We start from the raw sequence: 144,179 nt of genomic DNA, 5'->3' as shown, positions 1-144,179 counted from the left end.
TCTGTCTATGTTATTGGTGCTAATATGTAACAACAGCTGGCTGGTGGCCCAGTGGCATCAGTGCTGGACTTCGGAGCGAAGGCTCCCAAGTTCAAATCCAGCCAGCTCCCTTATACACTTTCCATCCGTGTTGGGTTGAGCGTTGAACTAGCAACTCGGCCTCATAAAAACAAGAAAACCTGCTAAAAAAAAACGCTGCCATGACTCGGAGTTCAGGGCTTTCTTCCTCTTCTTCATGTAACAAGACTTTGGACTGCTCACCCTCGCCCTTGAGAATGTTGTGGACCCGATGCAAGACAGCCCTGACCCTGGCACCTGGGAGGCAACATTACAACATTGCCCACAGAATCTCATCTCTGTTCCTCTGACTACTGAATTTCCTATCACCACTGCAGTCCTCTTCATCTGTCTTCTCTTCTGATCACAGCACCAGAAAACTGTGGCTCTGCCCCCCGCAAGGTCGTCTCCCTCAACAGTACGTAAGGTGGTATTCTTATTATTGAGGGAACTGACCACAGGGGTATTCTGCACTGGCTGCCCATTTCCTTTCCCTCTCCTGACAGTCACCCAGGACCTCCTGTCACCTCCTCATTCTCCTCTATGAGCCAAAGGTCATCAAGCTGTAGCTCCATTTCCTTAATACGTTCTCTGAGGAGCTGCATCTCAATGCACTGGTGAGGAAGTGGTTATCTGGAAGTCGTGAGGTGCACAATGCAAACTCATCGTACCTGTGCACATTACAGTAACCTCACCGGATCTGTGTTTGCAATGACAATCTCACTGTACCTGTGCATGTGACAGTAAACTCACCATATCTCTATGCGAGACAGTAAAGTTACTATACCTGTGTATGAGACAGTAAACACTCACCTGTGCACATGACAATAAACTCACCGTACCTTGATACTTTCACCTGGAACATCCGATAATCCTAAATCCAGAGAAAAGTATCTGCGACTTGGGAATTCGGGTCTGAATCTCTGTGCCTGTGATGGTCCTGCAGTTTTCCATTGTACCTGTAACTCACCGTACCAGTGCACAAGACAAATTCACTTATCGTAACCATGCTTGAGACAAACTCACCTACCATACCTGTGCATGAAAACTCTCACTACGTGTGCTAAGGACAAAAGCACAGAACCTTGTGCTGGATAGAAACTCACTGTACCTGTGCACAAGACAAACTCATCGTACCTGGCACATGACAATAAACTCGCCGTACCTGCGCGCATGACAATAAACTCACCATACCTGTGCGCATGACAATAAACTCACCGTACCTGTGCACATGACAATAAACTCATCGTACCTGTGCACATGACAATAAACTCGCCGTACCTGGCACATGACAATAAACTCATCGTACCTGTGCACATGACAATAAACTCATCGTACCTGTGCACATGACAATAAACTCGCCGTACCTGTGCACATGACAATAAACTCACCGTACCTGTGCACATGACAATAAACTCATCGTACCTGTGCACATGACAATAAACTCATCGTACCTGCGCGCATGACAATAAACTCACCGTACCTGTGCACATGACAATAAACTCACCGTACCTGTGCACATGACAATAAACTCACCGTACCTGTGCACATGACAATAAACTCATCGTACCTGTGCACATGACAATAAACTCACCTTACCTGTGCACATGACAATAAACTCACCGTACCTGTGCACATGACAATAAACTCACCGTACCTGGCACATGACAATAAACTCGCCGTACCTGTGCACATGACAATAAACTCACCTTACCTGGCACATGACAATAAACTCGCCGTACCTGTGCGCATGACAATAAACTCACCATACCTGTGCACATGACAATAAACTCACCGTACCTGTGCACATGACAATAAACTCACCTTACCTGTGCACATGACAATAAACTCACCGTACCTGTGCACATGACAATAAACTCACCGTACCTGTGCACATGACAATAAACTCACCTTACCTGTGCACATGACAATAAACTCACCGTACCTGGCACATGACAATAAACTCATCGTACCTGTGCACATGACAATAAACTCGCCGTACCTGTGCGCATGACAATAAACTCACCGTACCTGTGCACATGACAATAAACTCACCGTACCTGTGCACATGACAATAAACTCACCGTACCTGTGCACATGACAATAAACTCACCGTACCTGTGCACATGACAATAAACTCACCTTACCTGTGCACATGACAATAAACTCATCGTACCTGTGCACATGACAATAAACTCACCTTACCTGTGCACATGACAATAAACTCATCGTACCTGTGCACATGACAATAAACTCACCTTACCTGTGCACATGACAATAAACTCACCTTACCTGTGCACATGACAATAAACTCATCGTACCTGTGCACATGACAATAAACTCGCCGTACCTGTGCGCATGACAATAAACTCATCGTACCTGTGCGCATGACAATAAACTCGCCGTACCTGTGCACATGACAATAAACTCACCTTACCTGTGCACATGACAATAAACTCATCGTACCTGTGCACATGACAATAAACTCATCGTACCTGTGCACATGACAATAAACTCATCGTACCTGTGCACATGACAATAAACTCGCCGTACCTGTGCACATGACAATAAACTCACCTTACCTGTGCACATGACAATAAACTCATCGTACCTGTGCACATGACAATAAACTCATCGTACCTGTGCACATGACAATAAACTCGCCGTACCTGTGCGCATGACAATAAACTCATCGTACCTGTGCACATGACAATAAACTCATCGTACCTGTGCACATGACAATAAACTCGCCGTACCTGTGCGCATGACAATAAACTCGCCGTACCTGTGCGCATGACAATAAACTCACCGTACCTGTGCGCATGACAATAAACTCACCGTACCTGTGCGCATGACAATAAACTCACCGTACCTGTGCGCATGACAATAAACTCATCGTACCTGTGCGCATGACAATAAACTCACCTTACCTGTGCACATGACAATAAACTCATCGTACCTGTGCACATGACAATAAACTCATCGTACCTGTGCACATGACAATAAACTCATCGTACCTGTGCACATGACAATAAACTCGCCGTACCTGTGCACATGACAATAAACTCACCTTACCTGTGCACATGACAATAAACTCGCCGTACCTGTGCACATGACAATAAACTCCTCGTACCTGTGCACATGACAATAAACTCACCGTACCTGTGCACATGACAATAAACTCACCGTACCTGTGCACATGACAATAAACTCACCGTACCTGTGCACATGACAATAAACTCGCCGTACCTGTGCACATGACAATAAACTCATCGTACCTGTGCGCATGACAATAAACTCACCTTACCTGTGCACATGACAATAAACTCATCGTACCTGTGCACATGACAATAAACTCATCGTACCTGTGCGCATGACAATAAACTCGCCGTACCTGTGCACATGACAATAAACTCATCGTACCTGTGCACATGACAATAAACTCACCTTACCTGTGCACATGACAATAAACTCACTGTACCTGTGCACATGACAATAAACTCATTGTACCTGTGCACATGACAATAAACTCATCGTACCTGTGCACATGACAATAAACTCATCGTACCTGTGCGCATGACAATAAACTCATCGTACCTGTGCACATGACAATAAACTCACCGTACCTGTGCACATGACAATAAACTCATCGTACCTGTGCACATGACAATAAACTCATCGTACCTGTGCACATGACAATAAACTCGCCGTACCTGTGCACATGACAATAAACTCGCCGTACCTGTGCACATGACAATAAACTCGCCGTACCTGTGCGCATGACAATAAACTCGCCGTACCTGTGTGCATGACAATAAACTCGCCGTACCTGTGCCCATGACAATAAACTCGCCGTACCTGTGCACATGACAATAAACTCATCGTACCTGTGCACATGACAATAAACTCACCGTACCTGTGCACATGACAATAAACTCATCGTACCTGTGCACATGACAATAAACTCGCCGTACCTGTGCGCATGACAATAAACTCACCGTACCTGTGCGCATGACAATAAACTCACCGTACCTGTGCACATGACAATAAACTCACCGTACCTGTGCACATGACAATAAACTCATCGTACCTGTGCACATGACAATAAACTCATCGTACCTGTGCACATGACAATAAACTCACCGTACCTGTGCGCATGACAATAAACTCATTGTACCTGTGCACATGACAATAAACTCACCATACCTGTGCGCATGACAATAAACTCACCGTACCTGTGCGCATGACAATAAACTCACCGTACCTATGCACATTTCAATAAATTCACAAACAGTAAACTGATTGTACCTGTGCATGAGACAAAATACTCACCATACCTGTGCTCAAGTCAAACTCATTCACCGTACCTGAGTATGACAGAATAAACAGATCAAACTTGTGTTGGGGACAATAAACCCACCACACTGTGTACGTGACAAACTCACTCACTGTACTTGTAATTGGGACAATTACTTCATTGTAGCTGTGTAGTGGATAAATAAACTCCCGTACCTGTGTACATCACAAAATCACTCACCATAACTGTGCATGTGACAATAAACTCAACATATGTACAAGACAATAAACACACCGTACCTGTGCACAAGACAACAAACTTACTGTACATGTATATGTTTTACAGACTTAGAATAGAAGGAGGTCCCTTTGGAACAGAGATGAGAAGTTCTTTAGCCAGAGGGTGGTGAATCTGTACTTGATTAGTAAGGGCATCAGTGGTTATGGGGAGAAGGGAGTGGAGATGGATAATACATCTGTAATAATCACCAACAGAATGGCAGAACGGAGTTGATGGGCTGAATGGCATAATTCTGCTCTAGGTCTTATGGTCTGAAGGAACATAATTCCAGTTGTTGTAATGCTACAAACTGTACAACACTGTTCCAATGACGTCCAATGATGGTTTCCCCAGAGCAAAGGTTCCAGCAATTCATCTCTTCCCGAACTAACCCTCCTGGGATAACTGCAGTAACTCACCTTGGTGTCTGTTTGCCCTTGTAAATCTCAATTAGTATTATCAAACTGTAATGGGTAATGGTTCATTCTGACACGGTGATGTTTCCAGAATACCACATAGCTCCTCTACCCAAACATTGGTTCCTTTGCTTCTGAAAATAACACAATTTACCACTTGCAAGTTTTTTACTTGTACTTTTCTTGAGCTTGATTTCAAGGAATGCTGCCACTGTCAGAGGAAAACAAACCCTCTCAACCCCTATTCTCCTGTATTCTATCCATAACCTTTGAGTGAGGCTTCCATCAGTCAGGGTCAACCATGGATGTTGTGTCCTCGCTATCTAGATACACAAGCCAGGACGGTGCGATATGGAGAGCAAGGTGTTGCCCATATAGCAAGCTCCCCCTCTCCATGCATCTGATGAACCCAAAGGAATGGCAGAGATCAATACAGTTTGGTACCAGCAGCATCGCAGGAGTTGCCAGTCACTGTTGAGCTCAACATAAGATTGCCTTAGGGACTCCAGCTCTGCATTTTTCTTCAGGTTTACTCCCAAAGCCTTCCTCATGAGTGGGTATAGCCACAAGGCAGCAAAGGTTTGAGCTCAGAGTTTTCCTCCTTCTTGGTGAGCCGCAAACCAAGGCTGACAAACCACATCTGTCCGAAGCAACTGCTCTTAAGGTGCCAGTAACCTAACTTTACCCCTTCTCCTGTCAGTAGAAATGATTCCACTGGGCTTAGTAGCTAAGTCGCACATGAAGGTCAGGAGCTGGTCTTGGTTATCACAGACTATTTGAGGTGCACGCCATTGGGAGCATTTAGTAGATAGTGGGTGGTTGTCCCCATTACCACCTCCAGCTATAACAACCTTTGAAGCCCTGACTTTGCTATTCACGACTTGGCCTCCACAGCTGTCTGTGGGAATTAATTCCACAGATTCACCATCTGGCTAAATAAATTCCTTCTCAGTTCTGTTCTAAATGGACTACCCTATAGTCCGAGGTTGTGTCCTCTGTCCCTTGACTCACTCACTACCAGAAACATCTCTTCACGTCCACTCTATCTTGGCCTTTAAACATTCGATATGTTTCAATGAGATCCCTCCCCATTCTTCTAAACTACAGTGAGTACAGGTCCAGAGCCATCAAACACTCCTCATACTGTAACGTTTTGATTCCCAGAATCATTCCTGTGAACTTCCTCTGAGCTTCTCTAATGTCAGCACATCCTTTCTTAGATAAGGGGCTCAAAACTGCTCACAATACTCCAAATGCAGTCTGACCAATGCCTTATAAAGACTCAGGATTACATCCTTGCTTTTATATTGTAGTCCTTTCAAAATGAATGCTGACATTGTATTAGCCTTCCTCATCACCAACTCAACCTGCAAGTTAACTTTAAGGAATTCTGCACAAGGACTCCCATGTCCCTTTGCACCTGTGATTTTGAATTTTCACCCCGTACAGAAAATAGTCTACATCTTTATTCCTGCTGCCAAAGTGCATGACCATACACTTCCCACACTACATTCCATTTGCCGCTTCTTTGACCATTCTCCCAATCTGTTCAAGTCCTTCTGCAGACATACTACTTCCTCAACACTACATGTCCCTCCACCTATCTCTATATCATTTGAAAACCTGGACACAAAGCCATCAATTCCATGATCCAAATTATTGACATATAACATGAAAAGAAGTGGTACCAATACCACTTGTCACCAACAGCCAAACATAATAGGCCTCTTTATTCCAAATCGTTGCCTTCTGCCAATCAGCCTATCTTCTATCCATTCTAATAAGACAAAGGAGCAGAAGTCGGCCATTCGGCCCATTGAGTCTGCTCCGCCATTTTATCATGAGCTGATCCATTCTCCCATTTAGTCCCACTCCCCCGCCTTCTCACCATAACCTTCGATACCCTGGCTACTCAGATACTGATCAATTTCTGCCTTAAATACACCCAATGACTTGGCCTCCACTGCTGCCCGTGGCAACAAATTCCATAGATTCACCACCCTCTGAAAAAATTTCTTCGCATTTCTGTTCTGAATGGGCGCCCTTCAATCCTTAAGTCATGCCCTCTCGTACTAGACTCCCCCATCATGGGAAACAACTTTGCCACATCCACTCTGTCCGTGCCTTTCAACATTTGAAATGTTTCTATGAGGTCTCCCCTCATTCTTCTAAACTCCAAGGAATACAGTCCAAGAGCAGACAAACGTTCCTCATATGTTAACCCTCTCATTCCCAGAATCATTCTAGTGAATCTTCTCTGTACCCTCTCCAACGTCAGCACATCCTTTCTTAAATAAGGAGACCAAAACTGCCCACAGTACTCCAAATGAGGTCTCACCAGCGCCTTATAGAGCCTCAACATCACATCCCTGCTCCTTTCCTCTATTCCTCTAGAAATGAATGCCAACATTGCATTCGCCTTCTTCACCACCGACTCAACCTGGAGGTTAACCTTAAGGGTATCCTGTACGAGGACTCCCAAGTCCTGTTGCATCTCAGAACTTTGAATTATCTCCCCATTTAAATAATAGTCTGCCCGTTTATTTCTTCTGCCAAAGTGCATAACCATACACTTTCCAACATTGTATTTCATTTGCCATTTCTTTGTCCATTCTTCCAATCTATCCAAGTCTCTATGCAGACTCTCTTTCCTCAGCACTACCAGCCCCTCCACCTATCTTCATATCATCAGCAAACTTAGCCACAAAGCCATCTATTCCATAATCCAAATCATTGATGTACAATGTAAAAAGAAGTAGCTCCAACACAGACCCCTGTGGAGCACCACTGGTAACCGGCAGCCAACCAGAATATGATCCCTTTATTCCCACTCTCTGTTTCCTGCCAATCAGCCTATGCTCTATCCACGTGTGTAACTTTCCCGTAATTCCATGGGCTCTTATCCTGTTAAGTAGCCTCACGTATGGCACCTTGTCAAAGGCCTTCTGAAAATCCAAATATACAACATCCATTGCATCTCCCTTGTCTAGCCTACTTGTAATTTCCTCAAAAAATTGTAATAGGTTTGTCAGGCAGGATTTTTCTTTAAGGAATCCTTGCTGAGTTCTGCTTATCTTGTCATATGCCTCATCCTTGACAATCAACTCCAACAACTTCCCAACCACCAATGTCAAGCTAACAGGTCTATAATTTCCTTTTTGCTTCCTTGCCCCCTTCTTAACTAGCGGAGTGAATTTGCAATCTTCCAGTCCTCCGGAACCATGCCAGAATCTATTGATTTTTGAAAGATCATCGCTAATGCCTCCGCAATCTCCACAATCTCCACAGCTACTTCTTTCAGAACACAAGGGTGCATTCCACCTGGTCCGGGAGATTTATCTACCTTTAGACTATTCAGCTTCCTGAGTACTTTCTCTGTCGTAATTGTGACTGCGCACACTTCTCTTCCCCGCCACCCTTGAGTGTCCGGTATACTGCTGATATCTTCCTCAGTGAAAACTGATGCAAAATACTCATTCAGTTCCTCTGCCATCTCCTTATCTCCCATTACAATTTCTCCAGCATCATTTTCTATTGGTCCTATATCTACTCTCACCTGTCTTTTACTCTTTATATACTTGACAAAGCTTTTAGTATCCTCTGTGATATTATTTGCTAGCTTCCTTTCATAGTTCATCTTTTCCCTCTTAATAACCTTCTTAGTTTCCTTTTGTAAGCTTTTAAAAACTTCCCTGTCCTCTGACTTCCCACTAATTTTTGCTTCCTTGTATGCCCTCTCCTTTGCTTTAACTTTGGCTTTGACTTCTCTTGTCAGCCACGGTTGCATCCTCTTTCCATTCGAAAATTTCTTCTTTTTTGGAATATACCTGTCTTGCACCTTCCTCACTTCTCGCATAAACTCCAGCCATTGCTGCTCTGCCGTCTTTCCCGCCAGTGTCCCTTTCTAGTCAACTTTGGCCAGTTCCTCTCTCATGCCACTATAATTTCCTTTACTCCACTGAAATACCGACACATCAGATTTTGGCTTCTCTTTTTCAAATTTCACAGTGAACTTAATCATGTTATGATCACTGCCTCCTAAGGGTTCCTTCACCTCAATCTCTCTAATCACCTCCGGTTCATTACACAATACCCAATCCAGTACAGCCGATCCCCGAGTGGGCTCAACAACAAGCTGTTCTAAAAAGCCATCTCGCAGACATTCTACAAATTCTCTCTCTTGAGATCCAGTGCCAACCTGATTTTCCCAATCCACTCGCATGTTAAAATCCCCCACAATTATCATAACACAGCCCTTCTGACAAGCCTTTCCTATTTCCTGTTGTAATTTGTAGTCCACATCACTGCAGCTGTTTGGAGGCCTATAAATAACTGCCATCAGGGTCCTTTTACCCTTGTGATTTCTTAGCTCAACCCATAAAGATTCTGCACCTTCTGATCCTATATCATCTCTTTCTAATGATTTAATATCATTTCTTACCAATAAAGCCATGACTCCCCCTCTGCCCACCTTCCTATCCTTCCGATACACCGTATATCCTTGGACATTCAGCTCCCAGAGACATGCATCCTTTAGCCACGTCTCAGTGATGGCCACAATATCATACCTGCCAATCTGTAGCTGTACGACAAGATCATCCACCTTATTCCTTATGCTGTGTGCATTTAAGTATAACACCTTAAGACCAGTATTTGCTACTTTTCACTTTGATTTCACTGCAACCTTATTGCACTGCAATTCATCCCAAAGGCTACGAATTTGCCCCATCATCTGCCTGTCATTCCTGACATCTTTACTGCTCACTATCTTATTTGTTTTCCCCTTCCTCCGCTCTATCCGTATGCCATCAGTCTTATGAACATTTGAACTTTAGTTTATTATAAACCAAGTCCACCTGTACATACACAGGTATACCTCATTGTATATAGTGCACGATTATTTGCACTATTGTTTTGTTTGCTTTTTGATTCTGTACAGCGAGAGCTCAGGGAAACCGGCATCAAATTCCCTGTATGTGTCCACATACTTGGTGATAATAAAGGATTTTGATTCTGATCATTCCGGTTCCCATCCCCCTGCCAAATTAGTTTAAACCCTCCCTTACAGCTCTATTAAACCTTCCCGCCAGGAAATACCTGTAATACCATGAGCTCTTATTTAGTTAAGCAGCCTAATGCGTGGCACCTTGTTAAGGAGTTAAGTATAGCTGACAGTTTCAAATGATGAGAGAATCTGTAACAAAGCAGAAGCGTTTGGTTAAATTTGAAAGATTTCCATTGAGGGATTGCTTGCAGCATTTGGTTGAAGCTGAAAGATTTCAGCATGGATTGTGTCAGTGAAGGATTGCCTGTAGAGTTTGGTTAAATCTGAAAGATTGTTTTTCCCCTAGTGGGCTCAACCACAAGCTACACTAAAAAGCCATCTTGTAGGCATTCAATAAATTCCCTCTCTTGGGATCGAACACCAACCTGATTTTTCCCCTCTATCAGCATATTGAGATCCCCCATGACAGTTGTAACATTGCCCTTCTTACATGCCTTTTCTACTTCCCATTGAAATTTATCTCTCACATTCTGGCTACTGTTTGGGAGCCTGTATATAACTCCAGTCAGGATCTTAAGGTCATAGAGAAGTACAGCCTGAAACAGGCCTGCTCCAAACAACCTGCACCAGGACCATAGCCCTCCATACCCCTACTATCTATGTACCTATCCAAACTTCTCAAACATTGAAATCGAGCTTGCATGGTCCACTTGTGCTGGCAGCTCATTTCACTCTCTCATGACCCTCTGAGTGAAGAAGTTTCCCCTCATGTTCCTCTTAAGCCCTCTGGCTATATTCCCACCCAACCTCAGTGGAAAAAGCCTGCCTGCATTTACCCTATCTATACCCCTCATAATTTTGTATACCTCTATCAAATCTCCTCTCAATCTTCTACATTCTAAAGAATACAGTCCTAACCTATTCAATCTTTCCTTATAACTCAGGCCCTCCAGACCCAGTAATATCCTTGTAAATTTTCTCTGCACTCTGTCAACCTTGTTTACATCTTTCCTGTAGGTAAGTGACCAAAACTGCACACAATACTCCAAATTAGGCCTCACCAATGTCTTGTACAACTTCAACATTACATCCCATCTTCTGTACTCAGTACATTATTTTACAAAGGCCAATGTGCCAAAAGCTTTCTTTACGACCCCCATCTATCTGTGACATCACTTTCAATGAATTATGGATCTGTATTCCCAGATCCCATTGTTCTACCACATTTCTCAGTGCCTTACTGTTCACTATGTAAGATCTATCCTGGTTTGTCCTACTGAAGAGCAAAACCTTGCACTTGTCTGCATTAAATTCCCTCTGCCATTTTTCAGCCAATTTTTCCAGCTGATGCAGATCCCTCTGCAAGCAATGATAGTCTTCCTCACTGTCCACTACACACCCAGTTTTGGTGTCATCTGTAAATTTGCTGACCCAGTTAATCACATTATCCAGATTATTGATATAGGTGACAAACAACAAAGAATCCCGCACCAGTCTCTGCAGCACACCACTAGTCCCAGGCCTCCAGTCAGAGAGGTAACCATCTACTACCACTCTCTGGCTTCTCTCGCAAAGCCAATGTCTAATCCAGTTTACTACCTTACCCTGAACGCCATGCAACTGAACCTTTCTGACCAGCCTCTCTTGCAAAACCTTTCCAAATGTCTTATGAAAATCTATGAAGGCAACATCTACTGCCTTGCCTTGATCCATTTTCTTAGTAACTTCCTCAAAAAACTCTTAAGATTGTTAAGACATGACCTAGCATGCACAAAGCAGTTTTTTTCCTTTTTACCATTACAGTTTGTTAGCTATACCCAGAAGAATTCGACATCTTCTGATCCTATTGCACTTCTAAGGATTTGACTGACAGAGCCTCTCCACCACCTCAGCCTACTTTGTAGAGTTTTTGAAAGCGAGTCTATAGGTTGTGGAGTCAGTTCAGCATTGAGATGAGTGATGTTACCCACATTGGTTCAGGAGCCTGATGGTTGTAGGGTAATAACTGGTTTTGAACAGTTGGTATAGGAACTAAGGCTCTTGTATCTCCTGTTTGATGGTCGTAAGTCCCAGCACCAATTCCTGCAGAACAGCACTAATCACAGATGTCTAGTCAGAATTCCCCATCCGCCCCCAACCCCGTTATGTTTGTTCCTAATAAAGACAAAAATGGGTAAAACCACAAGCACATCAAGCTCATATTTATTTGCAGGACACTCCAGTTATGGCTTCAGCTTGACACAAGCATGCGCGAACAGTTCCCCAACAACACTTCCAGTTCCGAGTGAACAGCCCACATTGCACACTGGAAACTGCAGTGGTATGTACACACATAATACATCTTCCCCCTTTAAAGAAAAACCAAACAGATAATTATATCCTCATAAACCTGCAATAAACAATAATGTTTTCCAATTAAAATATCTACATTAACTTCAATTGTAATGAGCAAATACATCCCTTATTCACTCTAAAACTTTCAATCAGTCTCTGAGGTGGCTTGATGATCCTTTTCGTCTGCTATTTGTCTCCACAGATGTATTGCTTTCATTGCTGTGTTAATATTAATGTATTTCTGAGAACTCTGATCAACAAGTTTATTTTTCACACATGCTGGTCCTTCAGGGGTACACTCAGACTCCACGGAACGTTGCCCTGCTTGGCGCTATTTCATTACAATGTGGTTATTCAATTTTTATTGGAATGTTTTTAAATAACAAAAATTCATTCTAAATGACACTTAAAACTTCTCAGGAGCAGCCTCCATTACAGTAAACTTTCAATCAGCCAATGAGAGCACTTTACATACGCTTTGAGCCACTCACAGTGTATCACATTTAGTTCACTCTCTGCCTTCCTAACATGTGTAGGTGTTCTTGTTCCCTCACCAATTTATTCCATTTTTTTTCACCCATAATGTCTGGAAAATGTCCTGGAACTTCAAACTGCATGAACGGAGTGTGGAAGAAGCTGTGGTCAGCAGCATGAAACAATATCCTAGGATTTCAGGTGGAACCAGTCATCCAAAACATCGTTGAACTGGCCAATGAAGCAGGATTAGAGGATGTTAATGATGGCAGTGTTAAAGAGTTACTGAATTCTCATTGTGAGAGTGTAAATAATGAAAAGCTTCGAGAATTGGCAGAGCAACACATCCTGAGTGAATCTGAGGACACGGGTGGAGAAGAGGAAACACCAGCAAGAAACCTCACCACAAAATTCCTGAGCACTGGCACCACCACGATCACACAAATCATAGACCAGTTCATTGATAATGACTCTGACTGGGAACAAAGCAATAAGGCAAAGAGAGGTGTCTTCGACATGATTTCCTGCTAATGAAGACTGCTCCATGAGAGGAAATTTAAGAAAAGGCAGCCAAATCTCAATTCTTACTTGAAGAAGAAGCAAAGTTAGAGGAGGACCAGAGCCTGGTCCCTCCTCTAAGATGTAACCAACACCCGGTTGCCTCCTCTGCTGCTGCAACGTGTTGCTGCTGTACTGATGTACAGGTTAGGCCTATTTGTGTGCTTGTTACTCCACAAATTACTGCATATACATCAAATAATATATCATACATCTCGGGTCAGGTTTTTTTTTAAAATCAGGCACACACATCCATTAGAGTAATGTTATAATGACCCCACAAAGTGCTGGTTTACATAGTGCTCCACCTCCAAGGAACACATCCTCAGCGTTAAGCAGGGTCTGAGTCTACTGACAGGTGACATGTCACAGCTGTCATTTGGAGCTTGTGGTGGTAGATCCACGCAATTCCTTCTCAGTGCTGTTCCTCGCTCCATCAAATCTGGTCGGAATGTAGAGCAACTTCCACTTGAACATATCCTTGCATGAACCATATGCCAGAATCATGATTTTGGATTCGCACTTTATCTCCAGGCTTCAGGACTGGTAGGCTTTTCGCAGTCTTGTCATGATATCGTTTCTGTTTTCCTTTTCCTCTCTCTTTAACCAATTTGATCTTGTGTGCTCCTTTAGGTGACAAAGGTTTTTGTGCACTGGAAGGTTGGTGCATTTGTGTCAACCCATCAGCCATTCTGTAGTGGTACACTTCTGTAAATCGTCAGACTCCTGTGGAACTCCTCTTGAGCATTGTGCACCTTGTTCTTGAGGCACTTCACTAGCTTGACCTAACTCTCTGCTCAGCCATTAGACTGGGTGATGTGGGCTTGAAGTTACAGATGAAAAACCCCCATCATTGGCAAAGAATTCCAATTTGCAACTCAAAAATTGTGGACCATTTTCTGATACCATCTCACATGGAACTCCATACCGCACAAACACAGCTTTCAGGAAGGTGATAACTGCTTTGCTAGATGTTGATTTCATTGTTGCACCCTCTGGGTAATTTGAAAAGTAGTCTGTTATAACAATATGACTCTTCCCATTACAATCAAACAAATTCACTCCAACTTTGAAGTATGGCCTGTCTGATACAATGTGTGGTGTAAGTGGTTCTGCTTGCTGCTTTAGTCTGTCATATTTCACATAAAGCAGCACATCTTTGGTCTGTGAAGCCACTACAAAAACTCCTTCCACCAGGTTGGGTTTTCCCACATGCACTCAGATCTAGTGTTGGCTGTAGTCACTTTTCAACAATCAGTAGCTGTGCCTTTAGGTGCTGCCCCCTTGTGTTTGAAGGGCACTATACAGCCCCTTTGTACTGGAACATTCTCTCCAGTATAGCCTGTCACTTTGAACTTAACTGAGTAAATCGTGCTCTTCACTATGAGTCTTGTAATCATCCATGGATAACAGATTCACCTGAGCTCTTCATTGCATTGAATGGAATTACTGTCTCATTCACAGTCATTACAACAATCTATTCTGTCTTACCAGCACCAGTCTGTAGAAAGCAACACACACAACACGCTGGAGAAACTCAGCAGGTCGGGCAGCATCCATGGAAATGAACAATCAACGTTTTGGGCTGAGACCCTTTGGATCTGCCCAACCTGCTGATTTCCTCCAGCGTGTTGTGCATGTTGCTTTGGCCCCAGCATCTGCAGAGTATTTTCTGTTTACCAGTCTGTGGAAAATTTACGAAGACTGTCTCCATTTCCCCAACAACAGTGTGCACCTTTTTCTTGGGAGCCCAGTTTTGTAGCATTTTGCAAAATGATTCTTCTTCCCACAATTATTGCAGGACATCCCATGTCTTTGGGATGTGCCTACCTCCACGTTTGCTGCATTTACTGCCTGAGTCTACCTCTTTGCTTTGGGAAATGCCTTGTGCTCTGCCCCTCTGTTTTCATAGCACGTAGCGTTGTTTCTGCCCTGTGCACCACCTTGACTTGTGTTTGTGAGGTCTCTGCTGTGCTATATGCATCCAGCCTTTTCCAGCATTAAACCTTTTTCACGGAGCAGGCTTTGTCAAAGTCCATTATCTGGGATTGCGCAGACTATTCTGTCTTTAACTAGTGAGTCTCTCAAATCTCCAAATTTACAGGACTAACTCAATGTGTGAAGCTCAGCTAAGTATTAGTCAAAGCTAACATCTTGTTTCTGGTCACAAGAAAAGAAACTTGTATCTTTCAAACTTGATGTTTTTACTTGAGACGAAATGCTCCTTAAATTTTATCATCAGAGTGTCAAGCGTCAAAGCTGTCTCATCAGTTTGAAAGCTGTAGCTGCTGTTGAAAAAGAGCTTTGACCAGTGGCCAAGCCAGATATTAAAAGTTTAGAGAAATAAGGGACTTCAATCAGCTCCATGGGCCAAGGATAAAAGACAGCAGCGGGTCAATACAGCAAAAAAGAGTTTTGACTAGTGACCAATTGGCATTTGGGATTGATTAGCAAGAGCAAATTCAAGGAAGTCTGGGGCAAAGTGCAGCAGCCATCATCAGAGTGCTGATCTTGAGACTTTAGCCCTCGAGGCTTCAGTCAGAGAAAGCGAAGGAAAGAAAAGCTCAAGTTTTTTCATTCTCTTCTTTATACTTGCTCAGCTAGGACAGTAGAGATGACAGGCAGGATAGCGGAATGCTCCTCTTGTGGGATGTGGGAAGGCAGGGAGACCTCCAGTATCCCTGATAGCTACAACTACAAGAAAGTAATCCAGCTGCTGCTTCTAACAAACAAAGTTAAGGAGTTGGAACTGGAATTGGATGAACTCCATTCAGGAGGTTGAGGCGGTGAAAGAGAGAACATAGAGAGAGTTACACCAAGGGTGCAGGACACAGGCACCTGGGTGACAGTCAGGAAGGGGTGGTGGAAAGAGGTAGAGTAGAGTACCTCTGTGCCCATCTTCAACAACAGGTATATCACTTCGGATACCGTCAGAGTGGGGGTGTTGTGCTTTGACCTAACAGCAGAGGAAAGTCGCAGTGGTCGAATCTCTAGAAAGCTGTTGTAGAAAAAGAGCTTTAAACAGCAGCCAATCAGGACATCAGAAAAAAAAACTTCTGGTTAAAGTGGCACTTCTGGCTGGTAGCTAACAGAACAAGGATGGAAACTAATTACTTCATTAACCACACTATTTCTGACAAACGATCATCACAAGTAATAGTCTGTAACTTCCCTTTGGACTTGGAGGCAATTCAGTGTGGCAGAACCAAGGCAGCAGGCCCATCGTTGAGAGTGTGGAAGAGCATGAAAGGTCGACCATAGACAGAATCGAAGCTACGAGGTCCAGGCACCAGACATGACTGAGGATGATGTGCAGAGATTTACAGACCGAATTGAAGTGGGGGTTCAGTGTATCCAAGCTGCAGATCCTGTTGTTCGGACAGAGTGTTAAGCAACGGGCCAGATTGAAAAGGTCAAGGTGTCAAGGCCCTAGGTGAGTACGGGCTGGTTCAGATCACTGCTTGAAGTGGCAGAAATCGATGTTGGGATGGAGCCGGGCCAGATTGAAAAGGTCAAGGTGTCGGAAAGATCAGGGCCTGAGGTGAGGTACAGTCCGATTAAGATTGCTACTCCCTGATAGTATTAATGATAAGACTCTTGGCAGTGTGAAGGATCAGAGGGACCTTGGGGTCCGAGTCCATAGGACACTCAAAGCAGCTGCGCAGGTTGACTCTGTGGTTAAGAAGGCATGCGGTGTATTGGCCTTCATCAATCGTGGAATTGAATTTAGGAGCCAAGAGGTAATGTTGCAGCTATATAGGACCCTGGTCAGATCCCACTTGGAGTACTGTGCTCAGTTCTGGTCGCCTCACTACAGGAAGGATGTGGAAACCATAGAAAGGGTGCAGAGGAGATTTACAAGGATGTTGCCTACATTGGGGAGCATGCCTTATGAGAATAGGTTGAGTGAACTTGGCCTTTTCTCCTTGTAGCGACGGAGGATGAGAGGTGACCTGATAGAGGTGGACAAGATGATGAGAGGCATTGATCTTGTGGATAGTCAGAGGCTTTTTCCCAGGGCTGAAATGGTTGCCAGAAGAGGACACAGGTTTAAGGTGCTGGGGAGTAGGTACAGAGGAAATGTTAGGGGTAAGTTTTTTATGCAGAGAGTGGTGAGTGCATGGAATGGGCTGCCGGCAACGGTGGTGGAGGCAGATACGATAGGGTCTTTTAAGAGACTTTTGGATAGGTACATGGAGCTTAGAAAAATAGAGGGCTATGGGCAAGCCGAGTAATTTCTAAGGTAGGGACATGTTCAGCACAACTTTGTGGGCCGAAGGGCCTGTGTTGTGTTGTAGGTTTTCTATGTTTTTTTCAACTCTGCACTGAACCACGGGTCTCGGACTCCTGCAGATTTCAGTTCAGAAACATTATTTGCTTGTGGTTACCATTTACATGATTTTTAAAAATTGCACATTGGGTGTTCAATGGTTTTTTTATGAATTATTTGATTTTCTTAAGGGTATGATGTGTTTTTTTATTCTCTGAACTTTGGGTGTTAGACTGTCTTCTTTATATATCTGGGGTTTGTTATTGGGTTTCTTTGTTTGTTGGCTGCCTGTTAGGAGACGACTATCAAGGTTGTATAGTGTATACATCCCTTGGTAATAAAATGTACTTTGAAGTTCGAACACCGAGCCTGCCTCTGTGACTCAGAAGGGAAGGGGAGAAGAGGCACTCTGTGGTGATAGGGGACTCATTAGTTAGGGGAATGGACAGGAGGTTCTGTGGGCGAGAATGAGATTCCCAGATGATATGTTGTCTCCCGGGTGCCAGGGTCTGGGATATCTCGATTGTGGTCCATGTAGGTACCAATGACATGGATAGGCTGAATGACAAGGTTCTGCATAAGGAGTTAGATGCTAAGTTAAAGGACAGGACCTCCATGGTTGCGACCCCAAAATTGCGACCCATGACACGTGCTAGTGAGGCCAGAACTATAAAGATTATGGTTTAATACGGGGGGGGGGGGGGGGATGGATGGATGCCAGAATCGTTAGTGGAGAGGTTGTGGAGGCAGATGTTGGTAAGACCTCAGACAAAGTTATGAATCAAAATATTATTCATGGTGCGACTAGAGTTCTGAGCTGCGTATATTTCAGTGCAAGAGGTATCATAGGAAGGGCAGAAGATGAGGTAGCTCGTTTACAAACAGAGACAATGTGTGGTGAGGAGAGGCTGCTGATAGGGCAAAATTGTAGTCGTTGCAACGTAAAAGGCAGACAAAATTGAAAAGGGTGAATACAGGTCTGAAAGTGTTGTATTTGAATGTGCAGAGTATACAGAATAAGGTAGATGAACTTACAGCAGTTACAGGTTGCCAGGTATGATGTTGTGGCCATCACTGAATCGTGGCTGAAAGAAGATTTTAGCTAGAAGCTTAATATCAAAGGATACACATTGTATCAAAAGGAAAAGTAGGAAGGCAGAGTGAGCAGCGTTTCTCTGTTGGTAAAAAATGAAACCAAATTTAATTAGAAAGAGGTGACACAAGGTAGGAGTGTGTTGAATCATGATGGTAAGGGTATAAAAAAACCTGATGGGTGTTGTATACAGACGCCCAAACAGTAGTAAGAATGTGGCCTAGAATTTACAGTGGGAAATAGAAAATGCATGCAAAAGGGTAATGTTACAGTAGCCGCAGAATGCTGGAGGAACTCAGCAGGCCAAGCAGCATCGATGGAAAAGAGTACAGTTGACGTTTCAGGCCAAGATCGTTCATCAGGACTGGTCCAAAACATCAACTGTACTCGTTTCCATAGTTGCTGCCTGGCCTGCTGAGCTCCTCCAGCAATTTGTGTGTTGCTTGGATTTCCAGCATCTGCAGATTTTCTCTTGTTAATAGAAACATAGAAACCTTACAGCACAATACAGACCCTTCGGCCCACAATGCTGTGCTGAACATGTACTTACTTTAGAAATTACCTAGATTTACCCATAAGCCCTCTATTTTTCTAAGCTCCATGTACCTATCCAGGAGCCTCTTAAAAGACCCTATCATATCCGCCTCCACCTCCGTCGCCGGCAGCCCATTCCACGCACTCACCACCCTCTGCGTAAAAAAAACTTGCCCCTGACATCTCCTCTGTATCTACTTCCAAGAAACTTACAACTGTGCCCTCTCATGTTAGCCATTTCAGCCCTGGGGAAAAGCCTCTGATTATCCACATAATCAATGCCTCCCATTGTCTTATACACCTCTACCAGGTCACCTCTCATCCTCCGTTGCTCCAAGGAGAAAAGGCCAAGTTCACTCAACCTATTCTTATTGGGCATGCTCCCCAATCCAGGCAACATCCTTGTAAATCTCCTCTGCACCCTTTCTATAGTTTCCACATCCTTCCTGTAGTGAGGTGACCAGAACTGAGCACAGTACTCCAAGCGGGGTCTGACTGGAGTCCTATAAAGCTCTCAACTCTTAAACTCCTCCATGGTTGATGAAGACCAATGCACCATATGCCTCCTTAACCACGGAGTCAACCTGCTCAGAGCTTTGACAGTCCTGTGGATTTGGACCCCAAGATCCCTCTGATCCTCCACATTGCCAAGAGTCTTACCATTAATACTATATACTGCCATCATATTTGACCTACCAAAATGAACCACCTCACACTTATCTGGGTTGAACTCCATCTGCCACTTCTCAGCCCAGTCTTGCATCCGATCGATGTCCCGCTGTAACCTCTGACAGCCCTCCACAATATCCACAACACCCCCAATCTTTGTGTCATCAGCAAATTTACTAACCCATCCCTCCACTTCCTCATCCAGGTTATTTATAAAAATCACACAGAAAAGGAGTCCAGAACAGATCCCTGAGGCACACCACTGGTCACTGACCTCCATGCAGAATATGACCCATCTACAAGCACTCTTTGCCTTCTGTGGGCAAGCCAATTCTGGATCCACAAAACAATGTCTTCTTGGATTCCATGCCTCCTTACTTTCTCAATCAGCCTTGCATGGAGTACCTTATCAAATGCCTTGCTGAAATCCATATAGACTACATCTACTGCTGTACCTTCATCAATGTGTGGAGTCACATCCTCAAAAAATTCAATCAGGCTCGCAAGGCACGACCTGCCTTTGACAAAGCCATGCTGACTATTCCTAATCATATTATGCCTCTCCAAATGTTCATAAATCTGCCTGTCAGGATCTTCCCTATCAACTTACCAACCACTGAAGTCAGGCTTACTGGTCTATAATTTCCAGGGCTATCTCTACTCACTTTCTTGAATAAGGGAACAATATTGGCAACCCTCCAATCCTCCAGAACCTCTCCCATCCTCATTGATGATGTAAAGGTCATTGCCAGAGGCTCAGCAATTTCATCCCTCGCCTCCCACAGTTGCCTGCAGTATATCTCGTCCGGTCCCAGTGATTTATCCAACTTGATGTTTTCCAGAAGTTCCAGCACATCCTCCTTCTTAATGTCTTTACCATATGCTCAAGCTTTTCAGTCCACTGTAAGTCATCCCTGCAATCGCCAAAGTCCTTTTCCATAGTGAATACTGAAGCAAAGTATTCATTAAGTACCTCAACTATCTCCTCTGGTTCCATACACTCTTTTCCATTGTCACACTTGATTGGTCCTATTCTCTCACATCTTATCCTCTTGCTCATCACATACTTGTAGAAGACCTTGGGGTTTTCCTTAATCCTGCTCGCCAAGGCCTTCATATGGCCACTTCCGGCTCTCCTAATTTCATTCTTGACTAATTTCTTCTTGACTAGATTTTCAACAGCCTTTGTACACCACAGTTCCTGTACCCTACCAACATTTCCCTGTCTCATTGGAATGTACCAATGCAGAACATCATGCAAATATCCCCTGAACATTTGCCACATTTCTGCCGTACATTTCCCTGAGAACATCTGTTCCCAATTTATATTTCCAAGTTCCTGCCTGATAGCTTCATATTTCCCCTTACTCCAATTAAACACTTTCCTAACTTGTCTGTTCCTATCCCTCTCCAAAGCTATGGTAAAGGAGATAAAATTGTGATCACTATCTCCAAAATGCTCTCCCACTGAAAGACCTGACACCTGACCAGATTCATTTCCCAATACCAGATTAAGTACAGCTCTCCTCTTGTAGACTTATCTACATATTACGTCAGGAAACCTTCCTGAACACACCTAACAAACTCCAACCTATCTAAACCCCTTACTCTAGGAAGATGCTAGTCAATATTTGGGAAATTAAAATCTCCAAACATGACGACCCTGTTATTATTACACCTTTCCAGAATCTGTCTCCCTATCTGTCCCTTGATGTCCCTGTTACTATTGGGTGGTCTATAAAAAACACGCAGTGGAGTTATTGACCCCTTCCTGTTTCTAACTTCCACCCACAGAAACTCCGTAGACAATCCCTCCATGACTACTTCCTTTTCTGCAGCCATGACACTATCTCTGATCAGCAGTGACACACCCCACCTCTTCTGCCTCCCTCCCTGACCTTTCTGAACCATCTAAAGCCTGGCACTCTAAGTAGCCATTCCTGCATCTGAGCTATCCAAGTCTCTGTAATGGCCACAACATCATAGCTCCAAGTACTGATCCATGCTCTAAACTCATCCGCTTTCTTCATGGTGCTTCTTGCATTAAAATAGACACATCTCAAACTATCAGTCTGAGCGCATCCCTTCTCTATCACCTGCCTATCCTCCCCCTCACACTGTCTCCAAGCTTTCTCTATTTGTGAGCCAACCGCCCCTTCCTCCATCTCTTCAGTTCGGTTCCCACCCCCCAGTAATCCTAGTTTAAACTCTCCCCAATAGCCTTAGCAAATCTCCCTGCCAGGATATTGATCCCCCTCAGATTCAAGTGCAACCCATCCTTTTTGTACAGGTCACGCCTGCCCCAAAAGAGAACCCAATGATCCAGAAATCTGAATCCCTGCCCCCTGCTCCAATCCCTCAGCCACACATTTATCCTCCACCTCACTCTATTCCTATACATACTGTCGCATGGCACAGCCAGTAATCCTGAGATTACTACCTTTGAGGTCCTGCTTCTCAGCTTCCTTCCTAACTCCCTAAAGTTGCAATAGTCATGGAGGACTCCAATGTGCAGGTAGATTGGGAAAACTGGGTTGGTGCTGGATTGCAGGAAGGGCAATTTCTAGAATGCCTACAAGATGGCTTTTCAGAGCAGCTTGTGGTTGAGGCCACTAAACAATGAGCTGCTCTGGATTGGGTGTTGTGCAATTAACCAGAATTCATTAGACTACCTTGCATTTGTTGGGATTACTTTCTATCTGCCAAATCTCCAACCAACTTTCCATCTGATCTGTGGCCTGCTGTAGCCTGAGAAAACTTTCTTCACTGTACTCAACACCATCATTGCTCATGTCATCTGCAAACTTACTAATCCTAGCACCTACATGTATGCCCAAGTTTAAAATATTGTGACAAGCACTGATTCCTGTAGTACACTACTGGTCACAATTTAAATCCATCTCTGCCTTCAATCACCAAGCCAATTTTGGATCTGATTAGCTAGTTTTCCATTTATCACCATAAGACATAGGAGCAGAATTAGGCCATCTGGCCCATCGAGCCTGCTCCGCCATTCAATCATGGCTGATCTGTTTTTCTATCTCCTCCTCAACCCCAGTTCCTGGACTTCTCCCCATGACCTTTGATGCCATGTCCGGTCAAGAACCTATCTATCTCTGCCTTAAATACATCCAATGACCTGGCCTCCACAGTTGCATGTAGCAACAAATTCCACAGATTCACCACCCTTTGGCTAAAGAAATTTCTCCACATCTCTCTTTTGAAAGGGCACCCCAATATCCTGAGGCTGTACCCTCTTGTCTAGACTCTCCCACCGTGGGAAACTTCCTTTCCACATCTATTCTGTCTAGGCCTTTCAACATTCAAAAGGCTTCAATGATATCCTTCCCATCCTTCTGATTTCCAGCGAGTACAGACCCAGAGGCTATCAAATGTTCCTCGTATGATAACCCTTTTATTCCTGGAATCATCCTTGTGAACCTCCTCTGGACCCTTTCTAATGCCAGCACATCTTTTCTAAGATGAGGGACTGAAAACTATTCACAATACTCAAGGTGAGGCCTCATCAGTGCCTCATAAAGCCTCAGCATCACATCCCCGCTCTTGTATTCTAGACCTCTTGAAATGAATGCTAACATGGCATTTGCCTTCCTCACCACCAACCCAACCGGCAAGTTAACCTTCAGGGTGTTCTGCACAAGGACTCCCAAGTCCCTCTGCATCTCAGATTCCTGCATTTTCTCCCTGTTCAGGAAATAGTGCACACATTTATTTCTACTACCAAAGTGCATGACCATACATATTCCAACATTTGCCACTTTCTTTCTCATTCTGCTAATCTGTCTAAGTCCTTCTGCATCCTACCTGTTTCCTCAACACTACCTGCCCCTCCACCAATCTCCGTATCATCTGCAAACATAGCAACAAAGCCATCCATTGCATCATCTATATCATTTTTATATAGCATAAAAAGAAGTGGTCCCAACACAGACTCCTGTGGAACGCCATTAGTTACTGGCAGCCAAACAGAATCAGCTTTATTATTACCGGCATGTGACGTGAAATTTGTTAAATTAGCGGCAGCAGTTCAATGGAGATGGAGAGAGGGAGAGAGGGAGAGAGGGGGAGGGCGAGAGGGAGAGATGGAGAGAGGGAGGGAGGGAGAGAGGGAGGGATAGGGAAGGGGAGAGTGGAGGGAGGGGGTAGGGGAGAGGGAGGGGAAGGGGTAGGGGAGGGTGGGGGAGAGGGGAGGGGAGGGAGGGAATGGGAGGGGGGGAGAAGGCGAGAGAAAATAATAAATAAAATAAAACATAATAATAAATAAACAAGTAAATCAATTACATATATTGAATAGAATTTTTTAAATGTGCAAAATCAGAAATACTGTATATTGAAAAAAAGTGAGGTAGCGTCCAAAGTTTCAATGTCCATTTAGGAATTGGATGGCAGAGGGGAAGAAGCTGTTCCTGAATCGCTGAGTGTGTGCCTTCAGGCTTCTGTATCTCTTACTCGATGGTAACAGTGAGAAAAGGGCATGCCCTGGGTGCTGGAAGTCCTTAATAATGGATGTTGCCTTTCTGAGACACCGCTCCCTAAAGATGTCCTGGGTACTTTGTAGGCTAGTTCCCAAGATGGAGCTGACTAGATTTATTAAGAGGGGATCTTATAGAAACATACAAAGTTTTGAAAGGGATAGATAAGGTAGAAGTAGGAAAGTTGTTTCCATTGGTAGGTGAGACTAGAACTAGGGGACATTGCCACAAGATTCAAGGGAGAAGATTTAGGACGGAGATGAGGAGAAACTGTTTTTCCCAGAGAGTGGTGAATCTGTGGAACTCACTGCCCAGAGAAGCAGTTGAAGCTTCTTCATGAAATATATTTAAGATACAGTTAGATAGATTTTTTCATGATAGGGGAACTAAGGGTTATGGGGAAAAAGCAAGTAGATGGAGCTGAGTTTACGGACAGATCAGCCATGATCTTATTGAATGGCGGGGCAGGCTCGATGGGCCGGATGGCCTACTCCTGCTCCTATTTCTTATATTCTTACGTAAACAAAATCTTTAGGGGAAATATGATCACCCTGATATCTGAGAAGGAGAAGCTAAAGTCAGGTATATCAGTATTACAATGGAACAAGAGGAATTACAGAGGCATGAGCGGGGAGTTGGCCAGAACTGATTGGAAAGAGCTGGAATTTCTGGGAGCAATTTGGAAGGCACAGGATATATACATCGCAAAGAGGAAGAAGTATTCAAAAGGAAAGATGACACAACCATATCTAACAAAAGAGGTTAAAGCCAAAGAGAGGGCATGTAACAGAGCAAAATGAGTGGGAAGTTGGAGGAGTGGGAAGGTTTTAAATGCCAACAGAAGGCAACTAAAAATTCATTAAGAAGATAAAGATGGAATATGAAGGTAAGCTAGCCAATAATATTAAAGAAGATACCAAAAGTTTCTTGAGATACGTGAAGTGTAAAAGAGAGGTGAGAGCAGATATCACACCGCTGGAAAACAATGCTGGAGAGGTAGTAATAGGGGACAAGGAAATGGCACACGAACTGAATAAGTATTTTGCATCAGTGTTCACTGTGGAAGACACTAGCAGTATGGTGGAAGTTTCAGGTGTCAGGGGTCTTGAAGTGTGTCAAATTACTAGAGGGAAGGTTTTTGGGAAAATGATAGGTCTGAAGGTCTGGATCAGATGATTTACACCCCAAGGTTCTGAAAGAGATGGCTGAAGAGATAGTAAAGGCATTAGTACTGATCTTTCAAGAACCACTAGATTCTGAAATGGTTCTGGAAGACTAGAAAATTGCAAATGTCACTCCTCTCTTCAAGGGAGAGAGGCAGAAAAAAGGAAAGAAAACTCCAGCTGTCAGCGGTAAGATGTTGGAGTTGATTATTCAGGATGAAGACTCAGGGTACTTGATAAAATAGGCCGTAGGCAGCATGATTTCCTCAAGGGAAAATCCTGCCTGATAAATCTGTTAGAAGTCTTTGAAGAAATAGCAAATAGAATAGACAAAGGAGAATTAGTTGATGTCATGTACTTAGATTTTCAGAAGGCTTTTGACAAGGTGCTACATATCAGGCTGCTTAACAAGCTACGAATACATGGTATTACAGAAAAGACTCTAGCAAGGATAAAGCAGTGGCTGATTGGCAGGAGGCAAAGAAAGGGAATAAAGGAAGCCTTTTCTGGCTAGCTGCCAGTGACTAGTGGTATTCCACAGGGGTATGTGTTGGGACCGATTCTTCTTACCTAACCCTGATGTATTTTTAATCTCTTCCTTTCCCAGTGTAGAGTGCCCTCCTGCTTCAAAACATCCACCATTGTTCCTGTACCCAAAAAGACCAAGGTAACATGTCTGAATGACTGGCGTCCTGTCGCACTCACCTCAATAATAAGCAGATGCTTTGAGAGGCTGGTCAAGGATTACATCTACAGCATGCTACCACCCACACTGGACCCCCTACAATTCACCTACCGACACAACCAATCAACAGATGATGCAATAGCCACAGCTCTACAGACCATCCTTACACTTCTGGAGAAGAAGGAAGCTGATGTGAGAATGCTGTTCCTGGACTACAGTTCAGCAATCAACACCATAATTCCCTCCAGGCTCGACAAGAAGCTCAGAGACCTCGGCCTTCACCCTGCCTTGTGTAGCTGGATCCTGGACTTCCTGTCAGATCTCCAGCAGGTGGTAAGAGTGGGCTCCCTCACCTCTGCCCCTCTGACCCTCAACATAGGTGACCCACAGGGCTGTGTACTAAGTCCCTTCCTTTACTCCCTGTACACCCGTGGCTGTGTCGCCACCCACAGCACCGATCTGCTAATTATATTTTCTGACGATACTACACTGATGGACCTAATCTCAAATAATAACGAGGCAGCTTACAGAGAAGTCATCACCCTGACACAGTGCTGTCAAGAAAACAACCCCTCCCTCAATGTCACAAAAACAAAGGAGCTGGTTGTGGACTACAGGAGAAATGGAGACAGACAAACCTCTATTGGCATCAATGGATCTGGGGTTGAGAGGGTAAACAGCTTTAAGTTCCTTGGCATCCACATCACTGAGGACCTCATGTGGTTTGTACACACCAGCTGTGTGGTGAAAAGGCACAACAGCGCCTTTCACCTCAGACGGTTGAAGAAGTTTGGTATGGGCCCCAAATTCTAAGAACTTTCTACAGGGGCAAAATTGAGAGCATCCTGACTGGCTGCATCACTGCCTGGTATGGGAACTGTACCTCCCTCAATTGTAAGACTCTGCAGAAAGTGGTGCGGACAGCCCAGCACATCTGTAGATGTGAACTTTCCACTATTCAGGGCTTTTACAAGGACGGGTATGTAAAAAGGGCCCGAAGGATCACTGGAGACCCAAGTCACCCTAACCACAAACTGTTCCAGCTGCTACCATCTGGGAAACAATACCATAGCATAAAAACCAGGACCAACAGGCTTCGGGACAGCTTCTTCCACCAGGCCATCAGACCGCTTAGCTCATGCTGACACAACTGTATACCTATGTTATATTGACTATCCTGTTGTACATACTATTTATTATAAATTACTATAAATTGCACATTGCATGTTTAGACAGAGACATAACATAAAGATTTTTACTCCTCATGTATATGAAAGATGTAAGTAATAAAGTCAATTGAATTCAATTCAATTCAACATTATATGTCAATGATTTGGATGATGGAATTGATGGCTTGGTTGCAAAGTTTGCAGACAATATGAAGATAGGTGGAGGGGTAGGTGCTTTTGAGGAAGAAGAGAGGCTACAGAAGGAAGATGGATTAGGAGAATAGGCAAAGAAATGGCAGATGGAATACAATGTTGGGAAGTGTATGGTCATGCACTTTTGTAGAAGAAATAAAAGGGATGAAACTTTTCTAAATGGAGAGAAAATATAAAAAACTGAGGTGCAAAGGGACTTGGGAGTCCTTATGCAGGATTCTCTGAAGGTTAATTTGCAGGTTGAGTCCATGAGCCTGTGGTCTCTGTCTCAGAGGCTGATGTTAGGCTGTCTTTAAAGAGAGTGAACCCTCGCAAGGTGGAAGGTCTCGATTGAGCACCCAGTAAGGCTCTGAAAACCTGTGCCAACCAACTGCTGGGATTATTTAAGGACATTTTCAACCTCTCACTGCTATGGGAGGAAGTTCCCAATTGTTCCAAAAAGGCAACATTTATACTAGTGCCTAAGAGCTGCCTTAATGACAATCGCCCAGTAGCACTCACATCCACAGTGATGAAATGGTTTGAGAGGTTGGTCATGACTAGACTGAACTCCTGCCTCAGCAAGCACCTGGACCCACTGCAATTTGCCTGTTGCCACAATAAGTCAATTGTAGATGCAATCTCAATGGCTCTTCACACAGCTTTATACCACCTGGATAACACAAATACCTATGTCAGGATTTTGTTCATTGGCTATAGCTCAGCACTTAATACCATCATTCCCACAATTCTGACACAGTCTCTGTACCTCCCTCTGTAATTGGATCCTTGACTTCCTAACCGGAAGACCAGAGGCTCCTCCTCGCTGACAATCAACACTGGCGCACCTCAGGGGTGTGTCCTTAGCCCACTGCTCTACTCTCTATATACCTATGACAGTGTGGCTAGGCATAGATCAAATACCATTTATAAATTTGCTGATGATACAACTATTGCTGGTAGAATCTCAGGTGGTGTCGAGAGGGCATACAGGAGTGAGATATGCCAACTAGTGGAGTGATGCCGCAGCAACAACTTGGCACTCAATGGCAGTAAGACAAAAGAGCTGATTGTGGACTTCAGGAAGGGTAAGATGAAGGAACACATACCAATCCTCATAGAGGGATCAGCAGTGGAGAGAGAGAGCAGCTTCAAGTTCCTGGGTGTCAGGATCTCTGAGGATCTAACCTGGTCCCAACATATCGATGTAGTTATAAAGAAGGCAAGACAGTGGCTATACTCCATTCGGAGTTTGAAGAGGTTTGGTATTTAACAAATACACTCAAAAACTTCTATAGGTGTACCATGGAGAACATTCTGACAGGCTGTAACACTGTCTGGTCTGGGGGGACTACAGAACAGGTCCGAAAGGACTGCAGTGGGTTGTAAATTTAGTCGGCTCCTCTTGGGTACTAGCCGACAAAGTACCCAGGACAGCTTCAAAGAGCGGTGTCTCAGAAAGGCAGCATCCATTATTAAGGACCTCCAGCACCCAGGGGATGTCCTTTTCTCACTGTTACCATCAGGTGGGAGGTACAGAGGCCTGAAGACACACGCTCAGTGATTCAGGAACAGCTTCTTCCCCTCTGCCATCTGAGGGGATTTGGCCCTTTGACACTACCTCACTTTTTTAATATATTTCTGATTTTTGCACAATTTTTAATCTATTCAATATACATATACTATAACTGATTTACTTATTTGTTATTATTATTTTATTTTGTTTTTTTTTCTATAATATGTATTGCATTGAACTGCTGCTGCTAAGTTAACAAATTTCATGACAGATGCTGGTGATAATAAACCTGATTCTGATTCTAATTCTGAGGAGGAATGCAAATGTAAGAGAACTAGAGTAATTGCTCAGGGCTTGTATTCACTGGAACTCAGAAGAACGAGGGGTCACCACACTGAAATTTATCGAATGGTGAAAGGCCTTGATAGAGTGGATGTGGAGAGGATATTTCCTATGGTGGGAGCGTCTAAGACCAGAGCACACAGCTTCAGAATAGAGGGGTGTCCTTTTAGAATGGAGATGAGGAGGTATTTCTTTAGCCAGATAGTGGTGAATCTGTGGAATGTGTTGCCAAAGGCAGCTGTGGAGGCCAAATCTTTACGTATATTTAAGACAGAGGTTGATAGGTTCTTGATTGGTCAGGGCATGAAGGGATACGGGGAGAAGGCAGGAGATTGGGGCTGAGAGGAGAATTGGATCAGCCATTATGAAATGGCAGAGCAGAGTCAATGGGCCAAATGGCCTAATTCTGCTCCTATATCTTATGATCTTATGTCCAAAGCATCTTCGCCAATTTAGTGTAGAAAGATTGACGCTTTCAATTTTTCACCCGCCCTGCCAGCTCTGCTTGTCGCAAAATGACATTGAATCGTTTGAAGCGTTTCCAGTTGTCAGTTAGATTGCTGGTAAACTGCATAGGTGTGGGAGGACTTAGGTTATCTATTGCAGGTCTTTTCAAGCTCTCTCATCAGAACCTGTTGGTGAATCTGGTGAACTTCTGGACACAATCTGCTGGTTGACCTCACTTGCTGCGTTTTCTTTCCCTTTTGGAATCAGCTTCTCTTTTTCAGTAGTGCACAGCATTCATTTATACTCCATGTTTAGGCCTCTCATGCTGACTTCTGACACCATGCAGTTCGCAGTGTGCAATGCGGGCTGTTCACCCGGAAGTGGAAGTGACAATAGGGAACTGGTTGCACGTGCTCGAGTCAAGCTGAAGCCTTAAGTGGAGGGTCCTGTAAACAAATAGATAACAGTGTTTTTACCCACGCTGTTCTTAATAAGTACAAACAGCGTGGGTAAAAACACTGTTATCTATTTGTTTACAGGACCCTCCACTTAAGGCTTCAGCTTGACTCGAGCACGTGCAACCAGTTCCCTATTGTCACTTCCACTTCCGGGTGAACAGCCCGCATTGCACACTGCGAACTGCAGTTCTTCATTATTTACACACATAATAATACCCATCAACCGCTACCGTCTGTATTCTCTGACCAAGCCAATCTTGGATCAGACTTACCAAATCACCAGATCCAATGGAACTTCATCTTCTGCAGCAGTCTTCCACAAGGGGCCCTGCAAATATCCAGCTCCTGAACCTGAAAACCTGGGTAATATTTATTTTACAATGGTATAAGTGAGAACATACTAAGAGAGTGAGAAAACTTTGAAAATTTGATGTTTCGTAGGAAACTGAAATGAGTGGATGTGTCAGGAAAATACCAGAGAGAAAAGAGAACTGACCAAAACTGGGGGCAAGCAACACACACCAAATGCTGGAGGAACTCAGCAGGCCGAGCAGTGTCAATGGTAAAGAGTACAGTCGACGTTTCAGGCTGAGACCCTTCATCAGGACTGAAAAAACAAGATGAGGTCAAGGGTAAGAAAGTGGGGGAAGGGGAGGACGAAAAACAAGGTGATAGGTGAAACCAGAAGGGAAGGAGGGGTGAAGTAAAGAGCTGGGAAGTTGATTGGTGAAAAGGATACAGGGCTGGAGAAGGGGGCGTCTGATAAAAGAGGACAGAACGCCATGGAAAAAAGAAAAGGGAGGAGGAGCACCAGAGGGAGGCGATGGGCAAGCAAGGAAGTAAAGTGAGAAAATGGTGCAGGGGATGGGTATTACCATCAGGTTGGAGACTACGAAGATGGAATATAAGGTGTCATTCTTCCAACCTGAGTGTGGCCTCATCACAACAGTGGAGGAGGTCATGGGTGGACATATGAGAATGGGAATGGGAAGTGTAATTAAAATGGGTGGCCACTGGGAGATTTCAGTTCTTCTGGCGGAGTGTAGGTGCTCATTAAAAGCATTGTCCCAGTCTACATCGGGTCTCAGCGATATACAGGAGGCCACACCGGCAGCACCGGACACAATATACAACCCCAACAGACTCACAGGTGAAGTGTCACCTCATGTGGAAGGACTGTTTGGCACCCTGAATGGTAGTCAGGGGGGAGGTGTACGGTCAAGTGTAGCATTTGTTCGTTTGCAAGGATGTGGCAGGAGGGAGATCAGTGGGGAGGGACGAATGGACGAGGGAGTCACGTAGGGAGCGATCCCTGCAGAAAGCAGAAAGTGGGGTGGGTGGAGGGGTAGATGTGATTGGTGGTGGGATCCCTTTGGAGATGGCAGAAGTTCCAGAGAATTATGTGCTGGATGCAGAGGCTGGTGGGGTGATAGCTGAGGACAAGAGGAACCCTATCCCTGGTAGGGAGGCGGAAGGATGAGGTTAGAGCAAAATGGAAGAGATGTGGTTGAGAGCAGCATTGATGGTGGAGGAAGGGAAGCCCCTTTTTTGAAAAAGGAGGACATCTCCTTCATTCTGGAATGAAAAACCTCATCCTGAGAACAGATGCAGTGGAGACAGAAGAACTGAGAGAAACGGATAGAATGTTTACAAGTAACAGAGTGGTCCAGATGGCTGTGAGAGTCTGTGGGTTTATAATAGACATCAGTGGATAAGCTATCTTCAGAGATCGAGAAAGGGGAGGGAGGTGTCAGAAATGGACCAGGTAAATTTGAGGGCAGGGTGGAAGTTGGAGGCAAAGTGGATGAAGTCGACGAGCTCCACAGGGGTGTAGGAAGCAGCACCAGTGCAGTCATCGATGTGGCACCAATGCTGTCATCAATGTAGCGTAGGAAAAGTTGGGGCAGACATCAGTGTAGGCTTGGAACATAGATTGTTCCACATAGCCGACAAAAAGACAGGCATACCTGGGACCCATGTGAGTGCCAATGGCTATACCATTGAAGGAAGTGAGAGGAGCCAAAGGAGAAATTATTAAGGATGAGGACAAGTTCCATTGGACAGAGGAGAGTGGTGTTGGAGGAGAACCAGTTGGGTCTGGTGTCCAGAAAGAAACTGAGAGCTTTGAGGCTTCCTGGTGGGGGATGGAGGTGTATACGGACTGGACATCCATAGTGAAAAGTAAGATGATGGGGGCCAGGGAACTTGAAATCATTGAAAAGATCCAGAGTGTGTGAAGTGTCATGGATGTAGGTAGGAAGGGACTAAACTAGGGGAGATAAAACGGTTGAGGTATGCAGATACGAGTCAGTGGGGCAGGAACAAGCTGAAACAATGAGTCTGTGGATGTTGGGTAGGAGGTAAAAACTGGGGCAAATGTCAGCAGAGAAGTGACTCCCCGAGTCCACAAGGTGGAGTGAACATGTAGGTGAGGGCAAGGTGAGGAATGTGGATCAGTTTCGAGGTGGAGAGGACAACAGTGAGTAACAGTGTGCCGATCAATAACTCAGCAATAGGTTAACTCAAAATTATGATTCACAATCCCAGGAGGTGGCACTAGTCTCACTCAGCCTCCTGAGCTGAGAGATGACGTCAAAATCCTGTCCTTGGACTGAGTGTCATGCAACTGTTCATATAATTATGCAATGACTTATTGCAGAATCAGAACCTGGTTCATTATCACATACGTACTGTATATTGTGAAATTTATTGTGTAGCTTGTGTATGGAGAATCTTGCGTCATATTATCATTTAAGTAAATAATATTTTAACTTGTTATGATTGTTCGGCATTTGACTACTGTATCACTCATCATCACAGCTATTCCTGTGTCACCGGTTATAACTGTGCCCTTACATAACACCGTGCATTATTGACAATGAACTAAGTAGGTAATGCTGGGGTTAATTCTCCAGAAAAATGCAGAGGCTCCAATTTAAACCTTTGAACTGGGGTTACTCTGAATGCAAACCCCTACACACTGACCAGTTAAAATTCTCTGGACATATGTGGCAGCCATTTTACATAATCTAGCAAACTGGAATTTCCTATCCCACGACACCCTGAGAGGAGTGTCACTGGAAGGTACATAATGGTCCAAGGGTATGTTTCACTACCACCTTCACCAGGATGAGTGGAATTGGACTAATACCCCAAACAAGGAGCAAAATATCATGGAGAATGTTGGTAAGTGAGCAGGGTAGCATTAGCTGAAAGACAAATGCTGCACTGAGCACACAAATGGCTTTGCACAAGGAAATTATTTAAAGAGGATAAAAGATAGTCAATTGAATTTTAAATTGTGAGGCATTCGGTAAACCTAATAAGTGAAACAGCAAAAGACAGAGTGGGTAACATGAGATTTCAGAATACAGAGTTATGGAGAAATTCAACAGGAACGGGCCCTTTGCCCATCTAGTCCATGCTGAAACTATTCAAACTGCCTGCTTCCAACAACCTACACCTGGGCCATAACCCTCCATATCCCTACTATCCATGTACCTATCCAAATTTCTCTCAAAGGTTGAAATTGAGCTCACAAGCACCACTTGTGCTGGCAGCCCATTCCACACCCTCTGAGTGAACAAGTTTGCCCTCATGTTCCCCTTAAACTTTTCACCTTTCCCCCTTAAATCATGATCTCTAGTTGTAATCCCACCCTACTTCAGTGAGAAAAGCCCACTTACATTTACCCTATCTGTACCACTCATAATTTTGCATACCACTATTAAGTCTCCTCTCAATCTTCTACCTTCTAAAGAATATAGTCCTAACCTATTTAATCTTTCCGTATAACTCAGGTCCTCCAGACCCACCAATATCTTTGTAAATTTTCTCTGCACTGTCAACGTTGTTTATATCCTTCCTGTACGTAGGTGACCAAAATAGTACAATTGAGGCCTTACCAATGCACTAGGGTTAACATACCTTCCCTGTACTCAGTACATTGATTTAAGAAGGCCAACGTACCAAAAGCTTTCTTTACAACTCTATCCATCTGTGATGCCACTTTCAATGAATTACTGTATGTACCTATATTCCCAGATCCCTTTGTTCCACCACACCCCTCATTGCCCTACTGTTCACCATGTAAGACCTACCCTATTTGGTTCTACAAATCTCGTGAAGTACAAACCCTCGCATTTGTCTGCATTAAATTGCATCTGCCATTTCTCAGCCCATTTTTCCAGCTGGCGCGGATCCCTGTGTAAGCCATGAAAGCCTTCCTCACTGTCCACTACACTCCCAATCTTGGTGTCATCCGCAAATCACATGACACATGTAATGCTTGGCTCCCTTTACACAAACAGACAAGTTTAACAGAAAGCACAAAACATTTCCCAAACCCATTCAAGTGCACAAGGACCAGGTTTTTGAAACTTCACAAATACCATGTAACTGTATAAATGTAAAGGTAACAAATCAAATGACATTGAGGTGGATTAAGAGGATAAATCAGGCAATCCACTCCACCAGTGAACAAGATGATGGCTGATTGGATTGTAATCTCAATTTCACATGTTCCTCCACTCTATTTGTTTAAAATGTAACTCTGCCAAAGATTTTCTTCCTCAAGGGGTAGTTGAAACAGAGCTCCAAACTGTCAAAAGCTTCAGGGAGGGGAAAAAAATTACCTCTCCTGTCATATGTGCAGACCCTTTATTTTTGAATTGTGATTCTAGATTCTCCCACAAATTATCCTGTCCACATTCACCATATCAGGTCCCTGAGAATCTTATTAATTTCAAACAAACTACTCTTCTAAACTCCAACTGATACAGCCAAGCCTGCCTAATTCTCCTCAATCAACAGACTTATAACTGATAGAATGGTTGTGGGTTTAGTAAATGTCTGAACTGCTCCCAATGTATTCACATTCTTTCCTTCAAATTGCAGACCTGTAATGTACACAGAACTGCAAGTGTGATCTCACCAGTGCCCTATAGTACAAACCCTTTCCTGGGTATTCAATCTCCAAACAATAACAAAAATATTGCTCGATGTTCTAACTGCAGGCCACCTCTACATAACGGATGGGTTCTGATTTTACAGACATCCAAAATTTTATTTTGTCCTTAAGTCATAAAATAAGGCAGTGTCATAATGAATGTCATCGAAAGCTCACAAGACTGATAAGACAGAACTATCACTAAAAGTAGAGAGAGGAACTAGTTCTGCTATCCATAAGAAGAAACATAAGTGTGGACATTGAACTTTGGAATGTAATAATATTGCGTAAGATTGGTCGTACCTGGCGGTGTAAGTATGGTGGGTGTCGGTAACCCAGGACTGGCCTGAGTCTGCACTAGTTGCAAACCAGCCATCTGTAAATCATGCAGCAGATTCCCAGAACCTTCTGCAGCTCAGAGATTACCACATAATGTATATTATGTATTGATCGTGAACTGTTGCAACTAGAAGCTAGATCTCTTAATGCAAGTTCCAGGAAAAAAAAATTGGGGACCTGTAATATCATGCCTGTATTAAACTAGTTACACTGAAGGAAGGAGAAGGCATTGGTAACCATTAAAGATAAAACAAATTTATTGAGAATTTGTACAGAAAAACATTCTGGAATTTTTACCTAGATGTCAGCAAAAGCCAATAAAAGGCAACATTTATAAAGATGGAATCAGACAGAGCTGATGCACAGAACTGCAGAACACTGCTGCTCCAACTCAGGCTCCTTTATTGAACAAAATACCAATGTAAACATTTAATACCTCTGATTTGAACTTAATAAATATTAGTAATACTGAATAGTACTTCAAACCTAAAAGTAAACAGTCTATTAAGAGTTTTTTTTTAAACACAGGGTTGTTTTATATCTATTTAATTTATAAAAAGGTAATTAATTGGTGTTTGTAAGAAAAAACATTCTGATATCGTTGGTTATCTAATTATGTTGGTTTGCCTCAAACACTCACCAACTATGTATGTGTGTGTGTGTCTCTCTCTCTCTCTCTCTCTCTCTCTCACACACACACACACACACACACACCTGAAGCAAATTGGATTTTTTGATATTGAATGTTTTCTTGAAGCTTACAACCTTATTCAACACCAGGCTATTTCACCTCATCCATCCACTTGGACAGGACAACTAACATGAGTTCATTTTTGGGACATGGGCATACTGGCAGGATCAGCATCTCTAACTGGCCTCAACAGACAGTGAGCTGTCCATGAGATTTACGCTATATAAATGGTTAGTACTTTTCCTAACCAGCTCACTTTGCTGGCTTTTCTGTTACTTTCAGCTTAATCAGTGAAGGAGGTGTTTTTTTTCTAAATAGGGAATACAAGAAATCATTGCAGCAAGATGCTCTTTCTGATGTAGGGAGTCAGAGGCTCAGGGTCATGACAAGACAGACCCAGGAGATTAAAAAACACTTGCAATCCCTCAAACTTTGGAGCTTAAGTGTAAGATCTGGAATACATTTGCCCATTTAAATTTAAAAGTCACTAACATTTTTACCTTATTCCTTGGCAGTTTCCTTTACCCGGCTTTACACAGCAGGACCAGAATAATTTGTACATTTGGAGTCAAAGTATTGATAGTTAAGGATCGTGGTGCAGTTGATAGACACAGAATAAATTCATTTCATAATACATTGTGTGTCACAAAAACAGTTTGATCTGAACATTTTTGACTGAAGTGATTCCTCATTATGCTCCCTGAGAATGCTGTTTGATTAGGAAGGAACACACACAAAATGCTGGTGGAACACAGAAGGCCAGTCAGCATCCATAGGAAGAAGCATAGTTGACATTTTGCGCCGAGACCCTTCGTCAGGACTAACTGAAAGAAGAGATAGTAAGAGATTTGAAAGTGGGAGCGGGAGGGGGAGATCAGAAATGATAGGAGAAGACAGGAGGGGGAGGGATGGAGCTAAGAGCTGGAAAGTTGATTGGCAAAAGGGATACAAGGCTGGAGAAGGGAAAGGATCATGGGTTGGGAGGCCTAGGGAGAAAGAAAGGGGGAGGGGAGCACCAGAGGAAGGTGGAGAGTAGGCAAGGAGATATTGTGAGAGGGACAGAGAGAGAAAAAAGGGAAAAATAATAAATAAATAAATAAATAAATAAATAAATAAATAAGGGATGGGGTAAGAATGGGAGGAGGGGCATTAACGGAAGTTAGAGAAGTCAATGCTCATGCCACCAGATTGGAGGCTACCCAGATGGAATATAAGGTGTTGTTCCTCCAACCTGAGTGTGGCTTCATCTTTATAGTAGAGGACTAAGAAGGCCTCTCTTTGAGAACTGCCTCAGGTTCAAGTTCCACCCCTTCCCAAAATGTTCTCCTGAGCAGAATCATCCACAAATGCCTCCACCAAAAGCCCTTCTAACGATTAGCTGAAAACCTTGGAAATGGGATTTTATCAGATTTACATGGCCAATGACACGCCAGTGAGGAGGAACAAAAGAAGGTGCATGCTACAGCGCTGCAAGAATACCAGGGTTCCCCACAAACCCACAATCAGTAAGTACATCTCAGTGATCATTAGAAGCTCAGAGTTGTGTGAGGTCCTTCAGCACCAAGCTGAATAGCCAGGGGGTGCTTGTTAGCTAGTAACATTACTGTCCCTCAATTCATGTTATCACAATAGAAGAGGAAAGCCAACCTGGGAATGTCACACTGAATCAGGTACAGGAACCTAGTGGCAGAACAAGGAGACAGTGCAGTCACACAGTATCTCAAAAGAAATAAAATTACAATGCTGATAACAGTGTGAGACCCCATGTGGATAGTTCATCAGATCAAAGCTGCTGATGCTCAAAGCACGGCCAAGGAAGAAAAATGCTTCTCCACAAATGGGCAGATAAGGTTACTCCCTTGTGACACTGCAGAGCTCTGTTTATGAATTAAAACAGGAACCTGTGTTAACTAACAAAGGAAGATCAGCACAAGTCATATTCAATATCAAAAACATTCAGGCATATTTATGGACAAATACAAACAACTTTCTGTAGGACAGCCACATGACAGCACAACCAGTTATTGGCAACCTACCTAACATCCGTAATGTTAAAGAAACTTAAGTAGCTAAGTTCTCAGTGCATGCAAAACACTCTGTCGTTGGCAACGGTCATGCCAGCCTTCTACAGCTAAGTTCTACAAGCAGACACTGTCCTCTAAAGGTTTGTATTGCATCCAGTTTGGGGAATGAACATTAAGACTGTACAGAATGTGAACTTTGAATCATTTAAAAGATGCCATTTAACAGAAATGGGAATGTAAACGTGCACTGAGCTAATCAATATTCATTCATTTAAATGAAATCCCATATATGGCTCTACCGATAAAATACTTCTACCATCTCATCTACTCTTTGCTCTTCAATTTACTACCCAGGTAACTGAATAGTACATTGGGTAAATTCCAATATGCTATGATTATTTTGTATAACAGCAGCACATTTTTGAACAGTACCAGGCAACAGTTCCACTTCTGTGACATTTAAGGAGCAGCTGTTGTATCTGCACTGCATTGTTCCACACAGTGCCAGGAGCTTGCCATTAACCTCTGCATCAAGGCATGAAGCAAAAATATCAAACTGGGGTGCTTTGCTTCTTGATCCAAGTGGGAGGATCGGCTAATGCACAGAGCTGTGATGAGACGGCCATCTACAGTACCACATCCAGATCTTGTCCTTACCAAGGATATGCCAGTGGCAGAGGGAGAACAGTAGAGATTTGTCAGATTCTCTCTAGGCATTTCAGGGGATTGTCCTAGTGCAGGCATTAAACTGAAAGGGCTGGTATACCCAAGAGTTTAGACTTAAGAGATGATCTCAATGAAACATACAGAATTCTGATGGCACTTGATATGGTGGATACTGGAATGATGCTGGGTTTCCAGGACCCACAATCACAATCTCAAAATAAGGGGGGGGGTGCGGTCAGCAATCTGGGATTGAAATGAGTTTATTTGGTTGTGAATCTCGAGAATTCTCCAGCCAAGAGGGTTATGGAAATCACCAAGGAGATTCAAAACAGAGATCGGTAGATTGCAGGATACCAAGGAAATCAGGGGATATCAGGATAGATCAGGAAAGTAGCAATGATCGGTCTTGATCTGACTGAATGAGGGAGTTTACCTCTGATGCTAATACTATCACCTTATCAAATTAATCTGATAACAACTCACTAAAGAAAATGTTACCTGGCTTGTCAATTTCTTACAATTGTTAAAACAAAAACACATTCATTCATCATTTTTAATTTTTCAAACTGGAATATGTGCCTGGCATCTTGCAAGTCCACAAGCAAAATATGTCCTAATCTACAAGTCAACTTGTAAGAAGTGTTTCTGATAAGTCACCAGAGGTGAAGTACAGTCACAACTTCTCCCAAGTGAAATGAAGGATTCTCCTTTCTAACAGTGGATTGCATAAACTATCCAACAGCAATTAAATTGATAAAAACTACTGAATTATTTTATAAATAATGCCTAATTATGGTTTAGATAAATCGAACATTTTAAATTGCAAATAGTGTATTCTAATCAACTACACAACATTGTAAATATTACAAGTGGTCTGAGTGTTTTTTTGAGTGCATTAAATCAGATTTCTGAGAGATAATTGACACAATTAATACTGATGTCACGGTCTACAGAGGGAAGGACTGAAGTTGTTGCTACTACAATGAACAGGTATAGGTAAAAATGATGGCTACCCCAAAGGAACCAGTATTGGACAAAACCCTTTTATTGCTTTAGGAACAGATTGCATACCATCCGTGGTTATATAGTAGAATGAGGATGGAAATAGGAAATGTAGAATGAAGACACTTTGTAAAAGGTTCTTCCAGGTTTCCCACAATTCTTTAGTGTTTCCTTAAACAAGTGCAAAATGAGATTTCCCTGAAACCAAACCCAATGACAAAGGGAATCTTTGAACAAATATCCTCAAGTAGAGAAAGACTTGTCAGAAAACCAGCTGAGCAATTTGAATGGCAGCCTTTGAACACGACAAGAAGTCACTGGCTTCATTTGAAAACATTCTCCTCAGGGTAGAAAGGAAAAGCAGCATTAGTTCTCGTGGGCATACTGCTGTATTTATATTACCACCAAGGTGGTCAGATAGCTTACGTCAGGAGAGCTTACATTAGCAGGTGGCTGCATCTCTTTCAAACCACACAAGGCCACCAATGGCAGGAAAGATTCCCAGCTGATGGAGTTGACACATTTGTGGTAAAGGAAAAGTAATATTTCAACTTGGTAGACCTAACATGAGCCAAACCAACCACCAACTATATAAAAGCCTCACCCTCTTCACATTTGTACTTGCCTTATACTGATTATGTGAATCTTTTATACAAAACCAGTTAACTCTTCCTTAATTTTTGGTTTGTCCAACAAAGTAACTTGTGGGGCAGATTACCACTTATCCAATTAATCTTTTCAATAATCTTGGTCTAGAAAGAGGCCAACTATATTCATTTGGTACAGGACCATTGACATTACATTCAAAGAATGAAAACATCGGAAACCAAATCCGTGCTCTTCGGCTGTGTTGATATGCTCGAGTGTTGGCTAATGTGTGGTAGTACAAAAACAGTCTTGTGGTAATATAAAATGCGATGAAGACATCGATTGAGTAATGTTCATGTGCAGCCAGGATGAAGAAGATTCCAAATAGGTTCATTACCCAGGACAAGGTATGCAAGAAGTTCCAGCTTCTTGGTGTATCTAATTGAGGGTGAAAGGAAATATTATACGTCAGGTTTAGTTCTCAGTTTCAGCTGAGCTACAAGACCAGTACTAATAAAATGAAAACAAACAGAATAAAGATTACCCTACTAATTGGCTAGAATTAACAACACACTAAGCCTCACATTAAATACACAACAATGCACTGTACCTTTCATGGCTCATTAAAGAACTCACCAATTAATCCTGGCCTCAAACTTTACCTCAGAGCTCTCACATGCTTGTCCAATTTTCTGTTGCATGTTTCCTTGAATACACTTCCAACTTCCGACTGGAACCTTCCTTCCTATTTCTGTGAAAGAGTTTCTCCTCTTATCTCTTCTCTTTCCTTTACCATTTACAAATGTGTTGGGACCACTTCTTTTTATACTGTATATCAATGATTTAGATGATGGAATAGATGGTTTTGTTGCCAAGTTTGCAGATGATACCAAGATTGGTGGAGGGGCACGTAGTGTTGAGGAAACAGGCAGGATGCAGAAGGACTTAGACAGATTAGGAGAATGGGTAAGTAAGTGGCAAATGAAATACAATGTTGGAAAATGTATGGTCATGCACTTTGGTAGTAGAAATAAATGTGCAGACTATTTTCTAAACGGGGAGAAAATCCAGGAATCTGAGATGCAGAGGGACTTGGGAGTCCTTGTGTAGAACATCCTGAATGTTTACTTGCAGGTTGAATCGGTGGTGAGGAAGGCAAATGCCATGTTAGCATTCATTTCAAGAGGGCTTGAATACAAGAGCAAGGATGTAATGCTGAGGCTTTATAAGGCACTGGTGAGGCCTCACCTTGAGTATTGTGAACAGTTTTGGGCCCCTCCTTTTAGAAAAGATGCGCTGGCATTGGAGATGGTCCAGAGGAGGTTCACAAGGATGATTCCAGGAATGAAACAGTTATCATACGAGAAAAGTTTAATGGCTCTAGGTGTGTACTCACTGGAATTCAGAAGGATGGTGGGGGGGAATCTCATTGAAACCTTGTTGAAAGGTCTAGACAGAGTAGATGTGGAAAGGATGTTTCCCATGGTGGAAGAGTCTAGGACAAGAGGGCACAGCCTCAGGATAGAGGGGCACCCTTTCAAAACAGAGTTGCGGAGAAATTTCTTTAGCCAAAGGGTGGTGAATTTGTGAAATTTATTGCCACATGCAGCTGTGGAGGCCAGGTTGCTGGGTGTATTTAAGGCAGAGGTTGATAGCTTCTTGATCGGATATGGCATCAAAGGTCACAAGGAGAAGGCCAGGAACTGGGGTTGAGGAGGAGATAGAAAAAACGGATCAGCCATGATTGAATGGCGGAGCAGACTCGATGGGCCAGATGGCCTAATTCTGCTCCTATGTCTTATGGTGATAAATGGAAAACTAGCTAATCAGATCCAAAATTGGCTTGGTGATTGAAAGCAGAGGTGGATTTAAATTGTGACCAGTAGTGTACTACAGGAATCAGTGCTTGTCACAATATATTAAACTTGGGCGTACATGTAGGTGCTAGGATTAGTAAGTTTGCAGATGACATGAGCAATGATGGTGTTGAGTATAGTGAAGAAAGTTTTCTCAGGCTACAGCAGGCCACGGATCAGATGGAAAGTTGGTTGGAGATTTTGGCAGATAGAAAGTAATCCCAACGAATGCAAGGTGATACATTTTGGGGGAGATATATACAGAAGATTGCAGGGTACATGGGAATGTTGATGAACAGATGGACAATGGCATTTAAGTCTATGGTTCCCAAAAGTTGCAACACGGGTAGACAATGGGGTGAAGAAGCCATATGGTACATTTGCTACATACGCCAGGACATGGAATATAAAAGTTTTGTAAATTTGTTATGTTACAAGTATACATAACACTTGTTTCACACTCTGCTTTGAAATGCAGACACCCCTTCACAGAGAGAACCTGTGGTATGTCAAATACTGGCTGAACAAGTAATCTTTGGGGTACTATAAGTCTGTATCTTTGCTGCACACTTGAGTGCTTGGTGATGGGTGTCGAAGCTTTTTTTTCCGCTGCTGGGGGAGGGGGGATTGTTGCTTTGCTGCTGCTTATGCAAGGGAGGGGCAACTGGGGGGGCTTTGGGGTTTTAACATTTAACTGTCATTCATTCTTTGGGGCATTCCTCTGTTTTCGTGGATGGTTGCGAAGAAAAGGTATTTCAGGATGTATATTGTATACATTTCTCTGACATTAGAAGGTGGATAGGAAATTGTATAGGAAACAGGGGGTAAATCAGGTGCTTGAGGAGTATAAGAAGTGCAAGAAAATACTTAAGAAAGAAATCAGGAGGGCAAAAAGAAGACATGAGGTTGCCTTGGCAGTCAAAGTGAAGGATAATCCAAAGAGCTTTTACAAGTATATTAAGAGCAAAAGGATTGTAAGGGATAAAATTGGTCCTCTTGAAGATCAGAGTGGTCGCCTATGTGCAGAACCAAAGGAAATGGGGGAGATCTTAAATAGGTTTTTTGCGTCTGTATTTACTAAGGAAGCTGGCATGAAATCTATGGAAATGAGGGAATCAAGTAGTGAGACCATGGAAACTGTACAGATTGAAAAGGAGGAGGTGCTTGCTGTCTTGAGGAAAATTAAAGTGGATAAATCCCCGGGAGCTGACAAAGTGTTCCCTCGGACCTTGAAGGAGACTAGTGTTGAAATTTCAGGGGCCCTGGCAGAAATATTTAAAATGTCGCTGTCTACGGGTGAGGTGCCGGAGGATTGGAGAGTGGCTCATGTTGTTCCGTTGTTTAAAAAAGGATCGAAAAGTAATCCGGGAAATTATAGGCCGGTGAGTTTAACGTCAGTAGTAGGTAAGTTATTGGAGGGAGTACTAAGAGACAGAATCTACAAGTATTTGGATAGACAGGGACTTATTAGGGAGAGTCAACATGGCTTTGTGCGTGGTAGGTCATGTTTGACCAATCTGTTGGGAGTTTTTCGAGGAGGTTACCAGGAAAGTGGATGAAGGGAAGGCAGTGGATATTGTCTACATGGACTTCAGTAAGGCCTTTGACAAGGTCCCGCATGGGAGGTTAGTTAGGAAAATTCAGTCGCTAGGTATACATGGAGAGGTGGTAAATTGGATTAGACATTGGCTCGATGGAAGAAGCCCGAGAGTGGTGGTAGAGAATTGCTTCTCTGAGTGGAGGCCTGTGACTAGTGGTGTGCCACAGGGATCAGTGCTGGGTCCATTGTTATTTGTCAACTATATCAACGATCTGGATGATAATGTGGTAAATTGGATCAGCAAGTTTGCTGATGATACAAAGATTGGAGGTGTAGTAGCCAGTGAGGAAGGTTTTCAGAGCCTGCAGAGGGACTTGGACCAGCTGGAAAAATGGGCTGAAAAATGGCAGATGGAGTTTAATACTGACAAGTGTGAGGTATTGCACGTTGGAAGGACAAACCAACGTAGAACATACAGGGTTAATGGTAAGGCACTGAGGAGTGCAGTGGAACAGAGGGATCTGGGAATAGAGATACAAAATTCCCTAAAAGTGTTGTCACAGGTAGATAGGGTCGTAAAGAGAGCTTTTGGTACATTGGCCTTTATTAATCAAAGTATTGAGTATAAGAGCTGGAATGTTATGATGAGGTTGTATAAGGCATTGGTGAGGCCGAATCTGGAGTATTGTGTTCAGTTTTGGTCACCAAATTACAGGAAGGATATAAATAAGGTTGAAAGAGTGCAGAGAAGGTTTACAAGGATACTGCCGGGACTTGAGAAACTCAGTTACAGAGAAAGGTTGAATAGGTTAGGACTTTATTCCCTGGAGCGTAGAAGAATGAGGGGAGATTTGATCGAGGTATATAAAATTATGATGGGTATAGATAGAGTGAATGCAAGCAGGCTTTTTCCACTGAGGCAAGGGGAGAAAAAAAACCAGAGGACATGGTTAAGGGTGGGGGGGGGGGAGTTTAAAGGGAACATTAGGGGGGGCTTCTTCACACAGAGAGTGGTGGGAGTATGGAATGAGCTGCCAGACGAGGTGGTAAATGCGGGTTCTTTTTTAACATTTAAGAATAAATTGGACAGATACATGGATGGGAGGTGTATGGATATGATCCGTGTGCAGGTCAGTGGGACTAGGCAGAAAATGGTTCGGCACAGCCAAGAAGGGCCTGTTTCTGTGCTGTAGTTTCTATGGTTCTGTGGTTCTATTAAATGTACCTTTGAACCTTTAACTGGATTTGGGAGTATTATGTGTGGTTCTGGTGGTCACACGGATGTGTTAGCAGGAGAGATTCACTGGATATTCTCACTGGGACAGGCAGCATCCCTGGAGGGGAATATGTGGGATAAGGAGGAGAGATGAAAACAGGAAAAATAAGGGAAACAGAACATATGGGGGAGTGGTTATCATAACTTTGAGGATTTAATGTTCTTGCTGCTGGGGTGTTATTTAGCTGTGACCCAGCAGTGGATAGACACATCGGTGTGGGAATGTGCAGTGGAACTGAAAAGGGTGCCCACTGGGAGATCCCAACTGCAGATGGAGTGAAGGTGCTCAACGAAGTGGTCCTATATCAGGTCTCACCGATTTAGAGGAGGCCACACTGGGGCCACCAGATACAATAAATAACATCACTGGAATCACATGTGAAAGAATGCCTCATCTGGAAGGGCTGTTGAGGGCCCTGAATGGTGGTGAGTGAAGAGATATAGGCGCAGGAGTTGTTACAGGGCGAAGTGCCTGGCAATGGAGGAGGATTGGCGAGGATGCATGAGCAGATGCGAGAGTCATGGAGAGAGTGATCCTGAGGAATGTGGAGAGGGAAGGGGAGATGTGCCTGGTGTTGGCGGAGGAAGTTGTTAAGAATACATTAGATGCATAGACTGAAGATGACTCCAATTTCCCTCCATAGATACTGCCTGACCCATAAAGTTCTTCCAGCCCTCTTTGGTGTTGCTCCAGATTCAAGCAGTGTCTTGTGTCTTCAATAGAATGTTGCCAGGACTGGAGGGCTGTGGTTTGTATAGACTGGATTTATTCTCACTAGAACGGAGGAGATGTAGAGCAGCTACTTCTCTTCAACCATTCGGTTCTTGAAACAATCAGCACAATCCTAATCAGTGCCTCAGTATAGCAACACTATGATCACTTAGACCACTTTGGACTGAATTCACCTTTTTTTGCTAAATGTGCTTCTTCTTGTACTTTTATGCATAACTTATGTATATTTTCTGCTTAATTTATGTTTTTCGTGTGCATGTTGCTTATATAATGCGATGTGTCTGCAATGCTACTGCAAGTATGTATTTCTCAAGAGTGTACTTCAGTGACTATACTGTCCTCCTAAAACCTAAGATGTAATATTTGATGATTCATTTCATAAATAAATCCATTATCCAATCTTCCGACTTAAAACTGGTTGGTTTTACACACTATCTGAATCATTACATTATTACTGCTGATAGTAATCACTTCCTTCTCCTAGTAACAGTCTTTGCCCACTCAAGTAAGCCAATGATGAAGAACAATCTCGTGCTTACATTCCGTGACAAAGAAGTTGAGCATGGTGAGGACAACCGTATGGCCACTGAACATGTAGTCTCCACAAGTATGCACGCCTGTTAGTGTCATTCCAAAACCACTCCAAATTGCGAGTGCCCTTTGAAATTTGGCCCACATGTCTCCATACAACTGAAAGAAGAAAAAACATAGTGTTGACCAAAGATCACTGAACTTTCTACCACTATTACAGCAGAACTATTCACAAGCCTCTGACGGCATTATGCTTATGTTACTGAGTTAGTAATCCAGAGATCTGCACTGTTAAGTCAGCTGCAACTACGGATTTTAAATATAGCTCATTACTCATTTTAAATAAAAAGTCAGGACCAAAGCTGATGACACTGATAAACCCATTTGCTCATTACCTTTCTCAGTGAGGAGATGGTCCATCCTTAAGCCACCTGCCCTGCACTAAATTATATAATCATACACTGAGTTATCGCAAGTTACAAAACCCTGAGCACTAATGCTCATATCCCATACAAGAATATAGAAAATAATACCAAAAATTGAAATTAATGCACATAAAAGCATGGGATTAAGGTACATTATTACAATTAAGTTTTCACCTAAAAAACAAAATTCCCCATGAGTCCCAAATTAAGGAGACACGCGTGCAAAGCTGTACACATGCCTAAACCAACTTCATGCTGGGGCACTCTTAACAGCTGGAGCGAAAAAGGCAAAAGAAATGGCTAAAACACAACACACAGCATATCCAACATAGGGATTCAGGGCAGTTTGAACAATGTCACCAGACCTTGGGCTCAGGTTGGATTGACACATCTGGGCTCTTCATGTGTAGGTGTATTTACCAGCATGGCAGTACATTAACACGTCAGCTGGGACCTAAAGGGGGAGGACCCCGCAAAATCAGACCAGTCATCCTGTGTTTTTTGCCCCACTGGAGCTGAGAGAGTCAAGTCCAAAATAATTGTGTCTTCATGTTCTAATTGATTGTGGTCAGCCATGTAATACTTAGGAGATCTTTACCCAAAAACAAGTTTTAAACAAAGTTGAGTGGAGAAAGGATACTAAAGTATCTAAAACCAGATTCAAGAAACAAATCTTAAAACAGGTTTCCACATATTTGCAAGGTCTTGGGGGACTGGGCACCTGAAGAGAATATCTACTCCCTGATGGCACACTGCCAACACATCTCCCCATCCCACCTTGATCCACTACCATTCATGTAAATCTGTCATGACTGTGTCACTAGGGTGAGGATACTTGACAGTTGAAAAAACACAAATAGTGACATACATGGATAGATACAATTGACAGAGTTGGAAAAACACAGTGACATTCAGACAGGTACATGATAGGAAAGGTTTAGAGGGATACGAGTCAAATGAGACTAGCTCAGGTGGGAATCTTGGTTGGCATGGACAAATTGACTGAAGGGCTGATTACGTGCTATTCTAAGCAGTTCCAGATTTTCTTTAATGTATCTAGTATTTATTCAGAACTATGTGAGTGAGGTGATAAACTCATCACAATGACATGCAGAGTGAGGGGTGGGGGATTTTAAATATTTAGCAGGCAAATCGCAAGTGAACATTTTAGCTATTATTTGTCATTTTCAAATGTTCAAAATCTTATCCTTCACAATCAGCTTTTCAAATTTTGTAGAAGCATGTTTTATTTCATTTGTGTATGAAATTCATTGCAATGTTGAAAGCCACAGCAAATTAAATCTCACAACATTAAAACAAAATACCATTCAGCCAATGAGCCAGCTTGAGGACTAGCTTGCATCATTTGGAAATACTTACTTTTCCAGAACACTGTAGGTGGTGGCCAGGAACAGAGAGCGAGGTAACAAACATAGTAACGCAGCGTAATAAGAACACTGTTCCCATCAGGCTACACATGCGACGAAGCAGGATAGACCTGGAGGACAACAATAAACAGCCAAAGATACAGTGAAGACCGCAATTCATTCCACAAACACAAGATCAAATTTCATTTCCCCATTACGCTCTAAGCATCCAATCACCATAAAAGATTTAAATTTTGCTCCTGATTTACCAACAAAACAGTGAATTAAAATAGATCTCTGCACAATGCATTTGTCACTGATAAGTGTTTATCACAAGCTCACACTACAACTTGAAGAATAGCGTAAATGTCTTTTGAGCACTATGCCTTGGGTTACTTGTGTATATTACTATCAGAAAGTTCTGTGATGATGACCAACAGATTTTTAATTTAATCCTTTTCCTCCCTACTAAAATGACCTCTCTGGTCCATTCACCATTCTCCAACCAACAGTAAATCAGCATGCCGCATACTACCTGCTCTATGAGAATTGCACTGGTAAAAATACTCAAGTTTAATCAACTGAGCATTTGGTGCTTGTGACAGGCAAGATAATGAGCTCGCTCAAGCTAAACAGTAAGGTCATCACCTGACACTACGACAGTGCTCCTAGATTCTGTCTCTGCATGGTTCTGCAAGATAAAGGAAGTTTATCTTGATGCAATTACAACATTTCACAATTTTATCCAAAATACAAAATGTAAAACAATTTTTCAAAAATGCACCGATCAATTTCCTAAAAAGCTTTTCACTGCTGCTCTAACATCTTTTCCCAAACCAACCACAAAGCCCTCCTAATGCCTGGCTCCCTGTCACCAGGCCACCTTGTATCTGTGAACAAGCCCGTGCTGAATTCCTTACTGACAGCACAGGGCAAGCTCACAATAACCATGCAATTGGGACAGCAAAGAGTTATTTATAAAAACTCACCAAATCTCTGCTGGCCAGGAGCCATTCATTGTGGTCCAAGGTGCACTCTGCTGCTGGGAACTGAGCAGAGAGCTTGCCATATTGTGCTGGGCCTTCCTCAATATGAATACTGGGCTGCATCACTGCTAAGCTCACTCATGGCAAAAGTTGTCATTCCTATTGTGACTCAGTGAATCGTTTAAATAATAATAATAATGATAATAATAATAAGTACTTTATTGATCCTAAGTGGGAAATCATTTCATTACAGCAGCAACATTTTAAAACACACTTGGCAATAATAAATATTAAAATTAATATAATGATATTAATCAATAATATACAGAATAATTTACCAATGTGCAATACTGTACAATAATAAATGCACAAAATAAGAAAAGTGACTATTGTACTATGATGCGTGCTCTCCTGTTGTACAGAGATGAACGGTTGTATATGCTTATTGCATTTGGTAGGAAAGATTTTCGATAATGATCCTTGTGACAGGGCTGAATGAATCTGCTCGAAAGGGTGCTCCACTGCTTATTTAGTAGGTTATGGAGTGGATGTGCCAGATTGCCATAATGGATAACAGTTTGTTTAGTGACCTCCTCTCCACCAGTTACTCAAAAGAGTCTGAGTTGTAGCCAAGGACAGATCCAGCCTTTTTGATGAGTTTATTTAGTCTTTTTGCATCACCAGCACCAGTGCTGCTCCCCCAACATACAGCCACAAAGAAGATTGTACTTGCTACTGTGGACCAGCAAAAGATCACCAACATCCTGCTCACATATTGAAGGATCTCAGCTTCCTTAGAAAATAGAGCCTACTCATCCCCTTCCTGTAAACAGCCTCCGCATTGATTTTCCAGTCAAGTCTGTTGTAGAGGTGAACACCCAAGCATTTGTACTCCTCTACCACCACAACTTCTTCTCCCAGAATGTATACAGGACTCTCCACTCCTACATGAGGTTGGTTAGGCAAACTGTAGAGTGAAGATCTCATCTGCAGTCTAAGGTAAGTCAGGACCAGCCTCTCCAGCACCTTCATCACCTGAAATGTGAGGGCAGTTGGTCTGTAGTCATTAAGTTCACATGGAGTTGCCTTCTCCAGTACAAGAACCGAGCAGGAAGTCTTCCACAGCACCGGTATCTTTTCCTGACTCAGACTCAGATTGTAAAGGTGCTGCAAAATACCAGACAGCTGGCTCACACAGGCCTTCAGTAGCCTGGGGCTGATACCATCCGGTCCAGCAGCCCTGCCATGTTGTAGTCTCTCCAGCTGTCTTTTAACTGCCTTTCTTTTTATTAATTTTCAAAATTATAAACAAAATAACAATGTTGATACAAAGAGATTGGAATAATCTTATTACTAATAAACATATACAAAAAAGATTTCAGATAGTCTTTTAACTTGACCTGCAGTCAGAGTCAGGTGGGGGAGGGTGGACACCCCTACAGAGGCAGGATACTCCAAAGTTGGGGGTTTGGAACACAAGGACTCACTAGAGAGGAGGAAGCAGGCTTCAGGGGGCAGGGAAAGTGTGTGGTTTGGGCAAGTGGGAGAGGGGACAGCAGGAGGTCCCATGCTGAACCTGTTGAAAAACAAGATCAATTCATTGGCCCTATCCAGGCGGTCCTCGATCTTCCTTTCCTTAACCTTGAAGCCAGTGATCTGCTTCATGCCCGACCACACGTCCCTTATGCTATTCTGCTGGAGCTTCCTCTTGTAGGATTCTTTGCACTCCTTCAATATTCCAAAATTTTAAATCATTTGGAATGTACAGCAACTAACATCCTCAATTGTTTCGCCCCAGAATTTACAAAAGTACCTTTGCAGATTATCAAAAGGCAACAAGCAATCAGAAGAGAATTTACTTGCACAGATAACTGGGACAACCTGGACTACTAATCTAGAGAATGGAGTTCAATCTCATCACAGCAAATGAGAAATTAATGCAATTAAATTAAATGATAACCACAAGACTAAGATCATCATAAAAACCATCAGAGGGAATCAAAAGCATTCAGTAAATTGGAGCCAAGTTCTTCCAAGACTTAATGTAAGATGGCAGTGTGCTTGGACACAGCAGCTTCTACAGGATCAGCCAATTATTATTATTGTCTTTTTTAAAAGTATTTTGTTATGAACACAAGACCCTACTGGATATCAATAACCTAAAGTAGGTCTACCCCATCAGCAAGTTGCTCGATGGTGGAGAAACTGAAGGAACTGGACTTGGTACAGATCATGCTACTGCCTGTGTCAGACAGGCGGAGGAGTCGGTGTGCAAAGTCTAACTACAAATGATCATTTTAAGTCACTATTCTTGTGATCTCAAGACCCTGTTGGACACTGTTAATCTGGAAAGCTACAAGTCCGGTTCATAGGTTTATTGGCACACAGTGGAGGAGCTGTGTGGCCTTGGTCAGAGTGAGGACCAGGCTTCAAGCCACGGTACAGCTGCCCAGAAGAGCCAGAGGTGGAGTTGCTTCAATCCGGGAGGCAGTGTGGCATGGCATACAAGCTGAAGTTGGTGCTGGGCCCCAGGGAGAAATGCTGCAACATTCATGGAATCGGATTTGGACAGTATTTTTTTGTGACTGCATTTTACTGGTGGGTGCAGGGTGGAGATACGTCTCTATGAGAAGTGCAAGGACCTTCTTCCCTCCACTAGCCTGCAGGTCACCCTTGGCCAAGGTATAGCACCTGCTTAGCCCCCTGATCAGAGTCAAGTGAAGCAATGGGAGCAGGTGGTGAACGGTTACATGAGCAGCTGGTGCATATCACAAGTCCTGGTTATCTGACCACTGATGCCAGACAATCTCTGAAGAGTATTGACAATGGCTTGGGTCACCCATCTTGTAAAGACATTGCCCAGAAGAACACAATGGCAAACCACTTCAGTAGAAAAATTTGCCAAGAACTATCATGGTCATGGATAGAGAAAAGTACAACAGCATGGAGGGGGTCTTCCCCACAGGCAATGATCCCTCACTCGGTACAGACACTCATGTACGACAGGTGAAACTCCACCATAATCAGGCTACTGTCCTCAACAAAGATACCATCAAAATAGCAACATGGAATGTGAGAACTCTTTATCAAGCTGGAAAGCTAGAGACTAGTAAATGAACATTTGAAAGTCAACATCATAGAACTGTGTGAGACAAGGTGGAAATGGACTGGATGTTTCCATTCTGATGAATACACAATGATCTATTCACATAGTGCTAAACAGAAACGAGATGTGGGAATAACACTCGATGCTGAAAGAAGCAAAAGCTTTATGGGATAATGGGCATTATCTTCTGGTGAAACTCTGAGGCAACCTATGAACAGTTCAATAGTAGTAGTTTATGCTCCAACAGCTGATAGTAGTGAAGAAAATATAGAAAGTTTTTATGATACATTGCATGAAGCAAAGAACTACAGCGAAACATAAGATATTGTTATGGTGATAGGGGATATGAATACTAAAGTTGGCATTTGGATCCAGGAACGATAGACGTGAGAGATTCATAGACTAGTGTTGTAAAACCATAAGACACAGGAGCAGAATTAGGCCATTTGGCCCAATGAGTCTGCTCTGCCATTTCATCATTGCTGATCCAATTTTCCTCTCAGCCCCAGTCTCCTGTCTTCTCCCCGTATCCCTTCATGCCCTGACCAATCAAGACTCTATCAATTTCTGCCTTAAATATACATACAGACTTGGCCTCCACAGCTGCCTGTGGCAACAAATTCCACAGATTCACCACACACGGGCTAAAGAGATTCCTCTTCATCTCCATTCCAAAACAATGAAGGAAACAGATTTTTACAGTTTGCCTCTATCCAACACACACTTTGCTCTGGCTTTTTGAATGAGTCCCAAACTGGGAACTTTCTCACTTTCTATTAAAGTTCAAAATAAGATGTATTATCACAGTGCATGTCTCCACATACAACAATGATATTCTTTTTCCTGCAGGCATACTCAGCAAATCTGTAGAATAGCAACTGTAAACAGGATTAGTGAAAGAGCAAGAGCATAGAAGACAACAGACTATGCAAATACAAATATAGATAAATAGCAACAAATAATGAGACCATGAAGTAACAAGATAACAGTCCTGAAAGTGAGATGATTGTTGTGGGAACATCTCAATAAATGAGTGTAATTATTGTTACATACCTCAAGGAGATCTCGTGACTTTCTTGTGAGAATGATGTAATGGTCTTTTGGAGGTCACCTGATGTAATTTTCCCACCGATGAGGTCACATGCTGACATGTTCACCACGGGTATAAAAGGGAAGACCCCTGGTGACGCAGTTAGTTTTTCCAGCTAGAACGTTAGCCTGAGGCTCCGCTCCGTTGCGTGTTTTTTTTAATGACACAGTTTCAGTTTTAAAACGGAGTTTTACGTTCTATTGTAAGGTACAATAGTGCTGGACTGGCAGTTTACCCATTTCTGTCAGATTTGTTGATGTACCTTTTCAGTAGTATTGGAGAGTGAAGACTTTATCGAAGTACAGGACCTGAAGGATTAAAAGAAGTTGGTATCGTTCGGCAGTTTAACAAAGGATCGACCTTATTGAGTCTTCGTTGAAGAAGTAGCGACCTGCATCGAAGATAACTCCTGCCAAAAGAGCAAGGAAGTTCATGCAAGATTTGCTCTCTAGAAATAAAGGTCAGTTGTCTTATGCCGTTTATTTCCTTCATCGTGAATCCTTTGGACAGAAACTGCAGGAAAGTCGCGTCTATGAAGAAATCCTTCTCCAGAGAAGTCTCTCCCAATTGAACGTATAAATCTGTTGGACTTTCAAATTTACCATTTAAGAACTGTATTTGACTGTACCGCTTTAAGAACTGTTTTCGCATTTATCGCTTTAAGAACCAGTACCGAGTGGCGATTTGTTGAATGGCCACATAGCGGTTAACTTTCGGCTAAGGTTTTCGTTTGTTTTTTTTATTGTTTATCCATGTTTAATAAATGTTTGGTTGTTTTTATATAACCTGGCTCGGTTGATATTCATTGTGGCCGGTTACATAACATTATCCTGTTGTTCATGAGCCTGATGTTTGAGGGCCAAGTAACTGTTCTTGAACCCGGAGGTACAAGTCCAGTCCTGAGGCACTTGTACCTTTTATCTGAAGGCAGCAGCAAGAAAAGAGCATGGCCTGGGCGGTGGCGATCTCCAATGATTAATACTGCTTTCCTACAACAGCATTTCATGCAGCTGTGCTCAATGGTTGAGAGGGCTTTACCAGTGATGTACTGGGCTAAATCCACTACCTTTTGTAGGATTTTCTGTTCAAAGATATTGGTGTTCCTTTGCCAGGCCATAACACAGCCCTTACACTTTTCTGCTATGCATCTATAGAAGTTTGTCAAGGTTTTTGAAGTCATGTCAAATCTTCGCAGTTTCAATAGACAATAGACAATAGGTGCAGGAGTAGGCCATTCAGCCCTTTGAACCAGCACCATCATTCACTGTGATCATGGCTGATCATCCACAATCAGTACTCTTTACCTGCCTTCTCTCCATATCCCTTCACTCCGCTATCTTTAAGAGCTCTATCTAACTCTTTCTTGAAAGCATCCAGAGAATTGGCCTCCACTGCCTTCTGAGGCAGAGCATTCCACAGAACGACAACTCTCTGGGTGAAAGTTTTTCCTCAACTCTGTTCTAAATTGTCTACCCCTTATTCTTAAACTGTGGCCTCTGGTTCTGGACTCCCCCAACATCGGGAACATGTTTCCTGCCTCTAGCATGTCCAATCCCTTAATAATCTTATATGTTTCAATCAGATCCCCTCTCATCCTTCTAAATTCCAGTGTATACAAGCCCAGTCGCTCCAATCCCCGATCCGGGAATTAACTTCATGAACCTATGCTGCACTCCCTCAATAGCTAGAACATCCTTCCTCAAATTTGGAGACCAAAACTGTACACAATACTCCAGGTGTGGTCTCACCAGGGCCCTGTAAAACTGCAGAAGGACCTCTTTGCTCCTATACTCAACTCCCCTTGTTATGAAGGCCAACATGCCATTAGCTTTCTTCACTGCCTGCTGTACCTGCATGCTTACTTCCAGTGACTGATGAACAAGGTCACCTAGATCTCGTTGTACTTCCCCTTTTCCTAACTTGACACCATTCAGATATTTATATGATGGGCCCAGGACAGGTCTTCTGAGATAGAGACACCCAGGAATTTAAAATTACTGACTCTCCCCTCCTCTGATCCTCTGATCAGGACTGGCTCATGGACCTCAGGTTTCCCTCTCCTGAAATCTATAATTAGTTCCTTGGTCTTCCTGACATTGAGTAAGAAGGTGTGTTATGACAATTTTGAATCTTCCCCCTGTATGCTGATTCATTGCCACCTTTGATATGGCCCATAACAGTGGTGTCATCAGCAAACTTGAATATGGTGTTGGAACTGTACTTAGCCACATAGTCATTAGTGTAAGGCGAGTAGAACAGGGAGCTAAGCATAGAGCTGTGTTGCACCTGTGCTGATGGAGATTGTGGAAGAGATGTTTTTGCCAATCCTAATTGACTGGGGTCTGCAAATGAGGAAATCCGGGATCCAATTGCACAAGGGAGTATTGAGACCCAGGTCTTGGAGGTTACTGATTAGTTTCGAGGGGATGATACCATTAAATGCTAAGCTGTAATCAATAAAGAGCATCCTGATGTATGCATCTTTGCTATCCAGATGTTCCAGGGTTGTGTAAAGAATCTTCCAAGATTGTGTAAATTGGAGCGGATTCAAGTTGGCACTCAGACAGGAGCTGATACAGTTTCAACAGGTAGTTCATTTTCCAGCATCAAATCTCCAGAAAAACATCCTCCTGAGAATTATGACATCAAGAAAAGCAATGCAGGTAATGCTAAAACCTACCTGTGCTTATGAAGCAGCAACAATAACAGCCAGATAGTGCACAGAACAAGTCCACAGACTTCAGCCATTGCGAAAGCCCACGGAATCCTTGGGACACTGTTAACAGAAATGGCACAGTATCAAAACATGTAAGTATTTGCATACACATTTATTTGGAGAAACATAATTTTGCCTTATTTTGATGTTTATCAGTGATTTACATGCACAAAGAAAAATGCACTTTGTACTATAAACCCTGTTCACCCTGAAAGGCTGTCCTAATACAACCTCTCCATACATTCACCCTGAAAGATTGGCTAAATACAACTTTTCCATATGTTCTAAGCAGCAATCAAAAGTGAAACACTGGGTGGGGGGAGGGTAGTTGATGCTCAGAGCAGAACCCTATCCACACGAATGCTTTTCGCAGAAGTATAGGCAGGTGCTTTACCCACAGAGTTTTGGAAATGATCCAAGAGAAAGCCACTGAAAGGATAATCAACAATTCCAGCGAAAAGTTTCCCTGTGTCGTACTAGTGTTAGATTAAACACAAGATATTTGAATTTAAGCCAATATCCCATTGAATGGATTAGGCAAAGTCATATTTCGGAGGCTATTTGAGAAACTATTTGGGCGTTTGGCTGAGATGCCCCAAGATATTGTTAAATGTGAATGACACAGATGCCAGACTGATGTGTATAACAAGATGGAATTGATCTGTAATATAGAACATAGAATAGTACAGCACAGTACAGGCCCTTCGGCCCACAACGTTGTGCCAACCCTCAAACCCTGCCTCCCATATAAGCCCCCACCTTAAATTCCTCCATATACCTGTCCAGTAGTCTCCTAAACTTCACTAGTGTATCTGCCTCCACCACTGACTCAGGCAGTGCATTCCACGCACCAACCACTCTCTGAGTAAAAAACCTTCCTCTAATATCCCCCTTGAACTTCCCACCCCTTACCTTAAAGGCATGTCCTCTTGTATTGAGCAGTGGTGCCCTGGGGAAGAGGTGCTGGCTATCCACTCTATCTATTCCTCTTATTATCTTGCACACATATTAATACATTTCTGCTGTTATTCAGCAAGTGTAACTTAAAATTTGAATTTGATGCAATGTTTGAAAAGATGGTGCATCATTATATATAGAAGACAACACTCAGCTCTTTATTTATAGAGAAAACAATGATTGTGTTACTGCCAATCGTCAAGTTTGCAGTTGACTACATCAAAAACCTTTATTTATACAGCATGACCAAATCAGAAATGATGTATTCTGTGTTAGTGCCAGGAAATGACATCAGACAAAAATCAAAACAAAAAAAAAATTACACTGGGTGGGATAACTGGTCATTAATCTTTAAGCAGGGTACACAAGGGAATGCCAAAATTGGGGCAGAAATGAATGTCAAAGCGGGGGTATGACTCTCAAGTGGGTCATGCAATATTTAAAATAAAGGGTCACAGTCTCTGATCTATCCATTAACTGCTAAAATGCAAATGTGTAGGAGAACCGTTGGTTAAAAAGTGTGACCGGTGAAAATCACTGGGATGGACAGAAAGAACAGCAACCAATGGTGGTCAAAGGGAGAGTCTCTGAAGGGGATTATTGGGTTAGATAATGTTAAGAGATAGATCAAGCCATTAAAAGGATTTGAACACCTTGAGCTTTGTGGATAGTTGAGTGTTGTGCTGGTTCAACGTGCATGAACACAAGTGGCCAAGGTTCTGGCATTTCTTTCCTTGTCCAGGGAGCCATCAATAGAGACGATGCTGCCAAGGTACCTGAACTCATCTATTTCATTCAATTTTGATGGCAATGGAAGGAGGGGCAATAGTAGATCCAGGAGCACAGTGAAATAGTATTTCTGTCTTTACCAGGCTGATAGTGAGGCCAAAGGGACGAGCTGCTTTTGCAATACTGTTGACAATGAGTTGGAGATCAGACTCTGTGTGGGCCATCAAGGCACCACAAGGCATGCTTAAAGACTCCAATGACGCATGATCATCCTGCTCTTCAAAAACAACCGAGGCATCTCCCTCTTGATCATTGCTGGGAAGGTTCTGGTCTGTATAATTCCCAACCACCTAATCACCAGCATATCAGATGGGAACCTCCCTGTGACATAGTGCGGTTTTTGCTCAGTCGCAGCACTATCAACGTGGTGTTCACTGTTTATCAGGTTCAGGAAATGTGTATTGAACAAAATTTGAACATATGCCATTTTCATAGATCTAAGCAAATCGCTTGCATGGTCAACAGAGAAGCGCCGTGGACAGTATTATCTAGCCCAGATTTATTTAACTAATGACTTGCTGCCGTAACTTGACAGGAGTCCATTAGTTCCTTCTTCCTGATGACTCTTTCAGGGACCTACCTAGGATCCTGCCAGGACTCTCTAGCCCACTAGCAGAGGCCCATCTACACAAACCAAGCAACAAAGGTACAGCTTCTCTATAACTTGATAGCTTCTTTCATACTGATTCTTGCAGAAGGATTTACTATTCAATATTTGTACTTACAACAAAATTATAAAAGAAAAAAATCCTCTGTTAAGAAGATTGTTGCATTAATGTTGAATAATTATACAGTAACACATTTCTGTAACTGAAATATTTAATTTCAGAACGACAATATTGAGACCAACATAACGCAACAGATTTCAAGGATGTTGTTCCCCCTTATCCTCTGGTTGCCTTATTTTTAAAATGGGTTTGTATTGCTCATAAATACTCAGACTGGATTCCAGCTTGAAAGTGGAGTGTAAATGTTGTTATTTCCATTTCTCCTACCACATCTTGGATTTATTGATTCTTCAAAGTACACAGCCATAGACATCCTCATTCCCCTTTCTGTGACAGTTATCACCTATTCCTTTACAACACAATGCTTAAGGATCACTAACCAAATATATTGCATCCAGTGCTGAACTCTCCGGCTACAAGTAAATTGCCCCAGCTAAATAAGACTTGAAGACAAATGGAGCAAATTCATATAAAGTCATTTTGAATGAAGAAATGTTACAAGGCATGCAGATTGCAATCCAAGCAAACAATGCACTTACTGTAACTCCACGTTCATTTTGTTAGAGATGCCAAACATCACAGAGCAGGCACAGATACAAGTAATTGTCTATGGCTGGTTCAGGTGATGCAGTCCCATTGAGAGACCATGCCAGAGAAAGTTAGCATGGTCAAAGGTGTCAAAAGTCAAAACAGCTGCTTCACCAACAACCTTTGATCTTCTGAGAAGGAAGTGAAATTGAACATCTCACTTCCTCCTTGGGAGAGCAAACGAGTGCTGGAGTGCTGTCCCTTTCTCAGCTCCTCACATAATAGAGTCAAAGATAATTAGGCAAGATTCCCACTACTCAATGGCATTAGCATCAAATTGGTGATGGGATATATCCTGATCAGAAAATTAATGAGCCAGAAAATAAATTCTGGTGTCTATGGAAGATCAGAGGCTGGATCTTCTGCAGTGTACTCTCCATGCTTGCTCTTCAAAGGGTATTTTAACACCTAAAAGAACAGAATACCACCTCTCACCCAGATGAATACAGCTCTGACAATATACCAACATACAGCTCGCCATGTTGAACTTATCTACCTACTACTGTAAATATTAATTTCTTCCCAACATGGAATGTAGCACCACTAAGTACACTACGTTAAACCATACAAAACCACTGGCTATTGCCACCAACAGGGAAGGGCAGGAAACTCACACCAAGATGCATCTTCTCCAAGTCACGGCATCCTGAAATTCACTACCCAGAAGAGCAGTGGAGCACCATCACTGCACAAAGTGGCGGTTTGCCTCCAATGTTTCATAGACATTCAGAGATGGGCAATGAGCATTGGCCATGTCAAGAATCTCTGATCCACATGACTGAATCAAAAACTTCATGCAGACAAAGGAACTTTTATTAAGGAAAAATAACTCCAGCTCAGCCAAGTCGGTGTTCAGTCACGGTGGTGCATGACTGAACGAGGGAAGACTGGCAAAATAGTGCCAGCACATGTTGTAGATGGAAAGGTCCGGAGACTTGTAAGGAAAGTTGGAGCTGTTGCTGCAAAGTAAGCCATAACAAGAATCTCAAATAACTCTTCAAAAGATGTGAATAAGAGCTTCAAGAAACTTGTTAAGTTATCTAAGTGGATATTCTATATATTTCTATAGGCATCCATTAGTCTCGTGAGACCATGGATTTGCGCCTTGGATTTGCAGGCCTGGGCAAGGTTGTATGGGAGACCGGCAATTGCCCAAACTGCAAGTCTCCCCTTTCCATGCCACTGATGTTGTCCAAGGGAAGGGCATTAGGACCCATACAGCTTGGCACCGGTGTCATCGCACACTTAACCAATGTGTGGTTAAGTGCCTTGCTCAAGGACACAACACACTGCCTCAACCAAGGCTCGAAGTAGCGACCTTCAGATCACTAGACGAACGCCTTAACCACTTGGCCACGTGCCAACAAGTGGATAGCAGCAGCAGTAAAGTTCTGAGGAATGAAGGTTGCATAGGAACACAGGAGACAGAACCCAGTATGGGAGAACCAAAAGGAGACAAAGTGACTGAAGGTCCACAGGAGGTAAAGACAGAAGGGAAAGGAATAAAGACAAAAATAGGAGATAGAATCAGCTCAAGTCTGAAGTGTCCAGTGAACTATACATGGCCATAGTTGCTGGGAAATTTAAATTGCATTAACCAGGAAAATAAAGATAGAAAATTCCCAGTAATGATCAGGCAAACATAAAAAGTCCTTTACACGAATACAAATCATGAGGCACATGGATCCTCTTGAAGATCTTCCATGTGTTTGTGTGAGCCAGCCTTTTCTCTTTGTGTGGCTGCTCAGTAAGAAGTTGTTGGGCTGTTTTACGGAGATTTAAACATATAGAATTGAACAGAACTGTAAACATTCTCACAGTGAACAATTTCTACCCAGACTTAATTCATTCCTTTGAATAAAAGGTGTTGCTATGGCAACCCAAATGTGCACTTGCCTTATTGTGAAGGACATGGGACATGTTTTGTTTCTGTGGAACCAAATTACTCACTTTACAGGATAATGATGAGTGCTTTCTTGTGTTTTCCAACTCTCAAAGCCAACAGAAACATTACATCAACTTTCTTGTCAATTTTTACTGCTTACTCACTTTCAGTCTTTCACAAGCTCTTCCCTTTCCTTTCTCAACTTCTCCTTCCTCACAGTGGGTCTAATATCCATTACAAGCCTAACAACCATTACAACTACTTGGTTTACACTTCCTGTAAGGACTGCATTCCATTCTCCAGCTCAGTCTCTGCCACAGATGGTCTGGTGATGACACCTTCCTTGCTCATCAACTAACCTATTCTATTTCCTGCAGTTCTCCCAATCCTTTTCCTTCATTCCACACTCCATTTTCTTATCTGCAACTTCCCTCCACCGTCAGCAGTTATCTGTGCTACATATTTGTAAAACTTCTGGCAAAAATACCAACAACATATCTCCAACCACCCCATTCCCACCAAAATGCGACCTGCAACAATACAAAAAGACCTGATTCACACTTCAAACTCCAACGAGTGCAAGGGGTGAAACATCTCCCCTTTCAATCATCCAGGCTCTTTCTCGTGAAACAGCAACTTATTCAAAGTTCAAAATAAGTTTATTATCAAAGTACATATATCTCACCATATACAACTCTGAGATTCATTTCCTTGCAGGCATACTCAATGAATCCATAATAGAATAAGAACCATAATAGAATCAATGAAAGACCATTTGTCTTTTGTTTAACCAGTGTGCAAAAGACAATATACTGAGCAAATACAAAAAGAAATAAATAGCAATAAATTTCAAAAACGTGAGTCCGTAAGTTAAGGGAACAGTTCAGTGATGGGACAAGTCAAGATGAGTGAAGTTATCCCCTTTGGTTCAAGAGCGTGATGGCTGAGGGGTAATAACTGTTCCTGAACCTAGTAGTGTGGGTCCTGAGGCTCCCGTACCTTCTTCCTGATGGCTGCTGCTAGAACAGAGCATGACCTGGGTGATTGATGTCCCTGATGACAGATACCGCTTTCCCGTGACAACGTTCCGTGTAGATGTGCTCAATGGTGGGAGGCTTTACCCATGATGGACAGAGTGGGCAAACACTATGTGGTCCATCTGTCTGTTCACGTGTCTCTTTTCTGTCAGCACCAGGCCTGAAACATCGACTCTTTAGTCCTCTCTGTAGATGCTGCCAGACCTGCTGAGCTCCTCCAGCATTTAGTGTGTTATTCTGGATTTCCAGCATCTGCAGAATCTCAGGTGAGTATTCATACATGCCTCCTAACAGAGGTAAATCCAGAATATTATTGAGGTCCATTTGTAAAAATTTGCTTGACAATAGTTTGTTTCCAATAGTTTTAAGCAATGCAACAGCTCCATTGAAGCTTCTGAAAGTTATGCCCATGAATAATACCAAAGAACAGCTCACGTGGTCCTTGACATTCTAACGCTCAACATTTAAAGATTTTGTCGCATCCCCTAGTCTTTATATTTCACTTTTCTTTTTAAATCTTTTTATTAATTTTTCAAAATTATAAACTCAATAACCAAGTTGGTACAAAGAGATTGGAAAAATGTTCATCAGCATATATAAAATGAATTTTAAGTAACATAGAAATAAAAGACTTCCAAACTCAAAATGAGTTTTAAACATTAACAAAGAAATAAAAAGAAAAAAAGAAAAAAAAAACCAAAAAAAAGGCAAAACAGGGCTAGACCAACAACTTGTATCAGACAAGATCCATAATGTTGCTAACTCCGCTCCTCTCATCATATAATTTTAGAAAAAAGATTTGGAAAGGTCAGATTACATCATATGAAAATGTTGCATAAAAGGTTTCCAGATATCTTCAAATTTAACTGAAGGGTCAAAAATATCACTTCTAATTTTTTCTAAATTTAAACTTAATATGGTTTGAGAAAACCATTGGAATGTAGTTGGAAGATTAATTTCCTTCCAGTTCAACAAAATAGATCTTCTCGCCATTAAAGTAACAAAAGCTATCATTCGAGAGGCTGAAGAAGACTAAGATCTATGTTCTACCATTGGCAATCCAAAGATTGCCGTCATAGGATGGGGTTTTAAATCAAAGCATAGAACTGTTGAAATAATATCAAAAATGTCTTTCCAATATTTTTCCAAAAGAGGACAAGACCAAAACATATGAGTTAAAGAAGCCACTTCAGAGTGACATCTATCACAAGTAGGGTTTATATGGGAATAAAAATGAGCTAATTTATCTTTGGACATATGAGCTCTGTGTACTACTTTAAATTGTATTAAAGTATGTTTAGCACATATAGAAGAAGTACTAACTAATTGAAAAATTTTATCCCATTTCTCTGTAGGTAGGGAAAGTTAAGTTCCCTTTCCCATTCATTTTTAATTTTATCAGATATATCTGGCTGTAATTTCATAATTATATCATAAATTATTGCTATTAATCCCTTCTGCAAAGGATTAAAACCTAAAATTTTATCAAGAACGCCAGAAGGATTTGAAGTTGGAAAGGTAGGCAACGTAGTATTTAAAAAAGTTCTTATTTGTAAGTATCTAAAAAAATGGGATCTAGGCAAATCAAATTTCTCAGATAACTGCTCAAAAGACATAAAGCAGTTATCCAAAAATAGATCATGAAAACATATTATGCCTTTCGTTTTCCATGTCAAAAAGGCTTGGTCCATTACCGAGGGTTGGAAAAAGAAATTAGATATAATAGGACTTGATAACATAAATTCATTCAGGCCAAAAAATTTACGAAATTGAAACCATATTCGCAATGTATGTTTAACTATAGGGTTGAAAATTTGTTTATTTGATTTAGATAATGCAAAAGGCGGTGTAGTTCCTAAAATGGAGGCTAAGGAAAACCCTTGTACAGAATGGCCTTCAAGGTTTACCCAATATGGGTTTGGAGTTATATTCCAATCTTGCGTCCAAAATATTAAATATCGGATATTAATTGCCCAATAGTAAAATCTTAGGACAGGCAATGCCAAACCACCCTCTTTCTTAGATTTCTGTAAGTATTTTTTTTACTTAATCTGGGATTTCCATTTTGCCATATATAAGAGGAAATTTTAGAGTCAATAGTATCAAAAAAAGATTTAGGAATAAAAATCGGTATCGCTTGAAATAAATATAAAAATTTGAGTAAAATAATCATTTTAAAAGTATTAATACGGCCAATCAATGATAGAGACAAAGGGGACCATTTAGTAATCAGTTGTTTAACTTGATTAATTAATGGTAAAAGGTTGAAATTGAATAGATCCTTATGTCTCTTAGTAATTTTAACTCCCAAATAAGTAAAATAATCAGTAATCAGTCTAAATGGAGAATTTCTATAAATAGGAACCTGCATATTTAATAGAAAGAGTTCACTTTTACTTAGGTTCAGTTTACAACCAGAAAAGCTACTAAACTGAGCAAGCAAAGTTAGTACTGCTGGAATAGATTTTCCTGGGTTAGAAATATATAATAGTAGATCATCTGCCTATAGTGATAATTTATGAGTCTCATTTCCATGGGTAATACCAAATATATTAGTGGAGTCACGAATGGCAATAGCTAGCGGTTCCAAGGCAATATCAAATAGTAATGGACTAAGAGGGCAACCCTGCCTAGTACCACGGAATAAATGAAAAAAAGGGGATCTTTGGTTGTTAGTAAATACCGAGGCCAGAGGGGTAAAATATATCAGTTTAATCCGGGAAATGAATATCGGACTAAAATTAAATTTCTCAAGGGTATTGAATAAACATATCCATTCAACTCCATCAAAAGCTTTTTCAGCATCTAATGAAATTACACATTCTGGAATTTTGGGTGAAGGCGTATAAACGATATTCATTAATCTCCTAATATTAAAAAAAGAGTAACAGTTTTTAATAAATCCAGTTTGATCAGCAGAAATAATTTGGGGTAATACATTCTCCAATCTCGTTGCCAATATTTTAGAAAAAATCTTAGAATCAACATTCAGCGGAGATATAGGTCTATAAGATGCACATTCAGTAGGATCCTTATCTTTTTTAAGAATTAGGGAAATAGAAGCTCGATAGAAAGATTGTGGTAATTTACCTGTTGAAACTGCATCCCTAAAAACACTACATAGCCAAGGAGTTAGTGTAGTTGAGAAAAATTTTTAAGATTCTACTGTAAATCCATCTGGACCAGGTGCTTTACCTGAGTTCATTGAAAAAAATAGCATTCTTTATTTCCTCTACTGTAATAGGTACATCTAGTTTTGAACGTTCATTAGATGATAATTTTGGAATATTCAATTTCTTTAAAAATTCATGCATTATAGTGGAGTCATCAGGAAATTCTGATCTTTATATTTTAATGCAACAAAATAAAAGCTTCGGGGGAATTTCAAAAGAGCACATTGTATATTTGAATATATGTATCTATGTACATTGCTTTCAACATGCAAATGTGCCCTAACTTTAGCCATCATAATACCAATGCAAGAAGGTGAGAGCTGTTGCAAATAGGTGAGAGCTATTACAAAAACAGGAGAAGCACTAAATAGGCAGTCTTTTCATAGGTGCTACTTTATAGAGTGACAATGAGCAAGACATGTGAAATTTCGATACTTTGAATGTGAATTTTAATGGCTACCATCAAAATAAGTACATTCAGATACTCTATCATTTAAAAAAAATTGCTTTCTATGCACTGAAATATGCTGCCAAAAAGAATTTCTTAATATTACGCACTGGAGTGTGGAGTTAGACCAGAGGAAAGGAGACATAAGGCTCCTTTTCATTGACTACAGCTCTGCCTTTAATACCATCATTCCAAATAATCTGATTCCTAAACTCCGGAACCTGAGCCTTAGCACTCAGATCTTCAGCTTCCTCATAGACAGGACCCAGGCTGTAAAAATAGGGGACAAGCTCTCCTCTACAATTACTCTGAGCACCGGTGCCCCACAAGGCTGTGTACTCAGCCCCCTGCTGTACTCACTATACGCCCATGATTGTGTAGCCAAGTTTCCATCAAACTCAATCTATAGGTTTGCTGATGACACAACAATTGTAGGCCGTATCTCAGGTAATGATGAGTTTGAGTACAGAGAGGAAATTAAGAACCTGGTGGCATGGTGCGAAGACAATACCCTATCCCTCAAAGTCAGCAAGACGAAGGAATTGGTTGTTGACTTCAGAAGGAGTAGCGGACCGCACAACCCAATTTACATCGGTGGTGCACAAGTGGAACAGGTCAAAAGCTTTAAGTTCCTCGGGGTCAATATCACAAATGACCTGACTTGGTCCAACCAAGCAGAGTCCACTGCCAAGAAGATCCACCAGCCCCTTTACTTCCTGAGAAAATTAAAGAAATTTGGCCTGTCCCCTAAAACCCTCACTAATTTTTATAGATGCACCGTAGAAAGCATTCTTCCAGGGTGCATCACAACCTGGTATGGAAGTTGTCCTGTCCAAGACCGAAAGAAGCTGCAGAAGATCGTGAGAACGGCGCAGCACATCACACAAATCAATCTTCCGTCCTTGGACTCACTTTACACCGCAAACAACAAACAGTTTACCCCAACATCTTTTGTATCATTGCTGGGGACTTTAATCAGTCTTCCTTGAAGAAATCTTTGCCCAGTTATAATTAACACATGGCCTGCACAGCAGGGGTCCCAAAACACTCAACTGCTGCTATACTACCAAAAGCAATGCCTACTGTTCGGTCCCTAGACCGCATTTTGGGAAATCTGACCAACTGGCTGTCCTCTTCCTACCTGCATACAAACAGAGGCTAAAGAGCAAGACTCCAGAGGTAAGGATAATGAAGAGGTGGTCACGGGAGGCTAAGGAATGGCTATGGGACTGCTTTGAGTCAGACTAGGCCATATTCAACGACTCATCAAAGCACCTGAACAAATATGCCACAGTTTTGGGACCCCTGCTGTGCAGGCGATGGTGGACCAGAGGAGGGCTTAGGCACCAGTGACCCCTGTTTCCAACCAGGGGGTCAGTGTGGACATGATAGAGGATTACAAATACCTGGGGATACAAACTGACAATAAACTGGACTGGTCAAAGAACACTGAGGCTGTCTACAAGAAGGGTCAGAGCCGTCTATTTCCTGAGGAGACTGCGGTCCTTTAACATCTGCCGGAAGATGCTGAGGATGTTCTACGAGTCTGTGGTGGCCAGTGCCATCATGTTTGCTGTTGTGTGCTGGGGCAGCAGGCTGAGGGTAGTAGATACCAACAGAATCAACAAACTCATTCATAAGGCCAGTGATGTTGTGGGGATGGAACTGGACTCTCTGACGGTGGTGTCTGAAAAGAGGATGCTGTCCAAGTTGCATGCCATCTTGGACAATGTCTCCCATCCACTACATAATGTACTGGGTGGGCACAGGAGTACATTCAGCTAGAGACTCATTCCACCGAGATGCAATACTGAGCGTCATAGGAAGTCATTCCTGCCTGTGGTTGTCAAACTTTACAACTCCTCCCTTGGAGGGTCAAACACCCTGAGCCAATAGGCTGGTCCTGGACTTATTTCCATCTGGCATAATTTACATTTTATTATTTATGGTTTTATATTGCTATATTTATACTCTATTCCTGGTTAGTGCAACTGCAACGAAACCCAATTTCCCTTGGGATCAATAAAGATGTCTATCTATCTATCTAGTTGTATAAGGTTAGTCATGAACAACTGTGCCCCAACAAAATCATTTAGAATCTTCCCTAACCAGAAGCCCAGGAAGTATCAAGAGATCTGCAATCTGCTGAGGGCCAGATCAGTGGTGTTCGTCTGGTGACCAAGTAAAATACAAGAGGTCCAGGTATGACCTCTGGAAAGCCACTTCACGTGCAAAGTGGCAATTCCAAACCAAACTTCAATCACAGAAAGATGGCCAACAGCTGTGGCAGGCTTGAGTGCTATCACCTCCTACAAAGTAAAACCAAGCGACACAGGTTTCACTCTCAATACCTTCTGTGCTCACTTTGACCAACAAAACATTAAGGCAACTTCACAAACTCTCACAGCTCCTGATGACACTGTGAGTTCCGTCTCTGAGGCTGATGTAAAAGCATCCTCCAGTAAGGTGAACCCATGGAAAGTTATCTGGCCCATACAGAGTACATGGCAAAGTACTAAAGATATATGCTGATCAACTGACTGGAGTATTCACTGATATCTTTAACCTCTCACTTCAACAGTCTGAGGTACCCACCTACTGCAAAAAGGCTCCAAGAAGAACATGGTAACCTGCCTCAGTGACTGCCATTTAGTAGCAATTACATCCACTAGAATGAAGTGTTTTGAGAGGCTGGTGATGAAACATATCAACTCCTGACTGAGAGGTACTTGGATTCACTCCAGTTTGTTTACCGTCACAACAGGTCAGTAGCAGATGCTATTTCATTAGCTCTTCATTCAATCTTGGAACCTCTGGACAGTGAAGGTGCATACATCACTGTAGTTCATTGACTACAGCTCGGCATTCACTACTATCATCCCTTCAAAACTAATCAATAAGATTCAAGATCTTGGCCTCAATACCTCCATGTGCAATTGGATCCTGTGTGCTTAGCTCTACTCGCTTTATACTCATGACTGTGTGGCTAAGCACAGTTCCAATGCCATATTTAAGTCTGCTGATACCACTGGCTAAATCAAAGGTGGTGATGATGAATCAATATATAGGAGAGAGATTGAAAATCTGGCTGAGTGGTGCCACAAAATAACCTCTCATTCAATACCAGCAAGACCAAGGAGCTCATTATTGACTACAGGAGGAGGAAACCAAAGGTCCGTGAGACAGTCCTCATTGGAGGATCAGAGACAGAGAGAGTCAGCAACTTTAAACTCCTTATTGTTATCATTTCTGAGGATCTGTCCTGGTCCCAGCACATAAATGTAATTACGAAGAAAGCATGGCAGCACCTCCATTTTCTTGGACGCTTGTGAAGATTTGGCATATCATATAGAACTTTGATAAACTTCTATAGATATGCGGTGGAGAGTACACTGACTGGTTGCATCATGGCCTGGTTTGGAAATACCAATGCCCTTGAACAGAAAAGCCTATAAAAAGACTGGATACAACCCAGTCCATCATTGGTAAAGCCCTTCCCACCATTGGGCACATCTACACGGAACACTGCCACAGGAAAGCAGCATCCATTATCAAGGGTCAGCACCGTCCAAGCCATGCTCTCTTCTCACTGCTACATCAGGAAGGAGGCACAGGAGCCTCAGGATCAACAGCACCAGGTTCAGGAGCGGCTGTTACCCCATAACCATCAGGCTCTTAAACCAGACGGGAAAACTTCACTCACCCCAACACTGAACTGTTCACACAACCTAAAAATGTCGACTGTACCTCCTCCTATAGATGCTGTCTGGCCTGCTGTGATCTACCAGCATTTTATGTGTGTTGCTTGAATTTCCAGCATCTGCAGATTTCCTTGTGTTGTAGTTTTTTGCACATGGTTTATTTCTCTGTCTTGTTGGATGTGGTTTTACACTGATTCTATGGTGTTTCTTTGTATCTACTATGAATGTTCGCAAGAAAATGAATCTCACTCAGAGTTGTATGTAGAGACATATATGTACTTTGATAATAAATTTACTTGGAATTTTGAACTTTCCACCTAATTTTGCAATTAATTTTTTGAAGATGGTCATAGCCGTTGTATTTATAACCGCAAGATCAGCCTAGTTAAATACAAGAGTTGGAACTGAACCACTTCCTTCTAGTACCTGTTTAAAATCTGTTGCAATAAAGCACTCACAGCTAAAATTTATCAGATTGAATTTAATCCTACTTGCCTTTCTTTGGAAAGCTGCTGAAACTTTGGGAATCAAACTATTCCTGCTGATTATACAGGAATCTATTGAGAGTGTTAAATTACGTTGGATTTTTTTTACCCCAGAGCTAATTAAATATATTGATAACTGGTTAATATAGATAAGGTTCAACATGGAAGGCAGGTTCAAAGATTAGAGCCTATGGAACCCAAGACAGGTTGGCAAACTGCATCTAAAACTGGCTTGATAATAGGAGACATGAGGGTGATGGTACAAGGTTGCTTTTATGATTGGGATTGTTGTGGGACCCTTGATGTTTGGTATATGCATTAATGACTGGATCTCAGTTTAAGAGGTACCATTAGCAAGTTTGTGGTGGCACAGAAATGGTTACTGTTGGTAGTGAGAAGGGTACTCCTGGATTGGAGAAAAATATCGCTCTGATAGTAAGCTGGGCAAGACAAAGGCAGATGAAGATTTAATTCCTGGTGAAGGGTCTCAGCCCAAAATGTCAACTATTTACTCTTTCCCATAGATGCTGCCTGGCCTGCTGAGTCCCTCCAGCATTTTGTGTGCATTTTTTAAAATTCTGTTGTGTGTATTTTGGGGTGCCAAATAAAGATAGGGCATATACCATGAGAGATACTATTATCTGAGTAGTACTGAGGAACACAGCCACAAGTCAGCAGGGAGTGATGATGCTTGCTTTATAAGGAAACTTGTTGAAGGCAACAGTAGGGAGGTCTTGTACAACATTATAAAACTTTGGTTAGTCTACAGCAGATAATCACATGCAGAGTCTTGATCTGAAACATTTACGACCTCTTTGCCTCTACAGAGCTTGCTTGACTCAGCAGTTTATCTGTTGCTGCAGGGAAAAGACATAGTTGTACTGGAAAGGGCACAGACGAAATTCACCAGGATGTTGCTTGGTAAAGAGAATGTTTCAATTATGATGAGAGACTGGATAGACTTATTTCCTAGGAGCAGATAAGTCTGAAAGGAGACCTGATGGAGGTGTAACAAATTATGAGAGGCACAGATAGGGTGGAAAACAAGAAACTTTTCCCATTACAAAGGTACCTAAGACCAAAAGTAAGGAGCATGAGGTTTACAGTTGATCTGAAAAATAATTTACTTTTACCCAGGTGACCTATTCTGGTTGGCTGCCTGTATTCCACAAAGGTCACCATTGGGACTGCTTCTTTTCACATTCTATGTCAACAATTTGGATGATGGAATTGATGGCTTTGTGGCCGGGTTTGCAGACAATACAAAGATAGGTGGGAGAACAGGTAGTGCTGAGGAAGCAGGGAGTCTGCAGAAGGACTTGGACAGATTGGGAGAATGAGCAAAGAAGAGACAGATGGAATATAGTGTAAGGAAGTGTATGGTCATGCACTTTGATAGAAGGAATAAAGCCATATCTTATTTTCTAAGTGGGGAGAAAATTCTAAAATCAGATGTGCAAAGGGGCTTGGGAGTCCTTGTGCAGGATTCCCTAAAGATTAACTTTAAGGCTGAGTTGGTGGTAAGGAATTCAAATGATAGCATTCATTTTGAGAGTTTCAAGAGGACTAGAATACAAAAGCAAGGATGTAATGCTGAGGCTTTATAAGGCATCAGTCAGACCACACTTGAAATATTGCAAGCAGTTTTGGGACCCTTACCTAAAGTTGGCATTGGAGAGTATCCACAGGAAGTTCACAAGAATTATTCTGGGAATGAAAAGGTTAACATATACAAGGAGTGTTTGATGGCTCTGAGCCTGTACTCACGAGAGTTTAGAAGAATGAAGGGAAATCTCATTGAAACCTATTGAATATTCAAAGTATAGACAGTGGAAATGGAGAGAGTGTTTCCTATCGTGGGTGAATCTTGAACCAGAGGGTACAACTTCAGAATAGAGGGATTTACATTTAGAACAGTGCTAAGGGATTTCTTTAGCCAGAGGGTGGTGAATCTGTGGAATTAATTGCCACAGGTAGCTTGGAGGCCATCATTGAGTATATTTAAAGCAGAAGTTGATAGATTCTTGGTTAGTCAGGGCATCAAAACTTATGGGGAGAAGGCAATTAGGGAACTGGAGCTGCAGTTCGATGACCTTTGGCTTGTTAGGGAAACTGAAGCAGTGATAGGAGCTACAGGGAGGTAGTCATCTCAAGGGTAAATGGGTGATTGTCAGGTGAGGGAAAGGAGAACATCAGATAGTGGAAAGCACGTCAGTGGCTGTCCCCCTCAACAATAAGTACAGTACTTCATTTTTGAGTACTTTTCAGGGGAGACAACCTATTTTGGGGAAGCAAGAGCAGCTATGTCTCTGGCACCGAGTCTGGCCCTGTGGCTCACAAAGGCAGGAAACTGAAGTAGATGGCAGCAGTAATAAGGGACTCCAGAGTTAGGGAGAAAGAGAGGCGATTCTGTGAACGTGAAAAGGAAACACGGATGGTAGTTTGCCTCCCAAGGGCCAGGATCCACGATGCTCCTGAACAAGTCCACGATATCCTGAAAAGGGAGAGTGAGCAGCCAGAAGTCGTGGTACATATTGGTACCAACAACATACATAGAAAAAGACAGGAGATCCTGAAAACAGAATACAGGAATTTATGAAGGAAGCTGAAAGGAGGACCTCAAGGGATCTCAGGATTGTTGCCTATGTCATGCAACAGTAAGGATAGGAATAGAATGAGGTGGCAGATAAACGCATGACTGAAGAATTGGAGCAGGGGCAGGGATTCAGATTTCTGGATCATTGGGACCTCTTCTGGAGCAGGTGTGACTTGTACAAAAGGGACAGGTTGCACTTGAATCTGAGGGAGACCAATATCCTTGTGGGCAGTGTTTTTAGAGCTGTTGGGAGAGGTTTAAACTAATATGGCAGGAGGATGAGAATCAGTATGGTAGGGCTGAGGATGAGCCAACAGGTTTACAAGTAGATGATGTAATATGAATGTAAGGAAGGACAAGCCAATGTTTGGGTACCACTGCAGACAGAGCAAAGAACAGGAATTCTGCAGATGCTGGAAATTCAAGCAACACACATCAAAGTTGCTGGTGAACGCAGCAGGCCAGGCAGCATCTCTAGGAAGAGGTACAGTCGACGTTTCAGGCCGAGACCCTCCGTCAGGACTAACTGAAGGAAGAGTTAGTAAGAGATTTGAAAGTGGGAGGGGGAGGGGGAGATCCAAAATGATAGGAGAAGACAGGAGGGGGAGGGATGGAGCCAAGAGCTGGACAGGTGATTGGCAAAAGGGATATGAGAGGATCATGGGACAGGAGGTCTGGGGAGAAAGACAAGGGTGGGGGGGGAACCCAGAGGATGGGAAAAGGGTATAGTCAGAGGGACAGAGGGAGAAAAAGGAGAGTGAGAGAAAGAATGTGTGTATAAAAATAAATAACGGATGGGGTACGAGGGGGAGGTGGGGCAGTAGCGGAAGTTAGAGAAGTCGATGTTCATGCCATCAGGTTGGAGGCTACCCAGATGGAATATAAGGTGTTGTTCCTTCAACCTGAGTGTGGCTTCATCTTTACAGTAGAGGAGGCCGTGGATAGACATGTCAGAATGGGAATGGGATGTGGAATTAAAATGTAATGTGTGGCCACTGGGAGATCCTGCTTTCTCTGGCGGACAGAGCGTAGGTGTTCAGCAAAGCGGTCTCCCAGTCTGCGTTGGGTCTCACCAATATATAGAAGGCCACATCAGGAGCACCGGATGCAGTACATCACCCCAGCCTACTCACAGGTGAAGTGTCGCCTTCCTCCACTATCAACTCTGCTCTCAAACGCATCTCCCCCATTTCACACACATCTGCTCTCACTCCATCCTCCCGCCACCGCACTAGGAATAGGGTTCCCCTGGTCCTCACCTACCACCCCACCAGCTTCCAGGTCCAACATATTATTCTCCATAACTTCCGCCACCTCCAACGGGATCCCACCACTAAGCACATCTTTCCCTCCCCCTCCCCGCTTTCCGCAGGGATCGCTCCCTACGCGACTCCCTTGTCCATTCGTCCCCCCCCATCCCTCCCCCCTGATCTCCCTCCTGGCACTTATCCTTGTAAGCGGAACAAGTGCTACACATGCCCTTACACTTCCTCCCTTACCACCATTTAGGGCCCCAGACAGTCCTTCCAGGTGAGGCGACACTTCACCTGTGAGTCGGCTGGGGTGATACACTGCGTCCGGTGCTCCCGATGTGGCCTTCTATATATTGGCGAGACCCGACGCAGACTGGGAGACCGCTTTGCTGAACACCTACGCTCTGTCCGCCAGAGAAAGCAGGATCTCCCAGTGGCCACACATTTTAATTCCACATCCCATTCCCATTCTGACATGTCTATCCACGGCCTCCTCTACTGTAAAGATGAAGCCACATTCAGGTTGAAGGAACAACACCTTATATTCCGTCTGGGTAGCCTCCAACCTGATGGCATGAACATCGACTTCTCTAACTTCCACTGATGCCCCACCTCCCCTTTGTACCCCATCCGTTATTTATTTTTATACACACATTCTTTCTCTCACTCTCCTTTTTCTCCCTCTGCCCCTCTGACGATACCCCTTGCCCATCCTCTGGTTCCCCCTCCCCCCGCTTGTCTTTCTCCCCGGACCTCCTGTTCCATGATCCTCTCATATCCCCTTTGCCAATCACTTGTCCAGCTCTTGGCTCCATCCCTCCACCTCCTGTCTTCTCCTATCATTTTGGATCTCCCCCTCCCCCTCCCCCTCCCACTTTCAAATCTCTTACTAACTCTTCCTTCAGTTAGTCCTGACGAAGGGTCTCGGCCTGAAACGTCAAATGTACCTCTTCCTAGAGACAGAGCAAAGAGTTCAGTTGTACCAAAGAGGCAAAATTTATAAGGGTAAGGAATGCAGGACTGAAGATGCTGTACTTAAATACACGTAGCATTCGGAATAAGGTGGACGAACCCATGGTGCAATTAGAGATTGGTCGGTATGACTTTGTGGGCATCACTGAGTCGTGGCTGAAAGAAGGCCATAGCTGGGAGATTAACATCAAAGGATATATGTTCTATCGAAAGAATAGGCTAGAAGGCATAGGCAGTGGTGTGGCTTTGTTGATAGAGATGGAATTACATCTTGAGAAAGAGGTGACATAGGGTAAGAGAATGTCAAATTTTTGTGGGTGGTGTTAAGAAACCATTATGGGAATCATATTTAGGCCTCCAAATAGTAGCCAAGATGTGAGATTGAGATTGCAAAGGGAGCTGGAAAGGGCATGTAATAAGCGTAATGTCACACTTCTAATGGGGGACTTCAATATGCAAGGAGATTGGGAAAACCATTTTGGTGACGGCTTGCAAGAGAAGGAATTTGTTGAAACGGCTTTTTTTAGAGCAGCTTGTGCTTGAGTCTACTTGGGGAAAGGCCATCTTAGATTGAGTGTTGTGTCATAACCCCAATTTTATTAGTCAGCTCAACGCAAAGGAACCCTTAAGAGGCAATGATCCTAAATGAATCGAATTCATACTGCAACTTGAAAGAGATCTATTCTGTGCCTTGTGAACTATTCATAGAAACTTCAGCCACCTCTGCTCTGCCGTCATCCCTGCCAGTATCTACTCGGCAAGCTCTTCTCTCATGCCTCTGTAATTCCCTTTATTTTATTGCGATACTGATACATCTGACATGCTTCTCCCTCTCAAATTGCAATACAAATTCATTCATATTATGATCACTGCCTCCTAAGGATTTCTTTACATTAAGGTCCCTAATAAGATCTGGGTTATTACACAACACCCGATCTAAAAGGAATTTTGTTCATGCAGATTGCTGATTTGTGTATACAATGAGCTTAAATTTTCTGCAGGATTTAAAAACCACATTGAGCAAGTTCTTATAAATGGAATGCATCTTAAAGCTTAGATAGAAACCTCTGGATTAATGCTTCAGGTGCCCTGAATCTTGGACTCCCTTCCATGATCAGAGGGGAATTTCTTAAAACTATTCTCCAGGTAAAATGCATTACTGGAAGACAGTTTGGTGGTGAGGCAGAGATGATGTTTCATGTGTCAGTTTTAACATGTGACAGATCTCATGGATCAGGTCTCTCATCCCCATTGTATGTTCATACTATGTCATATAGCACCTTTCAGATTCTTGGGACAGCACAAACCAAGCACTGAGCAGTTAGTGAATTATTTTAAACGAAAAAATTAAATGGAAACACAGTAGATAGTTCATATCCACAGACAAAAATCAAAATGTTTGAGTTAAATGCTGGCTGCTAGTGCTGATTGAGAAATAAATATTGGCCAGACACTGGGAGAACCTATCAACATTCTTCAGTTCAACTTTAGCAACAGTCCTATGTAAATAGAAAATGATTGGTTTTCAGGTTCAATAATAGCAAATAGTGAACTACTGCCTAACTCAGTAACAATTTATGTATTTAAATGAAAAATGCAGAACAAATTAGAACACTACCAATATCTCTACAGTACCATAAAACTGTGCATTAGTTCCTAATAGCTATCCAAAGAGGAATTGATTCAGTGTATGTTGCCGTGTTCTTTTGATTGACTGTAAATGAATAAAATCAGCAGAGACACATAGCGCAGATAATGAATTGCCTTCATACAATGCTTTTGATGATTGAATCCTCTAAATCTTCATCTTCAAGATGATTATTGATATCTTCAAATTCTTTGTGGTTCACTCCCAGCTGTTTCTGACACCTCCAGCCTGAGTGCTGAAACCACAGTAAGTAAAACAGTCCCGAGTTGTCTTACTGCCTTATATCTCGTCAACTATCAGTGACAAAAATCACTGCTTTTTGAACACAAACACTTACAACTGATGCTATTTTGATGCCACAGTTGGAGAGGGTGAGAAGTGGTGAAGAGATGACCGCTAGGCTGATTCAGTATGCTGCATGCATGATGTGGGAGGTCAGGGACACTGATAGTGCCTCTGGCTCCTACACCTGTGGAAAATGTGTCCAGATTCAGCTTCCGAAGGACCGTGTTGCAGCACTAGTGAGGCAACTGGATGACCTTAGGTTCATCCGGGAAAATGAGAGTTTTCTGGACAGGACCTACAGTGAGGTCGTTACACCGAGGATACCAGAAGAGAGAAGGGGGGGCGACAATGAGCAAGGAAAGGATGCTTGAAGTACAGGAGAGCCGGGGGGCGGGGGGGGGGATGTGCCTCTCGTAAACAGGTTCACCCTCTTGGAAGCTGTCGGGACAGAAGATGATGCCAGCCTGAGAGGCGGTCAGGTCTGTAAGTCAACAATTGGCGCTGAAGCAAAGCCGAGGAGACAGATGTCAGGCAGAGCCGTGGAAGGAGGGGAATCCGAAGTGAGAGGTACAGAAAGGGGTTTCTGTGGCAACAGGCGAGATTTAAGGATGGTGGGTTGCCTCCCTGGTGCCGGGATCCAGGATGTCAAGGACCGATTGCAGGGAATCCTCAAGAGTGAAGGTGAACATCCGGAAGTGGCGGTGCATGTCGGCACAAATGACGTGGGGGAAAAAGAGGAAAGACATTCTACAGCGTGACCTCAGATATCTCGGAAGAAGGCTGAAAAGCAGGACTTCCAGGGTGGTTATCTCCGGTTTGCTTCCAGTTCCTCGTGCTGGAGTGGTCAAGAACAGGGAGATAATAGATCTGAATGTGTGGCTGAGGAACTGGTACAGGAAGCAAGGATTTACATTCTTGGGACCACTGGGGTATGTTTCGGGGTAAGGATGAATTGTACAAAAGGGATGGGTTGCACCTTAATAAGCGGGACACCAGCATTCTGGCAGGCAGGTTTGCCTCTGCAACACGGGTGTGTTTAAACTAAGTAGTGGGGGGGAGGGGACGAACTGGAAATACAAGGATGGAGATAAAGGGAAAGTGAGAATACGAAAAGTTAAGAAAGACAGCAGAATCAACAGAGCAGAAAGCTCAAGAAGGGATCGTACAGTATGGCCAAGTGAAATAGGAATTGATATGGGAGGTGAGGGGAGTAATAAATTAAAAGTATTATATATGAATGCACGGAGTATAAGAAATAAAGTGGATGAGCTTGAGGCTCAGTTGGAAATTGGTAAGTATGTTGTTGTGGGAATAACAGAGACATGGCTTCAAGTGGACGAGGCCTGGGAAATGAATATTCACGGGTATACGTCCTATCAAAAGGACAGACTGATGGGCAGAGGGGGTGGGATGGCTCTGTTGGTGAGGAATGATATTCAGTCCCTTGCGAGGGGGGACATAGAGTCAGGAGACATAGAGTCAGTATGAATAGAACTGAGAAATTCTAAGAGTAGAAAGACCCTAATGGGAGTTATCTACAGGCCCAAACAGTAGTCTGGATGTAGGGTGTAAGTTGAATCAAGAGTTGAAATTGGCATGTCGCAAAGGTAATGCTACAGTTATTATAGGAGATTCCAACATGCAGGTAGACTGGAGGAATCAGGTTGGTACTGGACCCCAAGAAAGGGAGTTTGTTGAATCCCTCCGAGATGGATTCTTAGAACAGCTTGTACTGGAGCCTACCAGAGAGAACGCAATTCTAGATTTAGTGTTGTGCAATGAACCGGATTTGATCAGGGACCTTGAGGTAAAGGGGCCATTAGGAGGTAGTGACCATAATATGATAAGTTTTAATCTACAATTTGAGAGGGAGAAGGGAAACTCGGAACTGTCAGTATTACAGTTGAACAAAGAGAACTATGGTGCTATGAGGGAGGAGCTGGCCAAAGTTCAATGAAACAATACCCTAGCAGGGATGACAGTGGAACAGCAATGGCACGTGTTTCTGGGAATAATGCGGAAGGTGCAGGATCAGTTCGTTCCAAAGAGGAAGAAAGATCCTAAGGAGAGTAAGGGGAGGCCGTGGCTGACAAGGGAAGTAATGGACAGTATAAAAATAAAAGAGAAGTACAACATAGCAAAGACGAGTGAGAAGCCGGAGGATTGGGAAACTTTTAAAGAGTAACAGAAGGTAACTAAAAAGGCAATACGCAGAGAAAAAATGAGGTATGAAGGTAAACTAGCCAAAAATATAAGGGAGGATAGTAAAAGCATCTTTAGGTATGTGAAAAGGAAAAAATAGTTAAGACCAAAATTGGGCCCTTGAAGACAGAAGCAGGTGAATTTATTATGGGGAACAAGGAAATGGAGTTGAACAGGTACTTTGGATCTGTCTTCACTAGGGAAGACACAAACAATCTCCCAGATATAATAGTGGTCAAAGGACCTAGGGTAATGGATGAACTGAAGGAAATTTATATTAGGCAGGAAATGGTGTTGGATAGACTGTTGGGTCTGAAGGCTGATAAGCCCCTGGGACCAGACGGTTTACATCCCAGGGTACTTAAGGAGGTGGCTTTAGAAATCGTGGACGCATTGGTAATCATTTTCCAATGTTCTATAGATTCAGGATCAGTTCCTGTGGATTGGAGGGTGGCTAATGTTGTTCCTCTCTTCAAGAAGGGACGAAGAGAGAAAACAGGGAATTATAGACCAGTTAGCCTGACGTCGGTGGTGGGAAAGATGCTGGAGTCAATTATAAAAGATGAAATTACGCCACATCTGGATAGCAGTAACAGGATCGGTCTGAGTCAGCATGGATTTACGAAGGGGAAATTGTGCTTGACTAATCTTCTGGAATTTTTTGAGGATGTAACTATGAAAATGGACAAGGGAGAGCCAGTGGATGTAGTGTACCTGGACTTTCAGAAAGCCTTTGATAAAGTCCCACATAGGAGATTAGTGGGCAAAATTAGGGCACATGGTATTGGGGGCAGAGTACTGACATGGACTGAAAATTGGCTGGCTGACAGAAAACAAAGAGTAACGATTAACGGGTCCCTTTCGGAATGGCAGGCGGTGACCAGTGGGGTACCGTAGGGTTCAGTGCTGGGACCGCAGCTGTTTACAATATATATTAATGATTTAGATGAGGGAATTAAAAGTAACATTAGCAAATTTGACGATGACACAAAGATGGGTGGCAGTGTGAAATGTGAGGAGGATGTTATGAGAATGCAGGGTGACTTGGACAGGCTGGGTGAGTGGGCAGATGCAGCTTAATGTGGATAAATGTGAGGTTATCCACTTGGGTGGTAAGAACAGGAAGGCAGATCATTATCTAGATGGAGTCAAGTTAGGAAAAGGGGAAGTACAACGAGATCTAGGTGTTCTTGTACATCAGTCACTGAAAGCAAGCCTGCAAGTACAGCAGGCTGTGAAGAAAGCTAATGGCATGCTGGCCTTCATAACAAGGGGAATTGAGTATAAGAACAAAGAGGTCCTTCTGCAGCTGTACAGGGCCCTGGTGAGACCACACCTGGAGTACTGTGTGCAGTTTTGGTCTTCAAATTTGAGGAAGGACATTCTTGCTATTGAAAGAGTGCAGCGTAGGTTCACAAGGTTAATTCCCGGGATGGCAGGACTGTCATATGTCGAAAGATTGGAGCGACTGGGCTTGTATACTCTGGAATTTAGAAGGCTGAGAGGGGATCTTATTGAAACATATAAGATTATTAAGGGATTGGACACGCTGGAGGCAGGAAGCATGTTCCCACTGATGGGTGAGTCCAGAACCAGAGGCCACAGTTTAAGAATAAGGGGTAGGCCATTTAGAACGGAGTTGAGGAAAAACTTTATGACCCAGAGAGTGGTGGATATATGGAATGCTGTGGAGGCCAAGTCTCTGGATGCTTTCAAGAAAGAGATGGATAGAGCTCTTAAAGATAGTGGAATCAAAGGTTATGGGGATAAGGCAGGAACTGAATACTGACTGTGGATGATCAGCCATGCTCACAGTGAATGGCAGTGCTGGCTCGAAGGGCCGAATGGCCTACTCCTGCATCTATTGTCTATTGTCTATTTAAAATATTCACTGTAAGTATAGTATAGTGCCTAATGCCCATGTGAGTGCATGCGTCTGATGCTGGCTTGGTCTCCTGTCCCACTTAGTGGTATAGTGTCCCAAATAAAGGGAATCCCAAACAAGTTATCCCAAATAAGCAGCTGCCCCAAATTAACTGATGGCCTAATTAACCATAAATCGTTATTTTGAAAAGAATGAAGACCATTTGCACAATGACAACAGCCACAATTCAGCATGTTCCTTGGAGGTGTCACAATTCATTCGCCCGGTAAGTAGTCACTGAAATAACTGGTTAATGATGATTCCATGTGTGCCTTTTTCCTGGTCTCTGTGCATAATTCAATATTTAAAGGTTCCAGCAAATGTGGATTCAAAGCAAAAGAATCCTAAGTTTCAATTTCTCCAGTTAAGGATCAACAACTTAAAAAATTAGATGAGAAATGCAATTTGACCTCCTTTAAGCTGAAACACTGGCAGAGAGCAAACTTGTCACCAAACAGAAAAGAATGATCAGGATTATCCAGAACAGCAGGAGTAGTCTTCCCCATCAGTCGACATCATCTAGACCCAAAATGTTCACAATCAGAGATTACTCATTAGCATTCTGTTTTCTGTCTGAATATGTTTTAGAATTTGAGTCAAAGCTGCTGGAGAAATGCACTTAACATTGATCTCATTTATATAATGATTTAATGATAACAGAAAAAGGAGATTACAGATAAAATTATGACAAAAACACAAAACTGAAGTGTGCTGCAAATGATAAATGAACATAAATTGGCCTGGACGCTTCAGAAGCACAAACCAACACACACATGCTGCTGTTTGGTGAGGTAACTAGCATGCTTTCCACTCACTGGGAGCAAATTTACTTAACAAATATCATTTAAATTTACATTAACTTAATACTTACCTGTCCAAGAATATGTCTGGTAGGGGTGGATAAGTTTGCATGTCAGGGACACGCTCATGAACTATTACCATGACAATCGATGTAAACCCAAAGACTATGAATACATAAATAGAACTCAAAACAGTCTTCCAGAACTCTGGGTCGAGCCGCCGTGTTTGATGCTTGTAGTATTTACCATTCTGATATTGTTCAGTATTCAGGTCTCCAGCAGAGCCACTGTCCCCAAGATGTTCCACACCATTACACTGACAGTCCTTGCTCTGTGCACAGTTAGTGGCACAGGCAACAGCACTAGGAAGGCATTCATCACTGGTGTAGCCCATCTCTGCCAACACATCTTTGTGCTGTTTCTGAAGTTTCCGAATAGATACCATTAATCTTTTAATATCACCCAGCACTTTCAGTTCTAAAGGTGGGCAGCGTAAATCGTATTCCGTCAAAGTTAGCAGGGCGACACCATCCAATCTGTGCTTATTACACAGAAGATCGATGTATTCGCTGAAGCCTTCCTCCTTTAGCCACTTGGCTACATGTTTGCTGCTCCAGCGTCTGATATTAAACTGGCTTCCCGTCATGTTTCAACTGAAAAGAAACAAAAAATTCTTAAACAAGAGAAACTCTGCAGATGCTAGAATTCCAAGCAACACACATAAAATGCTAGAGGAATTCAGTAGGCCAGGCAGCATCCATGGAAAAAAGTACAGTCAATGTTTTGGGCTGAGATCCTTCAGCAGGACTGGAGGAAAAAAAGATGTGGAGTAGATGAAGCATAGATGAGGAGAGACCGATTCATCTTTTTTCCTTCAGTCCTGCTGAAAGGACTCAGCCTGAAATGTCGACTGTAGTTTTATTCCATAGATGCTGACTGGCCTTCTGAGTTCCTCAAGCATTTTGTGTGTGTTGCATAAAAAGGTCTTAACTGTGTGGAACCATATATTGGACTTGACAGAATTTCTATTGAAATGAAAAACATAATTAGATATTACAAGATGAAGGATCCTCATTTAATTCAAGATAAGACATGGTCCAAGTCATTCAAGGATAGAATGTTCCCAACTAGAAAGTGAATTAGCTCTAGATATCACAGTTTTAAATTTATTTAAAAAAAAACAGCTGAATGAAAATGGTCAACACATTTCCTTGATGAAGGGGAATTCTGATCCTGATTCATCCTGGTCTTCATCAATACAGACATGCTTAGTAAACCCAAAGCACATAAAACCAAATTCACATTATAGAAACATTTTCCCAGCCATTCCCACTGTAAAAGACAAATCAACTTGAAATGTGTATTTAACAGGATACTGTTGCGTTTCAAAGTTTTAAACAACTTTGACTTTTGAAATCCAAAGTAAATTGATTATCAAGGTTCAGTACACACGTTACCATATACTCTGAGATTCATTTTCTTACAGGCATTTACAGGGGAAAATATAAATACAATAGAATTTTACTAGAAACTATACACAAACAAAAACTGACTAACAACCAATGTGCGCAACATGACAAACTGCGCAAATACTAAGAACATGAGAGTTGTAAAGAGTCCCTGAAAGTGAGCCTGTCGGTCATAGAGTCAGTTCAGAGTTGAAGTGAGTGAAGTTCAGAAGCCTAATGTTTGTAGGGCAATAACCAAAATTCCCTCTAATTTTTTTTTACAGCTGCACAGACCAACCTCTGAGCAGGTTTTTTTTAACATGGCCTGAAAACTGCAAAGTACTTTAAATGCCTTTTTTGTAATATGCATATTTGAATATTTAGAATGAAAATTGAAAAATCATATACTTCTGATTTTATTTGTTAATTGAAGGGTATAATGAAATACAGTACAAAGAAAATCTTTTACGTTTCTTAAACTTTTTCTAGCTACGTGGCAATAAAGGCAACGTGCGCGAGAGAATCTTCACTTACTGTGCAACCATGCAGCTTAGAGGGAACAGTGATAACAGTGGCCTTTGACAAGGTGCCACACATGAGGGTTCTTACCAAGTTAACAGCCCATGGTATTACAGGAAAGTTACTAACATGATTAGAGCATTGTCTGATTAGTAGGAGTCAGCAAGTGGGAATAAAAGGATCCTTTTCTGGTTGGCTGCCAGTGACTTGTGGTGCTCCGCAGGGGTCGGTGTTGGGACCACTTCTTTTTATGCTGTACATAAACGATTTAGATGATGGAATAGATGGCTTTGTCGCCAAGTTTTCAGATGATAGGAAGATTGGAGGAGGGGCAGGTAGTGTTGAGGAAACAGGTAGGATGCAGAAGGACAGACAGATTAGGAGAATAGACAAGAAAGTGGCAAATCAAATACAATGTTGGAAAATGCATGGTCATGCACTTTGGTAGTAGAAATAAATGTATGGATTATTTTCTAAATTGGGAGAAAATACAGGAATCTGAGATACAGAGGGACTTGGGAGACCTCATGCAGAACACCCTGAAGGTTAACTAGTAGGTTGAGTCTGTGGTGAGGAAGGCAAATGCCATGGTAGCATTCATTTCAAGAGGTCTAGAATACAAGAGCAAGGATTTGATGCTGAGGCTTTATGAGGCCCCATCTTCAGTATTGTGAACAGTTCTGGGCCCCTTATCTTACAAAAGATGTGCTGGCATTGGAGAGGGTCAAGAGGAAGTTCACAAGGATGATTCGAGGAATGAAAGGGCTATCATACGAGGAATGTTTGATGGCTCTGGGTCTGTACTCGCTGGAATTCAGAAGGATGAGGGGGGATCTCACTGAAACCTTTCAAATGTCAAAAGGCTTAGACAGAGTAGATGTGGAAAGGATGTTTCCCATGGTGGGGGAGTCTAGAACAAAAGGGCACAGCCTCAGGATAGAGGGGCGCCCTTTCAAAACAGAGATGTGGAGAAATTTCTTTAGGCAAAGCGTAGTGAATCTGTGGAATTTGTTGCCACATTCAGCTGTGGAGGCCAGGTCATTGGGTATATTCAAGGCAGAGATTGATAGGTTCTTGATTGGTCATGGCATCAAGGGTTATGGGGAGAAGGCTGGTCTAGGGTTGAGGAGAAGATTAAAAAAAAGGATCAGCTATGATTGAATCGCAGAGCAGACTCCATTGACCAGATGGCCTAATTCTGCTCCCATGTCTTATGGTCTAATAACTGTTCCTGAACCTAGCGGTGTGGAATCTAGGGCATCAGTATCTTCAGTATTCTGATGATAGTAGTGAGAAGACAGCATAGCCTAGATGGTGGGCAGTCTTTGATAACGGATGCTGCTTTCTGGTAATAGTCCATGTAGATGTACTCAATGGTGGGGATGGCTTTGCCCATGATGGACTGGGCTGTATCCACCACTTTCTGTAACCTTTTCTGTTCTTGGGCATTGCTGTTTCCATACCAGGTCATGATGCAACCAGTTAGGATACTTTCCACTGTGCACCTATAGAAATCTGCCAATGCTTTTGGTAACATGTTGAATCTATGAAAACTTCTAAGAAAGTGGAGGGGTTTTCATGCCTTCTTTATATTGGGCTGGTCCCAGGACACATCCTCTGATATATTGATACCAAGGAATTTAAAGCTACTGACCCTCTCCGTTTCTCTAATAAGGACTGGCTTATGGACTTCTGGCTTCTTTTTCCTGTAGCTGATAATCATTTCTTCGGTTTTGCTGACATTGTGTGAGGGGTTGTTGTGGCACCACTCAACCAGATTTTCAATCTCCCTCCTATATTATCACCACAGTGGTGTCATCAGCATTTGTCAATGAGTTAGTATTTACTGGATGCCATCTTTGGAATTTTCCATAAACACCACCAAGTTTAGAACGCTAATATTTGTATCAAATATTCTAATTTACTACAAAGCCAGTTCTACTTCATGGTGAACCTAATTCAATCATTGAACGAAGAAAAAAATAACTGGGGTGTTATCTCTTGTACTGGCTTTTATATCATTTATGACTCACTCTTCAATGAGATGCCACTCTCCGTGACAGATATCATTAAATTTAGCTAACATAAATCTTCATCAAGTATCAATTTTAATGAAATCTATTTATCATTACAAATTCTGAATTACCCAGCAGCCAACAAAAATTTTATAGGAACCCTGGTCACAATTTAGACCATTAAATGTGTGATGGGGTATTGAAAAGATGGCCCATACCAGGGAAAGGGACAGAACCACTGATAGTAATTCAGTGATGGATGGATAGGCAGAACCATGAATCTTGATCAGTTACCTTTGCATTCTATCCTCTGAAATATTCCTTCCTAAAATTCTCCCTCTACATAAACTCTGACTCCCATTTATAATCATTCTCTCTTGACCTCACATCTACCCAATTCCACAACTCTTTCTTCACCAGGATCCTACATTCAATACTTCCAATTTTCAGTTCATCCAAAACTCACTGCCACACCTCATTGTCTTCAGTTGGGGATTGGGAATCAACCTTAAATTCTGTTCATGCTTAATTCCATTCAAGTTTTCCATTTACGCATTTGACCTTTTCCAGTCCTATGATCTTCCAGTTATCTGCATTGAGTTTGAACCTGTCATTACATACATCGAGTATGTGATTACATACACTGGGCCTGCCATTACACCCCACAAACCTACCTTTCCTTTTGCAGACACACAGTGGCCATCTGTGGAGGATAATGAACAGTTGATGTTTCCGGTTGAGGCCCTATTTGCTGAATCCCCCTAGCATTTTGTGTGTGCCACTCCAGATTTCCATAATCTCCAACTTTTAATTCATGGGTGCTTAGGCAATAGAAGCACACACCTCGAAGTGTAATCCGGATCCAGAGAGATTATGTGCTTTTGTCATTGTCTGCTTTATACATTGTTTATTATTGACAATGTTTCTGGAAAGTTTTTACTGAAACTAAGTAACAGCATTTTGTGAACCAGCAGTAAAATAGATCCAAGCTGCAACATCTGTTGACACTGTGGAGGCCAGGTCATTGGGAGTATTTAAAGTGGAAATAGATAGGATTAGTCATGGCACCAAAGATTACAGGGAGAAGGCCGGGGAGTGGGGTTAATGAAGGGAAAAAAAATAGGATCAGCCATGATTGAATGGCAGAACAGACTTGATGGGTCAAATGGCCCAATTCTGCTCCTATGTCCTATGGTCAGTTGCCCTGTGATCATGTGAGTTTCCTCTTGTGCTGTGTGTGGAGCTGGACAGTCTTCCCTCTGATCATGTGGGTTTCCTCCAGTGCTGTTCTGTGTGTGGACCTGGTCAGTCGCCCCTTTGATGATGTGGATTTCCTCCGAATGCTCTGGTTTCCTCCTGTGCTGTGTAGACCTGTTCAATTGACCCTGTGATCATGTGGGTTTCCTCCCGGTGCTCTAGTTTCCTCCTGTGCTGTGTGTGGACTTGGTCAGTCGCCCCTGTGATCATGTAGGTTTCTTCCAGGTGTTCTGGTTTCTCAAGTTCCAAAGAGCTGCACACTGGTGGGCTAAGCAGTACTAATGGGTGGTGTAGTCGGGGGGAGGTGATGGAAATGTGAAAGGAATAGAACCAGATTGCATGTAGGATCCATATGACTGCTAAGAGTCTAAATAAAAAAGAACCAACAGGGCCTGTTTCAGTGCTGGGAGATTAGTAGCTCTAATGCAAAATGAGGGATTTATAAATATATTAAGAGCTGAAGTGTAACTAGAGCGTGAATAGGTGCTCTTAAGGATCAGTGTGGTCATCATCTGTACGTGGAGCCACAGGGGACAGGCAGTGTCAAAATATAAGATTCAAGATAGTTTAATGTCATTTCCAGTACACAAGTGTAAAGGAGAATGAAATAATTGTTACTCTGGTTCTAATGCAACACAAAAAATACATAAAGTATACAATAATTAAAAAAACACTAAATATAACTACGTAAGATAGCTGAAATGCATAGATTGATTATATGTCCATAAAGTGATACAAGGAGTGTCTGTTGTTACGTACCCCGTAACTGGGTTGCCAAACCAGCAGAAATGGATCACTCAGTTGGAGTCTGGATTACTAGAACTAAGAAAGTTTTATTAAAGAAACAAGCAACACAGTAATCGAAAGGATAATAAATGCAACAGTTCAGCAATGATAAACACACATGTGCACAGAATTAAGATAACAGCATCAATCAAGCTCTATCGTTGTCTAGGGACAAATGACCAATTTCAAAGTGACACAAAGTTCAGTCCAATTTAGTTCAGTTCGCAGTAATCGTTGCCATGGCGATGGACAACGTGGGGGGAGAGAGAGAGAGAACGGGAACGACTGATCATTCAGACACGGCTTCCACTCACAGACCGGCGATATGGCTCACAAGCAGCTTTCGGGCAGGTCCTTGGTGATGTCACCTGAGGTCACCGACTGTGACCCCTCCTCCAGATGCGGTCGATCCTCTGCAGTGAACCCGGCACCCAAGCGAGGGTGGACACACACTGGGTTCCCGCTGATCGTACCTTTCCACCCTGTGCGTTGTCCGATACTTCCCACCGACTCGTGAGAGGCGCACCGCTTCCAGGGTCTCGTTACCTCGGGTGTCGTGTGTCCTGCCTTAGCGAACCTGTCCCTTTTTATCCCCCTGCTGGGGTATCACCTGTCCATCACTTCAAACAGTTCAGGGTTCAAAGGGGGAGCCGCTCCAGACAGCTCTCTCTCTCCCGTCCCTTCATTACACATCTCCAGATGCTGTTTCATTGTGTTCCTTATCTCTCTCTTGAAGACAGGTGGCAGACCAACTGCCGATCACACAGGACAGCTAACATCTTATCTATGTGTATTCTCGTCACACTTCCCCCCTTTAAGGATTTTTACCGGGAGGTAAAAATTACAAACATGAATACATTATTTGATACACACAAATATACATCGTTATCAGCTATTTGGCTAACACAGCGAGTTTGAAGTTGTCAACACTTTGTCAGACAGTCATCACATTTTCTGTTCCTTTTATATGTGTTATTAATAATCCCTTAGACCAGGCTCCAACTCAGCAAACTTCATAGTGGCCAAAAACACTGATGAATTTTGATCAATGTAACCTCTCATTTGGTTTTGTCCCGGACCACAATAACAAGGGTCGTCCCATTCCGACTCAGTTTTCTCTCGCAAGGGCTTAGTAGGAGGGGGAGGGGTATTGACCGCAGGGTTATTGCAAAACTTCCTATAGTACCCCACCATCTCCAAGAGCCTTCTGAGGGCCCTCTTGTCTGTCGGGGTTGGGAGGTCAGCGATAGCCTGCACTGTAGCTTGCATCGCTGCCAGCTGCCCATGTCACCACAATTCCCAGGTAAGTGACCCTCGTGTGGCCGAATTCATTTTTTTCAAGGTTCACTATCAAGCTGGCTTCAGACAGCCGTATTAAATTGCCAATACACACCTCTGTGTTCATCAGCCCTTTAGTCACTTAATTACTCATTATATAGGAATGTTGTTTGCTGGGTTCACCTATTGTAACAGACATCACCCAACGTCCCAGTTCTTTGCATCGCCTCGGGACAATCAAGCACACGGGTGCGAGTCATTTAATTACTTCTGCTAAAGATTCGCTTTGTTCGGGGATTAAGGGAGAGACCTTATCAGTAGACCTGGCCAAAACAATAGCCTTCTCCCATCTGATCGATCCCATACTAATCTTTTCAAAATGGTTTTTTCCTCTTATCAGGGGGCCCCTAGCTTCATTGATTTCCACGCTAACACCGACTAGGTTTGTTAGTATATCAAAAGCCGGTGACCGTCTCAGTTTGCATCGGTCATGATCAATAACATCCTTCCCCCTGGGCAGCCGGTAAATCTCTTTCACGATTCCACCAACTGTTTCCTCCAGCACCGCAAAATGTCCACCGGGGGGTACCTCGTGGGCCATCTTAAAAACCTCATCCCCATAACTCTTTTGCACCACCCCCCACTCCTCATCGGCGGGCACGGTACTTGGTCTCCCTTTCTTCCTTAGCACTTCCTCCTCCGCACAATAGCCTACTAGTTGCCTTGTTAAAGCTGTGTCAGAGAGAGCTGTCTCTGCCGAAACCCTCAGCCCTCGTCTCGCTCCTGCGGCTGCACAAATTCTTTCCTGGCTACTGCTACGTCTGTCCCAGCTCCCTCACTCCCTCTTGTCTCACTACATTCCTTCTTTTCATTTTCTACCCCCGTTTCGCACAAGGTTGGCAGAAACGTTTCAGCTAAATTTACCACCGCAGCTAAATTCACTACCGCAGCCCCATGATGAACCTGTGAGTCCATGGGCGGGGCCTCAATGCTGGCAGGCTGACCTGTCAATCTCACTGCTGGGAACACGATTCCCCTGGCGAGGTCATTACCGAGCAAGACTTCCACGCCTTTCATCGGTAATTCGGACCTCACCCCGATCGTGACTAGTCCAGAGACCAGGTTGCTTTGTAAGTGTATCTGGTGCAAAGGGACTGACTCTGCCCCTTCCCCAACACCTTTGACCTCTACCTCCCCAGTCTGGGTCTCTGAGCTAAACGCTAATACACTCTTCAGTATTAGTGACTGACACGCTCCCGTGTCTCTCCAGATCCGCACTAGAACTGGTTTTAACCCCTCCTTCACTGACACCAATCTGGCCGAGATAAACCTCTCGCGCCCTTCCTGGACTTTTTCAGACCTGTCCTTCCCTAACGGTTCGCTTAACAGCTCGATACAGCCATTCAAAATCGCTGTTTTTCCTTTTCCCGTCTCCTTCTTTGGGGCAAAGCACCTGGACACAAAGTGTCCAACTTTCCCACAATTATAACAGACGATCCCAGGAGACTTCCTACCAGACTGCTCCCAGTCTACCTTATCCTTTTCACTAGTCCCCGGCTTACTTTCTGACTTTTCCGGCGGACTCTCCCCGCCGTCCTGACTACCCTTCTGGTAGCCTTTACTCGGGGCAAACTTCATTTTATGCGTCAACGCATACTCATCCGCTAACTTAGCAGTTGCAGCTAACGTGGCTGCCTCTTTCTCATCAAGGTAGGGTCTCATACCCTCAGGGACACAACCTTTAAACTGCTCAATCAGGATCAGCTGCAGCAGTCTGTCATAATCCCCCTCTACCCCCTTCGAGGCGCACCAACGCTCACAATATGTCTGCATCTCACGGGCAAACTCCAAATACGTGCGGTCCCACTGCTTCCTCGCATTCCGGAACCTCTGCCGGTATGCCTCCGGGACCAACTCATAAATCCTGAGGATGGCCTCTTTCACCACCTCATACCTCTGGGCATCTTCCGCGGACAAAGCGGAGTAAGCTTCTTGGGCTTTCCCTTTCAGTACACTCTGAAGTAACACAGCCCACTTATCCCTCGGCCATTCCTGACTTATAGCCACTTTTCCGAAGTGGAGAAAGTACTGATCCACGTCGGTATCGTCAAATGGGGGAACCAGCCTAACCTCCTGGGTCGCCCGGAACCCTCCACCTTGGTTCGGCACGAGCCCCTGCTCGGCCCTTATCTTTAACTTCTCCAGCTCAAATTCCCTTTCCCTCTGTTTCTCCTCTCTCTCCAACTGTCTTTCTAACTCTCTCTCCTTCTCCCGCCTTTTTAACTGCTTCTCTTCGTGTTCTAACTGCCGTACCCGGAACTCGTGCTCGAGTCTCAGTTTTTCAAGCTGTACCTGTACCGCGTCTCCAGCAGGTTTTTCAATAGACACCACCCCCAGCTCACCTTGGGGAAACACACCTTTAGATACATAGTGCTCTACAATAGCTCTGTGTATCTCCTCTCTCCTCATTGTCGACTTCACCTTAGCAAGATTCAACCGTTTGGCCACAGCTATCAATTCCGATTTCCTGGCATCCTCTAATGCCTCCAAGGTCGGCGCCTTTATAAATTCCTCAGCCTCCATTTCTGCTGTTTGTCTTTTCTTTCTTTCGGGAATTTTAACCCAATCAATTTACTCCGTCCCAAATTTAGCGTTCAAAATCCCGGACGAGAACCCCACTTATGTTACGTACCCCGTAACTGGGTTGCCAAACCAGCAGAAATGGATCACTCAGTTGGAGTCTGGATTACTAGAACTAATGAAGTTTTATTAAAGAAACAAGCAACACAGTAATCGAAAGGATAATAAATGCAACAGTTCAGCAATGATAAACACACATGTGCACAGAATTAAGATAACAGCATCAATCAAGCTCTATCGTTGTCTACGGGTAAATGACCAAATTTCAAAGTGACACAAAGTTCAGTCCAATTTAGTTCAGTTCGCAGTAATCGTTGCCATGGCGATGGACAACGTGGGGGGAGAGGGAGAGAGAGAACGGGAACGACTGATCATTCAGAACGGCTTCCACTCACACACCGGCGATATTGCTCACAAGCAGCTTTTGGGCAGGTCCTTGGTGATGTCACCTGAGGTCACCGACTGTGACCCCTCCTCCAGATGCGGTCGATCCTCTGCAGTGAACCCGGCACCCAAACGAGGGCGGGCACACACCGGGTTCCCGCTGATCGTACCTTTCCACCCTGTGCGTTGTCCGATACTTTCCACCGACTTGTGAGAGGCGCACCGCTTCCAGGGTCTCGTTACCTCGGGTGTCGTGTGTCCTGCCTTAGCGAACCTGTCCCTTTTTATCCCCCTGCTGGGGTATCGCCTGTCCATCATTTCAAACAGTTCAGGGTTCAAAGGGGGAGCCGCTCCAGACAGCTCTCTCTCTCCCGTCCCTTCATTACACATCTCCAGATGCTGTTTCATTGTGTTCCTTATCTCTCTCTTGGAGACAGGTGGCAGACCAACTGCTGATCACACAGGACAGCTAACATCTTATCTATGTGTATTCTCGTCACACTGTACATATGGTGATTCTGACAGAAAATGTTAAAGTAGTGATGGTTGGAGCTATGGAGGGGTGCGTTAGTGGGTGGAATTTTTGATCAGTCTCACCGGTTGGGAAAATAGCCGTTTTTGAGTCTGATGGTCTTGGCATGAATGTTGTGTAGCCTCTTCTCTCAGTGGGACAAACAGTTTATGAGCAAGGTTGGTGGGATCCTTCATGATGTTACCGTCCCTTTTCTGGCACCTTTTCTGTATACTTGTCCTTGATGTTGGGTTGCCTGATATCAGTCATGCACTGTGCAGTTTTGATCTCCTGGTATAAAGCCTTCCTGTCTGCCGTGGTGCAGTCAGAGAGGGGAAACATGAATAGCAAATCTGACAACAGCCCACCTGACCACAACGCTTGCCATTGGCTGTAACTTCAAATATGAAAGCTGTCGCAGAAGCACTTTCAGCTAGTTTTAATTCTTCGAGTTTTGAACTTCATCTCCACATAAACCTGACTGATACAGCTAACCAAAGTCTGTCAACTCTGACCTGAATCTTTCAGATTCCACAGTTCACTTTTGATTTACCCAAATATCATACAACAGAGGGATATTTCAGATGCCAGTTAAATCTTTTCTAGATTTACAGCATTATCTTGTCGAGAAACTGATGTATCATTTACAGTTGCAAGAAAAAGTTTGTGAACCCTCTGGTTTTCTAAATTAATTACTCATAATATGTGATCTGATCTTCATCTAAGTCACAATAATAGGCAAACACAATTTGCCTAAACTATAATGCACAAACAATTGTACTTCTCGTCAATACTGAGTACTCCATTTAAACAATCACAGTCCAGCTTCAAAAAAGTATGTGAACCTCTGAGATCATACCTTCTACAAAAGCTATTTGGAGTTAGGTGTTCCAATCAATGAGATAAGATTGGAGGTGTGGGTTATAGAGGTGCCTTGCCCTACAAGAAAAGACACAAAAAGTCAGGTTACTGACACAGCCTGCTCTTCTCAAGAAAGATCAGTTTATGTGCATCCTGCCTCAATTAAAATAACTTTCAGAGTATTCTGGAAGAATTGTCGAAATGCACGATGCTGGAAAAGGCTAAAAAAGCATTTCTAAAGGCCCAAGTGTTCATCAGTCTACAGTAAGAGAAACTGTCTAAAAGTGGAGGAAATTCAGTACTGTTCCTACTCTCCCTAGAAATGGGCTTCCTGCAAAGATCACACCAGTTTCAACATATAAGAACATAGAACAGTACAACACAGTACAAGCCCTTCGGCCCACTATGTTGTGCCGACCCTTAAATCCTGCCTCCCATATAACCCCCCACCTTAAATTCCTCCATAAACTTGTTCAGTAGTCTCTTAAATTTCACTAGTGTATCTGCCTCCACCACTGACTCAGGCAGTGTATTCCACGCACCAACCACTCTCTGAGTAAAAAACCTTCCTCTAATATTCCCCTTGAACTTCCCACCCCTTACCTTAAAGCCATGTCCTCTTGTATTGAGCAGTGGTGCCCTGGGGAAGAGGCACTGGCTCTCCACTATATATATTCCTCTTATTATCTTGTACACCTCTATCATGTCTCCTCTCATCCTCCTTCTCTCCAAAGAGTAAAGCCCTAGCTCCCTTAATCTCTGATCATAATGCATACTTTCTAAACCAGGCAGCATTCTGGTAAATCTCCTCTGTACTCTTTCCAATGCTTCCACATCCTTCCTATAGTGAGGCGACCAGAACTGGACACAGTACTCCAAGTGCGGCCTAACCAGAGTTTTATAGAGCTGCATCATTACATCGCGACTCTTAAACTCTATCCCTCGAATTATGAAAGCTAACACCCCATAAGCTTTCTTAACAACCCTATCCACCTGTGAGGCAACTTTCAGGGATCTGTGGACATGTACCCCGAGATCCCTCTGCTCATCCACACTACCAAATATCCTGCCATTTACTTTGTACTCTGCCTTGGAGTTTGTCCTTCCAAAGTGTACCACCTCACACTTCTCCGGGTTGAACTCCATCTGCCACTTCTCAGCCCTCTTCTGCATGCTATCAATGTCTCTCTGCAATCTTCGACAATCCTTTACACTATCTACAACACCACCAACCTTTGTGTCGTCTGCAAACTTGCCAACCCACCCTTCTACCCCCACATCCAGGTCGTTAATAAAAATCACGAAGAGGTCCCAGAACCGATCCTTGTGGGACACCACTAGTCACAATCCTCTAATCTGAATGTACTCCCTCTGCCTTCAGCAGGCAAGCCAATTCTGAATCCACCTGGCCAAACTTCCCTGGATCCCATGCCTTCTGACTTTCTGAATAAGCCTACTGTGTGGAACCTTGTCAAATGCCTTACTAAAATCCATATAGATCACATCCACTGCACTACCCTCATCTATATGCCTGGTCACCTCCTCAAAGAACTCTATCAGGCTTGTTAGACACGATCTTCCCTTCACAATGCCATGCTGACTGTCCCTGATCAGACCATGATTCTCTAAATGCCCATAGATCCTATCTCTAAGAATCTTTTCCAACACTTTTCCCACCACAGACGTAAGGCTCACTAGTCTATAATTACCCGGACTATCCCTACTACCTTTTTTGAACAAGGGGACAACATTCGCCTCCCTCCAATCCTCCGGTACCATTCCTATGGACAACGAGGACATAAGGATCCTAGCCAGAGGCTCAGCAATCTCTTCTCTCGCCTCGTGGAGCAGCCTGGGGAATAGTCCATGAGGCCCTAGGGACTTATCTGTCCTAATGTATTATAACAACTCCAATACCTCCTCTCCCTTAATATCAACATGCTCCAGAACATCAACCTCACTCATATTGTCCTCACCATCATCAAGTTCCCTCTCATTGGTGAATACCAAAGAGAAGTATTCATTGAGGACCTCGCTCACTTCCACAGTCTCCAGGCACATCTTCCCACCTTTATCTCTAATCGGTCCTACCTTCACTCCTGTCATCCTTTTTTCCTTCACATAATTGAAGAATGCCTTGGGGTTTTCCTTTACCCTACTCGCCAAGGCCTTCTCATGCCCCCTTCTTGCTCTTCTCAGCCCCTTCTTAAGCTCCTTTCTTGCTTCCCTATATTCCTCAATAGACCCATCTGATCCTTGCTTCCTAAACCTCATGTATGCTGCCTTCTTCCACCTGACTAGATTTTCCACCTCACTTGTCACCCATGGTTCTTTCACCCTACCATTCTTTATCTTCTTCACCGAGACAAATTTATCCCTAACATCCCGCAAGAGATCTCTAAATATCGACCACATGTCCATAGTACATTTCCCTGCAAAAACATCATCCCAATTCACACCCGCAAGTTCTAGCCTTATTGCCTCATGTTTTGCCTTTCCCCAATTAAAAATTTTCCTGTCCTCTCTGATTCTATCCTTGTATACCTCTATCATATCTCCTCTTATCCTCCTTCTCTCCAGAGAGTAAAGCCCTAGCTCCATTAATCTCTGATTGTAATGCATACTCTCTAAACCAGGCACAATCCTGCTAAAACTCTTCTGTACCCTTTCCAATGCTTCCACATCTTTCCTATAGTGAGGCCACCAGAACTGGACACAGTACTCCAAGTGTGGCCTAACCAGAGTTTTATAGAGCTGCATCATTACCCCACGACTCTTAAACTCTATCCCTCGACTTATGAAATCCAACACCCCATAAGTTTTCTTAACTACGCTGTCTACCTGAGGCAACTTTTAGGGATCTGTGGATATGTACCCCCAGATCCCTCTGTTCCTCCACACTTCCAAGTATCCTGCCATTCACTTTGTACTCTGCCTTGGAGTTTGTCCTTCCCAAGTGTACCAACTCACACTTCTCCAGGTTGAACTCCATCTGCCACTTCTCAGCCCACTTCTGCAACTTATCAATGTCTCTCTGCAATCTGCGACAATCCTCTAAACTATCCACAACACCACCAACTTTTGTGTCATCTGCAAACTTGCCTACCCACCCTTCTACCCCCACATCCAGGTCGTTAATAAACATCACAAAAAGTAGAGGTCCCAGAACCGATCCTTGTGGGACACCACTAGTTACAACCCTCCAATCGGAATGTACTCCCTCCACCATGACCCTTTGTCTTCTGCAGGCAAGCCAATTCTGAATCCACCTGGCCAAACTTCCCTGGATCCCATGCCTTCTGACTTTCTGAATAAGCCTACTGTGTGGAACCTTGTCAAATGCCTTACTAAAATCCACATAGATCACATCCACTGCACTACCCTGACTGGTCACTTCCTCAAAGAACTCTATCAGGCTTGTCAGACATGATCTGCCCTTCACAAAGCCTTGCTGACTGTCTCTGATCAGACCATGATTCTCCAAATGCCCACAGATCCCATCTCTAAGAATCTTTTCCAACAGCTTTCCCACCACAGACTCACTGGTCTATAATTACCCAGACTATCCCTACTACCTTTTTCAAACAAGGGGACAACATTCGCCTCCCTCCAGTCCTCCAGTACCATTCCCATAGACAACGAGGACATAAAGATCCTAGCCAGAGGCTCAGCAATCTCTTCCCTCGCCTCATGGAGCAGCCTGGGGAATATTCCGTCAGGCCCCGGGGACTTATCCATCCTAATGTATTTTAACAACCCCAACGCATCCTCTCCCTTAATATCAACATGCTCCAGAACATCAACCTCACTCATATTGTCCTCACCGTCATCAAGTTCCCTCTCATTGGTGAATTCTGAAGAGAAGTATTAACTGAGGACCTCGCTCACTTCCACTGCGTCCAGGCACATCTTCCCACCTTTATCTCTAATTGGTCCTATCTTCAATCCTGTCATCCTTTGTTCTTTACATAATTGAAGAATGCCTTGGGGTTTTCCTTTACCCTACTCACCAAGGCCTTCTCATACCCCCTTCTTGCTCTCCTCAGCCCCTTCTTAAGCTCCTTTCTTGCTACCCTATATTCCTCAATAGACCCATCTGATCCTTGCTTCCTAAACCTCATGTATGCTGCCTTCTTCCACCTGACTAGATTTTCCACCTCACTTGTCACCCATGGTTCCTTCACCCTACTATTCTTTATCTTCCTCACCGGGACAAATTTATCCCTAACATCCTGCAAGAGATCCCTAAACATCAACCACATGTCCATAGTACATTTCCCTGCAAAAACATCATCCCAATTCACACCCGCAAATTCTAGCCTTATAGCCTCATAATTTGCCTTTCCCCAATTAAAACTTTTCCTGTGCTCTCTGATTCTATCCTTTTCCATGATAGTGTTAAAGGCCAGGGAGCGATGGTCACTGTCCCCCAGATGCTCACCCACTGAGAGATCTGTGACCTGACCCGGTTCATTTCCTAATACTAGATCTAGTATGGCATTCCCCCTAGTTGGCCTGTCAACATACTGTGACAGGAATCCGTCCTGGACACACTTAACAAACTCTGCCCTGACTAAACCATTGGAACGAATCACATGTCAATCAATATTAGGGAAGTTAAAGTCACCCATGATAACAACCCTGTTATTTTTGCACCTTTCCAAAATCTGCCTCTCAATCTGCTCACATACTTTTTCCAGCCTGGACTGTGAACGATTAAACAATGTGTTCAATAAAGACATGAAACGTACAAATACTTGTGTGTTATTATTTTAGGCTTATTGTTTTTGTCTATTTTTGTGACTTAGATGAAGATCAGACCATATTTTATGAGTAATTAATGCAGTAAACCTGGCAAAGGGTTCACAAACTTTTTCTTGCCACTATAGAAGCTACGGGTACAAACTTTAACCATATCAATGTCTGTAGCAGATTGACAATGAGAAAATTGATATGTGAGCATTATCATTGGGACTCATGTCCAAGGAAAATAAATAGATTGGAGGTCTTGAAATTCAAGTAGCTCAATTGAGATAACAGATTAACTTGCTGGTTTAGTATTTCCAATTGCACCTCTTGTATACAACGTCATACTGTAACTAGACATGAGAAATGAAGGTCATCACACAAACTGCTTGGCAAAAAGGCACATTACACAGGACAAGTGGCCACACATATTCATATACTCCTATCTTTCTCAAACAGAATATGATTCACAAAGTGTGGCATTACTTAACCACTCTCCCTAGAAATCTACTTACATCTCCCCTCATCTCACCTGGTGATCCTAACCCAGATTAGGTCATAAAGAGAAGAACATAAATATCAGTAACAAAACTGCATCAAAATGTAGGATTTAACATAATGGGCTAACCTAGCACTAAATACGAGACAGTTAAATTGAAAGCGCGAGTGGGTGACCCACAATGAGAAAGTAGAACACTGCAGCACAGTTTCTATTTATGAAGATAAGAGATTTTTAAGAAAAGATGGGGGGGGGGGGAGAACATGTAGATTCAGGAACAGTGTGCAAGAGGGCCAAAGAATTATATACTTGATGAGAGGACAATGGGAAACATTGAACAAGGGATGTAAGTATTGGTCAATGGCTTAATCCCTCATCTCAAATTAGCTGCACCAATTGACTATACACCTGGAATTGGGGAGTTCAGTATCTGTGTTCTAGTTGTTAACTATTTTATTTTATTTAGAGATACAGCACGGAAAGGCTCTTTCAGCCCACTGAAGCACATTGCCCAGCAACCCGATTTAACTCCAGCCCAATCATGGGACAATTTATAAATGAACTCTGAACTCCGATGCTCCGAGCTGTAATATCATCTTGCTAACTGCTACACTATTGTAGCACCTTGTAACAAGTGTGTTATCCTCAAATTTGATCACTCCTCACCAAGTGTCTTACGTCGTCGTTAGGTCGCATCTGGAATTTCCAGTTGGCGTACGATTTCCCTCCATGCCGCTCTGTCCCGACACTTGTCCACAACATCCCTAGTCTTGTCCAGCCACGTTGTTCTTTGCCTCCCTCTTCCTTTCTTTCCCTCCATCTTTCCATATAGCAAGTCCAACAAAATGTTATCTCCACGTAACATGTCCACAATAAGCAACTTTTAACTTCATAATCTTCTCTAGCAGTATCCGTGGTCTATCAACTTCGGACAAAACCCTCTCATTTGAAACTTTCTTGCCCCAGCTGATCTTCAACATTCGTTGATAGCACCACGTTTCAAAAGCATTAATTAGTTTCATGTCATCCTTCTTCAGGGTCAATGTTTCTGATCCATACCTCAGCACTGACTATACGTAACACTCAAGGAAGCAGATTCTACTTTGGATGTCTACCTTCCGATTGCATAGATCTTTTAGCTTCATGAACTGGGTCTTAGCCATACCTATTCTCCTTCTGATCTCAACTCACATCTCCCATCATCTGTCAGACAACTGCCAAGATAGTCAAACTTTCACACCTGTTCAATGATACAGATTGGGGGACCGCTTCGTCGAGCACCTCTGCTCCATCCGCCACAACAGACAGGATCTCCCAGTAGCCACCCACTTCAACTCTGCTTCCCACTCCCATTCAGATATGTCCATACATGGCCCCCTCTACTGCCATGATGAGGCTAAACTCAGGTTGGAGGAGATACACCTCATATACCGTCTAGATAGTCTCCAGCCCCTTGGTATAAACACAGAATTCTCCAACTTTCGGTAATTCCCTCCCCTTCCCTTCCCCTATCCCTATCTCACTCTGCCCCCTCCCCCAGCTGCCTATCACCTCCTTCATGGTTCCGCCTCCTTCTACTTCCCATTGTGTTTTCCCCTATTCCTTCTTCACCTTTCCTGCCTATCACCTCCCCGCTTCCCCTCCCCCACCCCTTTATCTTTCCTCTTACTGGTTTTTCACCTGGTACCTACCAGCCTTCTCCTTCCCACCCTCCCCCCCACCTTCTTTATAGGGCCTCTGCCCCTTCCCTCTACAGTCCTGACGAAGGGTTCCGGCCCGAAACGTCAACTCATAGTTTCCACGGATGCTGCCCGACCTGCTGAGTTCCTCCAGCGTGTTGTGAGTGTTGCTTTGACCCCAGCATCTGCAGAGTATTTTGTACGATTTTGTGTTTACAATGTCTTGTCCATTCACTTGTAATGATACCATCATGAATGAGTCTTCAGTGTTTGTTTTGCTTACCACCATCGATTTTGTTTTCTTAGGGTTGATTTTTAGTCCGTATTCAAGGCTTTTCTTATTCACTTTATTCAGCATAATTTGCAGTTCGCATTCGCTGTCAGCTAACAACGCGAGTCTTACACTGGATGGAATAATTTACTTTAGACCAATGACAAAACACAATTACAAATTGTTGTTTTAGGGCAAACATCACTCATGCTGCAGCCACACTTTACTCAAACACTGCAAGCTCCAAGAGAAGCACAAGGTCAGATGGGCTCCAGCATGAAATCTGTGATGGAATCTTAAATTCATCACTGTCTCACTTGATATAATGGCTTCAATAAAATAACTTGTTACAAACTCTTTTCCTTGCCTAGACTCAATTCAAACAAGATATTTTTCTCATTCCCTGTATCCTTAACTTGGTAAATGTATTTACAATTTACAACAGATGGTCGACTAAACTTGCTGCCACAGAATCAAAATGTACCTCAAAGTCACAGCTCCCACCATTCCAATTTCCTCCTTGGCAACTCAATAAAGTCAGAATATTCGCCAATGGGAAATTGTCAAGTGCAATTCACATGCACCAAACTGACACTGGTGTACAGATTTTATATTTAGCACATTACATTATCCTCAGACTCACATACACAAGATCCAAACTCCACCAGGACTGAACCTCCAGCTTGTTTTTTTTAAGGTAAAGCAAACATTTCAGCAAATTCAATCTGTACAGAATATGTTAAACAGTGACTACAGGTAATGTAGGGGTCTGGATGATCTGGAACCTGATGTAATCATGACCAATACAAATCCAACCTAAGCCTGAGTACTAACTAAGGTACATGCAGGACTCTAGGCTTGGTGTTAACATTCCAAAATTTGTCCAAAAAGTTTATGGTTCTCATCTATCCCATATGCAAATAACTCCACATGTTTGTCTGAGGCAAACGTGGGAAAACATTCCCCAATTTTGAGTAACCTTTCATGTTTACTATACAGACGCTGCAGATAGGGGGACACACAAAACACTGCAGGTCAGGCAGTATCCGTGGAGAGGAATAGACAGTGAACATTCCAGGGTCTCAATGTGGTTTATATCACCATCGGAATATGGCACTGAGGCAAACTTGAAACAGGTGTCCACAGAAACAAAACTCTGGTCAAACTCTCACTAGCATTCTCTTACACCAACCATCAAACTTATCACTGAGCCAAACCTGGCTAAATAAAACACACAAGTCTGGTTCTGGTGGGTAGACCATCCTAATCGTCAAGAAAACTTGAATCGAATTCCCAGGAAACACCCCACTCACTCCCTTACTAAAATATCAGACCCTACCACCGACAACGTGAAATGAACACCCACAAATATCACCCTCCCGCCCGAGGTCACATCTCTCACCTGCTTACCAAACAAACGTCTCATGAAGCTGCGATCAGCTTTCAAGTGGTAGAAATTCCACTCAACTAGGATCAAAAGAAGAGGTCAGTACCACTCCATCCCAAATTAGATTATTAAAGCACACACTAATGTAGCACAGTATCAGCAACTTGTTCCAAAGTTCCCTGGACACACACTGTTCTCATCTGTGCAACAATGACTTCTCCCTTCAACAATCTAACTGAGCAAAGGACAAAAGATACACTTTTAATAGCACAAAACACTTATCAGCAACTTCAGCTATTCTGCTCATGAAGGAACCTTGGGACTTTGGAACAAATTGCCTTATTCTTCCACCCTGTACACAATGTGCCACGTTGTAATCGACGTTATTCATTGATATCGTCCATTATATTATGGGGTCAATCATATTTCGGGGTGTTCATAGGTTTGGTATTTGTAACCCAGGGATAGTCTGTAGCTGGAGACCGAGCACCGACCCCTATTGTACCCAAATGGACACAGTCAGACAAACCGAGGAGGATCTTCTAATTTCTCCATATTTTCAGTTCACCAGCTTCACACCAGTAGGCTACCCCCGACATCAAATCTGCCAGCTCCACACTAGTAGGCCGCTCCTGATATCAGGTGTGCCAGTTTTCTCAGCGAGAAAAGGTCTCTGTTTTCTCTGAGGGATTTCAACAGTTAGAAGATGCAGATGTTGTTCCTGGATCTGCAATGATTGAGAACTCCTTCCGAATGCACTGTTCTCTACTTTCTCCAAACTAATCCTAACCTCACCATCAAACCCGCAGATAAGAGAAGTAACACATACAAAATGCTGGTGGAACACAGCAGGGCAGACAGCATCCATTGGAAGAAGCACAGTCGACATTTTGGCAGGATCTCCCACTTGCCACACATTTTAATTCCACGTCCCACTCCCATTCTGATATGTCTATCCATGGCCTCCTCTACTGTCAAAATGAAGCCACACTCAGGTTGGAGGAACAATACCTTATATTCCGTCTGGGTAGCCTCCAACCTGACGGCATGAACGTTGACTTCTCTAACTTCCATTCCATTCCCCTTCTCCCGTTCTTACCCCATCCCTTATTTTTTTTTCCTTTTTTTTCTCTCTCTCTCTTCTTTCTCTCTCTGTCCCTCTCACAACAACTCCTTGCCTGCTCTCATCTTCCTCTGGCGCTCCCCTCCCCCTTTCTTTCTCCCTAGGCCTCCCGTTCCATGATCCTCTCCCTTCTCCAGCCTTGTATCCCTTTTGCCAATCACCTGTCCAGCTCTTAGCTCCATCCCTCCCCCTCCTGTCTTCTCCTATCATTTCGTATCTCCCCCTCCCCCTCTCAAATCTCTTACTATCTCTCCTTTCAGTTAGTCCTGATGAAGGGTCTCGGCCCGAAACGTCGACTGTGATTCTTCCTATGGATGCTGTCTGGCCTGCTGCGTTACACCAGCATTTTGTGTGTGTTGCTTGAATTTCCAGCATCTGTAGATTTCCTCATGTTTGCGAAGATAAGGGGAGTGCTGGAGTAGCTTAGTGGACTAACCTCTACCTTGCAGAGGCTCAGCAACAACTATCAGACACCTCCTCTTACTTACCCTTCAAACGGGACCCCACCAAGAAGCACCAGGCCATTCTTTTCTCGATATCTCTATTTCTATCTCTGGAGACAGCTTATCTACTGATGTCTATTATGAACCCACTGAATCTCACAGCTACCTGGACTATACCTTTCCCACCCTGTTACTTGTAAAAATGCCGTCCCCTTTAGTTCCTCCTTCTTTGCTCTCAGGACGAGACTTTTTAATTCCAGAACTAAGGAAATGTCCTCATTCTTCAAAGAAAGGGGCTTCCCTTCCTCCACCATCAACACTGCCCTCAACCACAGCTCTTCAATTTCATGCACATCTGCCCTCCCACCACCTCACCAGCAACAGGGTTCCTCTTGTCCTCACCTACCACCCCACCAGCCTCTGCGTCTGGCACATAATTCTCCAGAACATCCGGCATCTCCTTTGGGATCCCACCACCATCAACCACATCTTTCCTTCCTGTCACTTTTTGCTATCCATAATGATCACTCCCTAAGCAATTCCCTTGTCTATTCGTCTCTCCCCATGATCTCCCTCCTGGTACTTATCCTTGCAGGCAAAAGAAGTGCTACACCTGCCCCTACACCTCCTCCCTGACTACCATTAAGGGCCCCAAACAGTCCTTCCAGATGAGGCGACACTTCACCTGTGAGTCTGTTGGGGCTGTATCCAATGCTCCCAGTGTGACTTCCAGTTTATCAGTGATACCACTTCGCCAAGCACCAACTCTCCGTCTGTCAAAAAAACCTGGATCTCCCAGTGGCCACCCATTGTAATTCCACTCCCCATTCCTATTCCGACATGTCAGTCCATGGCGTCCTCTACCGTTGTGATGAGGCCACACTCAGGTTGGACCATAACACCATTAGACATAGGAGCAGAATTAGTCCACTTAGCCTGTCGAGTCTGCTCCGCCATTCAATCGTGGCTGATCCCTTTTCCCCTCTCCATGTCACCTTTGATGCTGTGTCCAATCAAGAACCACTCAAGCTCTGCCTTAAAGACACCTTAAATTACTATAAATTGCACATTGCACATTTAGATTTTTACTCACGTAAGTGAAGGATGGAAGTAATAAAGCCAATTCATTTCAATTCAACAACCTGGCCTCTACATCTGCCTGTGGTAAAGAACTTCACAGATTCACCATTTGGCTAAAGAAATTTCTCTGCATTTCTGTTTTAAATGGACGCCCCTCTATCCTGAGGCTGTGCCCTCGTGTCCTAGACTCCCCCACCATGGGAAACATCCTTTCCAAATTTACTCTGTCTAGCCCTTTCAACAATCAAAAGGTTTCAATGAGATCCCCCCTCATCCTCCTAAATTCCAGCGAGTACAGACCCAGAGTCATCAGATGTTCCTCATACGATAATCCTTTCATTCCCGGAATAATCCTTGTGAGCCTCCTCTGAACCCTCCTCAATGCCAGCACAACATTTCTTAGATGAGGAGCCCAAAACTGTTCACAATACTCAAGGTGAGGCCTCACCAGTGACTTAAAAGCCTCAGCATCACATCCCTGCTCTTGTATTCTAGATTCTTGAAATAAATGCTAACATTGCATTTTCCTTCCTCACCACCAACTCTACCTGCAAGTTAAACTTTAGGTTGTTCTGCACAAGGACTCCCAAGTCCCTCGGCATCTCAGATTTTTGGGTTTGCTCCCCACTTAGAAAATAGTCTGCTCACTTACAAACGTATTTCTACTACCAAAGTGCATGATCATGCATATTCCAACATTGTATTTCATTTGTCCAATCCCTAATCTGTCTAAGTCCTCTGCAGACTACCTGTTTCCTCAACATTAACTGCTCCTCCACCAATCTCCGTATCATCTGCAAACCTGGCAACAAATCCATCTATTCCATTATCTAAATCATTGATAATACAGCATGAAAAGAAATGGTCCCAACACCAACCCCTGCAAAACACCAATAATCACGGCCAGCCAACTAGAAAAAGATCCTTTTATTCCCACTCGCTGCCTCCTACCAATCAGCCAATGCTCTAACCATGCCAGTAACTTTCCTGTAATACCATGAGCTCTTAACTTGGTAAGCAGCACTGCCTTGTCAAAGGCCTTCTGAAACGCCAAATATCCAACATCCATTGGACCCCCTTTACCTATCCTACGTGTAATCTCCTCAAAGAATTCCAACAGGTTCATCAGGCAAGATTTTCCCTGAAGGAAACCATGCTGACTTTGTCCAATCTTGTCCTGTGTCTCCAACTACTGCATGACCTCCTCAACAATTGACTCCAACATCTTCCCAACCACTGAGGTCAAGCTAATGGGTCAATAATTTCCTTTCTGCTGCCTGCCTCCTTTCTTAAATAGTGAAGTAACATCTGCAATTTTCCAGTCCTCTGGCACCATGCCAGAGTCCAATTATTTTTGAAAGATCATTACTAATGCCTCCACAATCTCTACCGCTAGGGTACAGTTCATCTGGTCTGGGTGACCTATGCATCCTTAGGTCTTTCAGCTTTTTGTATGGTCATGCACTTTGGCGGAAGAAATAAACGGGCTGACTATTATCTAGATGGGGAGAGAATTCAAAATGCAGAGATGCAAAGGGTCTAGGGAGTCCTTGTGCAGGATACCCTAAAGGTTAACCTCCAGGTTGAGTCGGTGGTGCAGAAGGCGAATGCAATGTTGGCATTCATTTCTAGAGGTGTAGAATATAAGAGCAGGGATGTGATGTTGAGGCTCCATAAGGCACTTGCCAGACCACACTTGGGAGTATCGTGTGCTGTTTAGTGCTCCTTATTTTAGAAAGGATATACTGACATTGGAGAGAGTTCAGAGAAGGTTCACGAGAATGATTCCAGGAATGAAAGGGAGTGTCCAGCAGCTCTTGGGCTGCATTCCCTGGAGTTCAGGAGAATGACCAGGGATCTCACAGAAACATTCCAAATGTTAAAAGCTCTGAACAGATTAGGTATGGCAAAGTTATTTCTCATGGTAGGGGATTCTAAGACAAGAGGGCACGACTTCAGGATTGAAGAACGTCCATTTAAAACAGAGATGCCGAGAAATTACTTTGGTCAGAGGGTGGCAAATCTGTGAAATCTGTTGCCAAGAGTGGCTGTGGAGGCTATGTCATTGGGTGCATTTAAGGCAGATATAGATAGGCTCTTGATTAGCCAGGGCATCAAATGGTATGGGGAGAAAGCAAGGGAGCGGGGATGGCTGGAAGAATTGGTTCTTCCATGATTGAATGGCAGTGACTCGATGGGCTGAATGGCCTACATCTGCTCCTATATCTTATGGTCTTATAAATAAACTATGTGAAACAAACAACAAATGTCAATATTTGATAAGGGTTTCTAGAAAGGAGACGAGTGTAGTATCTGATTGCATAAACATTTACACAGCATTGCAGGTACATTGGTAAAACATTCAGTAAACAATGTCAATGACTTAGATAATGGAATTGATGGCTTTGTGGCAAAGTTTGCAGATGATACGAAGATAGGTGGAGGGGTAGGTAGTGCTGAGGAAGTAAAGTGATTACAGAAGGACTTAAACAAATTGGAAAAATGGCCAAAAAAGTGGTAGATGGAATACAGTGCAACACACTTCCTGCGGAAACGTCAACTGTACCCTTTTCTTAGATGCTGCCTGGCCTGCTGAGTTCCTCCAGCATTTTGCGTGTGTTGCTCAGGTTTCCTGCATCTGCAGAATTTCTCGTGTTTGAGATGGAATACAGTTTTGGGAAATGTATGACAATGCATTTTAGTAAAAGGATTAAAAATGCAGACTATTTTCTAAATGGGGAGAAAACTCAAATATCAGAGGTGCAAGGGGTCTTAGGAGTCCTCATGCAGGACTTCCAGAAGGTTAATTTACAGGTTAGCACTCTTAATTAAGGATGAGAGCAGGGCGATAGTGAGAGACGATATAAGATCTAAGGAGCAGAATGTTGAATCCATCTGGGTAGGAATAGTAACAGGAAAAAAATCACTGGTGGGACTTGTCTATCAGCCACCGGATAATGTCATTACAGTGGCACAGACAATAAACAGAGAAATATCTGAGACATCTGAACAGCAGTTATCATGGAGGACTTTAACTTGTACATAGACTGGGTGAATCAAGTCGGTCAAGGCAGTCTTGAAGAGGACTTCATAGAATGCATCCATGATGGCTTTCTTGAACAGCATGTTACTAAACCTACAAAGGAATGTGCTATTTTAGATCAGGTCCTGTGCAATGGGACAGGTAAAATTAGTGAGGGATCTTGTAGTTAGGGATCCTCTTGGGAAGAGTGATCACAGTATGATTGAATTTCTCATACAACTGGAGGGTGCAATAGTTCAATCTAAAACCAATGTATTATGCCTAAACAATGGAGACTACAATGGGATGAGGGAGGATTTGGCTAGTGTAGACTGGGAAGCAGGTTATATGGTGGAACGGTTGAGGAAGTGGAACACTTTCAAAGAGATTTTTCACTGTGCTCAACAAAAGTATATTCCAGTTAAAAGCAAGGATGCAAGGGTGGGGAAAGTCAGCCTTAAATAACTAAGGAAATAAGGGGAAGCATCAGATTAAAAGCTCGTGCATACAGAGTCGCCAAGAGTAGTGGGAAACTAGAAGATTGAGAAAACTTTAAAAATCAACAAAGTACCACTGAAATAAACTAGCAAGAATATAAAAACGGATAGTAAAAGTTTTTATAATTATATAAAGTGGAAAAGAGTGGCTGAAGTGAATGTAGGTCCCTTGGAGGATGAGAAGGGGAAATTGATATTGGGCAATTAGTAAGTGGCTGAGGCTTGAATGAGTACTTTGTGTTGGTCTTCAAGGTGGAGGACGCATCTAACATGCCAAAGAAAAATGTCATAGATGCGATGGCAGGCGAGGACCTAACACTAAAGAGGTATTGCTGAGCAAACTTGTGGCCTGAAGATGTATAAATGCCCTGGTCCTGATGGAATGCATCCCAGGGTACTGAAAGAAATGGCACAAGTCATAGTAGAGGCTTTGGTGATGATTTATCAAAATTCTCTGGATTCTGGGCAGGTCCCAGCAGATTGGAAGATGGGCGAATGTCACGCCACTATTCAAAAAAGGATGTTGGCAAAAGGCAGGTAACTATAGGCCAGTTAGTTTAACATCTGTTGTCGGGAAAATGCTTAAAGCTATCATTAAAGAAGAAATAGCAAGGCATCTGGAAAGAAATGGATCCATCAGGCAGACCCAGCATGGATTCAGCAAAGACAGGTCCTGTTTGACAAACTTACTGGAGTTCTTTGAGGATATAACCAGTGCAGTGGATAGAGGGGAACAGATGGATGTTATTTACTTGGATTTCCAGAAGGTGTTCAATAAGGTGCTACATTAAAGACTTATCTATAAGATAAGGATGCAAGAGTTGGGGCTGATATATTAGCATGGATAGAGGATTGGTTAACTAGTAGAAAGCAGAGAGTTGGGATACACGGGTGTATATCCGGTTGGCAATCAGTGGGGAGCGGTGTGCCACAGGGGTCAGTGCTGGGCCCGCAACTGTTCACAATATACAATAACAATCCAGAAGAGGGGACCGAGTGTAGTGTATCTAAGTTTGCTGACGATACCAAATTGAGTTCAAAAGCAAATTGTGCAGAAAATACGGAAAGCCTGCAGAGAGGTATAGATAGGCTAAGTGAGTGGGCAAAGGTCTGGCAGGTGGAGTACAATGTTGGTAAATAAGAGGTCATCCAATTTGGAAGGTAAAAAACTGTAGCATGCTACTGTGCAGAGGGACTTGGGGGTGCTTGTGCATGAATCACAAAAGGTTGGTTTGCAGGTGCAGCAGGCTATCAAGAAGGCAAATGGGATGTTGGCCTTCGTTGCTAGAGATTGAATTTAAGAGCAGGGAGGTTATGCTGCAACTGTGCAGGGTTGTGGTGAGGCTGCACCTGGAGTACTGCGTGTAGTCTGGTCTCCTTACTTGAGGAAGGATAAACTGGCTTTGGAGCAGAGGACATTCACCAAGTTGATTCTAGAGATGAGGGGGTTAGACTAGGAGGAGAGACTGAGTCGCCTGTAACTGCATGCGCTGGAATTCAGAAGGATGAAAGGAGATCTTATAGAAACATTTAAAATTATGAAAGGGATAGATAAGATAGAGGCAGGAAAGTTGTTTCCACTGTTGGGTGAGACTAGAACTAGGGGACATAGCCTCAAGATTCACGGGAATAGATTTAGGATGGAGATGTGGAAGAACTGCTTTTCCCAGAGAGTGGTGAATCTGTGGAATTCTCTGCTCAATGAAGCAGTGGAGACTACCTCAGTAAGTATATTTAAGAGAAGGTTAGATAGATTTTTGCACAGTAGGGGAAGTAAGGGTTATGGGGAAAATGCTGGTAGGTAGAGATGAGTCCATGGCCAGATCAGCCGTGAGCTTATTGATTGTTGGAGCAGGCTCATCGGGCCAGATGGCCTACTCCTGCTCCTATTTCTTATGTTGTGCTGAGTCTGTGGTAAAGAAGGCAAATGCAATGTTGGCATTCAGTTCAAGGGGAATAGTGTATTAAATCAAGGAGATAATGCTGAGGCTGTATAAGACACTAATCAGGCCTCACTTGGAGTATTGTCAAAAATTTTGGGTCCCATATCTCAAGAAAGATGTGTTGTCATTGGAGGGAGTCCAGAGGAGATTCATGAGGATAATTCCAGAAATGAAGGGGTTAACATATGAGGAACGTTTGGCAGCTATGGGTCTGTACTTACTGGACTCACTGGAATTTAGAAGAATGCCCGGGGGTGGGGCATGGGGGGTGGATCTAACTGAAACCTACCAAATGTGGAAAGGACTAGATAGGGTCAATGTGGAGAGGATGTTTCCCATGGTAGGAGTGTCCAGAACTGGAGGGACAGCCTCAAAATTGAGAGGCGACCCCTTAGAACAGAGGTAAGCAAGATCTTTTCAGCCAGAGAGTAATGAATCTATCGAATGCTCTGCCACAGACAGCTGTGGAGACCAAGACCATGGGTATATTTAAAGCGAAAACTGAGAGTTTCCTGATTGGTCGGGGCATCAAAAGTTCTGGTGAGAAGGCAGGTCTATGGGGTTGAGTGGGATCAGGGTTCAGCGTTCAGCCATAACGGAATGGCGGAGCAGACTCGATGGGCTGAATGGCCTAATTCTGCTCCTATGTCTTATGGCCATCTCCAACAAGCATGTGTAACCACTTATCTTTAACAGCCCTGGCAATACCATCATAGAGTTCCCCCACCAACAATGGCATGAGGTGGGGTTCACTTTTAATCAAAAACTTAATTTGACATGCCACATAAATAATCTCTTGAAAGTTCAAAGTAAATCTATTATCAAAGTACATATGTCACCATATACACCCTGAGATTAATTTTCTTATGGACATACTCAATAAATCTATAATAGAATAATAATCCTAATGAAACACTGCACCAACTGGGCAATGCAAAAGACAACAAAGACAACAGGAACAAGCCAGAGGTTCAACATTCTGCAGCGAGTGACTTATCTCCTGAAACTCAGTCGTTTCACTGTATACATGGCCTAACTGCAACTCCAACAACTCTCAAGAAGTTTGATATTATGCAGGACAAAGCAATTTCCTTGACTGGTTTCTCATCATAATGCCTAACAAGCCGCGAAACGAAAGACTGTGTGGCGCACCACTCCTCACACAGACAGTGGGTGGCCATTGACTCACAAAGAGTTCATCCACCCTTTGACAGGTTTTGTTCTTAGTCCTGCTGGGTGCCTACACACCCTCCTCCCTGGTTAACTGAAGTGCACCGGGGGTGTGCCGGTTGAGTTGCCAACAACTCGACCCGAGACGGGTAGTACTGGGCTACATGATACCAGTAGCAAGGCAAGGCCCTGACCTGACAGTAAATCAGGCGAGAAGACTGCAACTAGCGGGGCACTGTCTACGCCACCCCGAGCTACCTGCCAGCCTAGTCATCATATGGGAGCCCAAGCATGGGAGGATGAACCGTGGGCGTCCTCTCAAGGCTATGGCGTGGCTAATGTAGATGAACTGAACACTCTGATGAAGGAGAGGGAGAAGTGGAGAGTCCGTCATCGTGCCCGACGCCGGCCCCCTCGGCCTGACTCGACGCAGTAGTAGTAGTAGTGGTTAATCATCCTCCACTACCAGCTAGTGTCCTTGCTCACCTCGGCTATTCTGACAACACTTCTGCCCACGCGGCTACCTCCACCTACACACAGTGATCTCTACCAATAACATCAAGACTTCAAGAGCAGGGTACTCACAGCTTATTTCCCCATCCTGACTTCAAAGTACATCACTGTTCTTTGATAATCACTGGATCTATATTTCAGGACTCTCCGGATCTCAGCAATGCGAGGGCAGCTTCACCAGGAATGCTCACGGCCTCCTCCCGTCCACTTAAACATAATTAACAGACCTGCAATAAATGTTGGCCTTGCGTCTGATGTCCGAATCCCAAAATATAAACACAAGTAATTTTATGAGATAGGATACATAATCATTCATTGGAAACATTGCAAAGCACATTTCAGCATAAAGCTAAAACCAGCAATTTATATCAGAAAGTTATAAGCCAGGGAACTGGCTTATTAAAGCTGTACCTTTTAAAAAATATCAATGATAATTGCCCTTTGTGGCAAATTATAACTTAGCTCTCATTCAAGGTTACACTCCCATTTCTGCAAACTAATTTGCACTGATTATCACTCTCATCACTGAACAGAAAATTACCTGTAATTTGAATGGAATACAGAGAAAATTCATCACAGCCGATAACCCTATGGAGGATAAAGAAAAAGAGTCACTTCGAAGTTGCTGCCACAGGACTTCCTGCCCATGGACGACGCAGCATAAGTAACAACCCCCCTCCTACTGAGGAGGGGAGGTTCACAAGGATGATTCCAGGAATGAAAGGGTTATCATAAGAGGAATGTTTGATGGTTCTGGGTCTGTATTCGCTGGGATTCAGAAGGACAACGGGGAATCTCATTGAAACTTTCGAATGTTGAAAGGCCTAGACAGAGTAGATGTGGAAAGGATGTTTCCCACGGTGGGAGAGTCGAGGACAAGAGGACACAGCCTCAGGATAGAGGGGCGCCCTTTCAAAACAGAGGTGTGGAGAAATTTCTTTAGCCAAAGAGTACTGAAGATGTGGAATTTATTGCCACATGCAGCTGTGGAGGCCAGGTCGTTGGGTGTATTTAAGGCAGAGATTGATAGGTTCTTGACTGGACATGGCATCAAAGGTTACAGGGAGAAGGCCGTAAAAATAGGATCAGCCTTGACACTAAATGACGGAGCAGACTCGATGGACCAGATGGCCTAATTCCGCTCCTATGTCTTATGGTCTTATAAGCTATTCCCTCCAAGACAAACTCACATAGCCATGATCACTGTTGCAAAGTTCAATATCATGCAGTTCCCTGGATCAGCTAGGTACTGATAAAATACAGGTCAAATCCGAGCCACATACACAGTGAGAGTTCAAACACGTACGCATAATATTCATTGACATTATCAACAGCACAGTGGCTTGGGGGCGGAGTAGGAAGAGGAGGGTGGTAAGGAGAGGAGGGGGGAGGGAGAAAGATGCAGCACTATCTAGGCGGTTTAATGAGGTACCTACTGTGCCTAACTGAGCAAGTTAAAAGTGCGATATCATGTTGAAGTTTAATTATCATTCATTGTATATTGCTAAATGAACTATTGATCCTCTGGGGCCAAGGTGCAAAACACAGTACATATGGCTTCCAGACCGTTCGGGCTGACTGGAAGTGCACTGAAAGTGGTAAGCGTAAAGGAGTTGGGGGCTTGCTGTTCTGGTTAACAACGGATGGTGCAATCCAGGTCACATTACGATCAAGGAACGTGTTTGTAATGTGACCTGGATTGCACCATCCGTTGTTAACCAGAATAGCAAGCCCCCAACTCCTTTACGCTTACCACTTTCAGTGCACTTCCAGTCAGCCCGAACGGTTATTGACCGGATATTGAACCTTTTGCTGTTGGACACCGGCCAGATTCCACCAAGATACAACACTGGGCGTCATGGGAGGTTGTTCCTGCCTGTGGCCATCGAACTTTGCAGCTCCTCCCGTGGAGGGTCAGACACCCTGAGCCAATAGGCTGGTCCTGGACTTATTTCCATCTGGCATAGTTTGCATTTTGTTGTTTGATTGTTTGTGATTTTTGTATTGCTATATTTATGCTCTATTCTTGGTTGGGCGGCTGTAACAAAACCCAATTTCCCTCGGGATCAATAAAGTATATCTATCTATCTATACTCTCACAAGCACCCATTATAGTTACAAACCAGGACATACAATCACAAAATAGTATTAGCACTAGCCCCTGAGAGACATGGCCTAAAGAGTGACACGTTGACATAAAGTGTGAGGTGCATGTTTACGCAAGGCAATATAATGTTACTATCACTATTATAATAAAACAAGCAGTCATATAAATATGTGAAACAGCAGCAATAAAAGATTAAAGTTGACCAGTGTGTCTGTAAGTTGGGGAGTGTTGTGGGGGTAGTAACTCTCCCAAATGATTCCTTTATCTACAAGGCAATGGTTCACTATTGGATGAATTGCCTGGATAAGTAAAAGGGCAATAACATACCAGCTCAACACATCCAAGACAAAACAGTGAATTTTGGTTAATTGGTTCATCAGTTAAACGGGGCAACCACTTATTTGCCACAACTCTTAAAAGAACAAAAAAACTGAAAAAATAGCTGGGATCCCTTTCACTTATTTGGGACACTATGCCTCTTAATTAGGGCAGGAGAGAGTTTCTCTTTAGCATCAGTCATGTGCACTTCTGTGGCCATTAGACACAAAACTGCACTGAGAGTGAATAGTTTTTGAGAGGTATCAGTCGCATGTGTTTGCAGTTTGCGTACAAAAAGCAGTGATTTTTGTCACTGTCAGTTGATGAGAAATAAACAGTATGACAATTCAGAACAGTTCTGCTCACTGCGATTTCAAGCATTCAGGCTTTGGAGATGCAAGAAACAGCCAGGAGTGAACAGGAAACAATTTCATTACTTCAACAAGTTAGAAACCACAAAAAATTAAGATATCAACAATAATAGAAACATAGAAAATCTTCAGCACAATACAGGCTCTTCAGCCCACATTGCTGTGCCGAACATGTACTCACTTTAGAAATTACCTAGGGTTACCCATAGCCCTCTATTTTTCTAAGCTCCATGAGATAATCTTGAATGTTACAATGAAAATGAAGATCTGGAGGATGGAATAATTGAAAGCATTGTATGAAGGCAGTCTATGGGTGTCTGCACTGATTTTGTTCATTTATAACATGGCATGTACACTCCATTGATAAGCAATACATAGTTTTATGGTACTGTAGTAATATTGATACTGCTCTAATTTGTTCTGTATTTGTTATATAATATATAATTTGTTACTCAGTTAAACAGTAGTGTGTCTTTTTTTTATGCCTTTTTAACTATTTCCATGAAACTTCTATAACAGCTTAACTGGGCCCAAATGTACAGCTCCCAGTGTGTCCCAATTAACTGGAATCCACTGTACTTGACAATCACCTGCACACCATTTCTGTATTATGAATCGAGGACGCAATGCAGTTACTTATGCAGGCTTACTCAATGTACCTATTCCCGTCTCAATAACTTACAACTACCTGATACAGCAAAGAGCACGGCCACATACAACAATCCTGGCAGGTTCCTCTCCTGCCTAATCCACAGCCTATTTCACAACTTGAGAATGATGAGCTCCCAACACTGAGTCAGCTGATATAAACAGGAACCATTACTCATCTGTCATGACAAGACTGTTCCTCCCCACAACACCCGACAACCCTGTGATCTCAGTCTTGCAGGCTGAAGTCAGATCACCCTTAAGGAGGGTGAACCCTTAGCAAGGCATCAGGCCCTGACAGGCCCCTGGTCAAGTGCTAGAAACCTGTGCTGACCAACTGGCTGGAGTGTTCAGGGACATCTTCAACCTGCTTCAAGATGGCATCAATTGTACCAGTGCCCAAGAAGATCAGGGTGGCCCAACTCAATTATTACCATCTAGCAGCAATTACATCTATCACAACGAAGAGTTTGAGAGTTAGTTATGGATTGAAGCAACTCCTGACTCAGTAAGGACCTGGACCCATTTCATTTCACCAGTCACCACCATAGGTCTACAGCAGACACTATCGCACTGGCCCTCCATTCTGCTGTGGAGAACCAGGATGACGAGAATGCACATCAGACTGTTGTTAATTAATTTCAGCTTGGATTTCACACTGTCATTCCCTCAAAACATATCGTCAGGCTCCAAGGCCCAGGGCTCTACACTTCTCTCTTCAAGTGGATCCTCAACTTCCTCAATTAGAGTTCACGATTAGATCAAAAAATTAATCTCCTTCCCACTGACCATAAACAAATGAACATCTCAGCCTCTGTTCTACTCTCTCTATACCTAGGAATGGGTAGATAAGTGTCACTCAATTCCATTTACATTTCATCACTGTTGGCAGAATAACAGATGGTGAGATAGGTCATCTGATAGAGTGGTGTTGTGAAACCAACCTTACACTCAATGTCAGCAACACCAAGGAACGTGGACTTCAGGAAGGGAAAGTTGGGAAAACACATTGAGACGACAGAGGTGGTAAGGGTAAGCAACTTCAAGTTTCTGCCTGTCAAAATCTCAAAGGACCTAAACTGGACCCAACACATTGATGCAACCATGAAGAAGGCACATTAATATGTCTACTCTCTTGGAAATTTGGCATGTCATCAAAGATTCTAACAAACTTCCACAGACGTATAGTTGAAAGCATTCTGACTGCATTATGGGAACTCCAATGCACAGGAATGCAAGTGGCTACTGAGAGTGGCATGCCACGGAAGTGCCGTATTATTTATGTTAACTTTATTTGTCATGTTTAATGTACTACGCTACTCGTATAAACAGTGTATGTGTGTCCTGTGTGACATTTATACCCTGTGTGCACCTATAACAATGAAGTTCAACTCAATCCCGACTTGGAAATATATTGTTATTTCCTACCCAACACTGAAAACCCCAACAGAGCTGTGAGAATACTGCAACAAATACATCCAAGCTTGCAACTCACAATGTTTTCTCAAGAGCAACATATGCATACAAAAAAAAACGCAAAACTATTCTTGAGATTAAAACCCACGGTTTAGTACCTGCTTACAGAAATGTCAAAGGTTTACCATTTTTATGTTATTTTATCCATTAAGGCTACAAATGAATCATGAATTTTCATTTTAAATCTTTACAGGAGCTCCAAATGTTTCAGTCCAGTAAGCAGCACCTCTTACTACCGATTCCTTAATGAGGCATACATGATTTTGATAGATAGGCTTCTCAAATGAAATCAACACCTACCACACCAGAAAATAATTCACAAGATTATGTTTTGAAACTTAATTCAGATAGTTCACCCTCTGTCTAGTCCAATCCAAGATGGCCAGCTGCTGACCTATGTCAATCAGAGCATCTAATTTTACAAATGTCTGATTATTAAACCAGCCCAAGGCAGACCTCTACCCAATCTGGCCAGATGCTGACCTGCATCTGATTTTATAAAATTCTGATTACTAAACTCAGTGCTTAAACAATTTTCAAATTAACAAATACATTTTACTGCCAGTAAAAAAATAAACCAATTTTACATGCTTATACAAAGTATCACTGCACTGGAACATTAATACTTGCTCTCTGCCCTACCAAGAGACGCCAGGGTTTTTTGATTTGTATTAACATTTCCAGTACCTGCAGTATTTTCTTTTCGGAAAGCTCTAACAACACAGCAGCATTGCTGGAGTATTTATAATGTACATTTATTACATCAGTAAATGGTTGCACGTTCTGACAATGGCCTGAGAAGTTGACTGTTTATCATTCCACAAATGTTGCCTGACAGGCTGAGCCTTTTTTTCCAATATCATAAGTTTCTGCAACAGCTCCCCAAATTTGTTTGTCTTTCAATATAGTATTTGTCAGCTAATACCATGATTTAAATCAGGGCAATTTTGAAGCCGATCCACCTCCCATGAAACAGGGAGCTTTCTGAATAATTTAGTTTGGCAAAGGACTGCGAATGTCTTGACAAATCAGATCTGTGATACACAAGTTCAAAGTAAATTTATTATTAAAGTATATATATGTCACCATTTTCTTACTGTACAGCCGGGAGTCATTTTCTTGTCAGCATATTCAATAAATCCAACACCCATAATAGAATCAATAAAAGACCGCACCAAAAGTACAGAGTGTGCAAAAGACAACACTGTGCAAATGCAAAAGTAGTTTAAAAAATAATAATTATAATAAATGAATAAATAACTATGCAATAAATACATTGCGCGCAGATTTGCTCAACGATGGGGAGGGCTTTACCCGTGATGGACTGAGCTGTATCCACTACTTTCTGCTGGATTTTCCATTCAAGTGCATTGGTGTTTCCATGCCAGGCTGTGATACAGCCAGTCAATATACACTTCACCACATATCTACAGAAATCCGTCAAAGTTTTATATGCCATTTCTTTGAAAAATAGAGGGCTATGTGGTAGGGAAATTCTAAGCAGTTTCTAGAGTACGTTACATGGTTGGCACAACATTGTGGACTGAAGGGCCCTGTAATGTGGTGTAGTTTTCTATGTTTCCTGCTAAATCTTTGCAAACTCCTAAGGAAGCAGAGGTACTGACGTGCTTTTTTCATAATTGCACTTCGTGCTGGGCCCAGGACAGGTCCTCTGAAACAATAGCACTGAGAGATTTAAAGCTGCTGAGCCCCTCCACCTCTGATCCCCCATTGAGGACTGGCTCATGGGCCTGCAGTTTCCTTCTCCAGAAGTCAATAGTCAGCTCCTTGATCTTGCTGACATTGAGTAAGGAGTTGTTGTTGAGGCACCACTCAGCCAGATTTTCACTCTCCCACCTGCTTTATCAGCACCTTGATCTGGCCTATGACAATGGTGTTGTCAGCAAACTTAAATCTGGAATTGGAGCTGTGCTTAGCCACACAGTTATTAGCGTAAAGCGAGTAGAGCAGGGGACTAAGCACACAGCCCTGTGGTGTCCTATGCTGATGAAGATTATGGAGGAGATGTTGTTGCCAATCCGAACTGACTGGGGTCTGTGAGGAAATCACGGATCCAAGTACACAAGGAGGTACTGAGGCCATGGTCTTGAAGCTTATTGATTAGTTTTGAGGGGACGTTGTCGATAAAGAGCATCCTGATGTATGTATCTTTGTTATCCAGATGTTCCAGGATTGAGTAAAAAGCCAATGAGATGGATCTGCTGTTGACCTGTTGTGCTGGTAGGCAAATTGGGGCGGATCCAAGTCACTTTCAAGCAGGAGTTGACATGTTTCATCACCAACCTTTCAAAACACTTCATCACTGCTGCTACTGGACGATAAGCATTAAGGCTGGTTACCGCGTTCTTAAGCACCTGTAAATTGAAGGCTGCTTGAAACAAGTGGGTTTGACTGCCGAAGCGAGAGGTTGAAGACACGGTGAACACTTCAGCCAGTTGATCAGCACAGGACTTGAATATACAGCCAGGTACCCCGTCTGGCCGGTATCAAGTAATAAATACCAGGCACAGCGTCCAGCGAGGGAAATGCCATCCCCCCCCCCAGTCCCCTCCCTCTACTCCAGTCCATCACTCCCACTCTTCATCCCCGTCCCCGTCTCCCTCCCCTCAATCCCAGCCCATCACCCTGTCCCACTCCCTCACCGTCCTGCCCACCCTAGCACTTCGCCCCTCTCGCTCTGGCCAACCCCATCCCTCAGATGGACGCCATGCCAGCCCGAGAGCCTGTCACTTACCCCACAGCGAGATGCGAGGGAGCCGGGAACCCAGTACCGGATCTGACGCTCCTCACGCCTGGATCCCAATCCCGACCCCGCCTCCGCCTCCTCCTCATCCTTCTCTCTACCAGCACGAGCGTCCGGCGCGTCAGACCGACCTCCGGCTACAGCGCCCCTACAGCCGTGGAGGCACAGTGTCCTTACCAGTGCGTCAGACCGACCTGAGGGCACAGCGCCTCTACAGTTCTGGAGGTACAGTGTCCTAACCGGCGCGCTAGCCCGACCTCCGGCCACAGCGCCTATGATCCCCGGAGGTACAGTGTCGTTACATACAGTGTCAGCCCGACCACAAGGCACAGCGCCCGACGGAGTCAGAGGAGAAATTAACACAAGGGTGTAAATATTCCCACATTATTTTGAGATTAGGTCGGTCGGTAGGCAGGCCCACTTTTCCAGAGCTATCAGAGTGGTTGACCTGAGGTGGTTTTGTCAGTGAATTAATTACCTTTATGAAAACCGGCTAGAGGTGTGAAGCCTTTGGGAAAATCTGCTCCGCAAGTTTTGCCCCATTCTACAGACCAGTATTCAGAATCAGAATCAGGTTTAATATCACAGGCATATGTCATGAAATTTGTTAACTTTGCGGCATCTGAGGTGCACCATGTTGACTGTGAGGATATGGAGATGCTATTTCCAATTTGCACAGATTATGGGCTTCCAGTTAGGAAGAAGAGGATTAGTTGCAGAGGGAGGTACAGAGGCCCAGGTTCTGGATCTTTTCAATCAGAACTGTAGGAATGATTGTATTAAACGCTGAGCTATAGTCAATGAACAGTATCCTGACACAAGTACAGTATTTGTATTGTCCAGGTGTTCCAAGACCGCATGGAGAGTCAATGACATCGCGCCCGTCATAAACCTATTGTGGCAATAGGTAAATTGCAGTGGGTCCAGATCCTTGCTGAGGCAGTAGTTGATTCTAGCCAAGACCAACTTCTCAAAACATTTCATCACTGTAGATGTGAGTGCTCCTGGATGGTAGTTGGTAAGGCTCTTCTTGGGCACTGGGACAATTGTTGCCTTTTTGAAGCAGGTGGAAACTTCTGACTGTAGAAGTGAGAGATTGAAAATGTCATTATATACTCCTGGCAGTTGGTTGGCAAGGTTTTCAGGGCCTTACCAGGTACTCCATCGGAGCCTTGTGAGGATTCACCCTCTTGAAAGACAGCCTGATGTCAGCCTTTGAGACAGAGATCACAAGGTCACCGGGTGCTGCAGGGATCCTCATAACTAGTTTTATTCTCCCTGTCAAAGCAAGCATTTCAAAGCGATTCACCTCATCACCAGGAAACACTAACACCAGGATAAGCATGAGAATCTTGGCCTCTCTGGGTTGTTTAAGTGGCCAGTCAGCTTCCTCGACTAAGGGTCAACTGGTTCCCTTTTCCTCAGCTTCTTGAAGGTGGAAAGGTACTAGGGTGGAGATTTCAAACACTGTGGCACCTCAGCCAGCTGCCAGCCAGTTGTTTGTTTGGGCATGAAACTATAAATACCCTGGTAAAGAATTGAATTGAATTGACTTTATTAACTTCCATCCTTCCCATACATAAGGAGTAAAAATCTTTACATTATGTCTCTAAGTGTGCAATCTGCAATTTATAGTCATTTATAATAAATAGTATGTTAAACAGGACTGTCAATATAACATAGAAATACAGTTGTGTCAGCATGAATTAATCATTCTGATGGCCTGGTGGAAGAAGCTGTCCCGGAGACTGTTGGTCCGGGCTTTTATGCTGCGATATCATTTCCTGGATGGTAGCAGCTGAAACAGTTTGTGGTTGGGGTGACTTGGGTCCCCAATGATCCTTCGGGCCCTTTTTACACACCTGTCGTTGTAAGTGTCCTGAACAGTGGGAAGTTCACATCTACAGATGCGCTGGGCTGTCCGCACCACTCTCTGCAGAGTCCTGTGATTGAGGGGAGTACAGTTCCCATACCAGGCAGCGATGCAGCCAGTCAGGATGCTCTCAATTGTGCTCATGTAGAAAGTCCTTAGGATTTGGGGACTCATGTCAAACTTCTTCAACCGTCTGAGGTGAAAGAAGCGCTGTTGTGCTTTTTAACTACACAGCTGGTACCTACAGACCACGTGAGATCCTCGGTGATGTGTGTACCAAGGAACTTAAAGCTGTTCACCCTCTCAACCCCGGATCCATTGATGTCTATAGGGGTTAGCCCATATCCATTCCTCCTGTAATCTACAACCAGCTCCCTTGTTTTTGCGACGTTGAGGGACTGGTTGTTTTCTTGACACCACCGTGTCAGGGTGATGACTTTATGTGTTAAATTAATGAACGTTCCTGTAAATGTAATGCTGTTTTATCATTAGTCAATCTTATTTATCTACGTATCTATCTATTTATTTGGAGATACACAATTAATTAGTATTGTGGCACTTATCAAAAAGCTGTAACCCGTTTGCTGTTGGAGATAATTCATTTTGTCCTGGGGCGTTCCAGCAATCAGTCCCCGCAGAAAGCAGACTCCTTTTTTCTACGATAGAGTTTCCAGTAGATTTTGAACTACAACATCAGATTTGTGTTAGAATTAGTTTTTAAAGTTGGCTGCCAGAGCAGCGTGCTGGCTGGTAAACTTGTCGACGCAGGATGCGCAGGTGCATCTGTGCGGACCCATCGGGTGAGGAGGGGTGAAGGGCAGGTCGAGCGGCCGGCCGCCGACATAGCGAAAGGAACCCAGATCATCGTCATGTCAGGGGAAGTAATGCGATCCAGTGGCCCCAGGCGAGAAACCCGCACCCCCACGGTGATAGAGCTGGAGGGCATCTTGCGCAGTAACAGAGTTCCACTCAGTCGGATTGATCAGGTCTGGCCAAACCTGTACATTGGAGACATGTAAGTATGAGGCTAGCTGGCAGTGGGTACGCTCTGAAATTTGTGGGCAAGTAAGGAACCCAGAGTCTGGAACGGTAGTGGATTGACGGAAGTTACAGAAACCCCAGTGTAGATTGTTGGAGCTCTTTCTGAACTTCACGGCCCTGTCATTGAGTAGCCTGCCCGAGCTGAGTCTGTGTCATGTTTCAGGACTTATTTACATTCATCGGGCTGAAAGAACTCATTTTCACACCGTCGCATTATCTCGATTAGACAGAGGAGCAATTAGGGCATTTGGACCATCGAGTCTGCTCCACCATTCAATCCTGGCTGATCCCTTTGCCCCGCTCCCCATCACTCTCCCCGTAACCACTGACCATGTCCAATCAAAAACCTATTAGTCCCTGAGCCAGTAGGGTTGGTCGGTACCATCTGGGGGGAATAATGCTCAGTGATTTTTGCAAGGTATACATCTCTAGAGTCAGAAAATATGTGATAGCATTGCACCAGTGGTAGCTTTATGTGTGCTATCATTCATTTTATAACACTACCCTAAAATAAGTGTTTCTGAAAAGTAGCCAATATAAAGTACAACATATATATTCAAACTAGTGGTATTTTGTTATCAGTGATCCCTCAACATTGACATTTGTCACGGTAATAGCTGAGTTCAAGCACTTTTCATCAAATGTTATAAAATTCTACATTGAAAACTATGTCATTGGTGGCACTCGCAGTACAGTGCTCGATTTCAATAGAGTGAATCATTTCATTTTTAGAAAAATATTGGTCTGTTGTTTATTTTGGAAAAGTCAATAAAAACCCTAGGACACATATAATCACATGGATTTGTAGAGAATTTATTCAGGAATTCAAATAAATAATCACTTTTTGTATAATAGGCATCCGTTAGTATCAAGAGACCATGGATTTGCGCCTTGGAAGGTTTCCAGGGCACAGACCTGGGCAAGGTTGTATGGAAGACCAGCAGTTGCCCATGCTGCAAGTCTCCCCTCTCCACACCACCGATGTTGTCCAAGGGAAGGGCATTAGGACCCATATAGCTTGACACCAGTGTCGTCACAGAGCACTGTGTGGTTAAGTGCCTTGCTCAAGGACACACACGCTGCCTCTGTCAAGGCTCGAACTAGCGACCTTTGAATCACTAGACGAACGCCTTAACCACTTGGCCACGCGCCAACACATATATTCCACATTAACATCAGTACAGCAGAAAATGCTACTCCACCCCCCAAAAAGGTAAAAAAAAACCTCAGTTGGAGAGATTTCTGGAGTTTTATCAATGTCATGATATTTTCCATATTGTTGTATCAAATCAAAACAATCTTAAACTTTTGTCATAGCATATAGAATTACAGTACAATAATTCAAATGTGGGATTCCACACGGCCATAACCTAGGTCCTGTTTGGTTGAAAAATGAATATATCAAAGACTGCTTTCCATACTTAGTTTTGCATACTTTCATAACCTATTAATAATCATAATAATTTTCCAAGTCTTCCACATCTTCCAAATCTTCATCTGAACTTTCCACACTCTCTGAGGTGGATGCCTGGTTCTCACAGTCTGCCAGTCTACACATGTCAGTACCCCTGAGGCCATTTGCAACACACATACACCTTGGGAGGGAACATTTTTTTGGACAGTTACAGGCCAGTAGATCCAGGACGGCATCGGGTACTGGCTGGCCTTCCATCCAGTGCACCACCAACTGTTCAGCTTCCTCTTCTCTCTCCATCTTCCATCCTCTGCCAACAGGGCTTGGCACTTGTGGGTCCTTCTCCAAACATCTTCTCCATATACCAGCCTGGTAGTTGGCTCACTGTGCATGTTTTGTTAAGCAGTCCTTGCATGGTGGGAGTTGATGACTTTTGATTTCACCTTTTTTGGCACAGAAAAGGTGATACCTGAGCTCATTGATCTTGGTGGTCGATGCTTTTGGGGCATACAGGAGACATGTAAATGCCTCCAGTTTGTCCATCAGTTCTGGAGAGAGGTCCCTTTCCTGACCCAACTCTAAGAATGTGTCCTGAGTTTCCCTGTTGCTGGTCAGAAGTTTTAGGGCACTTGTCTTCCATTTGCCTGCAAAAACGCTTACAATGTCACATCCTGTATTTGCGTGCAGCCCGATGAGAGCGCTACAAACCTCTACACCAACAGTGGCAGCAACCTTCCTGATGCCTACAAGCCTTGTACGGGTTCTAGTGCCACACTTCTGGAACAATGGGGCCTCAATCTTGTCACAAAATGCTAAAGGCATGATAAAGACATCTGTGTCTTCTGAGCAGATTGGTATCCCTCTCTTGTGGCATGGGCAGCATGGAGAAGTAGGCGGCCATCTGCTTCTTCTTGTTGACACTGAAGAGCTGACACCTCCTCACTGTCTTGAGATGTGATTCTGTAACATTTGTCATTCACAGTTGCATACAGAATCTTCTCCTGTAGCTTTGCTCTGTACTCCGCCTTCCTCCATTCATGGACTATGAACTTAATGAGACTATTTTTGTTTCTGACTTTGGTCAGGAAGCTCCTCCACTGCCTCACCATCTGTGTGCCTGTGATACCTTGCAACTCATGACCAGTCTCTTCACCCCATAGAGATCTTTCACTATTTTTGATAGAGTTCTCCTTGTATGCGTTGAACACAACATCTATTCTGCTACTCTGACTGCCTTCCCTCAGAGCCAGAATTGTTGTGGCAACATCTCTGAAAGTAACTTTATCACCTTTCACTCTTTGGACCAAGTTCATTCCATCAACCGCTGTAGCAGAGTTTCCTGGGAGTTGCTCTTCTACTGCTACATTTTTCTGCAAGGTTGTGGCTAAAGTAGCTTTGTTTGTCTTTCTCAGCAATCCTTCTGGTGTGGACAGGGCCCAGGGAAATGGTCCAAGGGAATGAGAAAGGATATCCTCCATACGTAGAATGCGCTATGATGTGTCCAAACAAAGAACTGTCTGCTTTCAAGATGATCGCCCTCCCATTTGATTTCACTTCTCTCTTCTTACACATATCATTGAATGTTTTCAGCTTGTTGGTTTTCATTGGGTCATGGAATTTCTTTGCTGGTGGGTCTTCCTCTAGTCTCTCATCCTGGAAGGTTGCATAGAATTGCTCACCAATCTCATATGCCTTCATCAGGTCGGAGGCAATGTCCTTGGGGTCTGCCTTTGCCATAGAGATGCTAATGAGGTCCTGCTTCTCTGCAAATGGGTTGACCCATTCATGTATGAGGCTAACCACTGCTGAAACTGCTTCCTCATCTTTCTGGACTCTTGGCCGCTGCAGCTCCATGTGACAAAGCTCTGATTTATTGCCTTGCACCATCTCCCTTAACTGTCCCAGGAATGCACTGCGGTGCTCAGCTGTTATGCAGTAACGCTTGATAGCTCCAGCATTCAGGCTGAACCGTGATGTGCCTCCAGGAGTCTGCGTGTCTTTGTTCACTGTGGCTTCAATAGCCTGGTCCACAGGGATCTGCTCAAAGGGGTTGTTACTTGACAGCTGCACTGAGAATTGGCCTGTCTTGAAGGCCTCAAAGACAGAAGGATTCTCCTCTGGGAGGTTCATCATCTGAGCAAAGTAAGGGGACAGGTACCTGGCATAATTCATCTTATCATAGGCAAAGCACCATGGGATCATAGTTATTATAACATGGAGGTTACCGTTCAAGCTACCACCGCTGCAATGCTAGCACATATTTTCTAGCACTAGGGGTGTATACCTTGCCAAAAATCACTATAAGAATTATTCCCCCCAAGATGGTACCGGTGGCCTAAATTTGAGGTCCTGGCTCACGGACTATATCGATTGCTGCCTTAAATACACCCAATGACCTGGCCTCCACAGCTGTTTGTGGTAACAAGTTTCGCAAATTCACCATCTCTGGCTAAAGAAATTCCTCTGCATCTCTGTTTTAAGTGAACATCCCTCTATCCTGAGGCCGTGCCCTCTTGTCCTAGACTCCCCCACCATGGGAAGCACCTTTTCCACATCTACTCTGTCTAAGCCTTTTAACATTCAAAAGGTTTCAATGAGATCCTCCCTCAGCCTTCTGAATTCCAGTGAGTACAGACCCAGGGCTATCAAACGTTCCTCATATGATAACCCTTTCATTCCCAGAACATCCTTGTGAACCTCCTCTGAACCTTCTCCAATGCCAGCACACCTTTTCTTAGATGAAGAGCCCAAAACTATTCACAATACTCAAGGTGAGTCCTCACCGGTACCATATAAAGCCTCAGCATCACATCTCTGCTTTTGTATTTTAGACCACTTGAAATGAATACTACTGACTCGACCTAAAAGTTAACCTTAATGGTGTTCAACACAAGGGTTCCCAACGCCCTTTGCATCTCAGATTTTTGGATTTTCTCTCCGTTTAAAAAATAGTCTGCACATTTATTTCTGCTACCAAAGTGCATGTGGATGCATTTTCCAACATTGTATTTCATTTGCCACTCTCTTGCCCATTCACCTAATCTAAGTCCTTCTGCAGCCTACCTGTTTCTCAACACTACCTGTCCCTCCACCAATCTTCATATCATCTGCAAACTTGGCAACAAGGCCATCTATTCCATCATCTACATCATTGATATACAGCATAAAAAAACGTGGTTCCAACACCGACCCCTGCGTACCACTGCTAGTCACTGGCAGCCAACCAGAAAAGGGTCCTTTTATTCTCATTTGTTGCCTCCTACCAATCAGCTAATGCTCTAACCACACCAGTAACTTTCCTGTAATACCATGGACTCTTAACTTGGTAAGCAGCCTCATGCGTGGCACCTTGTCAAGGACCTTCTGAAAGTCCAAATATACAACATCCACTGCATCCCCTTTATCTATCCTACATGTAATGTCCTCAAAGAATTCCAACAGGTTCATCAGGCAGGATTTTCCCTGAAGAAAACCATGCTGACTTTGTCTTACCTTGTCCTGTGTCTCCAAGTACTCCATCTCCTCATCCTTAACAATTAACTCCAATATCTCCCCACCACTGAGGTCAAGCTAACTGGTCTATAATTTCCTTTTTGCTGCCTTCCTCCTTTTTAAAGAGTGGAGTGACATTTGCAATATTCCAGTCCTCAGGCACCATGCCAGATTCCAATGATTTTTGAAAGATCATTACTAATGTCTCCACAATCTCTACCACAACCTTTTTCAGAACCCAAGGGTGCAGTTCATCTGGTCCAGGTGGCTTAGGTACCCTTAGGTCTTTCAGCTTTTTGAGCACTTTGTAATAGTAACTGCTCTCCCTTCTCTTCTCTCACACCCTTCAGCATCTGGTATACTGCTAGTGTCTTCTACAGTGAAGACTAATACGAAATACTCATTTAGTTTGTCAGCCATCTCATTGGCCCCTGTTATTATTTCTCTGCCTTCATTTTCTAGCAGTCCTAAATCCACCCTCATCTCTCTTTTATTTTTTACATACTTGAAAAAGCTTTTACTTTCCACTTTGATATTATTTGCTAGCTGACATTAGAAATAGGAGCAGGAGTCGGCCATCTGGCCTGTCGAGCCTGCTCTGCCCTTCAATAAGATCATGGCTGATCTGACCAGGGACTCATCTCTACCTCCCTGCCTTTTCCCCAACCCGTAATTCCCCTACTATGCAAAAATCTATCTAACCTTGTCTTAAATATTTTTACTGAGGTAGCCTTCACTGCTTCATTGGTAGAGAATTCCACAGATTCACCACTCTCTGGGAAAAGTAGTTCTTCCTCATCTCCGTCCTAAATCTACTCCCATGAATCTTGAGGCTATGTCCCCTGGTTCTAGTCTCACCCAACAGTGGAAACAATTTTCCTGCCTCTATCTTATCTATCCCTTTCATAATTTTATGTTTCTATAAGATCTCCTTTCATCCTTCTGAATTCCAGCGCGTGCAGTTACAGGCGACTCAGTCTCTCCTCCTCGTCTAACCCCCTCATCTCTGGAATCAACTTGGTGAATGTCCTCTGCTCCAAAGCCAGTTTATCTTTCCTCAAGTAAGGAGACCAGACTACACGCAGTACTCCAGGTGCGGCTTCACCAGTACCCTGCACAGTTGCAGCATAACCTCCCTGCTCTTAAATTCAATCTCTCTCACAACGAAGGCCAACATCCCATTTGCCTTCTTAATAGCCTGCTGCACCTGCAAACCAACCTTTTGTGATTCATGCACAAGCACCCGCAAGTCCCTCTGCACAGTAGCATGTTACAGTTTTTTACCATTTAAATAATAATCTGCTCTTTCATTTTTCCCTCCAAAGTGGATACCCTCGCATTTATGAAGCTTTCTTTCATATTTCATCTTGTTCCTCCTAATGATTCTTTTAGTTGCTCTCTGTAGGGTTTTAAAAGCTTCCCAATCCTCAGTCTTCCCACTAATTCTTGCTTTGTTGTATGTCCTCTTTTTTGCTTTTTCACTAGCTTCGACTTTCCTTGTCAGTCATGGTTATTCGCCTTATTTCTTATACTCCGTGCGTTGAGCGATAGCACTTTGAATGACCAAAATATTCAGGCCCAAATAAACACTCAGCCCCTAAAGCCCATCTCATCATTTAATATGCTCCTGCCCAGCCTCTTAGCCTCTGCTGTGCCAGATCCCTATGGACCTTTCAAAGATCTCTCTACTTCCTCCTCAAGTACCTCCAACAATCCAGCCTCCACAACATTCTCAGGCTGAGGGTTACAGGCATTGCGCTTGAAGTTCAACACACCTTAGTTTTCAATAATTGCCTCTTATTCTGTAACTCTGTCCCTTCATTTGATACTCTCTCATTAGTTCAATCATCCTGTTACCACCATCTCTGCTCCCTCAAAACGTTGTCATGATTGAAGCTGGTCACACTCCACTATAGTTAAGTTCCCAATGAACATCATTACCCTACACTTAGTTTCTTGAAGTTACACAATATTAATTCCATACAGCTAGGAAAGTGAGGGGAAATATGATAGATTTGAAGACAAATGGAGAGGAAATTATAGGTGACTTAGCCTACCTCAGTGGTTGGGAAGGTGTTGAAGTCCATTATTAGTCATAGTCATAGCCATAGTCATAGTCATTCTTTAATGATCCCGAGGGAAATTGATTTTCGTTACAGTTGCCACAACCAAGAATGAAGTATAAATATATCAATATAAAACCATAAATAATTAAATAGTAATATGTAAATTATGCCAGGAAATACATCCAGGACCAGCCTATTGGCTCAGGGTGTCTGACCCTCCAAGGGAGGAGTTGTAAAGTTTGATGGCCACAGGCAGGAATGACTTCCTATGATGCTCTGTGCTGCATCTCGGTGGAATGAGTCTCTGGCTGAATGTACTCCTGTGTCCACCCAGTACATTATGTAGTGGATGGGAGACATTGTCCAAGATGGCATGCAACTTAGACAGCGTCCTCTTTTCAGACACCACCGTCAGAGAGTCCAGTTCCATCCCCACAACATCACTGGCCTCATTAAGGATGAACTTTCAGGGTACTTAGAGACTAATGAGACACATGAGATGCTTAACAAGATAAGATCCTGTGGTGTTACAGGAAGGTTACTGGCATGGATAGAGGAATGGCTGACAGGCAGGAGGCAGTGAGTGTGAATAAAGGGGGCCATCTGGTTTGCTGCCTGTGACTAGTGATGTTCCTCAGGGTTCAGTATTGGGACCACTACTTTTCACATTGTTTGTCAATGATTTAAATAGTGGAATTGGTGGCTTTGTGGAAAAGTTTGTGGAAGGTGGGTGGAGGGGTAGGTGGTGCTGAGGAAGCAATGTGATCGCAGCAGGACTTAAAGTGACAGATGGAACAGAAATGAACAATAGTGCGGACTATTATCTAAATGGGGAGAAGATTCAAACATCAGAGGTGCAGAGGGACTTAGGAGTCCTTGTGCAAGACTCCCAGAAGGTTAATTTACAGGTTGAGTCTGTGGTAAAGAAGGCAAATGCAATGTTAGCATTTATTTCAAGGGGATTAGAATATAAAAGCAAGGAGATAATACTGAGACACTAATCAGGCTGCACTTGGAGTATTGTCAACAGCTTTGGGCCCCTTATCTCAGAAAGGATATGTTGTCATTGGAGAAAGTCGAGAGGACGTCCACGAGGATGATTCTGGGAATGAAGGGGTTAACATATGAGGAGTGTTTGGCAGCTTTGGGCCTGTACTCACTGGAATTTAGAAGAATGTGTGGGGGGGATCTCATTGAAATCTATCGAATGTTGAAAGGACTAGATAAGGTGGATGTGGGGAGTATGTTTCCTCTGGTGGGGGTATCCAGAACTAGAGGACACAGACTCAAAATTGAGGGGTGACCTTTTAGAACAGAGGTAAGGAAGATTTTTTTTTAGCCAAAGAGCGGTGAATCTGTGGAATGCTCTGCACAGGCTGTGGTGTGGTGGAGGCCAAATTCATAGGTATATTTAAAACAGAAGTTGATAGATTCCTGATTATGGTGAGAGGGCAGGTGTAGAGGGTTGAAAGGGATCCAGGATCAGCCATGATGGAATGGTGGAGTGAACTCGATAGGCTGAATGGCCTAACTCTGCTCCTGTGTCTTACCGTCTTATGGTCTGCTAATAGAAGGGTATAGTTTGGGTAAAACAAGCAGGTTTTCTCAGGCCACCTACTCACAGCATGGTAAATTTGGTTGGCTAACAGTAACATTTTCTAATATCATGGCTTTTAGGACAGTGGCCCATGATAGATTTCAGCTGTGGAAGTTGGGGATTACTCACGTGTTAAACGCTGCACATAAACAGCTGGCGTCCAGCGGCTGCCAGGATTTCTACGGCACTGCTATGGATTATTACGGCATCACAGCCTCTGACCTACCAAGCTTTGACATTTCTGCCTATTTCCACTCTGCAAGTGACTATATACATCAATCCCTCGATATACTGGGAGGTAAGAATCCATTCCTACATCCTCCCCTCCTCCACTCACCCACCTTCCCCATCAACTGGTCTCACCTATCATTTCCCACCTCCCTCCATCTTCTACCCACTTCCTTTCTGGTCTTGATGAAGGATCTTGGCCCTAAATGCTGACTCCTTTTTCCTCTCTATAGAAGCTGCCTGCCCTATTGAGTTCCTCCAGCATTTTGTGTGTGTTCCTTTGGATTTCCAACATCTGCAGAATCTCTTGTGTGTAGGGACTGGATGGAATTATGGATACAGGGACAGGTGCAGGGGCTAGAGAGATTACAGAGACAAGGAGGGGTTTAGGGGCAGGAGGGGATACAGAGACAGGGAGTGGTGTAGGGGCAGGAGGGGTTACAGAGACAAGGAGGGGTATATGGGTCAGAGAGACTAGAGACAGGGAGGGGTGTAGGGGCCGGAGGGAATCACAGAGACTGGGAGGCATGTAGATCTGGAGAAGCTACCAAGACTGGGAGTTGCAAAGATGGGGAAGGATGTTGCGGCATTAATGAGCGAGAAAGACAGGGAGGGGTGAAGGAGCCAGAGGAGGTTACAGAGACAGGGAGTGGTGTAGGGGCCGGAGGGGGTTACAGAGACAGGGAGCGGTGTAGGGGCCGGAGAGGGTTACAGAGACAGGGAGGGGTGTAGGGGCCAGAGGGGGTTACAGAGACAGGGAAGGGTGTAGGGGCAGGAGGGGGTTATGGAGACAAGGAAGGTTGTAGGGGCTGGAGGGGGTTACAGCGATAGGGAGTGGTGTAGGGGCCGGAGGGGATTACAGAGACAGGGAGTGGTGTAGGGGCCGGAGGGGGTTACAGAGACAGGGAGTGGTGTAGGGGCCGGAGGGCGTTACAGAGACAGGGAGTGGTGTAGGGGCCAGAGGGGGTTACAGAAACAGGGAAGGGTGTAGGGGCCGGAGGCAGTTACGGAGACAGGGAAGGGTGTAGGGGCAGGAGGGGGTTACGGAGACAGGGAAGGGTGTAGGGGCAGGAGGGGGTTACAGAGACAGGGAAGGGTGTAGGGGCCGGAGGCGGTTACGGAGACAGGGAAGGGTGTAGGGGCAGGAGGGGGTGTAAGGGCAGGAGGGTGTTATGGAGACAGTGAAGGTTGTAGGGGCAGGAGGGGGTTACGGAGACAGTGAAGGGTCTAGGGGCAGGAGGGGATTACAGAGACAGGGAAGGGTGTAGGGGCAGGAGGGGGTCATGGAGACAGTGAAGGGTGTAGGGGCAGGAGGGGGTTACAGAGACAGGGAAGTGTGTAGGGGCAGGAGGGGGTTACGGATACAGTGAACGGTGTGGGGGCAGGAGGGGGTTACGGAGACAGTGAAAGGTGTAGGGGCAGGAGGGGGTTACGGAGACAGGGAAGGGTGTAGGGGCAGGAGGGGGTTACAGAGACAGGGAAGGGTGTAGGGGCCGGAGGCGGTTACGGAGACAGGGAAGGGTGTAGGGGCAGGAGGGGGTGTAAGGGCAGGAGGGTGTTATGGAGACAGTGAAGGTTGTAGGGGCAGGAGGGGGTTACGGAGACAGTGAAGAGTCTAGGGGCAGGAGGGGATTACAGAAACAGGGAAGGGTGTAGGGGCAGGAGGGGGTCATGGATACAGTGAAGGGTGTAGGGGCACGAGGGGGTTACAGGGACAGTAAAGGGTGTAGGGGCAGGAGGGGGTTACGGAGACAGGGAAGTGTGTAGGGGCAGGAGGGGGTTTTGGAGACAGGGAAGGGTGTAGGGGCAGGAGGGGGTTACGGAGACAGGGAAAGGTGTAGGGGCAGGAGGGGGTTACAGAGACAGGGAAGGGTGTAGGGGCCGGAGGCGGTTACGGAGACAGGGAAGGGTGTAGGGGCAGGAGGGGGTGTAAGGGCAGGAGGGTGTTATGGAGACAGTGAAGGTTGTAGGGGCAGGAGGGGGTTACGGAGACAGTGAAGGGTCTAGGGGCAGGAGGGGATTACAGAAACAGGGAAGGGTGTAGGGGCAGGAGGGGGTCACGGATACAGTGAAGGGTGTAGGGGCACGAGGGGGTTACAGGGACAGTAAAGGGTGTAGGGGCAGGAGGGGGTTACGGAGACAGGGAAGTGTGTAGGGGCAGGAGGGGGTTTTGGAGACAGGGAAGGGTGTAGGGGCAGGAGTGGGTGTAAGGGCAGGAGGGTGTTATGGAGACAGTGAAGGGTGTAGGGGCAGGAGGAGGTTACGGAGACAGTGAAGGGTGTAGGGGCAGGAGGGAGTTACGGAGACAGTAAAGGATGTAGGGGCAGGAGGGGGTTACGGAGACAATGAAGGGTGTAAGGGCAGAAGGGGGTTACTGAGACAGGGAAGGGTGTAGGGGCAGGAGGGGGTTACGGAGACAGGGAAGGGTGTAGGGGCTGGAGGCGGTTACAGGGACAGGGGAGGGTGTAGGGGCAGGAGGGGGTTACGGAGACCGGGAAGGGTGTAGGGGCCGGAGGGGGTTACGGAGACCGGGAAGGGTGTAGGGGCAGGAGGGGGTTACGGAGACTGTGAAGGGTGTAGGGGCAGGAGGGGGTTACGGAGACCGAGAAGGGTGTAGGGGCCGGAGGGGGTTACGGAGACCGGGAAGGGTGTAGGGGCAGGAGGGGGTTACGGAGACTGTGAAGGGTGTAGGGGCAGGAGGGGGTTACGGAGACAGGGAAGGGTGTAGGGGCAGGAGGGGGTTACAGAGACAGGGAAGGGTGTAGGGGCAGGAGGGAGTTACGGATACAGTGAAGGGTGTAGGGGAAGGAGGGGGTTCCAGGGACAGGGGAGGGTGTAGGGGCAGGAGGGGATTACAGGGACAGGGGAGGGTGTAGGGGCAGGAGGGGATTACAGAGACAGTGAAGGGTGTCAGGGCAGGAGGGGTTTATAGGGATGGGGAGGGTGTAGGGGCAGGAGGGGGTTACAGAGACAGGGAAGGGTGTAGGGGCAGGAGGGGGTGTAAGGGCAGGAGGGTGTTATGGAGACAGTGAAGAGTGTAGGGGCAGGAGGGGGTTACGGAGACAGTGAAGGGTGTAGGGGCAGGAGGGGGTTATGGAGACAGTGAAGGATGTAGGGGCAGGAGGGGATTACGGAGACAATGAAGGGTGTAAGGGCAGAAGGGGGTTACTGAGACAGGGAAGGGTGTAGGGGCAGGAGGGGTTTACGGAAACAGGGAAGGGTGTAGGGGCTGGAGGCGGTTACAGGGACAGGGGAGGGTGTAGGGGCAGGAGGGGGGTACGGATACAGTGAAGGGTGTAGGGGCAGGAGGGGGTTATGGAGACAGTGAAGGGTGTAGGGGCAGGAGGGGGTTACGGAGACAGGGAAGGTTGTAGGGGCTGGAGGGGGTTACAGAGACAGGGAAGGGTGTAGGGGCAGGAGGGGGTTACGGAGACAGGGAAGGGTGTAGGGGCAGGAGGGGGTTACGGAGACAGGGAAGGGTGTAGGGGCCGGAGGGGGTTACGGAGACAGTGTAGGGGCAGGAGGGGGTTACGGAGACAGTGTAGGGGCAGGAGGGGGTTATGGAGACAGGGAAGGGTGTAGGGGCAGGAGGGGGTTACGGAGACAGGGAAGGGTGTAGGGGCCGGAGGGGGTTACGGAGACAGGGAAGGGTGTAGGGGCAGGAGGGGGTTACAGAGACAGTGTAGGGGCAGGAGGGGGTTATGGAGACAGGGAAGGGTGTAGGGGCAGGGGAGGGTTACGGAGACAGGGAGGGGTGTAGGGGCTGGAGGCGGTTACAGGGACAGGGGAGGGTGTAGGGGCAGGAGGGGGTTACGTAGACAGTGAAGGGTGTAGGGGCAGGAGCGGATTACGGAGACAGGGAAGGGCGTAGGGGCAGGAGGGGGTTACAGAGACAGTGAAGCGTGTAGGGGCAGGAGGGAGTTACGGAGACAGTGAAGGGTGTAGGGGCAGGAGGGGGTTATGGAGACAGTGAAGGGTGTAGGGGCAGGAGGGGGTTACGGAGACAGGGAAGGGTGTAGGGGCTGGAGGGGGTGACAGAGACCGGGAGGTGTGTAGGGGCCAGAGACAGGGATGGTGACACAGCTTGGGCACCCTCTCTGTATAATCCCGGTCCTCTCGTCCTGGTAACATCCTCACCAATGTTCTCTGCACTCTCTCCAGTTTAACCACGTCTTTCCTTTTGAAAGGAAACTGGGTGTCCAAAGCTCTACCCAGTTCTCCATTCCAGGTTGATTCATGAGATTACTTTAGACCCACCTGATGTATAATTACTATTAAATGTCCTGTCAGTCTGTGCTTTTAATTATATGGAAAAGAAGGTGGTTTGAAGTCCACTATGTACTGTCTTACCACAGGGAAGGTGTTGGTTCACTGTGCCTTTGGATACAGCAGGTCAGCTACCCTGGTTTTGGCCTACCTAATGATTCATCATCATCTTCCACTGCTGGACGCTGTCAACACAGTGGCTCAACACAGGCGAATCTTCCCCAATCGAGGGTTTTTAAAACAGTTACGCGCCCTGGACTTGAAATTACAACTCGGAACAGAGGTCTGACTTGTTCATCTCCAGACAACCGACCTTTACTAGTGAATACTCAATAATTCTGTCTGCAGAAGCCTCAATGTTCACTACATGATCCTAGTGGTAAAATAACTGAGGAGCTTGTTAGCAAAGATGGAGTTCATTTCCATGATTATTTTAGTAAATCCCATTGGTAAATACATCTGCCAGTATTTCACCGTTGTAGCTACACTGACACCAGTCCAAGAACATTGATCAGACATTGAAGATTCTCTGGGCTCAGTGACCAGACAGACCTGGCACTGTGTCTGATTCAGTTTCAGTTGCAGTTTCATTTTGAATAAATATTCAAGATCTCACACAAACTGCAATGTTCCACCCAGAAGAATATCATCCACAGGTTAAGGAGTCAGTTGTTTGTTGAAATGCTTCTCTATTTGTACAGAATTATAATTATCTGGAGAAAGTTGTTTCTAATAAAAGATTATATTTAAGACTCGTGAAACTTTGCTCTGACCTGGCGAACAATCTATTCAATCTGAATAAGCTCCTGACTGCAAACAGATTTGACAGCTTACACACTTCTCTGGAGTTACGAAATTCCAACGATTTAAAATGCCCCCTTTTTCAAACTCTTACTCTGAGACCAAGTCCCAATGGGAAAACATCTGCTCCTTCTGGTCCTCTCAGAAACCCGGGCTATGTTAGTTGTTTAATCTCCATGGGTTCATTCTGCTGATTCACTCCAAGAATCAATCTCATCAACTTCATATACTGCATCCCAAGCAAAGTGAGACTGAACCAACAGAGTTCCAGATGTGCTATCACACAAGATGCTGGAAGAACTTAGAAGGTCTGGCAGCATCTCTGAAGGAAAATGGACAGTTGGCATTTCAGGTGGAGACCCCTCACCTGAGCTGCTGGATTCCCTGAGCATCTTGTACATTGCTCCATTTCTAATATCTACAGTCTCTTGGGTTGAACCCCTTTTGTTCCATCTCTCTCAGAACAAGGACCATTATTCCATTCTCCTTCCTAATTACTTGTTATACTCATGTGCTTTTCACAAGGACACCCAATGTTCACTAAGCTCACAAAATTGGAAGGTACTAATCTGCTTTTCAATCTTTTCTACCAAATTGATTACCTCAAATTTTTCCATGTTACAATCATCTGCCACTTTTTTACACACTCACACAACCTCTCAAGATCCCTTTGTAGACTCGTTTTGATCAGCTCTGAACTTAGTACTATTCCATAAGACCATAAGACAAAGGAGCAGAAGTAGGCCATTCGGCCCATCGAGTCTGCTCCGCCATCTTATCATGAGCTGATCCATTTTCTCCTATTTAGTCCCACTCCCCCGCCTTCTCACCATAACCTTTGATGCCCTGGCTACTCAGATACCTATCAATCTCTGCCTTAAATACACCCAATGACTTGGCCTCCACTGCTGCCCATGGCAACAAATTCCATAGATTCACCACCCTCTGACTAAAAAAATTTCTTCACATTTCTGTTCTGAAAGGGCGCCCTTCAATCCTTAAGTCATGCCCTCTCGTACTAGACTCCCCCATCATGGGAAACAACTTTGCCACATCCACTCTGTCCATGCCTTTCAACATTCAAAATGTTTCTATGAGGTCCCCCCTCATTCTTCTAAACTCCATCTTCATATTCTCAGCAAACTTTGATGGACAACCCAGGTTCCTTTGTCGATGTCTGCACCATCACTGTAAATGGTCAAAGTCCGAGAACATAGCTGTGATGACGTTTGCTCATTACACTTTTCTGATCTACAATTGTCCATTAATGTGCACCCTCTGGTGAACCAGTTCTCTACATCTCCTTCCACACAATGACACCTTGTGCAGTAATCTTCCATGTGGTGTAAAATGGAAAGCCTTTCGAAAGGTAATAGATTACAATATCCCTCGGTGTTTTTGTAGGTTTTCACAAATCAAATGATGTGAGGCATTTAAGGAAAAACCATAACAACTCATTTATTGCACTCCAAACACTGAACAAAAACAGCACAGTACAGGATGCAGTACATGAAGTTGATAAGATTGATTCTTGGCCCAAGCAGCGTCGGGTGCAGACACTTCGAAGAGGTTACACGCAGGTCAGCGAAGCTTATAGAAAAGGAGAGCTTTGCAGGTGTTGGGACATTCCGGAGGCCCAAACAGTGTCAGGACCACAACACTTTGAACTAAATTAAAGTACAGAAGGTGCAAGCGGGGTGGCCATTATTGGGAGAAGGCCAGTGGTGAGAGTAGAAACATTAGGCTTTGACTGAAGGGGCTTCGACAAGAAGAGGCTGAGGCCAAAGATACAGGTTAGAAAATTTGGTCTTGGTTGCCCATTGTACAGTGCCAGCAGGATGGCATCTGTAGGATGTGGGAATTCATGGAACCTGATAGTCTCCCTGATGACTACACCTGCGGGAAGTGCAGCCAACTCCAGCCATGAAAGACCACATTAACGACCGGGAACTGGAGTGGGATGAACTTAGGATCATCTGGGAGGCAGAGCAATTGATTGATATGACTTTTGAGCAGGTGGTTACACCCAGAGTATAGAATTTGGGGAGTTGATGGGTGTACACTGGACAGGTACATGGAGAAGAGGTATGTGGAGGGATATGGTCCAGGAGAAGGTCAATGGGACGAGACAGAAAAATGGTTCGGCACAGCCAAGAAGGGCCAAAAGGCCTGCTTCTGTGCAGTAATGTTCTATGGTTCTATGGCTCTGTGGGTGAATACACCAGCAGTGAATATATCACGGATTAATATACAGGAGTGAGTATACGAGGAGTGAATATACCAGGAGTGAATATACCAGGTGTGAAAATACCAGGGGTGAATATACCAGGGGTGAATATACCAGGAGTGAATATACCAGGTGTGAATATACCAGGGTGAATATACCAGGGTGAATGTACCAGGAGTGAATATACCAGGGCTGAATACACCAGGAGTGAATATACCAGGGCTGAATACACCATGAGTGAATACACCAGGAGTGACTACACTAGGAGTGAAAATACCAGGTGTGAATATACCAGGGGTGAATATACCAGGAGTGAATATACCAGGTGTGAATATACCAGGGGTGAATACACCAGGAGTGAATACACCAGGAGTGAATATACCAGGTGTGAATATACCAGGGGTGAATATACCAGGAGTGAATATACCAGGAGTGAATATACCAGGGGTGAATATACCAGGAGTGAATATACCAGGAGTGAATATACCAGGGTGAATATACCAGGATGAATATACCAGGGGTGAATATACCAGGAGTGAATACACCAGGGTGAATATACCAGGATGAATATACCAGGGGTGAATATACCAGAGATGAATATACAAAGGGGAATTCACCAGGAGTGAATATACCAGGTGTGAATATACCAGGGTGAATATACCAGGATGAATATACCAGGAGTGAATATACCAGGAGTGAATATACCAGGTGTGAATATACCAGGGGTGAATATAACAGGAGTGAATATACCAGGTGTGAATATACCAGAGTGAATATACCAGGGGTGAATATACCAGGGGTGAATATACCAGGTGTGAATATACCAGGGGTGAATATACCAGAGGTGAATATACCACGGGTGAATATACCACGAGTGAATACACCAGGAGTGAATATACCAGGAGTGAATTCACCAGGGTGAATATACCAGGGGTGAATATACCGGGGGTGAATATACCAGGAGTGAATATACCAGAGATGAATATACCAGGGGGAATTCACCAGGAGTGAACACACCAGGAGTGAATACACCAGGAGTGAATATACCAGGAGTGAATACACCAGGGTGAATATACCAGGAGTGAATATACCAGAGATGAATATACCAGGGGGAATTCACCAGGAGTGAACACACCAGGAGTGAATACACCAGGAGTGAATATACCAGGAGTGAATACACCAGGGTGAATATACCAGGGTGAATACACCAGGTTGAATATACCAGTGGTGAATACACCAGGAGTGAATATACCAGGGTGAATATACCAGGAGTGAATATACCAGGTGTGAATATACCAGGGTAAATATACCAGGGGTGAATACACCAGGAGTGAATATACCAGGAGTGAACATACCAGGAGTGAATACACCAGGGTGAATATACCAGGATGAATATACCAGGAGTGAATACACCAGGTGTGAATATACAAGCAGTGAATACACCAGGAGTGAATATACCAGGTGTGAATATACCAGGTGTGAATATATCAGGTGTGAATATACCAGAGATGAATATACCAGGGGGAATTCACCAGGAGTGAACACACCAGGAGTGAATACACCAGGAGTGAATATACCAGGATGAATATACCAGAGATGAATATACCAGGGCTGAATACACCAGGAGTGAATATACCAGGTGTGAATATACCAGGAAATATACCAGGGTGAATATTCCAGGGGTGAATACACCAGGAGTGAATACACCAGGAGTGAATATACCAGGAGTGAATATACCATGAGTGAATATACCAGGGCTGAATACACCAGGAGTGAATATACCAGGGTGAATATACCAGGGGTGAATATACCAGGGGTGAATATACCAGAGATGAATATACCAGGGGGAATTCACCAGGAGTGAACACACCAGCAGTGAATACACTAGGAGTGAATATACCAGGAGTGAATACACCAGGGTGAATATACCAGGAGTGAATACACCAGGGTGAATATACCAGGATGAATATACCAGAGATGAATATACCAGGGCTGAATACACCAGGAGTGAATATACCAGGTGTGAATATACCAGGAAATATACCAGGGTGAATATTCCAGGGGTGAATACACCAGGAGTGAATACACCAGGAGTGAATATACCAGGAGTGAATATACCAGGGGTGAATATACCAGGGGTGAATATACCTGGGGTGAATATACCAGGAGTGAATATACCAGGTGTGAAAATACCAGTGTGAATATAACAGGGTGAATATACCATGAGTGAATATGCCAGGGCTGAATACACCAGGAGTGAATATACCAGGGATGAATACACCAAGAGTGAATACACAGGAGTGACTACACGAGGTGTGAATATACTAGGGTGAATATACCAGGAGTGAATTTACCAGGAGTGAATATACCAGGTGTAAATATACCAGGGGTCAATATACCAGGAGTGAATATACCAGGGCTGAATACACCAGGAGTGAATACACCAGGAGTGAATATACCAGGTGTGAATATACCAGGGGTGAATAAAACAGGAGTGAATATACCAGGAGTGAATATACCAGGGGTGAATATACCAAGGCAGAACGTACCAGGAGTGAATATACCAGGAGTAAATACACCAGGGTGAATATACCAGGATGAATATACCAGGGGGAATTCACCAGGAGCGAACACACCAGCAGTGAATACACCAGGAGTGAATATACCAGGAGTGAATACACCAGGGTGAATATACCAGGAGTGAATACACCAGGGTGAATATACCAGGAGTGAATATACCAGGAGTGAATATACCAGGTGTGAATATACCAGGAGTGAATATACCAGGGTGAATATACCAGGGGTGAATACACCAGGGGTGAATACACCAGGAGTGAATATACCAGGAGTGAATATACCAGGTGTGAATATACCAGGGGTGAATATACCAGGGGTGAATATACCAGGAGTGAATATACCAGGTGTGAAAATACCAGTGTGAATATAACGGGGTGAATATACCATGAGTGAATATGCCAGGGCTGAATACACCAGGAGTGAATATACCAGGGATGAATACACCAAGAGTGAATACACCAGGAGTGAATACACCAGGTGTGAATATACCAGGGTGAATATACCAGGAGTGAATATACCAGGAGTGAATATACCAGGTGTGAATATACCAGGGGTCAATATACCAGGAGTGAATATACCAGGAGTGAATACACCAGGAGTGAATACACCAGGAGTGAATATACCAGGTGTGAATATACCAGGGGTGAATAAAACAGGAGTGAATATACCAGGAGTGAATATACCAGGGGTGAATATACCAAGGCAGAACGTACCAGGAGTGAATATACCAGGAGTAAATACACCAGGGTGAATATACCAGGGTGAATATACCAGGAGTGAATATACCAGGTGTGAATATACCAGGATGAATATACCAGGGGTGAATATACCAGGGCTGAATACACCAGGAGTGAATAGACCAGGAGTCAATATACCAGTTGTGAATATACCAGGGTGAATATACCAGGAGTGAATATACCAGGAGTGAATATACCAGGTGTGAATATACCAGAGTGAATATACCAGGGGTGAATATACCAGGGGTGACTATACCAGGAGTGAATATACCAGGTGTGAATATACCAGGGGTGAATATACCAGGGGTGAATACACAAGAGTGAATATACCAGGTGTGAATATACCAGGGGTGAATATACCAGTGGTGAATATACCACGGGTGAATATACCATGAGTGAATACACCAGGAGTGAATATACCAGGAGTGAATACACCAGGGTGAATATACCAGGGGTGAATATACCAGGAGTGAATATACCAGAGATGAATATACCAGGGGGAATTCACCAGGAGTGAACACACCAGGAGTGAATACACCAGGAGTGAATATACCAGGAGTGAATACACCAGGGTGAATATACCAGGATGAATATACCAGGGGTGAATATACCAGGAGTGAATACACAAGGGTGAATATACCAGGACTGAATACACCAGGAGTGAATATACCAGGGTCAATATACCAGGCGTGTATAAACCAGGGTGAATATACCAGGGGTGAATATACCAGCTGTGAATATACCAGGAAATATACCAGGGTGAATATACCAGGGGTGAATACACCAGGACTGAGTACACCAGGAGTGAATATACCAGGAGTGAATATACCAGGTGTGAATATACCAGGGGTGAATATACCAGGAGTGAATACACCAGGGTGAATATACCAGGATGAATATACCAGGGGTGAATATATCAGGAGTGAATACACCAGGGTGAATATACCAGGAGTGAATACTGCAGGGTGAATATACCAGGGGGAATTCACCAGGAGCGAACACACCAGCAGTGAATACACCAGGAGTGAATATACCAGGAGTGAATACACCAGGGTGAATATACCAGGATGAATATATCAGGGGTGAATATACCAGGAGTGAATATACCAGAGATGAATAGACCAGGGGGAATTCACCAGGAGTGAACACACCAGGAGTGTATACACCAGGAGTGAAGATACCAGGAGTGAATACACCAGGGTGAATATACCAGGGGTGAATATACCAGGGGTGAATATACCAGGACTGAATACACCAGGAGTGAATATACCTGGGTCAATATACCAGGAGTGTATAAACCAGGGTGAATATACCAGGTGTGAATATACCAGAGGTGAATATACCAGGGGTGAATATACCAGAGGTGAATGTACCACGGGTGAATACACCAGGAGTGAATATACCAGGAGTGAATACACCAGAGTGAATATACCAGGATGAATATACCAGGGGTGAATATACCAGGAGTGAATACACCAGGGTGAATATACCAGGATGAATATACCAGGGGTGAATATACCAGGAGTGAATATACCAGAGATGAATAGACCAGGGGGAATTCACCAGGAGTGAACACACCAGGAGTGAATACACCAGGAGTGAAGATAACAGGAGTGAATACACCAGGGTGAATATACCAGGATGAATATACCAGGGGTGAATATACCAAGAGTGAATACACCAGGGTGAATATACCAGGAATAATATACCAGGGGTGAATATACCAGGAGTGAATATACCAGGAGTGAATACACCAGGGTGAATATACCAGGGGTGAATATACCAGCTGTGAATATACCAGGAAATATACCAGGGTGAATATACCAGGGGTGAATACACCAGGACTGAGTACACCAGGAGTGAATATACCAGGAGTGAATATACCAGGAGTGAATATACCAGGTGTGAATATACCAGGGGTGAATATACCAGGAGTGAATACACCAGGGTGAATATACCAGGATGAATATACCAGGGGTGAATATATCAGGAGTGAATACACCAGGGTGAATATACCAGGAGTGAATACTGCAGGGTGAATATACCAGGGGGAATATACCAGGAGCGAACACACCAGCAGTGAATACACCAGGAGTGAATATACCAGGAGTGAATACACCAGGGTGAATATACCAGGATGAATATACCAGGGGTGAATATACCAGGAGTGAATACACCAGGGTGAATATACCAGGAGTGAATATACCAGAGATGAATATACCAGGGGGAATTCACCAGGAGTGAACACACCAGCAGTGAATACACCAGGAGTGAATATAGCAGGAGTGAATACACCAG

The 144,179-nt window shown here is 43.7% G+C and overlaps 2 protein-coding genes across 6 annotated transcripts; one reads left to right on the top strand and one right to left on the bottom strand.

Moving 5' to 3' along the window:
- Positions 1–35,987: 35,987 nt before the first annotated feature.
- samd8 (sterile alpha motif domain containing 8) lies at positions 35,988–119,630 on the bottom strand. Of its 5 annotated transcripts, none has more exons than XM_063070295.1 (6): positions 119,554–119,630; positions 81,878–82,459; positions 56,300–56,395; positions 48,451–48,568; positions 46,654–46,804; positions 35,988–41,147 (listed from the first exon to the last, which is right to left on the bottom strand). In XM_063070295.1, the coding sequence occupies exons 2-6, from the start codon at positions 82,450–82,452 to the stop codon at positions 40,843–40,845; spliced, it is 1,245 nt and encodes a 414-aa protein (XP_062926365.1). In that variant the 5' UTR covers positions 82,453–82,459; positions 119,554–119,630; the 3' UTR covers positions 35,988–40,842. The 5 variants fall into 5 exon arrangements, with proteins under 5 accessions (XP_062926365.1, XP_062926363.1, XP_062926368.1 ...); XM_063070293.1 differs by lacking the exon at positions 119,554–119,630 and adding an exon at positions 102,111–102,190; XM_063070298.1 differs by lacking the exon at positions 81,878–82,459 and having other exon boundaries at positions 119,554–119,558.
- Positions 119,631–122,215: 2,585 nt separating this feature from the next.
- Positions 122,216–136,291, top strand: LOC134358271 (dual specificity protein phosphatase 13A-like). Its single transcript, XM_063070299.1, has 3 exons — positions 122,216–122,450; positions 131,126–131,343; positions 135,629–136,291. Exons 1-3 carry the CDS (start codon positions 122,305–122,307, stop codon positions 135,826–135,828), a joined length of 564 nt encoding a protein of 187 aa, XP_062926369.1. The 5' UTR covers positions 122,216–122,304; the 3' UTR covers positions 135,829–136,291.
- The last annotated feature ends 7,888 nt before the right edge of the window (positions 136,292–144,179 follow it).

This window comes from Mobula hypostoma, chromosome 18 (genome assembly GCF_963921235.1).
Source record: "Mobula hypostoma chromosome 18, sMobHyp1.1, whole genome shotgun sequence".
NCBI classification, from domain to species: domain Eukaryota; kingdom Metazoa; phylum Chordata; class Chondrichthyes; order Myliobatiformes; family Myliobatidae; genus Mobula; species Mobula hypostoma.
This window is presented reverse-complemented; position numbering and strand designations above follow the sequence as displayed.

Bases quoted from the DNA above. Each gene is read 5' to 3' on its own strand.
- samd8 (XM_063070295.1), bottom strand. From the start codon at position 82,452: ATGACGGGAAGCCAGTTTAATATCAGACGCTGGAGCAGCAAACATGTA. The intron at 56,396-81,877 runs GTAAGTATTAAG...TTCTGTTAACAG, and splicing joins CCAGACATATTCTTGGACAG to TGTCCCAAGGATTCCGTGGG. The intron at 46,805-48,450 runs GTAAGTATTTCC...TTCTTCTTTCAG, and splicing joins ACCTACAGTGTTCTGGAAAA to TTGTATGGAGACATGTGGGC.
- LOC134358271 (XM_063070299.1), top strand. From the start codon at position 122,305: ATGTCAGGGGAAGTAATGCGATCCAGTGGCCCCAGGCGAGAAACCCGC. The intron at 122,451-131,125 runs GTAAGTATGAGG...CATGGCTTTTAG, and splicing joins AACCTGTACATTGGAGACAT to GACAGTGGCCCATGATAGAT. The intron at 131,344-135,628 runs GTAAGAATCCAT...GTCTTACCACAG, and splicing joins ATCCCTCGATATACTGGGAG to GGAAGGTGTTGGTTCACTGT.